Source organism: Moschus berezovskii, chromosome 6 (genome assembly GCF_049115385.1).
Source record: "Moschus berezovskii isolate FMDL1 chromosome 6, NW_MosBer_1.0, whole genome shotgun sequence".
Taxonomy (NCBI): Eukaryota; Metazoa; Chordata; class Mammalia; order Artiodactyla; family Moschidae; genus Moschus; species Moschus berezovskii.
In genome coordinates this window covers 106,604,929-106,737,365 of record NC_142465.1, presented here as the reverse complement: position 1 = coordinate 106,737,365, position 132,437 = coordinate 106,604,929, and the positions used below count along the sequence as shown (strand labels likewise).

At 42.3% G+C, this 132,437-nt stretch overlaps 2 protein-coding genes across 5 annotated transcripts; both read right to left on the bottom strand.

The window, feature by feature from the left end:
- Positions 1 to 11,493: 11,493 nt before the first annotated feature.
- Positions 11,494 to 70,475, bottom strand: LOC129536141 (antigen WC1.1-like). The gene is given in 21 exon segments (XM_088837372.1): positions 11,494 to 12,600; positions 17,051 to 17,188; positions 18,056 to 18,148; positions 18,528 to 18,665; positions 19,207 to 19,239; positions 19,491 to 19,805; positions 19,895 to 19,936; positions 27,599 to 27,913; positions 29,030 to 29,344; positions 29,421 to 29,513; positions 36,798 to 37,106; positions 37,200 to 37,508; positions 47,545 to 47,859; positions 56,131 to 56,445; positions 57,559 to 57,873; positions 57,950 to 58,042; positions 61,855 to 62,172; positions 62,266 to 62,436; positions 62,439 to 62,573; positions 65,560 to 65,880; positions 70,394 to 70,475. Coding segments are annotated over 21 exon segments (4,311 nt in total). The 3' UTR covers positions 11,494 to 12,454.
- Positions 70,476 to 80,470: 9,995 nt separating this feature from the next.
- LOC148777720 (antigen WC1.1-like) lies at positions 80,471 to 125,008 on the bottom strand. 4 transcript variants are annotated; one of them, XM_088837374.1, is made up of 15 exons: positions 124,873 to 125,008; positions 106,096 to 106,410; positions 102,007 to 102,315; positions 101,605 to 101,913; positions 93,333 to 93,425; positions 92,942 to 93,256; positions 91,510 to 91,824; positions 85,194 to 85,235; positions 84,790 to 85,104; positions 84,503 to 84,535; positions 83,819 to 83,956; positions 83,341 to 83,433; positions 82,988 to 83,071; positions 82,336 to 82,473; positions 80,471 to 80,753 (listed from the first exon to the last, which is right to left on the bottom strand). In XM_088837374.1, the coding sequence occupies exons 1-15, from the start codon at positions 124,937 to 124,939 to the stop codon at positions 80,611 to 80,613; spliced, it is 2,709 nt and encodes a 902-aa protein (XP_088693500.1). In that variant the 5' UTR covers positions 124,940 to 125,008; the 3' UTR covers positions 80,471 to 80,610. The 4 variants fall into 4 exon arrangements, with proteins under 4 accessions (XP_088693500.1, XP_088693502.1, XP_088693503.1 ...); XM_088837376.1 differs by lacking the exon at positions 82,988 to 83,071; XM_088837377.1 differs by lacking the exon at positions 83,341 to 83,433.
- Between the last annotated feature and the right edge of the window lie 7,429 nt (positions 125,009 to 132,437).

Genomic DNA, 132,437 nt, shown 5'->3' with positions numbered 1-132,437 from the left:
CTTGCCTGGAGAATTCTGTGGACAGAAGGGCCTGGTAGTCCTTTTGCATCCAACGCAGTCCATTGCGTTGAAAAGAGTTGGACTCAACTAAGGAACTAAACAACAACAAGAAAATTATAGTTTAGAAAGACTAAAGTTTTCTAAACTTCACATTTATCCCCCTCATAAGCTGAGAGTATGGTTTGATAAGATTCAGAATACATTTGTATTATAAACGGTAACTAAAGATGATGCAAAATGTAATTTAAGGCAACAGCTCCAGACAGAAGGGGAAATAGAAAATCTTCTTCTACATGATAGCTGCATGTGATGGGGAAAGAAGGGGCGAGTGAAGCAGGAAAGAGAAAGGGGTTCATGCTTCCTGGAACCATCAGTGACCCCACCTCCTCAGTTCTGCATTTAAGAAGAAAGGTGGCGGCAAGAATGGGATCCCAGGTGGGTTGATGGGACTGATACAAGCAGAAGGGACTGATGTCCAGTATAGCCACTGATGCCTTGTTCAGTTTCCACTGATGAGAGAAGCTCTCAGATGCTCCCCAGAAAGTAATCCTGAGATGAGTATAGAACTGAGAAGGACCATAAGGGATGCAAGAGAGAGCTCCCCCATCAAAATTCAAGGTCACTAATGTGCTGCCCCCTTTCCTCATGCCCCTCAGGCTCAAGATTCCCATGATGCAGACCTGTGGTCCAAACAAGGCCACCCTGAGGCCCCTCATTCTGACTCTGTCTTTTCAGCACAGACGTGGAAGGAAGCATCTGTGACACCAGGCCCCAGAGTCCCCACCAGAGCTCAGAGACAGTTTCATGAGCCACACACAGACCACCTTAATGTCTCAGCCTGGCCAACACCCAGGGCAGCTGCTGGCCATTTAACAGCCCTGCCACTTCCCCCACAGAAGGACCCCTCATCATGGTCCTCAGACAGCTTCTCTGTCTTACCGTACCCATCCTTCCTTCTTGAGACTCAGGAGAAAAGACAATTGAACACAAGCTTTCCTCCCTCTAAATATGTTAATATTTACCCATTATTTGTACAAGATTCACTTCCTTGTCACCTGGTCCTCTCACTCTCAAACTCCGTGACTGTACCTGAGCCCCATCTCCTTCTATATCTGGACCTTTAACACATTAATGATAAAAACTGATTATAAATATCAAAACCAAAATTTAAAGTCAGGGGCTGGAGAAGGACCAAGATCTGCTCAGTCACTTAGAATTGATGCTCTACTCCCTCTGGGCCCAGAGTCATCATTTCTTACCCAGTTATGGACTCCACACCATCACCAGAAACCACCAGTCAGACACCTAGAACACAGGACGTGCATTTTGGGGTCCAGTCATCCCTCCCACGGGATGACACAGGGATGCATTTAGTGAACCAGGTACACACAGTCTCACTCACCTTGGGATTGAGATCTCACAGGTAAGACACTGTTAAGGGTTCCAGACTCTATTATAGGGAAGGATGGGCTGGAAAGGAGGGGATAACTCAGGGCTGGCAGACTGTCCCCAGGCAGCACCCTCTACCCCAGAGCTGGGGGTGCAGGGTCAACATGGACCAACTCACCCTCAGAATAAGTTACTTCTTCTCTGACACATAAGAAAATCTCAGTGTCCAATCTCATCCAAGATTTGAAAGAGGAAAGTTTTAGAGAGGACACTTAACTTACCCAGCTGTGTCCACAGTGAACTTGAGAGAGTGGAAGGCAGGGGTCAGGAGAACAGATTCGGGAGCCAGACTGCCTGGTCTTGACTCACAGTTTAGCTGCATGCCATGTGTGGACCTTGAACAGGGTTCTTACACTCTCTGATTAGTAAAAGGAGGGTTGTGATCGTGCCTAGATTACTGAGTTTTGGTGAGGATTGAGTGAGTTGGCATTAGCATGTGATATTACAACACTAGTTAACAGAAGTACATGTGCTGATGCTGATGTGCTCAGTCGTGGCCAACTCTGCGACCCCGTGGACTGTAGCCCACAGGTTCCTCTGTCCATGGAATTTTCCAGACAATAACAGTAGTACATAGTAGTAGTATTATGTACTACTGTTAAATTGCCTTCCTGATGATTCAGATGGTAAAGAATCTGCCTGTAATGCAGAAGATCTGAGTTCAATCCCTGGGTCAGGAAGATCCTCTGAAGAAGGAAATGGCAACCTATTCAGTATTCTTGCCTGGGAAATCCCATGGATAGAGGAGCCTGAAAGGGCTACAGTCCATGGAGTCACAAAGAGTTAGTCATTACTGCGTGACTAACACACACACACACACACACACACACACACACAGTAGTAGTAGAGATGCAGTGTTAGAGCATCTCCCACATTCTCATCCCAGGAATCCCAGGACTCTAGAACAGGAATTCAATTCTGTTACCTGGAGCCTTGACCATGGCTCTTGGAACTCTCCCAGGAACTATAGGCTGTGATGGTGATTGGTGCCAATCAGAGTTGTGAGTCTTCTACACATCACCCCTTCTTTCTGTGCCCCATGCAACTGCTCAAGAACCTCAATCTTACCATCGGTGAGCTTTGGTGAATTAAGTTGTTTACTTAATCATTTTACTTCATAAACTTGAATGTACTTGGCAAAACTTTTTGCATCTAATTCACCTTCATATCCCCAATGCTTGGCTAACTAAAAGTCCTAAATGATGTCTCTTATGTACCTGAATGGATGAATGTCAGCCTGGTATTTTACACAAATCATTTCAATCAAAAAGAAATCTTTTGAGAAATAATTTAACTTGTTGTGAGGATGTAACAGCACAATGCAAGCTGCATCATTTGTTTTAATGATATTTCAATACTATTAAATGGTGTGAGCTATATAGGGTTCACTTCAACACCTTTCTGCAATGAATGCGGTAAATTGCAATATCTAGAAACAACATAGCCCCAGTACAAGAGCAGTGCTGAGAGAGCCAGTTCTAAACACATATGAATGCTGCAAATTTCTTTGTATATCTGAAGATTAAAGAAGACAAACCACAGTGCACTGACAGGTGAAGACCATGAAGCCTCCTGTTCTGGTCTTAATCAGATAAGGCCAAGTGGTCAGGATGTTTATGTATTTATCATTTGGCACATTTTCAATTCAAACCACACACAGCTGTAACAGGAAACAATTTTGTTATAAAAAATGTGAACAGCTTCCGTGTTGAATTAGAAGTGCAGAAGTAAAAAGCAGAAAAAATCTTGTTCTTTTACTTAGGCTAAATATTTGTCCTTAGACAGATGCTAAAGCTGAAACTGCAATACTTTGGCCACCTCATGCGATGAGTTGACTCACTGGAAAAGACTCTGATGCTGGGAAAGGTTGGGGGCGGGAGGAGAAGGGGACGACAGAGAATGAGATGGCTGGATGGCATCACCGACTCTGTGGACATGAGTTTGAGTGAACTCGGAAGTTGGTGGTGGACAGGGAGGCCTGGCATGCTGTGATTCATGGGGTCGCAGAGAGTCGGACACGACTGAGCGACTGAACTGAACTGATGGATTGTAAAGCAATACAACATGTAGCATTATTATTCCCAAATCACCATGAGAAAATGGTGGTCAGAGGTTCAGTAATCTCTTTTTCTAGGAAAGTTAATAATTAAACCTGCTTGCTTGAGGAAAATTTCCTCAGGACCAATCAGAGTGACTAAAATACAAAATATTTTTTAATTAAAAAAGAGGCATACAACTCTAATGGAAAATTATTAACTGAGTTGTTATATCAAAGCACAGGAGACCTGCCTCACCATCTGTGTTCCTTGCATGGATGGAACCAAGGTTCGTGAAGACTCCTTTACCAAAGACCACTTTATCATCAGGGCATGAAGGAAAGCAAGGTCATGAGCTGGTGAGGTCCAGCCCATCACCTCTGTTCAGCCTTTTACAGTCTATAACCAGAAACACTGAACAAAGAGTGTGGCACTGAATTGGCCTCATTCATTCCTCCATAGTGCAGCATCAGATACCCAGAGACAAGAGCAGATCAAAGCTACTAAATCAAAGACAAGCAGATTCTAAGTGGAGAGCGTGCAGACCAAGGACCCTTCCCCACTGCTGTTGGAAAGGAAGAAGCCCTCCCACCCCAGACACCATCTGTGGGAGGAGAGACAAGAAGGTGCCTCCTTAAACAGAGAAAAGTCAGTCTCATCAGGGAGCTTGAACTAGAAATGACAAGACAGTTATTACAATGAACCCGACCTAAGTTGAGGGACAAATTTTAAATAGGAGAGTCTGTGTTAACTTTATGGAACTTTCAGTCCACACAAACATCCCTTGCTAGTGCACAAGATTAAATCAGTGATAAAAATAGAGAATATTACATTTATCTACATTTGAATTCCAAAGGACACATTTTTAAGCCCACAACAGAAAGAAAACTCATAAATCTTCTCGTTTTTAAATGCACAGAGTTGTCACCTCTGTGAACTCTTCCTAATTTCTTCAGCTCAAAATTACCAGTGTGTCTATTTAATCTACAAAATCTTGCGCACTGTCTTTCTAGTGGGGGCTTCTTGAGAGCAAGCCTGTGCCTTATTCTTCAATATCTCTTTAAAGTCAAGTAAAGACGCATAGAAAGAGCTTAACAAATAGTGGATAAATAAAGAAATGAATGCATGAACCAATGCTGAAAATCACCCTGAGCTAATGATCCTGAGCAGGAAAGCGACAGGGGAGACACGAATCTGACTCATCCCACTCGGCACAGGCTGAAGTGGAGTAAGGCGTCAGAAACACACCAGACAAAGGCACTAGACAGAGAAGGCCGTCTGCAAACCTCCCTCTGGGGAGAGTCCAGTCACATTTAATTTCTGCCCAAAGCTGTTCCTCAGAAACTTCACCAAGGCCAGAGAAACACTGACAGCATTGCTATTGAGGATGTGGCATCGGCAGTGATACTCTTCAAACAGGTCTTTTCCAGCTTCCAGTGACTCATTCTGGCCAATGGAACCTGCGTGGTGTCACCTGCGTCTCTTCTGCGTGGAGACATGAAAACCTCATGGGACTCTCTAGCCTGTCTTTTCTTCCCCAGAAGTTGTGTGCTCCAAATGGTGCGCGTGCAGGTTGGTAATGAATGTGTATATGCATGTATGTGTTGCTTCTGAGATTCGGGGGTCAGTTGTTCCAGTAGCAGAACAGAGTCTATTCTGACAGATCCAAAGGGGAAGGAAGACTGGAAATCACGTACTTTCCTGGATCTCCTCTTCCTTCTGTGTCTTCATCCCAAGCTGCTCCCTCAGGTGGTCAGTTTGCATCCTCTGTTGGGCCTGGTTGGTTCTCAGTCACCATTTCTGATTGACCAACAACTAGATCTAAGTCCTGTTTAAGAGCACCCGCCCCTGCTGCATCTCCTGTTCCCTTTACATCTCTCTGTGCTGACAGTCAGGCTGTTTCCCAAATTTGTCTCTTAGCATCTCGACCTTCATCCTTAAACAGCTCTCCTTTGCTCTGAGTTAGTCAGTCCATCATATCTTCACTTTCCACCAATCCTGTACTAAGGAACAGGCAGCATGTACTTTCTAAACCTCTTCAGTTTCTTCTTGATTTCCTGAGTAAATCTGATTCCTGGATGTAGTGCTCCATGTAGTTAATTAATTTCTTCACCTTTGGGTAAGAAATAATTTTGCTGAATTTTTTTTCCCTCAACTGAAGAAAATGGCACATTCAATGCCTATCTCCTTGTGACCGTGTTACCGAAAGGTATGTGTGTGGGGTCTTGCTGCTCACTGCTTAAAAGCCAGTAAACAGATCAGGTTGGTGGAAAAGAAAGTTTGCTTTATTTAATATGCCAGCAGCTGGCAGGGATAGTGGCAGACATCTGTCCAAAGGCCAACTTTCACCCCCCATGACAGGCAGGGGGTGAGAGTTTTATAGACAAAGTGGTAGGGAGGTTGCATGCAGAAATAGTACAGTCATCTGCAAATTGGTCATCAGTGGAATGATTAGCATCATCTTGGTTGTTTTCAATTCAGTTCAGTTGCGCAGGTGTGTCTGACTCTTTGTTACTCCATGGACTACAGCACGCCAGGCCTCCCTGTCCATCACCAACTCCTGGAACTTGCTCAAACTCGTGTCCATTGAGTCGGTGACGCCATTCAAAACACCCATTGGTTGTTTTAGGTACAGTTAATCTTTAGTTCCGGGGTGTACTTATTCCCATTTCTTTGTGGTCAGTTCTCAGAATCGTGGATGCTCAAGTCCTGGGTACAGTGTGGTCATCATGAAGTTCACTACTCCAATGGTGTTCTGTATCTATAAGACAGCTCACAGGATATGCTCAGAATATTATCTATGACCCTTGAGAAAGAACTAAAGGTCCCTGACTATGTTTAATGACTACATTATTATTATTTAGTCTCCTCTGACTGTTTTCCTTTGTTTCCGTGTTTCTCGCTTCTCCAGTTAAACTTATTATTTGACTAAAGTTTACCACAGGCAAAAGGCAGGCAGAAGACACGATGAGGGGGCAAGGATCACAGAGTCCTGCTCTGTTTCAACCACAGCCCTAGGGCCCCCTCAGGACTTGGAAGGGGCTGGTGCAAGGAGAGGCTCTGAAGAACAAGCTTCATTAACTTCATGATTAATCCACCTCTGCTCAGAGCTGATGTAATTACCAACTGCAAAGCTATTGAGTTCTTGTGGGTGGTGATTCTTAAACCACTGCAACCTAAGTTTAGTGCCTCTGGGGTGGCACTCATTGTTCAAAACTGAGTGATTGCTCAGACTCAAAGTCTATGAACTGAGGCTCTATTGCACATGGAGCTTTGGTGCAGCTGAGTCCTGCCCGCAGACCAGCCTAAGAACACTGGAAATACAGCAAAATGTGTTCGTCCTTTAACATCAAAGACTCTGTGAACAGATTCTCTTTTCCTTGTCATTGAATACTTCCCAATCTGGGCATGCTAACCAAGGTTCCTTCAGTCTTCAGGCATTCTCTGAGGCCTTGCCAGGGCCCAGGATTGGAGTGAGGCCTGTGCCTGTGTATAAGCTCTATATTTCCCCTCTCTATAACTTAACAGATGCTCAGCTAATATTTATTGGATGGCTGAATGGCACTGTACTAAATGTTGAAGAGAAATTGTCTTAAATATAAAGAAATGTTTCTGAGAACATCATTTAGCTAATATTTTTGTTTTAAAGGCAAATGTTTCTGGCAATTAGCAAGGCAAAATTTTACTATCAAAAACAAGCAGCTTATCGCCAACAAATATGTCACAACGAGCACTGCAAATCTCTATCTCTAAGGATACACAAGACAAACCACAAAGTACCTACATGTGGCTTTTTAATAGGTCTTAATCAAACCCAAGGTCCGCCTAGTCAAGGCTATGGTTTTTCCCGTGGTCATGTATGGATGTGAGAGTTGGACTGTGAAGAAAGCTGATTGCCGAAGAATTGATGCTTTTGAACTGTGGTGCTGGAGAAGACTCTTGAGAGTCCCTTGGACTGCAAGGAGATCCAACCAGTCCATTCTAAAGGAGATCAATCCTGGGTGTTCATTGGAAGGACTGATGCTAAAGCTGAAACTCCAATACTTTGGCCACCTCATGCGACAAGTTGACTCACTGGAAAAGACTCTGGTGCTGGGAGGGATTGCGGGCAGGAGGAGAAGGGGATGACAGAGAATGAGACGGCTGGATGGCATCACCGACTCAATGGACATGAATCTGAGTGAACTCCGGGAGTTGGTGATGGACAGGGAGGCCTGGTGTGCTGTGATTCATAGGGTCGCAAAGAGTTGGACACGACTGAGCGACTGAACTGAACTGAACTGAACTGAATCAAACCCAACTGAGGAGTCAGGATATTCATATGATTTATCATTGGCAGTTTTTTCATTAAAATCACACAGCAATATCGCAGGAAGAAAATTTGAGATTAAAAAAGTACAGGTACACCATCGATATGACATAAGAAAGGGGATGAGGTGCCAAAAGAGTTCTTTGGTTTAAAATAACAGACAGCTTAATTAGTCTTTCACTTTTCGAAGGAGAGTCCTCTGGGGCTAATCTTGAAAGATGATGTGGAGACCAGGACAGCTCAACTGTTCTGCACAACAGTTAGAACTGTGAACTGATCATTTTGGATAATGTTGCTCTTTGAGTCCCTTCTTGTTACTTTTTGTGAATCTACTGTAGGTTTTTACATTTTTGTTGCCACATGGCTCTTGTGGCAACAAAATCTAAAACATCTTAGAGGGACAACAGTATATACCACACTGATAACAAATTAATTCCAATGACATGCAAAAGCTCTCCCTTTTTATCCCCTTCTACGCATTTTGTTTTTGATGTCACAATTTACCTCTCTCCATATTGTATATCCACTAACAAAATATTTTTCTCTATAGCTATCTTAATACTTTCTTTAGACTGCTGCTGCTGCTAAGTCACTTCAGTCATGTCCGACTCTGTGTGACCCCATAGATGGCAGCCCACCAGGGTCCCCCGTCCCTGGGATTCTCCAGGCAAGAACACTGGAGTGGGTTGCCATTTCCTTCACCAATGTGTGAAAGTGAAAAGTGAAAGTGAAGTCACTCAGTCGTGTCCGACCCTTAGCGACCCCACGGACTGCAGCCTACCAGGCTCCTCCATCCATGGGATTTTCTAGGCAATAGTACTGGAGTGGCTTGCCATTGCCTTCTCCGATTAAATGACACTGGTTTCTAGTAAAACTGAATCGCCTTTTCTTTGGAGAAGTATTATGTTTAATAACTGACTTCCTGTTGATTCCCTGGTGGCTCAGAGGTTAAAGAGTCTGCCCCCAATGTGGGAGACCCGGGTTCCATCCCTGGGTCAGGAAGATCCCTTGGAGAAGGAAATGGTAACCCACTCCCGTATTCTTGCCTGGAGAATCCCATGGACAGAGAAGCCTGGTAGGCTACAGTCCACGGGGTCGCAAAGAGTCGGACACGACTAAGCGACTTCACTTTCACTTTCCTGTTGATTCAAACAACAGTTTGCAAGCATATGTACACGTCCAATAAAATATTTCTGAAGCTTGTGCTTGGTCCTCAGTCTGCTCTTTCCATCTTCCAGCACGTGTGAAAACCTTACACGGCTCACACACTGACAGCTGCCCCCAGCATGATCCACCATGATGCAGCATTCTGTAAACAACACTATGCTGGTCTCCGTCCAAGGAGGTGTAGCCATCCGGAGACTTGCTGGACGCTCTGAAGCCTGCACTACAGGAAAGGTCCTCTCCTCCGCTTTCCTCTCCAATTTCCAATCGCTTTCCTATCGGTTAAGAGTCTCGTGGGTTTGCTAAGTCTTTCTTCGCCCTCACTCATCTCTGTTATTTACTACTCCTGTTTTCTACAGGAAGGTGATGCCAACTGTTATCCTTTAGACTAGAGCTAACTGGTTAGCACACTACCATACTACAGTGTTAGAGTTCACTGAATTGGATTCAGTATTTACATTTACAAGTCTGTTGCATATTTTTACTTCTTTCATACAAAAATTAGCATCCTTCATTTAGTTTGAAGAACTCCCCTCAGCAATCTTATAAGACAAACCTAATGTTGGTGAATTCCCTCAGCTGTTATTTCCCTCAACAGGATATACATATGATTTGTCTTTATATCTGGAAAGTCTTTATATCACCTTCATTTATGAAAAATAACCTTCCTGAGAAAATTATTCTTGGTTGGTAGTTTGTTTGTTTGTTTTTTCATAAGTTTGAATATACCATCCTTTCTCTCCTGGACTGTCAGGTTTCTACTAAGAAGTCCACTGATATTTTTAAGAGAATTTCTTTTTTTGTGAGCATTTACTTTTCTCTTGCTGCTTATAAAATTCTCTCTTTATCTTGATTACAAGCAACGTGTCTTGGGGATGATCATTTTGAATGAACTCTGAGGAGTGACCTATTAGCTACATGAACTTGGATGTCTAAATCTCATCAGATTTGGGACTTATCTGCTATTATTTCTTTAAGTACAATCTCTGTCCCTTTCTCTTTCTCTTCTCCTTCCAGGACTCCAATAACGTGCAGGTTGTTTCTGCGAATGTTGCCCCATAGTTCACACAGGTTCTTTCACACTTTTTCGTTCCTCTTCTTCTTTGTCCCCTGGCTGGGTAACCTCAATGGTCCTTCCTTCTAAGTGACAGAGTCTTCTGCTGTTGTTGATGCTCTCTGTAGCATTTTTCATTGTGCAGCATTTCATTCATTGTAATCTTAAGCAACTGACCCAACCAGTCGATCCTAAAGGAAATCAGTCCTGAATATTCATTGAAGGACTGATGCTGAAGCTGAAACTCTAGTACTTTGGCCACCTGATGAAAAGAACTGACTCATTGGAAAAGACCCTGATGCTGGGAAAGATTGAAGGCAGGAGGAGAAGGGGACGACAGGGGGTGAAATGGTTGGATGATGGCATGACCAACTCAATGGACATGAGTTTAAGCAAGCTCCAGGAGTTGGTGATGGACAGGGAGGACTGGTATGCTGCAGTCCATGGGGTTGCGAAGAGTAGGACACAACTGAGCCACTGAACTGAACTGAACTGAATCTTAAGCAACTGAATTTCTGTTTGGTTCATTTTTCTGTTTCATCCCTTCTGTTATTCTCTTTGCCTCACTGCAAAGCTTGAAGGATCTCAGTTCCCTGACAGGGATTGAATCCAGACCACAGTAGTAAATGCATCGAATCCTAACCACTAAACCATCAGCAAATTCCCTGTTAACTTCCTTTTTTATGTTTTCCATCTCTGTAAAAAATTGATTCTGTGGAGTAACTCACCCTAACTCGACAGGTACTGAGCCTGAGCTCTAGGACCCGCAAACCACAAATAGAAGGTGGCATGCTGCAACCCCTGAAGCCTGGGTGCCGAGAGCCTGTCCTCCACAGTAAGAGAAGCCTGCTCATAGAGAAACCTGCTGTCCACAAAGAAGAGTAGTGCCTGCTTGCTGCAACTAGAGAAAGCCCATGTGCAGCAACAAAGACCCAGTGCAACCAAAAGTTAAAAACAATAATAGTGATGATGAGAAACATTTTTAAATCTTATTTGTTCATATATTGTCTTCCTGAATTTAATAGTTTATCTGTGTTTTCTTGGAGTTCACTGAGCTTCCTGGTGTGTGTGCCTTATTTCATCATATGCCATCTATTTCATCACTTTCCAAGTGAATAGACATGTGAGCTTCCCTGGGAGAAGCCCTGGGCATCTTCCCATCCCCAAGCACAGCCTAGAACTATGAGGACTGCAAGTGTAAGTTTAGGTTGAAGCCCTAGAAACCATCCAGAGTCATCAACTAAGTAACTGGGTGGGTCCAGCTCACAACCAGGCCAGCACTCTCAGATCTTATATTAGGTCAGCAGCTTCTCCACATGTCTACAATGGAATTGGTGGTGGGGGTGCAGGGGGAGTGCTGTGTAAACGTAATCTTTATGTGCCCACTTCTGCATGATCACAATTACATTTTCAGTAGTAACCAGATTAAAGCAATCCTGAAACATCTAAAAATAGATGTTTTCAAAGAAGCCCATTGGTCTGAAATTCTTCCTCTAAGAGATCAGTCATATAAGATGCCTCCATCCACATCTCTGAAACATAAACAGCCAACTGTTCCCGATCTTTCTGTCTACCTCCATCCTTCTGGATCCCCTCTGCCTAGGTCTCCACATTCTTGCCCTCTTGTCCCACCTGAATACAGGGTGTGGGTGAGCATCAATTTGCCCTCCATCAACTTGAAGATATATATGAGCTGATATATTTCACTTAGAAGGAGAGATATTGGAGAGGTGAGAAATAGCAGCATCCTGAAGAAATAGTAGGAAGGGATGGAAAGAATGGATTTATAAGGATTGGATAATCAACTAGACATGGGAAACGAGCAAGGAGGTGTCTGTACCCACTAAAGGAATAAATGAGAGATGGAAAAGGAAGTAGTTATGTACAGTTAGATTTTTAATTGGCCCGTGAACATTTAGGCAGGATAAGGAAAGCTGCATCCATTCTCTCCCACCAGTTAACCTTCCACTTTGAAACTCACGTTCAGTCTGGTGTCAAGGAACAAGTTACAAACAGGTTATGTGACATCTCAGGGAGAGCATCCAGCAATGTTCAGAATTGTTTTTGGTTTTTTTCTGCGCATTCACCTTGTTAGGAAGGAGGGTATGAATGTGGACCATTATATCCTTTTCTTAATAAGAGTGACCTGGAGCATTTGGGAGCTGGGGCAAAATCATGCCCTCATTAGCCTCTAAGACAGGTGAGAGAGCAGGTCAGCTCATTCATCTTGTATTTCCTGTGAGGAAAATGGTATTTGAGGACCAATCCTCTAAAAGCATTTGACATGGAGTTTGTTAAATTAACATCACAGAAAAAAGTTAATTTATTTAGAATATCTCATTTTGAGAAATTTTCATATAACACAATTACAGGTCAGCACTAACTCTATTGAAATACAGGCAATTAGAATATCTGAGGCTTCATCTCATATTTAATACAGCATCATGGGAAAGTCACTGGGGATGTTCCCAGGGCACTGAGTTCAACATCATCATACCCAGGGTCCCCTTTCTTCCCCTGGAGCAGCCAGGGGCTCTCTTCTCCTTCCCCAGGATCAGCCACCTCTCTGGAGAAGTTCAGAGAAGAGCCTAAAATAGTAAAGAGAAGTTTGATTAGAACTGAGACACAGGGATGGGACAGAGCCCTACAGTGGAAGGGAGTCAAGCAAGTGGTGATGACAAAGCATCCCTGGGACCCAGGTGTGGGCAGGGAGGCTCAGGCTATTTCACATTAGTTACTGTGAGGATGTATCCCAGCTGTCCTCTCAGATCCAGTTCATGTGGTCTCTGGGGCCTCAGCTCATGAAGAAATCCTGCATTGCAGGAGATCTGTGCTCACACAGTAGCTCTGGGAAGACCTGCTTACAGGCCACACAACAGCAAGGAGATACCCAGCAATGGTAAGAATCATAAAAAAGAATTTAAATGTTCTCCTTTCACGGGTGATAGCTGTGAATTTACAATAAGAGGGAGACTGGAGACAGGAAAAATCTGAATTTCTCACTCACAACCCAAGTCTGCTCTTGGTTGACTTGACTCCTGTTCCAAATGTCCACAAATAGTATCACAGGTACAGCCACAGATGGCCCCTCCTCAGAGACTACACAGGCCCTCAGATGGAGAAATATTCTTTTCTAGAGAATGAGTGTCTTCTCGTAGCTACTGAAATATCTGGAGCAAATTAGATCTTAGCTGATCACAAATTCTGAGTCTATGCTCCGCCACCATGGCCTAATGTTAAGGTCACCATATATCATAGATTTTGTACTTATTAATGTTAACATATAAGCAGCTGCTGCTGCTGCTAAGTCACTTCAGTCGTGTCCGACTCTGTGTGACCCCATAGACAGAAGCCCACCAGGCTCCCCTGTCCCTAGGATTCTCCAGGCAAGAACACCAGAGTGGGTTATCATTTCCTTCTCCAATGTGTGAAAGTGAAGTCACTCAGTCATGTCTGACCCTTAGCAACCCCACAGACTGCAGCCTACCAGGCTCCTCCATCCATGGGATTTTCTAGGCAAGAGTACTGGAGTGGCTTGCCATTGCCTTCTCCGAACATATAAGCAGAGCTCATCTTGAATTATAAACATACTTCACCGAATTCAGTAAATTTTTAAAAATTTCTACCTTTCATGTATCAGTTCAGTTCAGTTCAGTCACTCAGTCATGTCCGACTCTTAGTGACGCCATGGACTGCATCACGCCAGGCTTCCCTGTCCATCACCAACTCCTGGAGCTTGCTCAAACTCATGTCCATCACATCGGTGATGCCATTCAAACATCTCATCCTCTGTCATTCCCATCTCCTCCTGCCTTCAATCTTTCCCAGCATCAGGGTCTTTTCCAATGAGTCAGTTATTTTCATCAGGTGGACAAAGTATTGGAATTTCAGCTTCAACATCAGTCCTTCCAATGAATATTCAGGACTGATTTTCTTTAGCGCTGACTGGTTGGCTCTCCTTGCTTTCCAAGGGACTCTCAAGAGTCTTCTCCAACACCACAGTTCAAAAGCATCAAAAATTCAGTGTTCAGCCTTCTTTACGATCCAACTCTTAGATCCATACATAACTACTGGAAAAAACGTAGCTTTGACTAGACAGAACTTTGTCAGCAAAGTAATGTCTCTGTTTTTTAATGTGCTTTCTAGGTTGGTCATAGCTTTTCTTCCAAGGAGCAAGTGTCTTTTAATTTCATGGCTGCACTCACCATCTGCAATGATTTTGGAGCCCCCCCAAAAATAAAATCTCTCACTGTTACTGCTTCCCCATCTATTTGTTGTGAAGTGATGGGACAAGATGCCATGAACTTTGTTTTCTGAATGTTGAGCTTTAAGCAAACTTTTTCACTCTCCTCTTTCACTTTCATGAGGCTCTTTAGTTCTTATTTGCCTTCTGCCATAAGGGTGGTGCCATCTGCATATCTGAGGTTATTGATATTTCTCCTGGCAATCTTGACTCCTGCTTGTGCTTCATCCAGCCCAGCATTTTGCATGATATACTCTGCATTTAAGTTAAATAAGCAGAGTGATTATATACAGCCTAAACATACTCCTTTCCCAATTTGGAACCAGTCTGTTGTTCCATGTTCTGTTCTAACTGTTGCTTTTTGACCTGCATACAGGTTACTCAGGAGGCAGGTAAGGTGGTCAGGTATTCCCATCTCTTTCAGAATTTTCCACAGTTTATTGTGATCCATGTAGTCAAAGGCTTTGACATTGTCAATAAAGCAGAAATAGATGTTTTTCTGGAACTCTTTTGCTTTTTTGATGATCTGGCAATTTGATCTTTTGTTCCTCTCTCTTTTCTAAATCCACTTTGAACATCTAGAAGTTCATGGCTCGTTACTGTTGAAGCCTGGCTTGGAGAATTTTGAGCATTAGTTTGCTAGTGTGTGAGATGATTGCAATTGTGTGGTAGTTTGAACATTCTTTGGCATTGCCTTTCTTTGGGATTGGAATGAAAATTGACATTTTCCAGTCCTGTAGCCACTGCTGGGTTTGCCAAATTTGCTGACGTATTGAGTGCAGCACTTTCAAACATCATCTTTTAGGATTTGAAATAGCTCAACTGAATTCCATCACCTCCACTAGCTTTATTCATAGTGATGCTTCCTAAGGCCCATTTGACTTTGCATTCCAGGATGTCTGGCTCTAGGTGTGTGATCACAGCATCGTGGTTATCTGGGTAAAGAGGATCTTTTTTGTATAGTTCTTCTGTGTTTTCTTGTCACCTCTTCTTAATATCTTCTGCTTCCATGAGGTCTGAAACATTTCTGTCCTTTATTGAGCCCATCTTTGCATGAAATGTTCCCTTGGTATCACTAATTTTCTTGAATAGATCTCTAGTCTTTCCTATTCCATTGTTTTGCTCTGTTTCTTTGCATTGATCACTGAGGAAGGCTTTCTTATCTCTCCTTGCTATTCTTTGGAACTCTGCATTCAGATGGGTATATCTTTCCTTTTCTCCTTTGTTTTTCGCTTCTCTTCATTTCTCAGCTATTTGTAAGGCCTCCTCAGACAACCTTTTTGCCTTTTTGCATTTGTTTTTCTTGGGGATGGTCTTGCTCCCTGTCTCCTATACAATGTCATGAACCTCCATCCATAGTTCATCAGGCTCTCTGTCTACCAGATCTAGTCCCTTAAATCTATTTCTCACTTCCACTGTATAATCATAAGGGATTTGATTTAGCTCATACCTGAATGATCTAGTGGTTTTCCCTACTTTCTTCTATTTAAGTCTGAATTTGGCAATAAGGAGTTCATGATCTGAGCCACAGGCATCTCCTGGTCTTGTTTTTGCTGACTGTATAGAGCATCTCCATCTTTGGCTGCAAAGAATATAATCAATCTGATCTCGGTGTTGACCATCTGGTGATGTCCATGTGTAGAGTCCTCTCTTGTGTTTTTGGAAGAGGGTGTTTGCTATGACCAGTGCGTTCTCTTGGCAAAACTCTGTTAGCCTTTGCCCTGCCTCATTGTGGACTCCACGGCCAAATTTGCCTGTTACTCCAGGTATCTCTTGACTTCCAACTTTTGCATTACAGTCCCTTATAGTGAAAAGGACATTTTTGGGGGGTGTTAGTTCTAAAAGTTCTTGTAGGTCTTCATAGAACCGCAGCTTCAGCTTTTTCAGCATTACTGATTCGGCATAGACCTGGATTACTGTGATACTGTATGGTTTGCCCTCATGTATGAGACAATGCGAAGATAGTAAAACACTTGTACCACCTTTGAATTTGGTTCACTTCAGTTCAGTCAGTCAGTCATGTCTGACTCTTTGCGACCCCAAGAACTACAGCATACCAGGCTTCCCTGTCCATCACCAACCCCCAGAACTTGGTCAAACTCATATCCATCAAGTCAGTGATGCCATCCAACCAACTCATCCTCTGTTGTCCCCTTCTCCTCTTGCCTTCAATCTTTCCCAGCACCAGAGTCTTTTCTAAGGAGCCAGTTCTTCGCATCAGGTGGCCAAAGTATTGGAGCTTCTACTTCAGCTCAGTCCTTCCAATGAATATTCAGGATTGATTTCCTTTAAATTGACTGGTTTGATCTCCTTGCCATCCAAGGGACTTTGAAGAGTCTTCTCCAACACTACAGTTCAAAAGCATCAATTCTTTGGTGCTTAGCTTTCTTTATAAATATGCTCAATTAATCGATAAGTTTCTCTTTTGGCCATGACACAATGCATGTGGGATCTTAGTTCCTTGACCAGGGTTGGAACTCAGACCTAGCAGTGAAAGTGCAGAATCCTAACCTCTGGATTGCCAGGAAATTCTATAATCTATAAATCTTAATGCAAGTATATCATATATAAAGTGATGTTTATGTCACATTATGGAGACATAAATGCCAAAAGCAGAGTATTCCTCACTCCCTGCAAGGAGTGTGATAACATTAAATATGGCATATGGTCAAGATGATATACAAAATGTATGAAATTACCTATATTTTGAATCTCTAGGGAAGCTGGGCATTAAGGAGCACAAATTCACTCTTTCCAGATAGAAAGATTGCAGGAGATCAACTGACCCCACTTACCTTTCTGGGAGGACCTCATCCCATCCTCCTTCTCTGGGGGCACTTCCTCCTCACTCCCCTGAGAGGCAGGAGGAGTTCCAGGCACTGGTACCTCTTCAGCATCGTCGTAATTGTCAGCAGGGACATCAGTCCTCTGATCTGGGGGTTCCAAGAGCAGACAAGGGAGTGTATGAAACCGCAGTAAGTGGGTTGGTCTGGGGAATACCTAAGATACTTTCTGACCAAGAGTTTCTGAGTTTCTGAATAGAGGTACCTGTCACTCTTTGTTTCGAAAGACTTTTTTCTCTAAGACCATGTTTCATTTTGATGTGTCCATTAGCCAAAACATGATTTTACATATCTTAATATTTTCTGGTGGAAACTACATACCTCAAAGCAACTCTTCCACCATTGAACATTGCTAAAGTCCTTTGACAAATTGTGCTTTACAGATGTTATTTTTTAAAACATTGTGTGCCTGTTGTGATTCCAGACATACAGAGGCCAGCCACAATGTGAAACATCTCAGAACAGCCAGAGAAGGAGAAAGACGAACCCCATCTGGACACAAGGGATGCCTCTGGTCCATCAAAGGAAGACCGTTCCCCTTAAATCTCTCTATGAGGGAAACTCTCCTTCCCAAAGCAAGCCAAGGCAGGTCCACCTCTATTTCCTAGAGAGGATCTGTAGTCACTGTTGTCCTCACCGTCCCTGGTGTAATATGGCAGTTTAGTCACTGAGTCGTCTGACAGGAAGCCTCATGTGGAGACAAACATCACACAACACACAGAATGACCCTCCCCACACCACGGGACCTGTGTTAAGGCTGAGAAGGGACAGGCCTGGCTTCTGCAGTATAGACGGAGGCTGGGAGCTCACAGGGCTCCGAGAGGCCAGCCTGCCTCTTTGGAGGAGCCGTCTCTGTGAGCGTGGGGCACACATGGGGTCTGCAGATGCTGAGAAGATGCACACAGCCAGTGGATGGTGACATCCAGAGGTCCCAGGAGGGCAGACAGAGACACGCACCTGGGCTGCCCAGAAGACCCTCCTTCTGAGTCACAAGGTAATCGAGCTCCTCATACACGGCTTCAGCAAGAGCATCTTCATAGCTGGATAAGGCTGAGAGACCCCCAGAAGGTCAGAGATGCCGCCCCAGACACCCCGATCCAGCAGGCCCAACTTCATCTCCTCTGTGCTCACACGGGGGCTGCCAGGGCCTTGGCTTAACCTCCCACCCATGTCAGCACCTTCTCCCCTGTCTGACCCTGAATACAGCTCAGCGCCAATTCTGTCTAGTCTCACAGGAGAGGCCATGACTTATGAGAGTTCACACCCCAGTCCTAAGAACCTCTGTCTATTCAACCCTTAGAGCTCAGCACAGAGCATGTGGAGCTCTACAGACTCAGAACAGTACCTGGCCCCGGTTCCCCTCCTCACGCCTGCCCCATCTCCTGCCTCCACACACTCTCCCTGGCCCCCAGGTCCCCCTGCAGCCCACCTCTGCGCTCTGCTCTCCTTCTGAGCAGCTGAGTCACCAGGATGACGAGGACCAGGAAGAGAAGGGCCCCCAGGATGAGGCAGAGGACCCCAGGCAGGGAGAAGATGCCAGGGAGAGGATTCGAGGCTGGTCTGGTCCCTAAGGAGAATAGGCAAGAGGGCTGGAAAAGGTCCTGGGCAGAGAAGTCCCCTGTGTCAGCATGTTCAAGAGCTCCGGACAAGGGCGTCCCAGGCTCAGACAGTGTCAGGGCTCCCCCGGGTCTCGTTCTGAGACAGGTCAACTCCACTCCAGCCAGTGTGGCCCCAAGGCAGAGCCTGGGATGGTCAGGGAGCTGCCCTGCCGAGACAGCCTCTGAGGACCCAGCTCATCTCTTCTTGGGCTTCAAGAGACAGAGCATCAAACATTCTTGGGACCCGCACCTCACTGATGAGGAGCAATACTCAAGGGCAGGTGGGTGATCCTTAGATTCTACAACATGGAACAGACTTCCTTGGACCCCTGGCATGAGAACTTTTGACCCTGGGCATCGAGGCAGGGGATTTCCTCAGTGTAATGCCCTGGCTCCTCCCCAGTAGCCACAGCTCCTCAGACACTTTCCTGTCCTGAGCTGTCAGAGAGCCCAAAGAACAGGTCCCCAGTATTTGAGTATTCTCTCCTGCCTGTGGATGGATCACAGTACCTGCTGTAATTGCGGGCAATGTTGTCTTTACACCTAAAGAGAAAAATAGTAGTGTGGGGAAGAGGAATTGGCCAGAAGCAAGGCAAACCATTTTTCTCTCCTGAGCCTGAAATCACCCCTCAGTCTCCACAACATCACTGTCCAGTCCTCCCAGCTGCCCCATCCTAGATCAGAGCCCCAGCACCCAGGATGTCTGAACACATACTCCCCACCACGCCCGGCCCAGCCCACTGCCCCCGCGCTGCCCCAGCTCACCCAGGGTGGACCCTGAGCCCCTCACTCACCAGAGCACCTCACACCGGCATCCTCCTCGTGCTTGCAGTCGCTCTGCCCCCAGGGCTCCGCAGCACAGTCCCACAGGGAGGACTCCCGGCCCCCGCACCGCACCTCGTCCAGCCAGATGCTCCCATTTCCAGGGCCAAACGCTGCGGCCCGCACGGCTTCCAGGGCCTGGCCACAGCCCAGCTGCTGACACACCACCTCGGCCTCTGCCAGGCTCCAGGAGTCATCGCACACGGTGCCCCAGGAGCCGCTGTGCCAGACCTCCACCCGCCCTGAGCATTCGCTGTCTCCTCCCCTAAGCCGGAGTTTCTCTCTGTCTGAAAAGGCAGCAGCCCCTCCTGAGACTGCTCCTGGTGGGAGGAAGGAGTCCCTGGGGGCCACGGGGGAGGGGGCGGGGCTGACGTACCTGTGCAGGGGGCAGCAGTTGGACAGCTCTTGGGTCTTCTTCCTGCAAACAAGAAGGAAACACTGGATCAGGAACAGCTAGGGGTGGTCTTGTCCCCAAATAAGATTATCTAAGGTCTGACTCAGTGCAAACGACACGTGAAAACACAGGCTTATTATCTCCTGGTCTGAGACATTCAATGCATGTGATCATCAGCTGAAGTTACTTTAAATATTTACTTGTTTATCAGCCTTCACACCCCACAGCAAATATAAACACAGACATCTATGAATGTACACACACCCCTCTGAATGAAAGTTCCATTAGAAGAAGGCTCTTGTATATCTTATACATGCCATGTTTCTGCTATTAGGACAGTGCCTGCACATTGTATGCACTCATTCAACAAATATCTATGGAAAACCATTTCTAAATACCTAGATGTGGTTTGACGAATATTTATTAAATGAATGGGCAAATAAAATTCAGGGAAATAAAATTTCTTTTTTTAAAATTTGTACTGATTAGTGAAGTAGTAAACCAAATATAAATTAATGGTAACAGTCTACGATAACAATTCATATTAAAAATAATCAGTCCAGAAGCACAGAGTTAATTTATATTCAAAATCTCATGTACATAATTTTAATGGAAAATTATTAGATAGATTATAAACTACTCTTACCTATTTTTCAGTGTGACAAGTGGGCAAGTGAAGACTACTGTTGTAAAAGGAAATTCTTTTTTAAATTTATTTTTAATTGGAAGATAATTGCTCCACAATGCAGTGTTGGTTATATGTGTGTGTGTTAGTCGCTCAGTCATGTACAACTCTTTGTGACCCCATGGACTGCAGCCCACCAGGCGCTTCTGTCCATAGGATTTTCCAGACAATAATACTGGAGTGGATTGCTATTCCCTTCTCCACTGGATCTTCCCTACCCAGGGATCAAACCCAGGTCTCCCGTGCTGCAGGCGGTTTCTTTGCTGTCTGAGCCACCAGAAAAGCCCGTAGTGTTAGTTAAGAATCTCTTAAAAAGGAAGTATATAGCAAAGACTTAGTAGAATACTGAGAAGATGTATATATACACATATGTACACACTGAGTAAGCCAGAAATTTTTGCAATAGTCAAAAAAAGCCTACTGAGAAAAATTTGTATTGAGAAGATGCATAAATAATAAACAAATGACTGAAAATATATATTAAAGAATTGAAGCTGAGAGAAATAAATATAAATTCAAAAAACCAGAAGGGTAAATAGTACCTGTCATAAAGTATCAATATTTATATATTCTTTCCAGATCATCCCATCAAAACTCCTACCGACTCTATGCAGAGAACCACTGAGAAAACGATAGCAGGACCTCTGTGAATGGGTTGCTCATTTTCATGATCAAAGACTTTACCACCTATCAATTCACAAGGTTTAATTGTAGGAAAAATATCATCAATAAAAAGTCTCATAGTTTAATGCCTTTAATGGCCTTCAAATGAAAAAGACAAAGAGATGAGCGAAGAAAGGCAAGGAAGGGAGTGAGCCTCTGCTTTTGAAATATCTGTTCCCACATTCTCTTAGCTATCGGTTTCAGGCAACATCCCGCATACCATTCAAGGTGTACCTGAATGGGGTGTGTGTGTTTGTGTATGTGGAGGGGGAAGGAAGGAGAGAGAGAAATGTTGAAGGAAGTAATGTGCTATGGTTTGACTATTTGTCGCCCTCGCCAACATTTATTTATTTCACTCAAAATTTATCGTCAAAATCTCAGTTCCCAAAGTAACAGTATTTAGTGGTGGAGCCTTTTCAAACTCTTCCAAAAACAGAAGTAAAGAACACTTCCAAATTCATTTTACAAAGCCAACATTATTCTGATACCAAAGCCAGATAAGGACACCATAAGAAAGGAAAATTATGGGCTAATACTCTGATAAATATAGGTGCAAAAATCCTCAACAAAATATTATAAAAATGAATTTGACAATACATTAAAAGAATCATACACCATGATCAAGTGATATTTGTTCCAAGGATGCAAGCATAGTTCAACATTCACAAATTAATCAATGTGATACACCAAATAAGCAAAATGAAGGTAAAAATCATATCCTCAAGCATGCAGAAAAAGTGTTTGACAAATTCAGCATCCACTTATGGTAAAAACTCTTTTACGAAGTAGGTATAGAAGGATTGCATCTCAACATAATTTAGGCCACATGAAATGTACACAGCTAACATCATACTTGACTATAAAAAACCAAAAGCTTTTCCTCTGAAATCAGACACAAGACAAAAATGTCTACTCTCACCACTTTTATTCAACTTAGTTTTGGTAGTCCTATCCAGATCCATCAGGCAATAAAAAGAACATCAAGACATCCAAATCTGAAAGGAAGAGGCAAAATTAACACTATTTGCAGACTGAAAAGTAAAAGTGGTAGTCACTCAGTCATGTCTGATTCTTTGTGACCCCAAGGACTGCAGCCCACCAGACTCCTCTGTCCATTGGGATTCTCCAGGCAAGAATACTGGAGTGGGTTGCCATTCCTTCCTCCAGGAGATATTCCTAACCCAGGGACTGAACCCGGGTCTCTTGCATTGCAGGTGGATTCTTTATCATCAGAGTCATAAGCAAAGAAACCCCCTTATATGATATTATATGTAGAAAACACTAAAGACTTCACCAAAAATATGAGAACTAATACACTCAGTAAAGTTGTAGAAAGAAAAATCTGTATACAAAAATCATACGCATTTCTTTACACTAACAACAAACTGCTATAAGGAGAAACTGAGAAAACAATTCTATTTACATTTGCATGAAAATGGATAAAACATCTAGGAATAAATTTAACCAAGGAGGTGAAAGACCTGTACACTGAAAACTATAAGACAATGATGAAAGATACTGAAGATGACTCAAATAAATGGAAAGATATTCTGTGCTCATGAATTGGAAGATTTAATATTATTAATATCCCCATACTATCCAAAGCAATCTACAGATTCACTGCAATCCATATCGAAATTCCAATGGAAATTTTCACAGATACAGAAGAAACAATCTTAAAATTTGCATGGAACCACAAAAGACACTGAAATACCAAAGCAACCTTGAGAAAGAATAACAAAGCTAGAGGTGTCATGCTTCCTGATTTCAAGCTATATTAATCAAAACAGTATGTTGTTGGTATAAAAATGGACAAAGAGATCAATGGAACAGAACAGAGAGCCCGTAAATAAACCCACATTTCTATGGTCAATTAATTTTTGACAAAGAGGCCAAGAATATACAGTCGGAAAAGGACAGTTTTTTCAGTAAATGGCATGGGGAAAACTGGACAGCCACATGCAAAAAATGAAACTAGACCACTATCTTATACCACTCACAAAAATTAACACAAAAGAGATTAAAGACTTGATCACAAGTCCTCAAGCCATAAAATTTCTACAGGAAAAAACAGAAAATAAAATCCTTGACACCAGTCTTTGTGATCTTTTTTTGGATTTGACACCAAAAGCAAAGGGAACAAGAGTAAAAACAAGAAGTTGCAAACAACTAGAGGCTAAAAAGCTTCTGCCCAATTAAGGAAACCATCAACCTATGGAATTGGAGAAAATATTTGCATATTATATTTCTGGTAAGGATTATTATCCAAAATACACAAGGAACTCATACAATTCAGTAGCAAAAAACAAGCAATCTGATTATTTTTAAATGGGCAGAGAACCTGAATAGACATCTTTTTAAAGAATACATACAACTTGGCAATAGATACATGAAAACGTGCTCAACACTATTTGTCATCAGAAAATACAAATCAAAACCACAATGAGATATCAACTCATATCCTCTAGAAAGGCTTTTATCAAAAAGAAGAAATAACAGGAGTTGAGAATCTGAAGAGATAGGAAAGCTTTTGCACAGTTAGAGGGAATGTAAGTTGATACAGCCCCTATGGAAACAGTATTGAGGTGCATCAAAAATTAAAAATAGAACTGCCATATGATTTAGGAATTTCACTTTGGAGTATTTACCTGAAGGAAACAAAAACATTAACTTGAAAACCCAATGTTCACTGCAGTAACATATGCTCAGTTCCTAGGTTGTGTCTGACTCTTTGCAACGCCATGGACTGAAGCATGCCAGGCTCCTCTGTCCTTCACTATCTCCCAAAGTTTGCTCAAATCATGTCCACTGAACTGGTGATGCTATCTAACTATCTCATCCTCTGTGTCCCCTTCTCCTTTTGCCTTCAGTATTTCCCAGCATCAGGGTCTTTTCCAATGAGTCAGCTCTTCTCATCATGTGGCCAAAGTATTGGAGCTTCAGCTTCAGCATCAGTCCTTCCAATGAATAATCAGTGTTGATGTCCTTTAGGGTTGATTGGTTTGATCTCCTTGCTGCCCGAAGGACTCTCAATTCAGTTGTGGCATCCAAGCACCACAATTCAAAAGAGTCAACTCTAACTCTTTGGCACTCACCTTCTTCTATAACCCAGCTCTCACGTCCAGAGATGACTACTGGAAAAAATATAGCCTTGACTATATGGGCCTTTGTCAGCAAAGTGATGTCTCTGCTTTTTAAGTTTGCCACAGAGGAGCAACCCTCTTTTAATCTCATGGCTGCAGTCACCGTCGACAGTGATTTGGGAGTGGAAGAAAAGAAAATCTGTCACTGTTTCCATTTTCCTCCCTTTTATTTGCCATGAAGTGCTGATGATCTTAGTTTTTAGAATGTAGAATGTTGAGCTGTAAGCCAGCTTTTTCACTCTGCTCTTTCATCCTCAATGAGAGGCTCTTTAGTTCCTCTTCACTTTCTGCCATTAGAGTGGTATCATCTGTATGTCTGAGGTTGTTCAGTTTCTCACAGCAATCTTGATTCCAGCTTGTGATTCATCCAACCTGCCATTTCCCATAATGTTCTCTGCATCAGTTCGGTTCAATTCATTCACTCAGTCGTGTCCGACTCCTTGCGACCCCATGAATCGCAGCACGCCAGGCCTCCCTGTCCATCACCAACTCGCGGAGTTCACTCAAACTCATGTCCATCGAGTCGGTGCTGCCATCCAGCCATCTCATCCTCTGTAGTACCCTTCTCCTCCTGCCCCCAATACCTCCCAGCATCAGGGTCTTTTCCAATGAGTCAAATCTTCACGTGAGGTGGCCAAAGTATTGGAGTTTCAGCTTCAGCATCAGTCCTTCCAATGAACACCCAGGACTGATTTCCCTTAGGATGGACTGGTTAGATCTCCTTGCAGTCCAAGGGACTCTCAAGAGTTTTCTCCAACACCACAGTTCAAAGGCATCAGTTCTTTGGCGCTCAGCCTTCTTCACACTCCAACTCTCACATCCATACATGACCACTGGAAAAACCATAGCTTTGACTAGACAGACCTTTGAGGGCAAAGTAATGTCTCTGCTTTTTAATATGCTATCTAAGTCGGTCATAACTTTCCTTCCAAGGAGTATGCATCTTTTAATTTCATGGCTGCAGTCACCATCTGCAGTGATTTTGGAGCCCAGAAAAATAAAGTCTGACACTGTTTCCACTGTTTCCCCATCTATTTGCCGTTAAGTGATAAGACCAGATGCCATGATCTTCGTTTTCTGAATGTTGAGCTTCAAGCCAACTTTTTCACTCTCCTCTTTCACTTTCATCAAGAGGCTTTTAGTTCCTCTTCACTTTCTGCCATAAGGGTGGTGTCATCTGCATATCTGAGGTTATTGATATTTCTCCCAGCAATCTTGATTCCAGCTTGTGCTTCTTCCAGCCCAGCGTTCCTCATGATGTACTCTGCATATAAGTTAAATAAGCAGGGTGACAATATACAGCCTTGACGAACTCCTTTTCCAGTTTGGAACCAGTTAGTTGTTCCATGTCCAGCTGCTGCTTCTTGACCTGCGTACACAGTTCTCAGGGGGCAGGTCAGGTGCTCTGGCATTCCCATCTCATTAGTAGTTTCCCACAGTTTGTTGTGCTCCACACGGTCAAATGAAGTCAATGAAGCAGATATTTTTCTGGAATTCTCTGGCTTACTCTATCATCCAACAAATGTTGGCAATTTATTCTCTGGTTCCTCTTCCTTTTCTAAACCCAGCTTGTACATCTTGGAAGTTCTCAATTCACTTACTGCTGAAGCCTAGCTTGAAGGACTTTGAGCATAACCTTGCTAGCATGTGAAATGAGCACAAATGTGTGGTAGTTTGACCATTCATTGGCATTGCCCTTCTTTGAGATTGGAATGAAAACTGACCTTCTCCAGTCCTGTGGCCACTGATGAATCTTCCAAATTTGCTGACATATTGACTGCAGCACTTTAACAGTATTGCTGCTACTGCTGCTGCTAAGTCACTTCAGTCATGTCCGACTCTGTGTGACCCCACTGACGGCAGCCCACCAGGCTCCCCCGTCCCTGGGATTCTCCAGGCAAGAACACTGGAGTGGGTTGCCATTTCCTTCTCCAACAGTATTACCTTTTAGTATTTTATAGCAATTTATATGAGTCAAATAATGTAAGTCTTCACTGATGAATGAATAAAGAAAATGTAATATAAATGTATCAGTTCAGTTCAGTTCAGTCGCTCAGTCGTGTCCGACTCTCCGCAACCCCATGAATCACAGCACGCCAGGCCTCCCTGTCCATCACCAACTCCCGGAATACACTCAAACTCATGTCCACAGTGTCGGTGATGCCATCCAGCCATCTCATTCTCCGTCGTCCCCTTCTCCTCCCGCCCCCAACCTTTCCCAGCATCAGAGTCTTTTCCAGTGAGTCAACTCGTCGCATGAGGTGGCCAAAGTATTGCAGCTTCAGCTTTAGCATCAGTCCTTCCAATGAACATCCAGGATTGATCTCCTCTAGAATGGACTGGTTGGATCTCCTTGCAGTATAAGGGACTCTGAAGAGTCTTCTCCAACACCACAGTTCAAAAGCATCGATTCTTCAGTGATCAGCTTTCTTCACAGTCCAACTCTCACATCCATACATGACCACGGGAAAAACCATAGCCTTGACTAGATAGACCTTGGTTGGCAAAGTAATGTCTCTATATATCCACCCATAAAAAAGAGGAAAATCTTTCCAGTTTCAACAACATGGATGGACCTTGAGGGCATTATGCTAAGTGAAACAAATCAGACAAAGAAAGGAAAATACCATATAATCTCATTTGTATGTGTAATCTTAAAACGAAAAGCAAGTTCAGAGATTCTGAGTAGTTGGTGGCTGCCAGAGGTGGGAGATTTGGTATACATTTGAATTATAAAATTAGTAGGTGACAAGATATAACATACAGCATGAGACTATTGTGAATACTGTATTGTCTATTTGAAAGATGGTGAGAAAATACATCTTAAACATTCTCATCATGTAAGAAAAATGTTTAATCATATATATGGAGATAGATAGACATATATATGGATCTATATACATATGGATATAACTAGACTTACTGTAGTGATAGTTTATCACTACATATCACACACTGTATATCACACAAATATGTAAGTATTATGTTGTACACAGCAAAAAATATAATGTTGTATCAATTATATCAATTAAAACATTTTAATAAAGCAAATTTGGAACATGTGTATTAAATTAACTCCATCCAAACTTCATTTTATAAACTCAACTTAAACCCATCACTTAGATCTTAAAATATCAAATCTCACTAATAACATCCTTTGGGGTTAAGACAGACACAGAAGCAGACATAAGTCACCTGCACACGAGATGTAGGCTTCCTCCTTGGGAGAGCAGGAACTGTATTTCCAAGCGTCAGAAGGACACTGCCAGAGAGAGATATCCGTTTTCCGACATTGTATTAAATCTACCCACCGGGGTCTAGAACCTTCCCTGAGACCAACAGAGATGTTGAGACTTCCACTGTCCCCACAGCCAAGCTGACTGCAGATGATGGACATGGTGACATCTTCCATGGGGCTGCGGCAGACACTGCCCCAGGTCCCGTTGTAGAAAACTTCCAACCACCCAGCACACTGCTGGTCCTCGCTGACCATCCTGAGGGCCAGGAACTCTAAGATTGAAATGGAAAAGACAGGACACAGTGAGCACCCTACTCAATGCTCTGGGTTTTCCTCTCTCCCCAAAATTGTGAACATTCATCTGTGATCCAGCTTAGGAAGTAAATCCATTAGATGACCAGAGTGAAACTTGTCTGCTTTTTACCTGACTTTGTCCATTTGTGTCTGTCTTTCTAAATATTTCTACCACCATGATGCTGTTGATATGAACTGAGAGGAAGACCAACCTGGACACCTGCAGGGAGAGGGAGCTGACTCCTGCTTCCTGACAAAACATCTAAAAGAGTGTATGAAAGGGATGTGATGTGGACAGTGTGGACGCAGATAGAATAATGGACCCACAAATGTCTACATGGAACCTGTGTCTGTGTTTCCTTATCTGGCAAAAGGGACTTTACAGATGTGATTAAGGTAAGGACCTTGGGATGGTGAGATTAACCTGAAATATGGTGGATTAACCACCTGAGCACAGTCTAATCACATTCTTAGACTCACTATCCTTTATACTGGAATCCTTTTCCTTGTTCTGGCTAGAGGGAGATGTGAGTATGGATAATGGTTAGAGAGGTGGAGCCTTGCTGGTCTGATGATGAACAGAATGGGGTTATGAGTGAAGGAAGGCAGGCGGTTTCTAGAAGCTTGAAAAGACAGGAAACAGATTCTTTCCCAGAGGCTCAGAAGTGATGTGGCCCTGTTGAAACTTTTATCACAGTCCAGTGAGATCTCTGCTGGACATCTAAGCTACAGAAGTGCAAGGAAATAAATATGTTGTTTTAAACCATTAACAATGTGGCAATTTGTTCTAGAACAAACAAAAACTAGCACAGTGGCTTTAAGACTTCTTTACTATGTGTACCAGAAGGATGAGCCCTGATTTCAAGGAAAACTGTGAGAAACGGCTCTGCCAGGAAACACTGCTGAGAAAAAAGGACCAGAATCTCAGCTGCTGCAGGAGGAAGTGAGAGCACCTCGTCTTCACGTCTGCTGGAAACAGGCTCCATGGGAGGAAGCCTCTTCTCTGGTCCTTTCAGCATCTCTCCATCAGCACTCAGACCCCCGTCCTCCAGGGCCCTCCCCTCCCCAGCCTGTGGACAGTGTGCAGCGCGGACCTGAGCAGATGACCCCCGCGTCCTCCTTGTGTCTGCAGTCGTGCCGCCCCCAGCCCCGGGAAGGGCACCTCCACACGTGGGACTCCTTTCCTGTGCAGTTCAGGTCGTCCAGCCAGATGGGCCCTGATCCCGCCCCGAAGTGAGCAGACCCGGTGGCATTGAGGGCGTCTCCACAGCCCAGCTGCCTGCACACCACGCGGGCATCGTCCAGGTCCCAGCCGTCATCACAGATGGTGCCCCAGGAGCCCTGGTCAAGGATCTCCACTCTCCCGGCGCAGGGCCCGCCCCCGTCCACCAGGCGGAGCTGCCTGCTGTCTGAGGAGAGAGAAATGGGACAATGGGGTGGTGACCTGGGGAATGAGAAGGGTCTTCTGTCCTGTGGGACCCTCACCTGAGCAGTAGGGGGCGCTCTCCTCTGAGGCCGCAGAGTCTGTTGGTTCAGACACAAAGTGGTCGCACTGGGGCAGCACCTGGGTCTGGTTTCCTGAAGAAACAGCGATGATTAAAGGGTTCAGTTCAGTTCAGTTCAGTCGCTCAGTCGTGTCCGACTCTGCGACCCCATGAACCGCAGCACACCAGGCCTCCCTGTCCATCACCAGCTCCCGGAGTTCACTCAAACTCATGTCCATCGAGTCGGCGATGCCATCCAGCCATCTCATTCCCTGTCGTCCACGTCTCCTCCCACCCTCAATCCCCCCGCCCCCGCAAGAAAGATTAGAGGGTAGGGAGGGTTGAAGAACAGGAAAGTCAGTTAAACTAAATAATTTTTAGGAGGGGAGGGGAGTTTGGGGGAAAATGGATACATGTATATGTATGGCCGAGTCCCTGGCTGTTCACCTGAAACTATAACAACATTGTTAATCCGCTGTTCCCCATACAAAGGAAAAGTTCAAAAGAAAAAAGAAGTAGTGACCTAGTGATGGAGCTGAGATGAAACCTGTAACATACCAGTGAAGTTATCATAATCTTAGTGTTCCCTTTCTCTGTGAAGAGATTTGGTCGTGACAATGCCACGACGCCTGTTTTAAGCCAAGCTTTGCCCTAAGAATGAGTTAAATAATTTGTTCTATCCTTAAGTCTATGCCTGAAATAGAAGAAACAAAACAAAATCCTTTCTGAAGGAGTTGTACAATTTTTTATCTACAATGTTTATGATTTTAAAAATACTTACATAAAAGAGATCTCATGGAAAACCAAGAGCAAAAAGAAACATTAAAAAATTTCCCAGGGTATTTGGCTCTTAAAGTTACCTGACAGAGAATTTATTTTATTTTATTAATTTTTATTTGAGTGTAATTGCTTTACAATGTTGTGGTAGCTTCTGTTGTACAGCAAATTGATAAATTATACATATACATATGGGCTTCCTAGGTGAATCAGTGGTAAGGAATATGCCTGCCAAACAGGAGACTGGGGTTGCATCACTGGGTTGGGAAGAGCCTTTGGAGAAAAAAACGGCAATCCACTCCAGTATTCTTGCCTGAGAAATCCTATGGACAAAGGAGCATGGCAGTCCATGAGGTCACAAAAGAGTCAGACACAATTCAGAGACTAAACAACAACAACTATATATATATGTGTGTGTGTGTGTGTGTGTGTGTGTATCCCCTATTTCTTGGATTTACTTCCTATTTAGGTCACCACAGAACACTGAGTAGAGTTCCCTGTGCTATAAAATAGGTTATTATTTATATATTTATGTGTGCTTGATGCTAAGACACTTCAGTAGTGTCTGACTCTGACACTACGGATTGTAGCCCATCAGGCTCCATGTCTATGGGATTCTCCAGGCAATATCTATTTTATACTTACTATCAATAGTGTAGGGATTCTGAGTCTGGTGGCTCAGACTGTAAAGAATCCACCTGCAATGCAGGAGACCTGGCTTTGATCCTTGGGTTGGAACATTCCCTAGAGGAGGGCATGGCAACCCGCAGAAATTATACCAGTTTACATACTCATATGTAGAAGGATTCCCTTTCCTGCACATCCTCTCCAGCATTTATTCTTTTTTAATGATAGACATTCTAACTGGTGTGAAGTATTACCTGACTGTAGTTTTGACTTGCATCTCTCTAACAATTAGTGATGTTGTATTTGTTAGCTATCTGTATGTCTAGAAAAATGTCTATTTGGGTCTTTTCCCCATTTTTTCATTGGATTGTTTGGTTTGTTGATATTGAGTTGCTTGTGTATTTTTGAAGATTAATCCCTTGTTAGCTGCTTCATTTGCAAATATTTTCTCCCATTCTCAGAGTTGTCTTTTTGTTCTGTTTATGGTTTCCTTTGATATGTAAAAGCTTTTAAGTTTAATTAGGTCCTTTTTTTTATTTTTGCTTTTATTTTCTTTAGGGGATTGATCAAAAAAGATCTTGTTGCAATTTATGTCAAAGAATGTTCTGCCTATGTTTTCCTCTAAGAGTAAGAGTTTCATAGTCTGACAGAGAATTTAAATAGCCATGATTAAAGTGCACAAAGAATTAATTAACACGATGTGTATCTTGGCAGAGAAATGATAACAAACAAATGAAAATTCTACAGCTGAAATTAAGAACTAGAGAATGAGTGTATCAGCACATTAGATCAACATAAAGTAGAAATAGTAAAATGGAAGATCAGAGGATAAATATTCCTCTATTTAGAAATGTTGGTCATATGATAAGTGCCTAGTTAATAATGCTATATAACAAAATTTCCCCCCAGACTTAGCAGTTGAAGGAATTTATTTTTTAATTTTGTTCATGATTTCCTGGGTCAGTAATTTTGGAAAGACTCAACTTGGCAGTTCTATCTTTGGGGTTTCTCATGTGGTTGCATTTAGACGTCATCTGGGGCTGACATCTCTAAAGCTTTGACTGAACTGTGATTATGTAAGGAAATTCCCAGAAGTATTTTTGTTGTTGTTCGGAGGAAGGGATAAAGGAGCATCATATCTGCAACCTAATCCTGAAAGATTTTACATACTCAGGGTAAAACAGGGCAAGAGAGGGACAAATAAGGAGAGAAAGGGAAAGCTAGAACAAGAGAGAGAGAGAAAAGAAAGAAAAAAGGATTAAAGCAAAATACTAATCTAACACTTGGGGAATCCAGGTAAAGTTCAGAGAGAATTCATTCCTAGAAAACCTTCACTAAAGGAAATACTGATAACATCAATCTCATAAAATGCCTAGGAGAAAACCTAGTTAAAGATGTGCAAAACAGCTGAGAGAAATTCAAGACCTAACTGAATGAAGGGATATATTTTGTCAATGAGTTGGGAAACTCAATGTTGTCAAAGTCAGTCATTCTCAAATTTATATACAGATTAAATCTGTTGCTGCTGCTGCTGCTAAATCACTTCAGTCGTGTCCGACTCTGTGCAACCCCATAGACGGCAGCCCACCAGGCTCCCCCGTCCCTGGGCTTCTCCAGGCAAGAACACTGGAGTGGGTTGCCATTTCCTACTCCAATGCATGAAAGTGAAAAGTGAAAGTGAAGTCACTCAGTCGTGTCAGACTCCTAGTGACCCCGTAGACTGCAGCCTACCAGGCTCCTCCATCCACGGGATTTTCCAGGCAAGAGTACTGGAGTAGGTTGCCATTGCCTTCTCCACAGATTAAATCTAACCTTAATCAAATTCCCTGTGCTTTTGTGTGTCTGAAACATGACAAGCTGATTCAAAATTTATGTTGCTACTGTTCAGTCACACAGTCATGTCCGACTCTTTGTGACCCCAAGGGCTGCAGCACACCAGGCTTCCCTGTCCATCACCATCTCTCGGGGCTTGCTCAAACTCATGTCCTTTGAATCAGTGGTGCCATCCAACCATCTCATCCTCCGTCATTCCCTTCTCCTCCTGCCTTCAGTCTTTCCTAGCAACAGGGTCTTTTCTAGTGAGTCAGCTCTTCGCATCAGGTGGCCAAAGTATTGGAGCTTCAGCTCAAAAATGTTTACAAAATACAAAATCCAAAAATGACCAAAGCAGTTGGCAAGAAAAGCAACATAACTTTTTTAAATGAAAGTTACACAGACTTACTATGTGTTCTTAGTCACTCAGTCATGTCCAACTCTTTGTGACCCAATGGACTATAGCCCGCCAGGCTCTTCTGTCCATGGGGATTCTCCAGGCAAGAAGGCTGGAGTGGGTCGCCATGCTCTTCTCCAGAGGATCTTCCCAACCCAGGGATCAAACCCAGGTCTCCCACCTTACAGGCAGATTCTTTACTGTCTGTGCCACCAGGGAAGGTTCAAGGCTTACTATAAAGTTACAATAATTAATAAAATATGGTACAGGTGCAAGGAGAGACAAAGGATACAGTGGAACAGAATAGAGAGTCTAAAAAATATATTCAGACATATATACCCTTTCGCTTATCACAAAGGTGGCACTGCAGTGGGGAACAGTCTTTTCAGAAAAAGACTTAGAGTCAACTGGATACCCATGTGAAAACTTGACACTTGACTGTTATCCTACACAGATGTCAATCCTAGAAGCAATGCACAATTATATAAAAAAAAAAATAATTACACTTCTGTGAGATACTCCCAGAGAACATTTTTGTGGTTTTGGAGTAGACAAACTTCTTTTTTTAAAAATTTATTTATTTTAATTGGAGGCTAATTACTTTACATTATTGTATTGGTTTTGCCATACATTGACATGAATCTGCCCCGGGTGTACATGTGTTCCCCATCTTGAACCCCCCTCCTACCTCCCTCCCCATCCCATCCCTCTGGTTCATCCCAGTACACCAGCCCCCAGCATCCTGTATCATGCATTGAACCTGGACTGGCGATTCATTTCATATATGATAATATACATTTTTCAATGCCATTCTTCCAAATCATCCCACCCTCACCCTCTCCCACAGAGTCCAACAGACTATTCTATACATCTGTGTCTCTTTTTCTAGAATGATATAAGGAGCTCTATGGACTGGAACAATGGACTGGTTCAAAACTGAGACAGAAGTACGTCAAGGCCATATATTGTCACTCTGCTTATTTAACTTATATGCAGTGTATATCATGTGAAATGCTGGGCTGGATGAAGCACAAACTGGAGTCAAGATTGCTGTGAGAAATATCAATAAGCTCAGATATGCAGATGACACCACCCTTATGGCAGAAAGTGAAGAGAAATTAAAGAGCCTCTTGATGAAAATGAAAGAGGAAAAAAAGAAAGAAAGTGAAAGAGGAGAGTGAAAATGTTGGCTTAAAACTCAACATTCAAAAAACTAACATCATGGCATCTAGTCTCATCACTTCATGGCAAAAAGATGGGGAAAGAGAGACATACTTTATTTTCTTGGGCTCCAAAATCAGTGCAGATTATGACTGCAGCCATGAAATTAAAAGATGCTTGCTGCTTTGAAGAAAAGATATGACCAACCTGCTGCTGCTGAGTCACTTCAGTCGTGTCCGACTCTGCGTGACCCCATAGACGGAAGCCCACCAGGCTCCCCCGTCCCTGGGATTCTCCAGGCAAGAACACTGGAGTGGGTTGCCATTTCCTTCTCCAATGTGTGAAAGTGAAAAGTGAAAGTGAAGTCGCTCAGTCGTGTCCGACCCTTAGCTACCCCATGGACTGCAGCCTACCAGGCTCCTCCATCCATGGGATTTTCTAGGCAAGAGAACTGGAGTGGCTTGCCATTGCCTTCTCCGATGACCAACCTAGACAAAATATTAAAAAACAGAGACATTACTGACAAAGGCCCATCTAGTCAAAGCTATGATTTTTCCAGTAATCATGTATGGATGTGAGAGTTGGACCATAAGGAAAGCTGAATGCTGAAGAATTGATGCTTTTGAACTGTGGTGTTGGAGAAGACTCTTGACAGTGCCTTGGATGGCAAGGAGGTCCAACCAGTCAATCCAAAAGGAAATCAGTCCTGAATATTCATTGGAAGGACTGATGCTGAAGCTGAAGCTCCAATACTTTGGCCACTGATGGGAAGAACTGACTCAATGGAAAAGACCCAGAAGCTGAGAAAGATTGAAGGTAGGAGAAGAAGGGGACAACAGAGAATCAGATGATTGGATGGTTTCACTGGCTCAATGGATATGAGCTTGAGCAAGCTCCAGGAGATGGTGAAGGACAGGAAAGCTTGGTGTGCTGCAGTCCATGGGTTTGCAAAGAGTCAGACATGATTGAGCGACTGAACTGAACTGACTGACTGAAGGCTCACTACATGAACAGGAAAAAAGTAGGTAAGTCAAACCTCAGATGAGTAACTTGGCTCACTGAAGTACAGCATACTATTAAGAAAATAAAAATATAAGACCAAGAACTAAACACACAAACATCATAAAAAATATTTCTTCCGAAAGGAATCATCATGGTAATTTGCACCATTGTATTTGTAATAGTCAAAACCTGGCAACAAATTCAAATCTCTGCCATTAGTTGAATGGTACAATGCATGGTCATGTGATCATTCAAAGGCATACTCTATCATAATAACAATGAACAGAATGTTACCATAAACAACATCATGAGTCAATCTCAAGCACAGTTTGGAGTCAAAGAAATTAGACACAAAAGAAAACATACTGCATGTTTTTACATAAGGTTCAAAAACTGACAAAACATTCCATGACAGTACAAGTCTTAGGTAAGCAGTCTTCCCTGGAGAGGAGGAGGACACAGCTATTGGGAGGGAATAGTGATTCTGTGGTGCTATGAATGTTCTCTTTGTAGATCTGGGTTGGAGAACATGACCTAGGTATACACTTATTGTTTGTACTTTGTTCTCTATTATTATCCTTAAATAATAATGTTTCATAAAGAATATCATTCATCTAGGCATTTCTTACCCTGACATAGCACTTCTTAGCATTTTTTAACATTTCCTTCCCCTGAAAAAATGGGTGAACAATGAGAATGTTATGGAGCAGGACCTTACGGAGCCTTCTCAGGACAGACCACCCTCATGTCCTCCACCTGCCTCTGTTTGTAGAAAAACCTAGCCAAAGAATAAATTTAATCACAGAAATGAAAAAAACTCAGAAACAAAGGAAAACAGTCTAACAGGACAAAATAATAATAGTTTAGCCCTAAACAAACTCAAGGACCTTTAGTTCCTCCTCATGGGCTATAGATAACATTCTAAGCAGTATCCTTTGAGCTATTTTGCAGATACTGAAATCCGAAACAGGTGGTAGCAATAAATTACATGATGACCAGACTAGTGGGTTGCCATTTCCTTCTCCAGGGGATCTTCCCAACCCAGGGATCAAACCCAAGACTCTTGCATTGCAGGCAAATTCTTTACCATCTGAGCCAACAGGGAAGCCCATAATCTTCATCTTACACAATTCCAAGATTGGCCTCAAGGAAATGGGAACAAACCAACACTAGAACTGATGATTAACTGTAATTCAAACAACAAAGGTGACACTGATCAGGCCTATTCCAAGATGATTGTCAGAGCTAGCTGTGCTATTCTGCAGGTAAACTGTCCCCTACCTCCACCTGTGCACTCCTGAAATTCCCATTTAAAAACTCTTGCCCCTGATCAGCAAGGGGGAGCTGGTTCTTTCGCACATTCATCCTCTGTCTCCCCAGAACTGCTGGTTTCCTCAATAAAACTGTCTTTAATTTTACCCTACACTAGTCTCTCAGTGTTGGATTCTTGAATAATGAGCAGCTGAAACCTGAGTTCAGTAACAAGATTAAACATTTCACTACAGAATATCTTTTTTTCTAAACCTGTTTTCCTTTCCTCTCTGCTCTGGGGAAATTTCACTCCAGGAGCATCTTAAGTACAGTAGCCCTTCCCTCTCTTACCTGAGCAGATCACAGAGGCTGTGTTGCCATGGGAACAGTCAGGAACACCCAGGGCAGTCACAGGGCAACTCCACAGGAAGGACTCAGTCCCTGAGCAGTGAAATCGGGCTTTCCAGAGTTGATCATTTCCTTCTGTTCCATTTTGGGTGGAGATGGCGACTCCACAGCCGAGCTGACGACAGACAACATTGGCATTGGCCAGACTCCAGTGGGAGGCACAGAGCGCTCTCCATTGTCCAGAAATGTTCATCTCCACCTGCCCCTCACACTGAGAGGAGCCATTTGTCATGAGCCGGACATCTGTGTACACTGATGGAAAAAGACAGGATTTTAGCAAAATCTGATTTCTTTTTTAGCTTGAATTGAGTGTACACGGAGGTTAAGTCCTGACGTGCATCTCACCTGAACAGATAACCAGAGCAGCTCCACTGTGGTGACAAGTGCCCCCTGGACAGGGCACTCTGGGGCATAACCAGAGCTTAGGCTCCTCCCCTTTACACCTGAACTCTTCAGCCCAGACCCGGCCATCAGACTCTCTGAAGGGCACGTGTCCAATGACAGACACAGCCTTGCCACATTCCAGCTCTGCACAGATGACGTGGGCAGTGGGGAGTGTGAAGTTTCCATCAGACACTGGGGTCCAGGCTTCTCCAGAACGTACTTCTACTCGCCCTGAGCAGGGTCCATCCCCTCCAGTCAGACGCACAAATCCTAAGAGAAATGAAGAACAACAAACCCAGTGAGTGTTCGTGAAACCTGCCTTGACAATTGGAAACAACATCTCACAGGCAATGGTATGAAAGCTTTTCTTTCCAACAGTGGAATAAGAGGGGTTAAGAAGAGAGAATTTGAACGTCATTGTCAAACTGCATTTTCATGAACAAGTTTCTGAAGAGATATCCAGAAGGATTGCAGGATCAGTTTGGAATGGCTGAATCCTGAGAATATATATATTGGTTAGAAATGTTAATTCCTATCTGGGGGCCTGGAAACTACAGTGCCCAAAGAAACTGCACAGTGGTAGACATTCAAACCTGTGTGCAGAGCTGAAGTAACTGAGAGTGAAAAAAGACCATGGGATTCAAGAGGTTAGAGGCCTAGGAGCCAGAGAAGTTTAGAAGGCCATCCTGAGATTTCTGGGGCTCGATTTCTGGCCAGTTTTCTCTCAGAGCCAATATTCAAGTCACTGAGGACAGGAACATCACACAGGCTGGATCTGAGTGCAGGCATTAGGTCACAATTAGGTAACCTAATTGTGAAAGAAGTTGTTCACAGAAAAGTTTGGAAATGACAAAAGTTCAGAGAGTCATAGGAGAGGAAGGGAATGGTCCTAGCCATCTTTCTTAATAACCTAGGATTTATGAACATACCTAGGAGAAATTGAAGTCTCAGTGGGATTATGCAAGACAACTGAGTTAGTTGATTATTTCATACTAGACATTAGATACTTAGCAAATGTGAAGGAGTGATGGTAATTGTATTCTAACACTATCTATATGCCAACTGCACATGTCTTTCCTATTTGGATTTCTGAGATAAGAAGCTAGCAAGATAAGAAAAAGGAGAGTGAGAGGAAGAGAGCAGAGAGAAAACAAGCCATATGTATGTTAGAGATTTCTAAATTGCAAAAGCCTCAATAGGGATTAAACATAGAAAGAGCTGGAAACCAAATACTTGTTCAACAAGATTTTAACATCTTTTATCCCCTGTGCTCCTCCCATTTGCCACCTAACAGTACCACCCTTTCCCATTTCCCCCAATACAGAAAAGAAGAAACGATCTTAAGAGCTACAAATAGATGGAAAAGAGACTCCAAAAGGGAAGAATTTCTGTAGGGAGTGAGGTGGGGTGACTGGTAGGTTAAACAGGGAGTGGACGGAGTATGAGAGAGAGACCAAAGAAAAGACTCATGATCATGATGTCATCCTTCAGGGACCATATTTTGGATAGAGAAAAAGTAGTGAAATGGAAAAAAATCCTGCACATCATAAAGAACAATTTTTAAAATAATTTGCCTAGTTTCTAAGTATGCTAATGATATTTATGTACATGATGGAATTTGTTCTGGTAAAGGACTCTGATTGAGTAAGTATGTGAACTTTGAAGTCTCAAAAAGAATGATGCAACAGAATAAAAATCTACTGTAGAAAGCAGGAGAGAACAGAAAAGACATCACAGAAATTAATAATTGAAGGATTAGCTGGACCACTCATACAAGAATGAATGATGAGAGAGAGGATGATCTGCTTGCCTTTTATTATTTACCCATTTCCAACTCCCCAGAGAAGCCCAGGTTAGGACCCCTGGTCTCCTCTGGCTGGGAGTTTGGTCATAGGCTACACATTCTAATTAAAGTATTTTTATTTAACTGGTTGATTTTGATGCTCAGTCACTCAGTCGTGTCCAGCTCTTTGTGACCCCATGGACTGCAGCATGCCAGGCTTCCCTGTCCTTCACTATCTTCTGAGTTTGTTCAAACTCATGTCCACTGAGTCAGTGAGGCCATCCAACCATCTCATCTTCTGTCGCCCCCTTCTCCTCCTGACCTCAATCTTTCCCAGCCTCAGGGTCCTTTCCAAAGAGTCAGATTTTCTTATCATGTGACCAAAGTATTGGAGCTTCAGCATTTGTCCTTCCAATGAATTATTCACGGTTGATTTCCTTTAGGATTGACTGATTTGATCTCCTTGCACTCCAAGGGACTCTCAAGAGTCTTCTCCAACACCACAGTTCAAAAGCATCAGTTCTTCAGTGCTCAGCCTTCATGATTCAACTCTCATATCCGTACATCTGTTCAGTTCAGTCGCTCAGTCGTGTGCGACTCTTTGCGACCCCATGAATCACAGCACGCCAGGCCTCCCTGTCCATCACCAACTCCCAGAGTTCACTCAAACTCATGTCCATCGAGTCGGTGATGCCATCCAGCCATCTCATTCTCTGTCGTCCCCTTCTCCTCCCACCCTCAATCCTTCCCAGCATAACTACTGGGAAAAAAACCATAGCTTTGACTATACGGAACTTTGTCACAAAGTAATGTCTCTGATTTTTAATACACCATCTAGGTTTGTCATAGCTATTCTTCCAAGGAGCAAGCATCTTTTAATTTCATGACTGTAGTCACTGTCCTCAGTTATTTTGAAATCCAAGAAAATAAAGTCTGTCACTGTTACCATTGCTTCCCCATATCTTTGCCATGAAGTGATGGGACTGGATGCAATGATATTAGTTTTTGAATGCGGAGTTTCAAGTCAGCTTTTTCACTCTTCTCTTTCACTTTCATCAAGAGGTTCTTTAGCTCCTCTTCACTTTCTGCCATTAGGGTGATGTCATCTGCATATCTGAGTTTATTGATATTATTAATTAATTCCATGAGATTAAAAATTTAGAAAGAATAAGAAGGAAGTATTTATTGTATTCTGTTTTATATACTCTGATACATGTGAAATATTCAAATATATGCTGAATAATCAATAAAGTCTTATATATATCAGGATAGAGACTTTTGAGACATATTATTTCCTTTTTATTTTCTACTTGATTTTAAAATTTACATGGAAGAAAAAGTGTGTGAAAATTCCAAGAAAATTATTAAATAGAAGGCTGATGTGAGTAAAGATTTTAAATATAATAAAGACATATCCTTATCTGGTCTCTTGCTGTGTAGACAGCCTGTGTCCTTAGGCACACGTAGCATCCTTCACACCACACCTGGCCCCTCAGTGCTGCTCAGAGAATCTCACAGTTGCCTTCATTAGCTCCCATTGCCATTCTCCTTCTTCCCTGCTGCTGCTGCTGCTGCTGCTGAGTCACTTCAGTCGTGTCCGACTCTGCGTGACCCCATAGACAGAAGCCCACCAGGTTCCCCCGTCCCTGGGATTCTCCAGGCAAGAACACTGGAGTGGGTTGCCATTTCTTTCTCCAATGTGTGAAAGTGAAAAGTGAAAGTGAAGTCGCTCAGTCGTGTCCGACCCTTAGCGACCCCATGGACTGCAGCCTACCAGACTCCTCCATCCATGGGATTTTCTAGGCAATAGTACTGGAGTGGCTTGCCATTGCCTTCTCCCTCCTTCTTCCCAGCTACTATAAAATCTTTTCCACCTTCTTCAAAAATTACATTTGTCCACTTACTCCAAATAAGCCCCAAATGCAATTCGCTTATATCATTGAAGTCATCAAATATAAACTGTATAATCTCTTATCATAAAAATTAAAACATAAAATATAAATATAAAATATAAAATCTCTTATCTTGTTTCATTACCTCCCCTTTGACTTGTCAGTGCATGACTAAGTGTTCCTTCAAAGTTTGCATTTATGCAGATATTTTAAAGGAAAATTTGGAGAGAGAGACTTTTTCTAGTAACAATGGAAGAATATATGACTCAGAACATTTCATCACAGTTCTCTGCTTCTACCATCAAAAATCTATGAATGTTTATGTCTAAATTTGCAAAGGAAACTGGAAATCTGGAATAGAAGTCTGATCTGTTAAATGATAACCCCAGGAGGAGTAGCCTCTATATATGTAAATTATATCCTCCTATAGTAGGAGTAGCCTCCACTCATACTAACCTAGTGCAAAATAATGTCTCACACTGTTTGTATAGAAACAACTCCACTCAGGAAAGTACATCCTCATTTTTGTTCCTCCCTCTCATAGTCTCCTTGTACAAAGGAAGTATGTATGTGGCAAATGTTTCACTCTTACAAAAAGTGAATTTTAAAACAATTATGGAGAGACGCCCGGCTCCCGGCGGCGCAGACGCGAGAGACGCCCGGCTCCCGGCGGCGCAGACGCGAGAGACGCCCGGCTCCCGGCGGCGCAGACGTGAGAGACGCCCGGCTCCCGGCGCAACCAACCACGTGCAGAATCGTGGCTGAGAGGAGCTGCCCCGCACCCAGGGTTAGGGCGGTGGCCGAGAGGAGCTGTACCACGTCCAGGAGGCGGTGGCTGCTTGGGCACCGGAGGGCCGGGAGGAGCTGATCCACATTCAAAGCAGGAGGGGCGGCCTTGAGGAGATACCCCTCGTCCAAGGTAAGCTGCAGCGGCTGCGCCTTGCTGGAGCAGCTGGGAAGAGATACTCCACGACTAAGTGGAATATAAGAATCCAGTGTTCTGGGGAGGAAGGAACAAGACGGCGAGACCACTTTCTTCCCCACAAATTCATCAGAAGAACATTTGAACGTGGAGTAAAGTCCACAAAACAACTTCTGAATACTGGCAGAGGACATCAGGCTCCCAGAAAAGTAGCCCATTGTCTTCTAAAGGAAAGAGAAGAAATCCAGCTCCACCCACCAGAACACTGACACATGCTTCCCTAACCAGGGAACCCGGACAAGTCACCTGTCCAACCCCACACACAGCGAAGAAACTACATAATAAAGAGAACTCCACAAACTGCAAGAAGAGGGAAAGGACACCCCAAGCAAAGCAATATAAGCAAGATGAAGAGGCAGAGAAATACCCAGCAAGTAAAGGAACAAGATAATTGCCCACCAACACTAACAAAAGAAGAAGATATAGGGAATCTACCTGATGAAGAATTTCGAATTTTGATGGTGAAAATGATTCAAAATCTTGAAAGTAAAATGGAGTTACAGATAAATAACCTGGAGAAAAGGATTGAGAAGATGGAAGAAAGATTTAATAAGGACTTAGAGGAAATAAAAAAGAGTCAATATACAATGAATAATGCAATAGATGAGATCAGAAACACTCTGGAGGGAACAACCAGTAGAATAACAGAGGCAGAAGACAGGATAAGCGAACTAGAAGATAGAATTGTAGAAATAAATGAAACAGAGAGGAAAAAAGAAAAACAAATTAAAAGAAATGAGGACAATATTAGAGACCTCTGGGACAATGTTAAACGCTCCAACATTCGAATCATAGGAGTCCCAGAAGAAGAAGACAAAAAGAAAGACCATGAGAGAATACTTGAGGAGATAATAGTTGAAAACTTCCCTAAAATAGGGAAAGAAATAATCACCCAAGTCCAAGAAATCCAGAGAGTCCCCAACAGGATAAACCCAAGGCGAAATACTCCAAGACACATATTAATCAAATTAACAAAGATCAAACACAAAGAACAAATATTAAAAGCAGCAAGGGAAAAGCAGCAAATAACACTCAAGGGGATTCCCATAAGGATAACAGCTGATCTTTCAACAGAGACTCTTCAGGCCAGAAGGGAGTGGCAAGACATACTTAAAGTGATGAAAGAAAATAACCTACAGCCCAGATTACTATACCCAGCAAGGATCTCATTCAAATATGAAGGAGAAATCAAAAGCTTTACAGACAAGCAAAAGCTGAGGGAATTCAGCATCACCAAACCAGCTCTCCAACAAATGCTAAAGGATCTTCTATAGACAGGAATCACAGAAAGAGTGTATAAACTTGAACCCAAAGCAATAAAGAAAATGGCTACGGGATCCTACTTTTCAATAATTACCTTAAATGTAAATGGGTTGAATGCCCCAACCAAAAGACAAAGGCTGGCTGAATGGATACAAAAACAAAACCCCCATATATGTTGTCTACAAGAGACCCACCTCAAAATGAGGGACGCATATAGACTGAAAGTGAAGGGCTGGAAAAAGATAGTCCATGCAAATAGAGACCAAAAGAAAGCAGGAGTAGCAATACTCATATCAGATAAAATAGACTTTAAAACAAAGGCTGTGAAACGAGACAAAGAAGGAAACTACATAATGATCAAAGGATCAATCCAAGAAGAAGATATAACAATTATAAATATTTATGCACCTAACATAGGAGCACCGCAATATGTAAGACAATTACTAACAAGTATGAAAGGGGAAATTAACAATAACACAATAATAGTGGGAGATTTTAACACCCCACTTACATCTATGGATAGATCAACTAAACAGAAAATTAACAAGGAAACACAATCTTTAAATGATATAATAGAAAAGTTAGACCTAATAGATATCTATAGGACATTTCACCCCAAAACAATGAATTTCACTTTTTTCTCAAGCGCACACGGAACCTTTTCCAGGATAGATCACATCCTGGGACATAAATCTAGCCTTGGTAAATTCAAAAAAATTGAAATCATTCCAAGCATCTTTTCTGACCACAATGCAGTAAGATTAGATCTCAATTACAGGAGAATAACTGTTAAAAGTGCCAACATATGGAGACTGAACAACACGCTGCTGAATAATGAACTAATCATAGAAGAAATCAAAAGAGACATCAAAATATGCATAGAAATGAATGAAAATGAAAACACAACAACCCAAAACCTCTGGGACACTGTAAAAGCAGTGCTAAGGGGGAAGTTCATAACAATACAGGCATACCTCAAGAAACAAGAAAAAAGTCAACTAAATAACTTAACTCTACATCTAAAGCAACTAGAAAAGGAAGAAATGAAGAACCCCAGGGTCGGTAGAAGGAAAGAAATCATAAAAATTAGGGCAGAGATAAATGCAAAAGAAACAAAAGAGACCATAGCAAAAATCAACAAAGCCAAAAGCTGGTTCTTTGAGAAGGTGAATAAAATTGACAAACCACTAGCCAGACTCATCAAGAAACAAAGGGAGAAGAACCAAATCAATAAAATTAGAAATGAAAATGGAGAGATCACAACTGACAACACAGAAATACAAAGGATTATTAGAGAATACTATCAGCAATTATATGGCAATAAAATGAATAACCTGGAAGAAATGGACAAATTCCTAGAAAAGTACAACTTTCCAAAACTGAACCAGGAAGAAATAGAAAATCTGAACAAACCCATCACAAGCACGGAAATTGAAACTGTAATCAAAAATCTCCCAGCAAACAAAAGCCCAGGTCCAGACGGCTTCACAGCTGAATTCTACCAAAAATTTAGAGAAGAGCTAACACCTATTCTACTCAAACTCTTCCAGAAAATAGCTGAGGAAGGGAAACTTCCAAACTCATTCTATGAGGCCACCATCACCCTAATCCCAAAACCTGGTAAAGACCCCACAAAAAAAGAAAACTATAGGCCAATATCACTGATGAACATAGATGCAAAAATCCTTAACAAAATTCTAGCAATCAGAATCCAACAACACATTAAGAAGATCATACATCATGACCAAGTGGGCTTTATCCCAGGAATGCAAGGATTCTTCAATATACGCAAATCAATCAACGTAATACACCACATTAACAAACTGAAAAATAAAAATCATATGATTATCTCAATAGATGCAGAGAAAGCCTTCGACAAAATTCAACATCCATTTTTGATAAAAACTCTCCAGAAAGTGGGAATTGAAGGGACATACCTCAACATAATAAAAGCCATATATGACAAACCCACAGCAAACATTATCCTCAATGGTGAAAAACTGAAAGCATTTCCCCTAAAGTCAGGAACAAGACAAGGGTGCCCACTCTCACCACTACTATTCAACATAGTTCTGGAAGTTTTGGCCACAGCAATCAGAGCAGAAAAAGACATAAAAGGAATACAAATTGGAAAAGAAGAAGTAAAACTTTCACTGTTCGCTGATGACATGATCCTCTACACAGAAAACCCTAAAGACTCTACCAGAAAACTACTAGAGCTAATCAATGATTACAGCAAAGTTGCAGGATATAAAATCAACACACAGAAATCCCTTGCATTCCTATACACTAATAATGAGAAAATAGAAAGAGAAATTAAGGAAACTATTCCATTCACTGTTGCAATGAAAACAATTAAATACTTAGGAATATATCTACCTAAGGAAACAAAAGACTTGTACATAGAAACCTATAAAACACTAGTGAAAGTAATCAAAGAGGACACGAATAGATGGAGAAATATACCGTGTTCGTGGATTGGAAGAATAAATATTGTAAAAATGAGTATACTACCTAAAGTAATTTATACATTCAATGCAATCCCTATCAAGCTACCAACAATATTTTTCACAGAACTAGAACAAATAATCTCACAATTTATATGGAAATACAAAAAACCTCGAATAGCCAAAGCAATCTTGAGGAAGAAGAATGGAACTGGGGGAATTAACCTGCCGGACTTCAGGCTCTATTACAAAGCCACAGTCATCAAGACAGTATGGTACTGGCATAAAGACAGAAATATAGATCAATGGAACAAAATAGAAAGCCCAGAGATAAACCCACGCTCCTATGGACACCTTATCTTCGACAAAGGAGGCAAGAATATAAAATGGAGAAAAGACAGTCTCTTTAACAAGTGGTGCTGGGAAAACTGGTCAGCCACTTGTAAAAGAATGAAACTAGAACACTTCCTAACACCATACACCAAAATAAACTCAAAATGGATTAAAGATCTAAATGTAAGACCAGAAACTATAAAACTCCTAGAGGAGAACGTAGGCAAAACACTCTCCGACATAAATCACAGCAGGATCCTCCAAGACCCACCTCACAGAATATTGGAAATAAAAGCAAAAATAAACAAATGGGACCTCATGAAAATCAAAAGCTTCTGCACAGCAAAGGAAACTCTAAGCAAGGTGAGAAGACAGCCTTCAGAATGGGACAAAATAATAGCAAATGAAGCAACTGATAAAGGATTAATCTCCAAATTATACAAGCAGCTCCTGCAGCTTAATTCCAGAAAACTAAGTGACCCAATCAAAAAATGGGCCAAAGAACTAAACAGACATTTCTCCAAAGAGGACATAAAGATGGCTAATAAACACATGAAAAAATGCTCAACATCCCTCATCATCAGAGAAATGCAAATCAAAACCACAATGAGATACCATTTCACACCAGTCAGAATGGCTGCTATCCAAAAGTCTACATGCAATAAGTGCTGGAGAGGGTGTGGAGAGAAGGGAACCCTCTTACACTGTTGGTGGGAATGCAAACTAGTACAGCCACTATGGAGAACAGTGTGGAGATTCCTCAGAAAACTGGAAATAGAACTGCCATATGATCCAGCGATCGCACTCCTGGGCATACACACCGAGGAAACCAGAATTGAAAGAGACACATGTACTCCAATGTTCATTGCAGCACTGTTTATAATAGCCAGGACATGGAAGCAACCTAGATGTCCATCTGCAGATGAATGGATAAGAAAGCTTTGGTACATATACACAATGGAGTATTTCTCAGCCATCAAAAAGAATGCATTTGAATCAGTTTTAATGAGGTGGATGAAATTGGAGCCAATTATACAGAGTGAAGTAAGCCAGAAAGAAGAACATCAATACCGTATATTAACGCATATATATGGAATTTAGAAAAATGGTAACCTGAACCCTGTATAAGAGACTGCAAAAGAGACATAGGCATTTAGAACAGTCTTTGGGACTCTGTGGGAGAGGGTGAAGGTGGAATGATTGGAGAGAATGGAATTGTAGCATGTATATTATCATAAGTGACCAGTCCAGGTTCGACGCATAAATTTTCCTCTGTTCATATCTTTGCATTTGTGCTTTTTTAATAAAATTCTTTTTTAGAAAAAAAAAAAAATAAAACAATTATGAGGATTTATTTTAACTGGAAGAATAAATAAAGCTATTTTAGTGTCAGGTAAGACCACTGGAGAAGAAAAGAATAGCAGAGACTTGTAAGAGGAAAGTAAATGAAGCTCATTGCTCACAGCTATAGTGCACTCACCGAGGATGGGTAGGTGTCTCAGTCCCCTCTAGCCCGCCCACCCGTCTCTTATTGCCCTGCTGATCAGACACCAGCTCTCTTGGAACTTTCCATTCTCTCAGCCGGTGGACAATGAACTGACCATACCTGAGCAGATGACTCCTACATCCTCGCGATGATTGCAGTTGTGTTGCCCCCAGCCCTGGGAAGGGCACTTCCACACGTGGGACTCTTTTCCTGCGCAGTTCATACTTTCCAGCCAGATGGGCCCTGTTCCAGCCCCGAAGTGAGCTGACCTCAAGGCATCGGTGGCTTCTCCACAGCCCAGCTGCCTGCACACCACATGAGCATCAGCCAGGTCCCAGTAGTCATCACAGATGGTGCCCCAGGAGCCCTGGTCAAGGATCTCCACTCTCCCGGCACAGGGACTGCCCCCGTCCACCAGGCGGAGCTGCCTGCTGTCTGAGGAGAGAGAAATGGGACAACAGGGCGTTGACCTGGGGAATGAGAAGGGTCTTCTGTCCTGTGGGACCCTCACCTAAGCAGTACGGGGCGCTCCCTTCTGAGAACCAGGCCCTGCTGGTTCTGACATGGAGTCATTGCACAGGAGCAGCAGCTGGGTCTGGTTTCTTATATCAGCGGCAAGAGAATAATAAGGTTGAAAAATAGGAGGAAAATAAAACAGTAAATATTAAGTTGAAAGCACTCTAGAGAGTAGTCTGAGACAGAAGGTGTTACAAGGTCCTATCAGAGTTAACATTCTGATCTGTAGAATTCTGCACAGCATCTGAGAAAGATTTGCAGGAAATGTTGGTCTCTACTCGGAGCAGTTAAATGAATTCAGAGTCATGGGAATGAGCTGGCAGTTGGAAGGATTCCTTAGAAACCACACACACTTTGATGCTGTTGACCTGAGAGTTAAAGGGGTTGATTAAAGGGAGTGGAGTCAGGGACTGGCCTCATCAGAAGCTTCAGGTAGCAGCCATGAATCCTCTACCATTAGAATTCTTCTCCCTGGTACAACAGTCATTCAGAACTGAAAAACAAATGGATTCTGTGATGTCTTGGTTTACCCCAGAATATTTCATTTACAATTCTAAGCTTCAGAATTCAGATCTGGATACTTACTTTCAAAAAATGTGATCGCTTTGAGTAGATTGAACATTTTTGCATGAGAGATGATATCAGGTAACATTGATCGACATTGGCTAGATTCCACTGGGAATCAGAGAATGTTGCTTCTTCTCTCCCAAAAATAAAATCCCTCCTTGGACTTTGTGTCAAGAATCTCTGTTATTCAAATTTTGGAGTTATGTGATCTTGAGGGCGAAATAGTGTGTATATATGCTTAGTCGCTTCAGTCATGTCTGACTCTTTAGTTCAGTTCAGTTCAGTCGCTCAGTCGTGTCTGACTCTTTGCAACCCCATGAATTACAGCACGCCAGGCCTCCCTGTCCATCACCAACTCCCGGAGTTCACTCAAACTCATGCCCATTGAGTTGGTGATGCCATCCAGCCATCTCATTCTCTGTCGTCCCCTTCTCCTCTTCCCCCAATTCCTCCCAGCATCCGAGTCTTTTCCAGTGAGTCAACTCATCGCATGAGGTGGCCAAAGTATTGGAGTTTCAGCTTTATCATCAATCCTTCCAATGAACACCCAGGATTGATCTCCTTTAGAATGGGCTGCCTGGATCTCCTTGCAGTCCAAGGAACTCTCAAGAGTCTTCTCCAGCACCACAGTTCAAAAGCATCAATTCTCTTTAAGACCCTATGAACTGCAGCCTGCCAGGCTCCTCTGCCCATGGGATTCTCCAGGCAAGAATACTGGAGTGGGTTACCATGCCCTCCTCCAGGGGGTCATCCTGACCCAGTGATCTAACCAGTGTCTTCTGTATCTCCTGCATTGGATGTGGATTCTCTACGCCTGAACCACCAGCGAAGCCCTGCTAGTTCTATCACAGAGCAGAAATAGGTTATCTTCCTGCTCTGAAAGCCCTTCAAATAACATTAACAGACTCACTGTATTCTTTCCTTTTATACATAAAAGTGAAGTAAAGAAAGGCTAAATGATATCTATCAGTGCTGCACCTTAAGTAAAAATGAAGTAGAGAATTAAACTTAAAATTTTCCACTTCCATGGAGAATGGAGGAGTTCACAGCAGACCAATGTGTCTTGCTGGGTCTTGCTGGATACAACTTAAAAAGCTGGAAACTGTTTTTTAAGAAACAGTAAATATATTCCACATTTGTTAACACAACATGGACTAAATATGCTAAAATTCTAAAGAGTGGAGATTATTTCAATGTTAGTCAAGGATTTATAGCTTCTTTTTCTTTGTAGGAATTTGTCGATTCATTGCATAATTTAATGATTCAGAATCTGGGCTTGGGAAAACAGAGGACTACTGTTGTGACAGGAAGCCAGCATAATGTGGGAGTTACCTGGTGCTGGAGTGACAAAATTAGAGTCTTGAGAGCCTCTCTCACACAGCAGGTTTTCTCCTCAAATATCTGCCCAGTATATAAGCTGTGAAGGGCTGGAAGCTAAAGAACGACATAAAAAGACTTGGAAAGCAGAGTGTTTCTCATTCTCTTGGGTAGTGAGCTACCAAAGAATCTGGGCTCCAAACTGAAATCTCTGAAAGCCCATGTCATAGGGAGAGAGAAATCAGAGGTGGACTGAGTGCTACCAAAACTGCAACCCACACTTGTTACAGCTCAGTTTTAGGTTGTATTTAGATGTTTGAGTGATACACAACCCTCCCCCCTACCTGCCTAGGAAAACAAAGGGTAAATCCTTTCACGTGTTAGAATATGTATCAGGCGGTATCTTACTTTTTCATATGTAATTTATAGCATTCAATAAAAAATGACATGACATTTGACAAGCTAGGATAACACGACAAATGGCCAAAATGAAAAAAGGAGATAAGAGAATGCAGAGACACCTATGATAGAAATGCTGGATTTAGCAGATAAGGACTTTAACTACAATAAGTGTATTTAGGGGAAAAGAGAAGGAGAGAATAAACAGATAAAAAGATAAAAAAATAACAAATAATCATAAATAAATAAAAATATCAAAGGAACCATTTCCAACCTAAAATAAAATATCTAGGATTAGAAAGTGAATGAATAAGTTTAAAGAATTTTAGATAGAACTCAGAATATGGTAATTTAGAGGAGTCCTTCTTAAAGAACACCCTAAGTTTGTTTCTGAAGTTTATCTCAGTGATCTGTCTTTGGATGAAGATCAGATGCCTCGTGACCTGCAACCAGGACTAAAAAAAAAAAAGGACATAATTTAAAGGACTGTCTCCAACCTGGATGGAAGGACTTTTTTCAGAAGAAGCTACACTACACCAGGATGAGAAGACGACGACATCAGAGGTAGACAGCTTGCCCAAGATGCTGGACCTGATTCGTATGATCATTTATAATGTTTTCTTGACTTCTTAGCTGTCTGCATATAAATCAAATGCTTTTCTACCATAGGCCTGATCCTATGCTAGTTTTAGAAATTAATCCAATTGTCAGGTTTGTAGACATGTAAAAGCTCATTCTGCTTATACAAAAACTCTGTTAGACTTGTGCCATCCTAATGTCCTTAAACCATGGCACAGTCTGCTTCTAAATTGGAAAATTAAAAATAATAGCTGGAAATCAGAGTCAGGGCTATGGGAAATCCAAGATGGCTGCTTGGCTTTTCCCAGCTCCCTGACAAACCTCATTTTTTATTTGATGGGTTAAAGCCTCCCTGGATACAGGGCCTCCATAATGAAAAATCATGGAATATTAAGTTTTGTAAATTGTTAAATTAAGTTTCTAGTTTTGTCTGAGACAGTTCCTTGTTACGTGATACTGCTAAAAGATTTAATTACGTTATTAAAAAGGACACTCTAGGTTAGTTTCTAAGGCTTATCTCAGTAACCAATCTTCAGATAAAGGTCGGATGCTCCATAATGTACAACCAGGAGATTAACACCAGACTATAATCATTTAATGAATGAAGTCAGGTGACTTGGGGTGTACCAGGCTTTATCTAATGAAAGTTCTTGACTTATAATTCTTATTTGACTAATAACTGCTGGCTATGGCTATATTATTTTCTATGTCACTTGTTTCACTGAGCCTATAATATAATGCTGAACTGACAGTTCCATATGAGATCAATAATTGTAATAATGTGACTCTGGGTATGGGAAAAAGCAACAAGAGGAAATATTTTCCTGGACCAGGAGGCTAGTAAGACAGTGGTCCAGAGACTTTTGCTACTTGCAAGGCCTGGTCCAATTTTAGCACACTGAGTGGCCCGTCACTTCTCTAGACCTGGGAATGAGCCTTCCCAGCACCGCGGGACACAATGGCCATGAAATGGTGTCACATGGTCAGATATGTGGCTATGAAGGGACCCTGCTGACTGGAAGTTGGTACTTCCCAGCTGCCTCTACAAAGATTACGTCATGACCATTGCAAGCTGCTGACCTTCAACACCCCCTGAAAGAAGTTCAGGGTGAAAATCAGGAATGAGGCACTCTGTGCTCTGAAAAATAAAAAAACAAAAAAAACTGGCAGAACAGGCCTCCAGATAGTTAGATCTTTTCAGAAAAAGGTTTTATGAGTTCCAATTCTTGCATCTTCTCATACCTAGAAAAACACTGATGTCATTAATGGTGAAATCTGCTTTGGCTATTAAAAAAATTTTTTTTTTTTTTTTTACAATTAAAAGTCAAAATAGAGTAGCTATGGTTCAGACATCCTGGGAAATAACTATTTCCCAGATATCCTGAAAAATGATATTACAGGTGTGATTTCAGATTAGACGCTGTGACCTAATGTAGAACTTAATGCTCCTGTAATGCATTTTTGCTTCTGTACTTTGCTTGCTGCTCATAAAACCAAAGTTACTCCATTTTAAGATAAGTTTGTTTTTAAGTAAAGATTCCTAAAATTGTTTTTGAAAAAAGAAAAAAAGAAGATGAGAGATGAGAAAGAGAAGAAAGAGGAGGAGGAGAGGGAGAAGAGAGACAGAGACAGAACTGCAGAAGTCATATCTGAAGATAGACTAATAGAGAATTTTTTTTAAAAATAAATGATTTATTAAATAAAATTTTTTTAAAAATGGAACAGTATGAAAACCCCCACTCCTAGTAAAGCTGCTGAAAATCAAAAGGGGAAAGGAAAATCTGGAATAATAACAGATTTATTTACTACTAAAGGAAGAAAAAAAAGGAACATAAAGCAGAATGGCAGATACCAACACATCAATATCAGTAATTGCATTTACAGTAAATGGATCAAGATAAAACAAAACTGACACAAATGTTACTTGCAAAATGCCCATCTTATATTATGGAATAAAGAATGATTGAAAGTAAAATGATGGAAAAAAAGTACTAACTGTAACAAAACTGGAGTAGCTTTATCAATGTCCCAGAAAGCAGACTTTAAGCCAAGATACCCTGCTACTGCTGCTAAGTCGCTTCAGTTGTGTCTGACTCTTTGCGACCCCATAGATGGCAGCCCACCAGGCTCCCGCGTCCCTGGGATTCTCCAGGCAAGAACATTGGAGTGGGTTGCCATTTCCTTCTCCAAGGCATGAAAGTGAAAAGTGAAAGTGAAGTTGCTCAGTTGTGTCCGAATCTTCGCGACCCCATGGACTGCAGCCTACCAGGCTCCTCCATCATGGGATTTTCTAGGCAAGAGTACTGGAGTGGCTTGCCATTGCCTTCTCAGCAAGATACACTAATTGAATTAAAAAGGGAATTTTCATGATTATAATTAGATTCACCCTTAATAAAGATATTTTAGACAACAAAATTCAAGAAAGGTAATAGGAGGTAACTTTGAAATATACTTGACAGAGTGAAAAGAAGAAATAGACAAAATCACAATCAAAATGGGGGATTATTACCATATCTTTTTCAATAGCATGCAGACCAAACATACAAAAAACAAAGAAGAATACAGTAGATGTACAACAACATAATCAGCACATTTAGCTAAGTAACACATAGAGTAATGCACCCAACAATGCAAGAGTTCACATTACTGTAAATGCACTAGGAACAGTTATCAAAATGACCACATAACAGGACAAAATCTTTCACTCTGAATCATAGAGTATTTTCTCTGACCACAGTGGAATAGAATTAAGAATTAATAAGAAAATATTGTTAGCCATCCCTATTTGGGGAAATTCAGCAACATCCTTCCAAAAAACACCTGAATCTGGGAATAAGTTTAAAACTTACAAAATATTGTGAAATAATGATAATAAAGATATTATAATAATGATAATAAACACAAAATAATGATATGATAATAAATTCTTCCAGTGAAACTCAAGTAGTGCCTAAGGGAAATTTATACCCTAGATTTGGAGAAGAGGAAAGACTGAAAGTGAAAAAAAGTAAGCTTCCAATTAAGAAACTAGGAGATGAGAAAGTCTAAAGGATGTAGAATGTTGGGGTTAATTTAAAAAGGAACAAAAATTAATGGAAAAGAAGGTAAGCATAAGATAGAAAATATAGAAGAAAACCCTTTAAACGTGGCTCATTGAAAATTGATGAACACTGAGCAATACTCAGAGCAGAGAGAAAATGAAGTTAACAATACCAAGAATGAAAAGGGACATCACTATAAATCATACAGATTTTTTGGTCATAGTTTTTGTGCTGTTGTTTGTTAGTTTTTTGACTGTGCTGTGGCTTGTGGGATCTTAGTTCCCAGGTCAGGGATTGAACCTGGACCCGTGACAGTGAAAGCCCAGAGATTTAATGCCTGGATTATATAGTTTTATTAGTACAATTTATACATTTAATGTGGATAAGTACACAGAAAGTGTCAATTTCTCCACAGCCTTGCCAACACTTAAGTGTCTTTTTAAAAAAACAGTCATTCTGACATGTGTGAGACAATATCTCTTTGTGGTTTTAATTTACATTTCCCTGATGATTGACAATGTCAAGCATTTTTTCATATACTTATTGCCATTTGTATGTCTTTTTTAGAGAAATGTCTATTCAAGCCCTTGGCCAATTTTTTAATTGAATTATTAGGTTTTAAGTTTGTTGAGTTTTTTTTTTCTCTTAAGTTGTAGGAGTTCCTTATTATTTTTGGAAATTAATACCTTATATAATTTGCTCTAGCTTGCTTTTTCACTCTGTTGATCTTTCCTTTGGTTTGTGGAAGCTTTTTAGTTAGATATATTCCCACTTGTCTATTTTTGCTTTGTTGCCTGTACTTATGATGTCATATCCATGAACTCATGAAACAATATGCTTTTATTTTGTGATGGAGCTAAGATATCACATATATAAAGTGTAATTCCTATATGGTCATGATGTTACACCATCACACATGGTAAAATAAATTCAGATAAATAAATAAATTTGAAATTAGGTTTTGAATATTCTTTAATGGAGCTATAAAATTGTTTGCAGAAAATAAAACTTGATCCATTGTTATTTTGAGATGAAGAATGCCATTTGAAACATTGCATTAAAGGCAGAAGTCAAAGAAGTAAAACACATATTTGACCACGTAACCGCCCCACCCATACACATATACAGCCTTAAAAATATAGATAAAATATGGGAAAATCTTACAAAAATATTTAAGAAAAATAGTAAGTGATGTTTGTTTATGAAGAGTTCCTATGAATAAATAAGGAATTTTAAAACATTCTAGAGAAAAAATATTGTCATGAAAGATATCTTAAGACAGTAATATAGGAAAGAAGATAATATTTTTGTATATAGTGTTTGTGAAAGTTGCTCATTCATGTCCAACTCTTTGCGATCCCATGGAGTATACAGTCCATGGAATTCTCCAAGCGAGAATACTGGAGTGAGTAGCCATTCTCTTCTCCAGGGAATCTTCCCAACCCAGGGATGAAACCCAGGTCTCCCACATTGCAGGCAGATTCTTTACCAGCTGAATCACAAGGGAAGCCCAAGAATACTATAGTGAGTAGCCTATCCTTCTCCAGTGGATTTTTCAGACTCGGGAATCAAACCGGGGCCTCCTGTATGGCAGGTGGATTCTTTACCAGTTGACCTACCAGGGAAGCCCTAATGTGGATTAAAAAACATGATGCATGCTCTTATGTCAAGACTATGAAGAAAATAATGCTCTCTTTTAAAATTAATTATTTATTTGGTAGGGCTGGGTCTTAGTTGCAGCATGCAAATTCTTACTTGTGGGAACATAAGAAAAAAAAATGTAACTGCATGAGGTGATGGATATTACTGTATGTGTGGTGATGATTTGCCAATATGTACAAATACATAAACAGTACGTTGTACACTTAGAACTAATATACTGTTACAAGAATTACATCTTAATTAAAAATTTTAACAAACAAGGTTGGAATATGTGGATTACATTAGTTTCATTCTTACCTCATATAGGCTTCTCTGGTGGCTCAGACAGTAAACAATTGACAGCATGTGGGAGACCTGATTTTGATACCTGGATCAGGATGATCCCCTGGAGAAGGGAATGGTAACCCATTCCGGTATTCTTGCCTGGAGAATTCCACGGACAGAGGAGCCTGGCAGGCTACAGTCCATGGGGTCGTAAAGAGTCAGACATGACTGAGCAACTAACATTTTCACTTAATGTCATTTTGTGGACCCAAATTAAACTCATCACTTAGATTTTAAAATATCAAATTTCACTGCATCCTACAGGGTTGGGACAGACACACAGAAACAGACAGTAAGTCACCTTCACACGAGATGTAAGCTTCCTCCTTTGGAGAGCAGGAAGTGTAATTCCAAGGGTCAGAAGAACACTGCCAGAGAGAGGTGTCAGTTTTCTGACAGCGGATTCCATCCACCCACCGGGGTCTAGAACCTTCTCTAAGAGCAACAGAAGAGTTGAGGGTTCCGCTGTCCCCACAGCCAAGCTGTCTGCAGATCATAGACACAGTGATGTCTTCCATGGGGCTGCGGCAGACACTGCCCCAGGTCCCATTGTAGAAAACTTCCAGCCACCCAGCACACTGCTGGTCCTCGCTGACCATCCTGAGGGCCAGGAACTCTAAGGTTGAAAGGGAGGAGACAGGACACAGTGAAAACTTTGCTGGATGTTCTAGGTTTTCCTTTCTTCTAGAAATGGTGAACATTCATCTCTGACCTTGTTCAAGAGATACCATTAGATGACTAGGCTGACATCACCTCCCTTTTAACTGACTTTGTCCATTTGTGTCTGTCCTTCTATTTCTACCACAATGGTGTAGTGGATTTGAAATGAGAGGAAGACCAAACTGCGTGGGTGCTAGTCAGGGAGGGGCAGCTGAATCCTGCTTTCTGACAATATCTTTGAAGACTATGTTAAAGGGATGTGATGTAGACATTAGTGAGACAGGGATAATAATTAATCCAAAATTGTCCACATCCCAATCTCTGCAAACTGTGACCATGTTACCGTACCTGACAAGAGGGATTTGCAGATGTGATTAAGGTAAAGACGTTGGGATGGTAGGTTTATGCTAGAATATTGTATGAACAATGTGAGCCCAGTCTAACCACATCCTTAGACCCCTATCCTTAAACATGGAATACTTTTCTTAGCTCTGGCTAGAGAGAGAGATGTGACTCTGGGTAATGGTTGGAGGCCTGCAGCATTGCTGGTCTGATAATGGATGTAGGGGGCTATGAACAAGTAATGTAGGAGGTTTCTAGAAGTTTGAAAAGACAAGAAACAGGTTCTCCCCCAGAGCCGCAAAAGTGATGCGGCGCTGCTGAAGCTTTGATTCCAGCCCGGTGAGATCCCTGCTGGACATCTAAGCTACAGAAGAGTAAGGAAATAAATATATGTTGTTTTAACCCACTAATTGGTAAATTGTTAGGGAAGCAAATGGAAACTAGTACCGGTTTAAAATTTTTGTAGGTAACTGGAGAGAGAGCCCTGCTTTCAAGAAAAACTGTAAGAAACGGCTCTGCCAGGAAACACTGCTGAAAAGAAAGGCCCAGATCGTCAGCTGTTGCAGGAGGAAGTGAAAGCACCTCGTCTTCACGGCTGCTGGAAAGACAGGCTCCATGGGAGGAAGCCTCCATCTCTGGTCCTTTCAGCATCTCTCCATCAGCGCTCAGATCCCCGTCCTTCAGGGCCCTCCCCTCCCCCAGCCTGTGGACAGCGTGGAGTGCTGACCTGAGCAGATGACCCCCGCGTCCTGCTTGTGTCTGCAGTCGTGCCGCCCCCAGCCCCGGGAAGGGCACCTCCACACGTGGGACTCCTTTCCTGTGCAGTTCAGGTCGTCCAGCCAGATGGGCCCTGATCCCGCCCCGAAGTGAGCAGACCTCGTGGCATTGAGGGCTTCTCCACAGCCCAGTTGCCTGCACACCACGCGGGCATCGTCCGGGTCCCAGCCGTCATCACAGATGGTGCCCCAGGAGCCCTGGTCAAGGATCTCCACTCTCCCGGCGCAGGGCCCGCCCCCGTCCACCAGGCGGAGCTGCCTGCTGTCTGAGGAGAGAGAAATGGGACAATGGGGCGGTGACCTAGGGAATGGGAAGGGTCTTCTGTCCTGTGGGACCCTCACCTGAGCAGTAGGGGGTGCTCTCCTCTGAGGCCGCAGAGCCTGCTGGTTGAGACAGGGAGTCGTTGCATTGGGGCAGCACCTGGGTCTGGTTTCCTGCAGAAACAACAATGATCAGAAGTCTGGAAGGGTTGAAGAACAAGAAACTGAATTAAGGGAAATAGTAACCTAGTTATGGAGCCTAAGATGAAAGCTGTAACCCAGCAGTAAAGTTATCATAATCTTAGTGGTCATCTTCTCCATGGAGAACTCTGCTTCTGACAGTACCACAATTTCTGTTTTAACATCAGTTTTCCTGTAAGAATGAGTTAAGTAAGTTGTTGTATCCCTAAATTTATCCCTGTGCTGTTTAGTTGCTCAGTCATGTCTGACTCTTTGTGACCCAATTGACTGCAGCTTGCCAGGCTTCCCTGTTCATCACCAACTCCTGGAGCTTGCTCAAGCTCATGTCCATTAAGTCAGTAATGCCATCCAACCATCTCATCCTCTGTCATCCCCTTTTTCTCTCACCCTCAATCTTTCCCAGCATCAGGGTCTTTTTAAATGAGTCAGTTCTTTGCATCAGGTGGCCAAAGTATTGGAGCTTCAGCTTCAGTACCAGTTCTTCCAATGAATATTCAGGACTGATTTCCATTAGAATCCACTGGTTTGATCTCCTTACATTCCAGGGGACTCTCAAATATCCTCTCCAACACCACAGTTCAAAAGCATCAATTCTTTGGAGCTCAACTTTCTGTATGGTCCAAATCTTACATCCATACATAACTACTGGAAAAATAACAGCTTTGACTAGATGGACCTTTGCCAGCAATAAAGTAATGTCTCTGTTTTTTAATATGCTGTCTAGATTGGTCGTAACTTTTCTTCCAAGGAGCAAGCATCATTTAATTTCATGGCTGCAATCACCATCTGCAGTGATTTTGGAGCCCAGGAAAAGAAAGTCTCTCACTGTTTCCATTGTTTCCCCATCTATTTGCCTGAAGTGATGGGACTGGATGCCATGATCTTAGTTTTCTGAATGTTAAGTTTGAAGCCAGCGTTTTCACTCTCCTCTTTCACTTTCATCAAGAAGCCCTTTATTTCTTCTTCACTTTCTGCAGAAGGGTGGTGTCGTCTGCATATCTGAGGTTATTGATATTTCTCTCAGCAATCTTGATTCCAGCTCGCACTTCATCCAGCCCAGCATTTTGCATGATGTACTCTGCATGCAAGTTAAACAAGCAGGGCGACAATATACAGCCTTAATGTACTCCTTTCCCAATTTGGAAACAGTCTGTTGTTCCATGTCCAATTCTAACTATTGCTTCTTGACCTGCATACATATTTATCAGGAGGCAGGTAGTTGGTCTACTATTCCCATTTCTTTAAGAATTTTCCACAGATTGTTGTGCTCCACACAGTCAAAGGCTTTGGCATAGTCAATAAAGCACAAGTAGAGGTTTTTCTGGAACTCTCTTGCTTTTTCTGTGATCCAACAGATGTTGGCAATTTGATCAGTATGAAAAGGCAAAATTTAGTGTCTGAAGAAAAAACTAAGTACTTCATTTTGCTTATGACTTTGGGTCATTAATCAGGAAAAAACTCAGTTTAGCAGTCTTTCAGTGGGGTCTTTCAGTGCTGCAATTAGATGTCACCTGGAGCTGAAGTCATTTAAAGACTTGACTAAACTCTGGTTCTGTAAGGAAATTCCCAGAACTGTTCTAAGGGTAAAGAAACATCATGTCTTCAACAAAATTCAGACAGAATTTACATATTCAAGAATAAATGGGGCAGAAGGGGAACAGAGAAGGAAGGATACACACACAGAGATTAAAGCAAAATATTGATACTAACATTTAGAAACCCACGTAAAGGTCATAAGGGAATTTTTATATTGTTTTCCACACATTTTTATGTCTCAGTATACATCAAAATTTAAAGAATTAAAAGATGAAAATAAAGAGAATTCATTGCCAGGACACTTTCACAAAAATATTCATTACATCAAAAATAAGATACCTAGGATAAATCCTAGTAGAAAATGGACCAAATCTCTGAGAAAAATTCAGGATCTAACTGAATGGAGGGATGTATTACATCAATGATTTGGAAAACTCAACATTGTCAATGTCAATCATCCTCAAATTTCTATGTCTACTCTCAAACTTTTAAATCTAATCTCAGTGAAAATACCCTTAAGCTTTTCTTTTGGTGAAAATGACAATCTGATTTCTAAATTCATACAAAATACAAGCAACCAAGAATGACCAGCACAGTTGGTAAGAAACGCAATGATGTTAGAGGAGTTAATGTAAAGTAACTCTTGTAAATTAAAATTATTCAGACTTACTATAAAATTTGAAACTCGGGGAGATAGTGAAGGATAGAGAAGCATGGTGTGCTGTAGTCCATGCAATCACAAAGTGTCAGACTTGACTTAGCCATTGAACAACAACAACTACAAAGTTATGATAATTAAGAAAATGCAGTATTGATGCAAGGATAAACAAATGAGCACAGAACAGAATAGAGAATCTCAAAAAAGACAGACATACTTGCCCTTCTGCTTATGACGAAGGCAGCACTGCAGTGGGAAAAAGAGCCTTCAGAAAAAGATTCTGAGTCAATTGGATGTCCATATGAAACCTGACCCTTATCTTACACAGATATCAATCCCAGAAAGAATGTACAATAATATGCAAGAGAAAAATAATAATGTTCCTGTAAGATACTCCTGTGGTGCTGGAGAAGACTCTTGAGAGTCCCTTGGACTACAAGGAGATCCAACCAGTCCATTCTAGAGGAGATCAATCCTGGGTGTTCATTGGAAGGACTAATGCTAAAGCTGAAACTCCAGTATTTTGGCCACCTCATGCGACGAGTTGACTCACTGGAAAAGAGTCTGATGCTGGGAGGGATTCGGGGTGGGAGGAGATGGGGACGACAGAGAATGAGATGGCTGGATGGCATCACCAACTCTATGGCCATGAGTTTGAGTGAACTCCGGGAGTTGTTGATGGACAGGGAGGCCTGGCGTGCTGTGATTCATGGGGTCGCAAAGAGTCGGACACGACTGAGCGACTGAACTGAACTAAACTGAACTGAAGATACTCCTAGTGAGTGTTTTTATGATCTTGGAGTAGGCAAAATTCTTTTTTTAAAGGATGTAAGAAGCATTAAATGTAAAGAAAAAAGTTGGTAAGTTATATTTATATACGATTAAGAAATGAGTTCATCAAAGGACACCATTTGATTAAGAAAATGAAAATAAAAGACCTAGCGTTGAACATGGAAAGTAAGTAACACATATTTGCATCGAAAGACATTGTCACGGTAAGTTGTAGTATCATATAAATAGCTCAGATTTATACTGTCAGTAGAATGGATCAGTACATGGCCATGGGACCATTCAAAGCATATTCTACAGTAATAAAAAAAAAGTGCTACAATAAACAACATCATGTGTGAATACTAAACATAATTTTGAGTCTATGAAATTAAATACAAAAGATCAAACACACTGCATCATTTTATATGAAGTTCAAACATTGATAAATCTCTCTACCTTAGTAGAAGTTAGATAAGCGCTTTTCTCTGTCAAGGAGGGAAGATACAATTACTGGGGCAAAAGTGACTGTGGTGCTGGGGACAATCTCTCTATTGCTCTGGACTGGGGTTCATACTGAGGTCTATACTTACTGCTCCTAAGTTGTTTTCTATGATTTTATGTAAGCAGGATGTTGCTTAAAAATATATTATTCAACTTCACACTTCTTGCCCTGACGTGAAAAATGAATGAACAATGAGATGATGCATATTTCACCATGAAATAATCTGACTTTGAAGCCCGTTTAACCTCACTCTCTGCTCTTGGAGACATTTCACTCCAGGAGCATCCTGAGTACCAGTAACCCCTCCCTCTCTCTTACCTGAGCACATCACAGAGGCCGTGTTGCCATGGGAACAGTCAGGACCACCCAAGGCAGTCACAGGACAACTCCAAAGGAAAGACTCAGCCCCTGAGCAGTGAAATCGGACTGTTAGGATCTGATCACCTCCTTCCACAAAGTGTGGTCCTCTGGGAGTGGAGATGGCGACTCCACAGCCGAGCTGACAACAGACAGCATTAGCATTGGCCAGACTCCAATGGGAGGCACAAAGAGCTCTCCATCGTCCAGAAATGTTCATCTCCACCTGCCCCTCACACTGAGAGGAGCCATTTGTCATGAGCCGGACTTCCGAGTACACTGGTAGAAGAAGACATAGTTTCAGCAAAATCACTTGACTTTCTCACCTGAACAGGGTGTTCACAGAGGTGAAAGGACTGACTTGCATCTCACCTGAACAGACAAGCTGAACAGCTCCACTGTGTTGACACGTATCCCCTGGACAGGGCACTCGGGGGCAGGACCAGAGCTCAGGTTCCTCCCCCTCACACTTGAACACTTCAGCCCAGACCTGGCCATCAGACTCTCTGAAGAGCTCATGTTCCTGGACAGACACAGCCTTGCACATCCCAGCTCTGCACAGATGACCTGGGCAGTGGGGAGTGTGAAGTTCCCATCAGACACTGGGGTCCAGGCTTCTCCAGAATACACTTCTACTCGCCCTGAGCAGGTTCCATCCCCTCCAGCCAAACGCACAAATCCTAAGAGGAAACAAAACAAAACCAGTGAGTGTTCATGGTATTGACTTGGCAATGGAAACCTCACCTCACAGGCAGTGGTGTGAAAGTTGTTCTTTTTAGGAGTGGAGCATGTAGAGAGTCTTTGACAGTTAGTGTCCTAATTGAATTTTCATGAGCAGGTTTCTGAAGAGAAATCCAGCAGATCAGTTTGGAATGGTTGAATCCCAAGAAAATACACTTTGAGAAGGGTTAGAAATGTGAATTCCTTGGTCTAGGAGCCTGGAAACAACAGAGCCCAATTCAGATCATTGGAATGGCTGAATACTGTCAAATGTACCTTGAAAATAATTATTTTTAATAAGAATGATAAAGAGAATGGAAGGAAACGTTTTGAAGAGATGGATAGATTTATGACATAAGTGCTGTAATGGTTTCACAAATGCATACTTATGAAGCAGTCTTGTATGTCAGTCATACCTCAATAAAGTACTTTTTAAAAAGGAAAAGAATTGTCTTCTAAGGGCCTCAACTAGAATCATCAAAGATCTGCTGAAGGTGAGATTAGAAAAGGTCACTTTTCCAATGATCTTCCTCAACATAAACACCTGAGAGCTGATTGGCTCTGGCTGCTAAGGACCTACTGCAGATGTCCTCAGGGCTCCCCTGTCCCACCATCTCATCAGATGGGGCGATACTATCCTAAGACCAGCCTTCTATCTTTAGGAATTCACTGTGATAACTGACAACATCTTCCTCCAGTCCAGCTGTTCTGATGAGATTAATAACCTGGACATCCAATCTACCATTGTGATAACAACTAGAAGCATCTCTGTCAAATACTGTGAGCATCCACTCACACCCTAGTTTCACTGCTGTCTTTACTGCATCCACCTTGGCACAGGTCAAACACACTTGGACAACCCTGAGCACATCTTAGGAGTCACTTCAATTCCTCTTAGCTTCAATTCAGTTCAGTTTAGTTCAGTTGCTCAGTCATGTCTGACTCCATGGACTGCATCATGCCAGGACTCCCTGTCCATCACCAACTCCCAGAGTTTACTTTAACTCATGTCCATTCAGTTGGTGATGCCATCTAACCATCTCATCTTCTGTCATCCCCTTTTCCTCCTGCCTTCAATCTTTCCAGCATCAGGGTCTTTTGCAATGATCTTTCAGGTCTTCACATCAGATGACCAAAGTATTGGGAGTTTCAGCTTCAGCATCGGTCCATCTAATGAATGTTTAGGATGGATTTCCTTTAGGATGGACCAGTTGGATTTCCTTGCAGTCCAAGTGACTCTGAAGTGTCTTCTCCAACACCACAGTTCAAAACCATCACTTCTTCGGTGCTCAGCTTTCTTTATAGTCCAACTCTCACATCCATACAGGACTACTGGAAAAATCATAGCTTTTACTAGACGGATCTTTGTTGGCAAAGAAATGTCTCTGCTTTTTAATATGCTGTCTAGGTTGGTCATAGATTTTCTTCCGAGGAGCAAGTGTCTTTTAATTTCATGGCTGCAGTCACCATCTACAGTGATTTTGCAGCCAAAATAAAAGTCTGTCACGATTTCCACTGTTTCCCCATCTATTTGCCATGAAGTGATGGAACCAGATGCTATGCTCTTAGTTTCTGAATGTTGAGTTTTAGGCTAACTTTTTCACTCTCCTCTTTCACTTTCATCAAGAGGCTCTTTAGTTCTTCACTTTCTGCCATAAGTGTGATGTCATCTGAATATCTGAGGTTATTGATATTTCTCCCAGCAATCTTGATTCCAACTTGTGCTCCATCCAGTCCAACATTTCTCATGATGTACTCTGCATATAAGTTAAATAAGCAGGTGATAATATACAGCCTTGACGTACTCCTCCCCTGATTTGGAACCAGTGTTTTGTTCCATGTCCAGTTCTAACTGTTGCTTCTTGACCTGCATACAGATTTATCAGGAGGCAGGTCAGATGGTCTGGTATTCCCATCTCTTGAAGAATTTTCCAGTTTGTTGAGATCCACACAGTTAAAGGCTTTGGCATAGTCAATAAAGTGGAAGTAGATGTTTTTCTCGAACTCTCTTACTTTTTCAATGATCCAACAGATGTTGGAAATTTGATCTCTGGTTCCTTTGCCTTTTCTAAATCCAGCTTGAACATCTGGAAGTTCACAGTTCAAAGACCACAGCCTTGTCTAACTCAATGAAACTATAAGCCATGCCATGCAGGGCCACCCAAGACAGACGGGTCTTAGTGGAGAGTTCTGACAAGACATGGTCCACTGGAGAAGGAAAGGCAAACCACTTCAGTATTCTTCCCTTGAGAACCCCATGAACTCTTAGCTTCATTGCCTCATATACGTGATGTGCTTCAACTACTGTGCTGTAAACTTCAAGACTTTATTTTACTGCTCCCTCAACATCCCTGCAGATGTGATGTGAGCTCCCCACTTGGTTGATCAGGTGCACCAGTGTGATGAGACTTTTCCCTGCCACAAGTTCCACTTCTGGCCTCCTCTGACTGTGACCCAGGGACATTTAAATGCACCACTGAATTTCTCTCACACCTTTTCCTTGAGACCATGACTTCTGATATTCTCCATGGGTCTTCACAGGCCCTTCTGGGGTCACCATTGCTTGGTTGAGCCTGTTCCATTGGCATATCCCCCACGTACCAACCTGATGGAGTGTGGCGACTCTGACTTTTAGAACCTATGAGTATGATAAACCTTGTTGCCCACAACTCTCCTATGAACTGCCCCCAACAATGTAGCCACACCCTACTGACCAGTCAAAGAATACAGAACAATTACCATGATGAGACTATGTCACAGAGTTCGAACCCAGAAGCTGTATCTGTGTGAAACTTTTGACCTCACCTCTCAGCCTCCTGTGACACATCACAAAGACCCTTCACCCATATATGTTCTAATGGCTGTATCCATAATCTCGAGACATTCTGGTAATAAGATGGAGGCTTTTCCTGCTAGGGATTCCCACACAGAGCAGACAGGACTTACCTGAGCAGACTACTCCAGCATCCCAGTCATGGGAATAGCTATTATTACGATAGTCTTTAAGTTCAGAATGCCTACAGTCACTGACAGTTGACTCTACCCCTTCACATGAAATATACAAAAGCCAAATGGGGCCAAGTCCTGGTCCAAAATAAGCCCCACCAGGAAAACCAACGGCAGCTCCACACCCCAGCTGTCTGCACACTACTGATGCATCCTTCAAGCTCCAGCTGTCATCATCCAGTGTGCCCCATTCTCCTTGGTGCTTTACTTCCACTCTCCCCTCACAGCGGTGGGCTCCATCCTTCAACCTCAGCTCCAGAGCTGCAAGAGAGAACAGACACAGGACACAGGAGAGATTTTAGGAGACTTGAAGTGGTATAAGTATTTAAAATATTAGCTCTCTGAGGGGCAAAAAAGTGCATGGGATATAGTATTTCCTGACCTCTGTGATATAAACATTCCCACCGAGGCCAACTTTAAGCTCCCAATGTGCCATCACTGAACATGGAACAGGAAGGGAGGCACCAGGTATTTCTCACGAGCCTGTAGAACCAGCTCCAGGGACACCACCGAGGACAGGCCTCCAGAGACTGTAGATGTGCCCAAGGCTACTACGGCCCAGCTTCCCTGTCTCAGTTACAGCTCATGGCCCAGGATCCAGGGAGGAATCCTCCCTCTACTTCCCTGTCCATAGGGAGCATCTCATCCAGTTCAGGAACAGAGGGCTGGGGTAACAGGCTTTAAAATGTCCTGGTTATTCCTGCCATCTGGTGTTCATGTCTTTGTGTAATTCCACCCTCCAATGTACCTAGTAACACACATCTAACAAATGGAATTTGACGAAGGTGATCAGATGTCACTTTAGCGATTAAGTCATCAGATGACTCTGGTTTCTGTGTATAAAAAGGAGTCCATTAGTAGGAACATCATATATGGAGACATTACTAGTGTTCAGTTCAGTTCGGTTGCTCAGTCATGTCCGATTCTTTGAGACCCCATGGACTGCAGTACTCCAGGCCTCCCTGTCCATCACCAACTCCTGGAGTTTACTCAAACTCATATCCATTCAGTCAGTGATGTCATCCAAGCATCTCATCCTCTGTCATCCCCTTCTCCTCCTGCCTTCAATCTTTACCAGCATCACGGTCTTTTCAAATGAGACAGTTCTTCGAGTCAGGTGGTGAAAGTATTGGAGTTTCAACTCCAGCATCAGTCCTTCCAGTGAACATTCAGGACTGATTTCCTTTAGGGTGGACTGCTTCAACAACATTTAAAATTCTCTTTTTATGAGCATGTGAAAATAGTAATACTTCCTTGCCTGTTTGAAGTTAAGCATAACCATGTTATCTGGCTCATTCAATGAAGTGGGGTAACAAACGATGTCACTTCCACATAGAAACAATATATTTAAGAGCAAATACATTCTTTTCTACCACAGCAAATACTACAGTCTTGTGTTGCAGTGGTAGCATAATAAAACGTTGGAGCATTCCACAACCTGAGTGCTTGAAGAATTATAATAGCAGAAGTCCTGCCAAAGGAAACAGAACATGTCATATAAGGATAAATTTTGGGTTTTGGTTACTAAAACATACCTAGGTTACTTTTACTAAAATGGAAAATAACAGCAGAAAATTGACAAAAAGAAAAACACTGAGATAAAGATTAGGTATATAAAATTGAGAAACACCTATGCTAACATCTAAATCCCCAAGAACAAAAAGAGATGCCAGGGTAGAGTAGACTGAAACCTTTAATTTACTGAGAGAGAGAAAAAAATGACAATATAAAATTCTACACTCAAAAATATTCTCCCAAAGAATAAAGACTTCAAATGAGCCATTACCAAAATGCTGATGTAGGAGACAGCAGACTCCATCCTCTTAAAAAAAGGACCAAAGGTTAGACAGTGATCAGTAATAAAAACAGCTCCAGAAAGATTTGGAGTACTCTAAGAAGTTTGACCATGCCAAGACACTGTCATTTTGGTGGCATTATTCCATCCTCCAAGCCAACATCACTCAGTGTCAAGGGTGCCAGGAGAGTTCCTCTCACCAGGAGGGTAAGAGCAGTCTGAGTAACCAGTGTTCCTGGCCTTTGGGGGCACCATATGAAAGTCCTGCTTCGGGTTCACTTCCCACAGACCTGCAAAGCTGAGCCAGTCTTATAGAGATGGCTAGGCATAAGAGAGAAGAGCAAAGGACCAATAGCAACCACGTGGAAGGGGAAATCACAGTTCACAGTGACCTGCTCTGCAGACAGATGCAGCAGATTTTACCCCTGAAAGAATTAATAACCAACACAGATGATGGTTTCCAGTAGTCATGTATGGATGTGAGAGTTGGACCACAAAGAAGGCTGAGCACCAAAGAAAGGATGCTTTTGAACTGTGGTGCTAGGGAAGACCCTTGAGAGTTCTTTGGACGGCAAGGAGATCAAACCAGTCAATCCTAAAGGGAATCAACCCTGAATATTGATTGAAAGGACTGATGATGAGGCTGAAGCTCCAATACTTTGGCCACCTGGTGCAAAGAGCTGACTCCTTGGAAAAGACCTTGATGCTGGGAAAGACTGAAAGGAGAAGAGCAGCACAGGACGAGATGGTTAGATGGCATCACCAACTCAACGGACATGAGTTTGAGCAAAGAATCATTGCTGGTCTCGGTCTTTGCTGCCTTCCTAGGCCCTCCCACAACCTGAACACCTGCAACCATCATCTCCCCACAGAGGCACCTGCAACAGGCACTTAGAGCCTGGGCTCTGCACCAAGAGAAGCCAGCACAGTGAGAAGCTTGTGCACTGCAGCGAGGAGTAGCCCCTGCTTACCACAGCTAGAGAAAGCCCGCAGCAGGAGACCCAGCACAACCAAAAACAAACCATTAAAACAGAAAAGAGAAAACACAGGCTGAGAATTTCCCAAACCTGGGGAAAGATCTGGACCTCTAAGTTCAAGAAGCTAATAAAGTGAAAAAGAAAAGTGAAAGTGAAGTCACTCAGTCGTGTCTGACTCTTTGCGACCCCGTGGACTGTGGTCCACCAGGCTCCTCCATCCATGGGATTCTCCAGGCAAGAGTACTGGAATGGGTTACCATTTCCTTCTCCAAGAGATCTTCCCAACCCAGGGATCAAACCCAGGTCTCCTGCCCTACAGGCAGATGCTTTACCATCTGAGCCACCGGTGACTCCTAAGTCGCCCCAAAATTTCAATCCAAAACAACCTTTTCTAAGACTCATGGAGTAAACTGTCCAAATGCAAAGACAGAGAGAATTCTAAAGGTCTAAAGAGAAGGAAAAAATGCTGTCACCCAAGAGGACTCCCATAAGGAGATCAGCGGATTTGTCCAAAGAAACCTTGCAGACCACGACAGAAGGACTGATAAGATACTCCACTCCCACTCAGCGGAAAGCAGCTCCCAGGGAGAGACAGGAGAGGGCATGAGAGAAACAGTGCTCCCTACAGAGTCACAGCAGATCCTGGGAGGGGAAAGGACCATCCCAGGCCTCCAGCACGACAGGAAACAAGTCATGGGGACCAGGGCAGGGACTCAGGAACTTAGACACGTGAGGCTGCACATCAACTGATCTTTACAAACAGGGACAAGTCGTTCATTGGAAGGACTAATGTTGAAGCTGAAACTCCAATACTTTGGCCACCTGATGCGAAGAGTTGACACATTTGAAAAGACCCTGATGCTGGGAAAGATTGAGGGTGGGAGAAGAAGGGGATGCCAGAGGATGAGATGGTTGGATGGCATCACCAACTCAATGGACATGAGTTTGGGTGGGCTCCAGGAGCTGGTGATAGACAGGGAGGCCTGGCGTGCTGTGGTCCATGGGATCACAAAGAGTCAGACATGACTGAGCAACTGAACTGAACTGAACTGAACAGACAAGAGGTCCCCTCTCCTGGCTGTGGGCTTCTTTGCTCCCGAATGGACACCTGGTAGGAACAGGTGGGGCCAGCAGGCAGAGCCTCTCACAGAGCCAGTGCTGGGCAGACAGGGTAACAAGCAGAGGGGAGCCCGAGAGATAGGGGAGAGGAGCCAGAGAGAGTCAGGCATGTGTATGATTATCTCTAATCTGCTTACATGCAGTGGCCATGACACCCAGCCCTGTGGGACCCTGTGTGCTTCACAGACCAACGGACTCAGTCCCTGCTCAGCAGCTCCGTTCCTCTCACAGAGACAGGCTCCACCTGCCCTCACACACTCACACACCACACACACACACAGGCTCACACACTCCCCCCCACACACATATTCTCTCTCACATACACAGTCTCACACACCCTCACACACTACTCACACACTCCTCAAACACATATACTCTTCACAGCCTCACACACACAATCTCTTCAAACACACATACACCCCCCCACACACACACCCTCACACACTCCTCACCATCACATACACACACACACAAGCACAGAGCCTACAGGAGCACAGACACAGGAAACACGGGGACCCGGGGCAGTGTTCACACACCAGGCACGTGGAGCATGTGGGAACAGCCCAGAGTCCCAGCTGAGGTCAGTCACTGGGCCTTCCACACACTGGGAGCCACTGGGACCCTAGAAGCTCCCTGAGAACAAGGCAGACAGTGGAGGGACTCAGGCTGACCCAGCTCGGTCCAGACCAAACCTCACTGCTCTGTAAATTCTGCCGCTACGACCAGTGGACCCCCCACAGGAGAGGGACCAGTGATCACAGTCGGCGTGGCTCCTTTTTGGTCAAAAACACAGAGACCATGGCGCCACAGCTCCAGACACCTTTCCCTTCACCAAGGCATCCACTTCCCTGCTGTGGACCCAGGACAGAGGGGCAGCTCTTACCTTGACCACCCACCATGGTGCCGAGGAGGAGGACACAGAGGACACAGAGTCCCCACAGGGAGAGGTGTCTGCTCAGAGCCATCCCGACTCCACGTTCTCAAGGTCACAGTCCCAGCTGCAGGATCAGCCTGTGAGGGGGCGTCAGGGTGCCGACTGGGGTCTATATAGACCACCCCTACACCCTCCCTCCTGAGAGCCAATAGCGACACCTGTCACCATTTCAGGCACTATCGGAGGCTGCATCTGCCACTTTCTGAACACCAATGAGCTTCTGAATCTTCAAAATCTCCTTATATGAGCAACACGGTCCTTTGACCTCCTGCTTCCATAGTCCTGAGAGCTGGGTCCCACCACTGGGACTGGGGTAGAAAAGGTTCATCAAAAACCATGAGTGCCTTTCTCTCCCCTGATCACCCTGGTCAATATCTGCAGACTGTGAGATCTCACAAGGGTCTGGGTGTGGAATCTGTTGATCCGTGGAGAATAACTTTTGTAGAATCAAGTATTGATCTTCCCCGGCACTGAGCTCAGAGTGGAAGCAGAGAACTACAAGAAGTCTTGAAATACAAGAGTATTTATCAGGTCAGCAGAAAATGAGGACCAGGAGTACAGGAATTCACAGGTGACTGTGGAGGCATGAAGTGAGACCCATTAAGTTGGAGGGATCAGATTGCATGTCTTTTCCCCCTTCTCAGAATGATCTGGAGACTGGGTCCTGGAGCAAGTGCCTGCGTGCTCAGTCATATCTGACTCTTTGCAACCCATGGACTGTAGCTTGCCAGCCTCCTCTGTCCAGTGGATTTCCCAGGCAAGAATACTGGAGGGGGTTGCCATTTCCTTCTAAAGGGATCTTTCTGACTCAAGGATCAAACTTGCTTCTCCTGCATTGGCAGGCGGGTTCCCTACAGGGACATTCAGACATGTTAAATCCCTTTTCCTTTATTGCATTTCATTTTATGTGAAGTATCTCTTTCAGCTAGTCACTAAATGATGCTGACAGAGAGAAATAGATTGCTATTAAAAGAAACAAAGAGAAAGTAGGAGTCGTCATTCAACTCCAGCCCACCAAAATAGGAGCAGGGATCTCTAGAAGAAAACATGGGGCTTCACTGATGGCTCAGCAGTAAAGAATCTGCCTACAAAGCAAGAGACGTGGATTCAATCCCTGGGTCAGGAAGATCCCCTGGAGAAGGAAATGGCAACCCACTCCAGTATTCTTGCCTGGAGAATTCCACGGACAGAATGGCCTGGCCGGCTACAGTCCATCATGTCGAAATGAGCTGGACATGACTAAGTGACTAAACAATGAAAACAAGAAGAAAATTATAGTTTAAAAAGACTAAAGTTTTCAAAACTTCTCATGTACCCCCTTTATATGCTGAAAGTATGGTGTGATAAGATTCAGAATACATTTGCATTATAAACCATAACTAAAGAAGACGCAAAATATAATTTAAGGGAACAGCTCCAGAGAGATGGGGAAATAGAAAGTCTTCTGCTACATGATAGCTGCAGGCAGGGGGCAAAGAAGGGGTGAGTGAAGCAGGGAAGAGAAGGGGGTTCATGCTGCCTGAAACCATCAATGAACCCACCTCCTGCATTTAAGAGGAAAGGTGGCTGCAAGAATGGAATCCCAGGTGGGTTGATGGGACAGATACAAGCAGAAGGGATGATGTCCAGTGTAGCCATTGCTGCCTTGTTCTGTTTCCACTGATCAGAGAAGCTCCCAGATGCTTCCCCAGAAGGTAGCCCTGGGATGAGTAGAGAGACTGAGAAGGGCCATAAGGTATGCAAGAGAGAGCTCCCCCATCAAAATTCAAGGTCACTAATGTGCTGCCCCCTTTCCTCATGCCCCCTCAGGCTCAAGATTCCCATGATGCAGCCCTGTGGTCCAAACAAGCCCACCCTAAGGCCCCCTTACTCTGACTCCGTCTTTTCAGCACAGACGTGGAAGGAAGCATCTGTGATACACAGGCCCCAGAGTCCCAACCAGAGCTCATAGACGGCTTCATGAGCCACCCACGGCCCACCTTAAGGTCTCAGCCTGGCCAACACCCAGGGCAGCTGCAGGTTAGTCTACAGCCCTGTCACATCCCCCACCAAAGGGACCCCTCATCCCAGTCAGCAGACACAACTTCTCTGTCCCGCCATGCCCGTCCTTCCTACTTGAGACTTGGGAGAAAAGACAGTTGAACACACTTTTCTTCCTCTAAATATGCTAATATTTACCCATTGTTTTTACAAGAATCACTTCCTTGTCATCTGACCACTCACTCTCAAGCCCCACGACTGTACCTGACCCCGTCTCCTTCTATATCTGGACCTTTAATACATTAATGATAAAAACATTATAAATATCAAAACCAAAATTTAAACTCAGTTGCTGAAGTAAGACCAGGATCGGCTCAGTCACTTAGAATTGATGCTCTACTCCCTCTGGGCCCAGAGTCATCATTCCTTACCCAGTTACGGACTCCACACCAACACCAGAAACCACCAGACTGACACCTGGAACACAGGACGTGCTTCCTGGAGTCCAGTCATCCCTCCCACAGGATGACACGGGATGCACTTAGTGAACCAGGTACACATGGTCTCAGCTTGGGATGGAGACCTCACAGGTAAGACGCTGTTAGCGGCTCCAGACCCTTTATAGAAAGGGATGGGCTATAAGGAGCGGCAGACTCAGAGCTGGCAGACTGTCCCCACAGCACCCTCTACCCCAGAGCTGGGGGTGCAGGGTCAACATGGACCAACTCACCCTCGGATGAAGCTACATCTTCTCTGACACATAAATCTCAGTGTCCAATCTCATCAAAGATTTGAAGGAGGAAAGTTTTAGAGAGGACACTAACCCAGCTGTGTCCACAATGAACATGAGAGAGTGCAGTATAGGGGTCAGGAGAACAGACTCGGGAGCCAGACTGCCTGATCTTGACTCACAGTTTAGCCACATGCCAAGTGTGGGCCTTGAGCAGGGTTCTTACACTCTCTGATTAGTAAAATGAGGGTTATGATCATACCAAGATGACTGATTTTGCTGAGGATTAAGTGGGTTGGCCAGAGAAGGCGATGGCACCCCACTCCAGTACTCTTCCCTGGAAAATCCCATGGACGGAGGAGCCTGGTGGGCTGCAGTCCATGGGGTTGCGAAGAGTCGTACACGACTGAGTGACTTCATTTTCACTTTCATGCATTGGAGAAGGAAATGGAAACCTACTCCAGTGTTCTTGCCTGGAGAATCCCAGGGACGGGAGAGCCTGGTGGGCTGCCGTCTATGGGGTCACACAGAGTCGGACACAACTGAAGCGACTTAGCAACAGCAGCAGCAAGTGAGTTGGCATTAGCACGTGATATTACAACACTAGTTAACAGTAGTACATGTGCTGATGCTGATGTGCTCAGTCGTGGCCAACACTTGAGAACCCATGCCAAGTTCCTCTGTCCATGGAATTTTCCAGACAATAACAGTACTACATAGTAGTAGTATTACGTACTACTGTTAACTTGCTTTCCTGATGGCTCAGATGGTAAAAAATCTGCCTGCAATGCAGGAGATCTGAGTTCGATCCCTGGGTCAAGAAGATCCTCTGGAGAAGGAAATGACAACCCACTTCAGTATTCTTGCCTGGGAAGTCCCATGGACAGAAGAGCCTGGAGGGGCAACAATTCATGGAGTCGCAATGAGTTGGTCACAGCTGAGTGACTAACACACACACACACACACACAATAGTAGAGAGAAGCAGTGTTAAGGCATCTCCCACCGTCTCATCGCAGGAATCCCAGAACTCTAGAACAGGAATTCAATTCTGTTACCTGGAGCCTTGACTGCAGCTGTCAGAGCTCTCCCAGGAACCACATGCTATGATGGTCATTGGTACCAATCAGAGTTGTGAGTCTTCCAGACATCACTCCTTCTCTCTGTGCCCTACGTGACTGCTCTAGAATCTCGACCTTACCATTGGGGAGCTTTTGTGAGTTAAGTTGTTTACTTTCTCACTTTACTTTATAAACTCAAATGTACTTGGTAAAACGTTTTGTGTCTAATTCACCTTCATATCCCCAATGCTTGGCTAACTAAAATTCCTAAATGATGTCTCTTGTGTACCTGAATGAATGAATGTCAGCCTGATATTCTACACAAATCATTTCAATCAAAAAGAAATCTTTTGAGAAATAATTTAACTTGTTGTGAGGATGTAACAGCACAATGCAACCTGAATCATTTGTTTTAATGATATTCCAATACTGTTAGATGGTATGAGCTATATATGGTTCACTTCAACACCTTTCTGCAATGAATGCAGTAAATTGCAATATCTAGAAACAACATAGCCCCAGTACAAGAGCAGTGCTGAGAGAGCCAGTTCTAAACATGTATAAACGCTGCAAGTTTCTTTGTATATCTGAAGATAAAGAAGATAAACCACAGAACACTGACAGGTGAAGACCATGAAGCCTCCTGTTCTGGTCTTAATCAGATATGGCCAAGTGGTCAGGATGTGTATGTATTTATCATTTGGCACGTTTTCAATTCAAACCACACACAACTGTAACAGGAAGAAATTTTGTTATAAAAAATTTAAACCTCTTCCATGTTGAACCCGGGGCGAATTCCTGTCAATGTATGGCAAAACCAACCAATATAATATTGTAAAATAAAAAATAAAAGTACAGAAGTAAAGAGCAGAAAGAATCTTGTTCTTTTACTTAGGCTAACTATTTGTCCTTGTGGATTCTAAAGCAATAAAACATGTAGCATTATTCTTACCAAATCACCATGCAAAAATGGTGGTCAGAGGTTCAGTTAGGAAAGTTAATAACTGAACCTGCTTGCTTAAGGAAAATTCCCTCAGGACCAATCAGAGTGACTAAAATGCAGAATATTTTTTAATTAAAAAAGAGATATACAACTCTAATGGAAAATTATTAACTGAGTTGTTACACCAAAGTGTTGGAGTCCCCCTTCACCATCCGTGTTCCTTGCATGGATGGGACCAGGGTTCATAAAGACTCCTTTACCAAAGACCACTTCATCACAAGGGCATGAAGGAAAGAGCAAGGTCATGAGCCGACTGAGGTCCAACCCATCATCTCTGTTCAACCCTTTACGGTCTATAACCAGAAACACTGAACAAAGAGTGTGGCACTGAATTGGCCTCATTCATTCCTCCACAGTGCAGCATCAGATACCCAGAGACAAGAGCAGATCAAAGCTACTAAATCAAAGACAAGCAGATTCTAAGTGGAGAGCGTGCAGACCAAGGACCCTTCCCCACTGCTGTTGGAAAGGAAGAAGCCCTCCCACCCCAGACACCATCTCTGGGAGGAGAGACAAGAAGATGCCTCTTGAAATTAGGGATAACCAGTCTCATCAGGGAGCTTGAACTAGAAATGACAAGACTTATTACAATGAACCCGAGCTAAGTTGAGGGATAAATTTTAAATGGGAGAGACTGTGTTAACTTTATGGAACTTTCAGTCCACACAAACATCCCTTGCTAGTGCACAAGATGAAATCAGTGATAAAAATAGAGAATATTACATTTATCTATATTTGAATTCTAGAGGACACATTTTAAAGCCCATTACAGAAAGAAAATTCATAATCTTCTCCTGTTTTTAAAAGCACAGAGTTGTCACCTCTGTGAACGCTTTCTAATTCCTCCAGCTCAAAATTACTGCTGTGTTTATTAAATCTGTAAAACCTTGTTCACTGTCTCTAAAATGGGGGCTTCTTGAGAGAAAGTATTGTGTCTTACTCTTCAATATCTCTTTAAAGTCAAGTAAAGACACAGAGAATGAGCTTAACAAATAGTGGATAAATAAAGACATGAATGCATGAACAAAAGTTGAAAATCACCCCGCAGTCAGTGATACTTAGCGGGGAAGGGAGGTGGGGGCAGGGGAGACACGAATCTGACTCATCCCACTCAGCACAGACAGAAGCGGAGGAAGGGGTCAGAGACACACCACACGAAGCAACCAGATACAAAAGGCCTTCTTCAAATCTCATTCTGGGGAGGGTCTGATCACATTTAATTTCTGCACAAAGTTGCACCTCAGAAACTTCACCAAGGCAAGAAAAAAATTGACAGCATTGCTATCGAGGATGTGGCATCAACAGTAATATTCATCAAATAGCTGTTTTCTAGCTCCCAGTGACTCATTCTGGCCAATGAAACGTGGGTGTTGCCACCTGTGTCACTTCCGAGTAGAGGCATGAAAACCCCATGGGACTCTCTAGTTTCTCTCTTTCCTGCCCCAGAAGCTGCGTGTTCCACATGGTACACGTGTAAGCTCACTTACACGTGGAGCCTCACTGACCACAGTACGTTTGCAGGTTGGTAATGAATGTGTGTACGCATGTGTGTGTTCCTTCTGAGATGTGGGAGTCAGTTGCTCCAGCATCAGAACACAGCCTATTCTGAAGGCTTGAAAGAAAGACAGAATCTGTCACATGAAGCAGGTACTTTCCTGGATCTCCTCTTCCTTCTGTGTCTTCATCCCAAGCTGCTCCCTCAGGCCTCACCTTGCTTCCTCTTTTGGGTTTGGTTGGTTCCCAGTCACCATTACTGATTGACCAGCAACTAGACCTAAACTTCTGTTTAAGAGCATCCACATCCGGTGCGTCTCCTCTTCCGTTTACATCAGTCTGTGCTGGCAGCTGTGCTTCCATTTCCCCAGTTTTGTCCCTGAGCATCTTGACCTCATCCTTAAACAGTTCTCCTTTGCTCTGAGTTAGTCAGTTCATCATCTTTGATCTTATTTTTACATTTCACCAATCCTGTACTAATGAAAAGGCAGCATGTACTTTCTAAACCTCTTCAGTTTCTTCTTAATTTCCTGAACAAATATGATTCCTAGATTTAGTTCTCCATGTAGTTAATTAAATTCTTCACCTTTGGGTAAGAAATAATTTTGCTGAATTTATTTTCCCTCAACTGAAGAAAGTGGCACGTTCAAAACCTATCTCCTTGTGATCATGTTACTGAAAGGTATGTGTGAGGGGTCCAGCTGCTAACCACTCAAAAGCCAGTAAACAGGCCAGGTTGGTGGAAAGGAAAGTTTGCTTTATTTCGGATGCCAGCAACTGGTGGGGAGGGTGGTGGACATCTGTCCAAGGGCCGACTCCGCCCACTCCATGACAAGCAGGCGGGTGAGAGCTTTTATAGACAGAGCTGGGGTGGGGAGAGGTTATATGCGGAAACAGCACAGTCATCTCTAACAGTCATCTTCAAATTGGTCATCAGTGGTCTGACTAGCGTCAGCTTGGTTGTTTTCAGTTCAGTTCAGTCGCTCAGTCGAGTTGACTCTATGCGACCCCAAGGACTGCAGCACACCAGGCTTCCCTGTCCATCACCAACACCCAGAGCTTGCTCATACTCATGTCCGTCAAGTTAGTGATGCCATCAAAAATATCCACTGGTTGTTTTAGGTACAGTTAATCTTTAGTTCTGGGGTGTACTTGTTTCCATTTCTTTGTGGTCAGTTCTCAGAATCGTGGATGCTCAAGTCCTGGGTACAGTGTGGTCATCATGAAGTTCACTACTCCACCTGGTGTTCTGTATCTATAAGACAGCTCACAGGACATGGCTCAGAATATTATCTATGACTCTTGAGAAAGCACTAAAGCTGTGCTTAATGACTACATTATTATTATTTAGTCTCCTCTGACTCTTTTCCTGTTTCCATGTTTCTTGCTTCTCCAATTAAACTTATTATTTGACTAGAGTTTACCACAGGCAAAAGGCAGGCAGAAGACACGATGAGGGGGCAAGGATCACAGAGTCCTGCTCTGTTTCAACCACAACCCTAGGGCCCCCTCAGGACTTGGAAGGGGCTGGTGCAAGGAGAGGCTCTGAAGAACAAGCTTCATTAACTTCATGATTAATCCACCTCTGCTCAGAGCTGATGTAATTACCAACTGCAGAGCTATTGAGTTCTTGTGGGTGGTGATTCTTAAACCACTGCAACCTAAGGTTAGTGCCTCTGGGGTGGCACTCATTGTTCAAAACTGAGTGATTGCTCAGACTCAAAGTCTATGAACTGAGGCTCTATTGCATGTAGAGCTTTGGTGCAGCTGAGTCCTGCCCACAGACCAGCCTAAGAACACTGGAAATACAGCAAAATGTGTTCGTCCTTTAACATCAAAGACTCTGTGAACAGATTCTCTTTTCCTTGTCATTGAATACTTCCCAATCTGGGCATGCTAACCAAGGTTCCTGCAGTCTGCAGGCATTATCTGAGGCCTGCCAGGGCCCAGGATTGGAGTGAGGCCTGTGCCTGTGTATAAGCTCTATATTTCCCCTCTCTATAACTTAATAGATGCTCAGCTAATATTTATTGAATAGCTGAATGGCATTGTACTAAATGTTGAAGAGAAATTGTCTTAAATACAAAGAAATGTTTCTGAAAATATCATTTAGCTAATATTTTTGTTTTAAAGGCAAATGTTTTCAGCAATTAGCAAGGCAAAATTTGTTTTTCAAAAGCAAGCAACTTATCACCAACAAATATGTCACAATTAACACCACAAACCACAAACAGGAGGCGGCCTGCTGCGAACCCTGAAGCCTGGGTGCCTAGAGCCTGTCCTCCGCAGTAATAGAAGCCCGCGCATAGGGAAGCCTGCTGTCCACAAAGAAGAGCAGTGCCTGCTTGCTGCAACTAAAGAAAGCCCACATGCAGCAACAAAGACCCAGTGCAACCAAAAGTTAAAAACAATAACGATGATGAGAAACATTTTTTAATCTTATTTTGTTCATATGTTTTCTTCCTGAGCTTCTTGGTGTGTATGTTTTATTTCATCATATGCCATTTATTTCACCACTTCCCAATGGTGAATAGCCATATGAACTGCCCTGGGAGAAGCCCTGGGCATCTTCCCATCCCCAAGCACAGCCTAGAATTATGAACCTGCAAACATGAGTGTAGTTTGGAGCCCTGGAAACCTTCCAGAGTCATCAACCAAGTAATGGGTCCAGCTCACAACCATCCCAGCACTCTTAGGTTTTATATTAGTTCAGCAGCTTCTCCATGATGTACACAATAGAATTGGTGTTGGTAGGGGTGGTGGTGGGAGGATTGGGGTGTTGTGTAAACATAATCTTTACTTGGCCACTCCTACATGACAGCTCTCTCTACCCTGAGGAATCATGGCAGGATCATGATTACATTTTCAGTAGTAACCAGATTAAAACAATCTTGAAACATCTGAAGATAGATGTTTTCAAAGAAGCCCATTGGTCTGAAATTCTTCCTCTAAGAGATCAGTTATATCAGACCCCTCCATCCACATCTCTGAAACATAAACAGCCAACTGTTCCTGATCTTTCTGTCTACATCCATCCTTCTGGATCCCCTCTGCCTAGGTCTCCACTTTTGCCCTCTTGTCCCACCTGAATACAGGGTGTGGGTGAGCATCAATTTGCCCTCCATCAACTTGAAGATATATATGAGCTGATATAATTCACTTAGAAGGAGAGATATTGGAGAGGCAAGAAATAGCAGCATCCTGAAGAAATAGTAGGAAGGGATGGAGAGGAAAGGAAGGATTTATAAGGATTGGATAATCAACTAGACATGGGAGACGAGCAAAGAGGTGTCTGTATCCACCAAAGGAATAAATGAGAGATGGAAAAGGAAGATGTAGCTGTGTACAGTTAGATTTTGAACTGGCCTGTGGACATTTAGGTAGGATAGGGAAAGTTGGATCCGTTCTCTCCTTCCAGCCAACCTTCCACTTTGAAACTCACACCCAGACTGGTGCCCAAGAACAGGTTACAAACAGGTGATATGGTATCTCAGGGAGAGCATCCAGGAAAGTTCAGGATTGGGTTTTTCTCCATGAGTTCATCTAGTTAGGAAGGAGTGTGTGAATGTGGGCCAAGTTTACATCCTTTTCTTAATAAGAGTGACCTGGAGCATTTGTGATCCAGGGTAAAATCATGCCCTCATTAGCCTCTAAGACAGGTGAGAGAGCAGGTCAGCTCATTCATCTTGTATTTCCTGTGAGGAAAATGGTGTTTGAGGACCAATCCTCTAAAAGTATTTGACATGGAACTAGCTAAATTACCAACACAGCAAAAAGTTACTTTATTCAGAATATTTCATTTTGAGCAATTTCCATACAAAACAGTTACAGGTCAGCACTACTCTATTGAAATACAAGTAATTAAAATATCTGAGGCTTCATCTCATATATAATATAAGATCATGGGAAAGTCACTGGGGGTGTTCCCAGGGCACTTAGTTCAACATCATCATACCCAGGGTCGTCTTTCTTCCCCTGGAGCAGCCAGGGGCACTCTTCTTCCCCAGGATCAGCCACCTCTCTGGAGAAGTTCAGAGAAGAGCCTGAAATAGTAAAGAGAAGCTTGATTATAACTGAGACAAGAAGACGGGACAGAGTCCTATGGTGGAAGCAAGTCAAGCAAGTGGTGATGACAAAGCATCCCTGGGACCCAGGTGTGGGCAGGGAGGCTCAGGCTATTTCACATCAGTTACAGAGAGGATGGATCCCAGCTGTCCTCTCAGATCCAGTTCATGTGGTCTCTGGGGCCTCAACTCATGTGGAAATCCTGCATTGCAGGAGATCTGTGCTCACACAGGAGCCCTGGGAAGACCTGCCTCCAGGCTATACAATAGCAAGGAGATGCCCAACAACAGTAAGAATCATAAAAAGGAATTTAAACGTTCTCCTTTCACAGGTGATAGATGCAAGTTCACAATAAGAGGGAGACTGGAGACAGGAAAAGTCCGAATTCCTCACTCACAACCCAAGTCCGCTGTTAGTTGACTTGACCTCTGATCCCAAATGTCCACAAATAGTATCACAGGTACAGCCACAGATGGCCCCTCCCCAGAGACTACACAGGCCCTCAGATGGAGAAATATTCTAGTGAGTGTCTTCTCCCGGCCACTAAAATAACTGGAGCAAATTAGACCTTAACTGATCACAAATGCTGAGTCTATGATCCACCACCATGGCTTAAAGTTAAGGTCACTGTATATCATAGACTTTGTACTTGTTAATGTTAACATATAAACAGAGCTCGTCTTAAATTATAAAAATGTTTCACCCAATTCAATACTGCAATATATTTTTTTTAAATCTCTACCTTTCATGTATCAGTTCAGTTCAGCCACTCAGTTGTGGCTGACTTTTTGCCACTGAATGGACCACAGCACTCCAGGCTTCCCTGTCTATCACCAACTCCCACAGCTTACTCAAACTCAGGTCCATCGAGTTGGTGATGTCATCCAACCACCTCAATCTCTTTCATCCCCTGCTCCTCCCGTTCTCAATCTTTCCCAGCATCAGGGTCTTCTCTAATGAGTCAGTTCTTCACATCAGATGGCCAAAGTATTGAAGCTTCAGCTTCAACATCAGTCCTTCCAAATAATATTCAGGACTGATTTCCTTACTGGATTTACTGGTTTGATCTCCTTACAGTCCAAGGGACTCTCAAGAGTCTTCTCCAATACCACAATTCCAAAGCATCATTTTCTTTGGCACTTAGCTTTCTTTATAAATATGCTCAATTAATTGATAAATTTCTCTTTTGGCCATGACACAATGCTTGTGGGATCTTAATTCCTTGACCAGGATTGGACCTGGGTCCTAGCAGTGAAAGCACAGAGTCCTAACCACTGGACCACCAGGAAATTCCATAATCTATAAATCTTAATGCAAGTATATCACATATAAAATGATAAGTTTATGTCACATTATGGAGACATAAATGCCAAAAGTAGAGTGATTCTTCACTCCTTGCAAAGAGTCTGACAGCATTAAAGATGGCGTGTGGTCAAGATGATGCTATCAAATGTATGAGATTACCTATATTTTGAATCTCTAGGGAGGTTGGGCATTGAGGAGCACACATTCACCCTTTCCAGATAGAAACACAGTAGGAGATCATCTGATCCCACTCACCTTTCTGAGAGGACCTCATCCCATCCTCCTTCTCTTGGGGCACTTTCTCCTCACTCCCTTGAGAGGCGGGAGGAGCCCCAGGCACTGGTACCTCTTCAGCATCATCGTAATTTTCAGCAAGGACATCAGTTCTCTGATCTGGGGGTTCCAAGGGAGACAAGGGGGTCTGATGAAACTGCAATAAGTGAGTTGGTCTGGGAAATATCTAAGACCCTTATGATCAAGAGTTTCTGAATTGCCAAATAGAGGCACAAGTCACTTCTTGTTTTAAAAGATTTTTTCTCTAAGACCGTGTTTCACTTTGACATACCCATAAACCAAAACATGATTTTATATATCTTAACATTTCCTGATGGAAACTACATATCTCAAAGCAACTCTTATGCCACTGAACATTACTAAAGTACTTCAACAAATTGTGCTTTACAGATATTACTTTTTAAAACATTGTGAACCTGTTGTGATTCTGGACACAGAGAGACCAGCCCCAATGTGAGACATCACGGAACAGCCAGAGAATGAGAAGGACGAACCCCATCTGGACACAAGAGATGCCTCTGGTCCATCAAGGGAAGACTGTTCCCCTTAAATCCCCTCTCGGTGGGAAACCCTCCTCCCCAAAGCCCAGCGGAGGGGGGTCCACCTCCATCACCTGGGGCAGATCTGTAGTCACTGTACTCCTCACCGTCCCTGGTGTAATATGGCAGTTTAGTCACTGAGTCGTCTGACAGGAAGCCTAATGTGGAGACAAACATCACACAACACACACAATGACCCTCCCCACACCACGGGACCTGTGTTAAGGCTGAGAAGGGGCAGACCTGGCTCCTGCCATGTAGACAGAGGCTGGGGGCTCACAGGGTTCTGAGAGGCCATCCGGCCACTTTGGAGGAGCCGTTTCTGTGACCCTGGGGCACACATGGGGTCTGCAGACGCTGAGAAGATGCACACAGCCAGTGGGTGGTGACAACCAGAGGTCCCAGGAGGACAGATAGAGACACGCACCTGGGCTACCAAGAAGACCCTCCTTCCGAGTCACAAGATCATCGAGCTCCTCATATACGGCTTCAGTAAGAGCATCTTCATAGCTGGATAAGGCTGAGAGATCCCCCAGCAGGTCAGAGATGCCGCCCCAGACACCCCGGTCCAGCAGGCCCACCTTCATCTCCCCAGCGCTCACACGGGGGCTGCCAGGACCTCGGCTTAACCTCCCACCCCGTGGACCATGTCCGCACCTTCTCCCCTGTCTGACCTGAATCCACAGCTTAGCCCCAACCTGTCTGGTCTCAAAGGAGAGGCCATGACTTATGAGAGTTCACACCCCAGTCCTAAGAACCTCTGTACGCTCATCCTTTGAGCTCAGCATGGAGCATATGGAGTCTGCAACTCAGAACAGTACCTGGCCCAGGTTCCCCTCCTCACACCTGCCCCATCTCCTGCCTCCACACACTCTCCCTGGCCCCCAGGTCTCCCTGCAGCCCACCTCTGCGCTCTGCTCTCCCTCTGAGCAGCTGAGTCACCAGGATGATGAGGACCAGGAAGAGAAGGGCCCCCAGGATGAGGCAGAGGACCCCAGGCAGGGAGAAGATGCCAGGGAGAGGATTCGAGGCTGGTCTGGTCCCTAGGAGAGCAAGAGAAGCAGGCTGGAGAAGGTCTTGGGCACAGAGAAACCCCTGTGCCAGCATTTCCCAGAGCTCCGGATGATGGCGTCCCAGCCTCAGACATTGATGGGCTCCCCCGGGTCTTGTTCTGAGATGAGTTAAATCCACTATGACCAGTGTGGCCCTAAGGCAGAGCTGGGGATTGTCAGGGAGCTGCCCTGCTGAGACAGCCTCTGAGGGGCCAGCTCATCCTTTCTCTTGGGCTTCAGGAGGAAGAGCATCAAACAGTCCTGGGACCTGCACCTCACTGATGAGGAGCAACACTCAGGGTCAGGTGGGTGATCCTTAGATTCTGCCCCATGGAAACCAGACCCACTTGGACCCCCAGACATGAGAACATTTGACCCTGGGAACCAAGGCAGGGGATTTCCCCAAAGTAATGCCCTGGCTCCTCCCCACCACACATGGCTCCTCAGGCTCTTTCCTCTCCTGAGCTGTTGGAGAGCCCACAGAACAGGTTAGCAGAATCAGAGTATTCTCCCCTGCTGTAGACGGAAGCATAGTACCTGCTGTAGTCGAAGGCAATGTTGTCCTTGCACCTAGAGAGAAAAACAGCAGTGTGGGGAAGGGGAACTGGCCAGAATGCAGGACAACACATTTTTCCCTCTTGAGCCTGAAATCACCCCTCAGTCTCCACAACATCACTGTCCAGTCCTCCCAGCTTCCCGATCCTAGATCAGAGCCCCAGCACCTGGACACTGTCTGAACACATACTCCCCACCACTCCCAGCCGAGCCCACTGCCCCCGCACTGCCCCAGCTGACCCAGGGCGGACCCCGAGCCCCTCACTCACCAGAGCACCTCACACCGGCATCCTCCTCGTGCTTGCAATCATTCTGCCCCCAGGGCTCCGCAGCACAGTCCCACAGGGAGGACTCCCGGCCCCCGCACCGCACCTCGTCCAGCCAGATGCTCCCGTTTCCAGGGCCAAACGCTGCAGCCCTCACGGCTTCCAGGGCCTGGCCACAGCCCAGCTGCTGACACACCACCTCGGCCTCTGCCAGGCTCCAGGAGTCATCGCACACGGTGCCCCAGGAGCCGCTGTGCCAGACCTCCACCCGCCCTGAGCACTCGCTGTCTCCTCCCCTGAGTCGGAGTTTCTCTCTGTCTGAAAAGGCAGCAGCCCCTCCTGAGACTGCCCCTGGTGGGAGGAAGGCGCCCCTGGGAGCCACGGGGGAGGGGGCGGGGCTGACGTACCTGTGCAGGGGGCAGCAGTTGGACAGCTCTTGGGTCTTCTTCCTGCAAACAATGAACAAAAAGCTGAAAAAATATATATAAAAGAATTGAAGCTGAGAGAAATAAATACAAATTCAAAACAACACGTGCGCGCACACACACATAGAAACAAACATAAGGGTAAATATTACTTATCATAAAGTATCAAAATGTGTATATCCTTTCCAGATCATCCTATCAAACCTCCTACCCACTCTATGCAGAGAACCGCTGAGAAAATGATGGCAGGACCTCTGTAAGCGGGTTGCTCATTTTCATGGTCAAAGATTTTACCACCTTTCAGTTCACAGGTTTAATTGTAGGAAAAACATCATCAATAAAAGGTCTAGGAGTTTATGGCAGAAAGTGAAGAACTAAAGTGCCTCTTGATGAAAGTGAAAGAGGAGAGTGAAAAAGCTGGCTTAAAACTCAACATTCAGAAAACTAAGATCATGGCATCCGGTCCCATCACTTCATGGCAAATAGATGGGGAAACGGTAGAAACAGTGGCTGACTTTATTTTTCTGGGCTCCAAAATCACTGCAGATGGTGATTGCAGCCATGAAATTAGAAGACCCTTACTCCTTGGAAGGAAAGTTATGACCAACCTAGACAGCATATTAAAAAGCAGAGACATTACTTTGTCAACAAAAGTACATCTAGTCAAGGCTATGGTTTTTCCAGTGGTCATGCATGGATGTGAGAGTTGGACTATAAAGAAAGCTGAGTACTGAAGAATTGATGCTTTTGAACTGTGGTGTTGGAGAAGACTCCTGAGAGTCCCTTGGACTGCAAGGAGATCCAACCAGTCCATCCTAAAAGAGATCAGTCCTGGGTGTTCATTGGAAGGATTGATGTTGAAGCTGAAACTCCAATACTTTGGCCACCTGATGCGAAGAGCTGACTCATTTGAAAAGACCCTTTTGCTGGGACAGATTGAAGTCAGGAGGAGAAGGGGACGACAGAGGATGAGACGGTTGGATGGCATCACCCACTCAATGGACATGGGTTTGGGTGAACTCCGGGAGTTGGTGATGGACAGGGAGGCCTGGTGTGCTGTGATTCATGGGGTCACAAAGAGTCGGACACAACTGAGCGACTGAACTGAACTGAACAGTTTAATGCCTCTTTGGCCTTCAAAAGGAAAGGACAAAGAGATAAGCAAAGAGAGGCAAGGAAGGGAGTGAGCCTCTGTTTTTGAAATATCTCTCACCACATTCTTAGTTGTGGGTTTGTGTTTGTACAGGGGGAGCGAAGGAGAGAAACAGAGAAATGTGGAAGGAAGTAAGGTGCTATGGTTTGACTATTTGTTGCCCTCCCCAACATTTATTTATTTCATTCAACAATTATTGTTGAAATCTCATTTCCCAATGTAACAGTATTTAGTGGTGGGGCCTTCTCAAACTCCTCCAAAAACAGAAGAAAGGAATACTTCCAAATTCATTTTATGAAGCCAACATTATTCTAATACCAAAGCCAGACAAAGACATATGAGAAAAGAAAATTATGGGTTAATACTCTGATAAAATATAGGTGCAAAAATCCTCAACAAAATATTAGAAAACTGAATTTGACAATACATTAAAAGAATCATACACCATGATCAAGTGATATTTGTTACAAAGATGCAAGGATAGTTCAACATTCACAAATTAATCAATGTGATACACCAAATAAACAAAATGAAGGTGAAGATCATATCCTCAAAGGATGCAGAAAAAGTGACAAATTCAACATCCACTTATGGTAAAAATTCTTTTACAAAGTAGGTATAGAAGGATTGCATCTCAGCATAATTAAAGCCATATGAGAAGTTCACAGCTAACATCATACTTGACTATAAGAAACCAAAAGCTTTTCTTCTGAAATCAGACACAAGACAAAAATGTCTTCTCTCACCACTTTTATTCAACTTAGTTTTGGTAGTCCTATCCAGATCCATCAGGCAATAAAAAGAACATCAAGACATCCAAATCTGAAAGGAAGAGGCAAAATTAACACTATTCGCAGATTGAAAAGTGAAAGTGTTAGTCACTCAGTCGTGTCTGACTCTTTGCGACCCCAAGAACTGCAGCCCACCAGGATCCTCTGTCCATAGGATTCTCCAGACAAGAATACTGGAGTGGGTTGACATTTCCTCCTCCAGGGGATATTGCCAACCCAGGGACTGAACCCGGGTCTCTTGCATTGCAGACAGATTCTTTACCATCAGAGTCATGAGGAAAGAAATCCCCGTATATGATATTATATGTAGAAAACACTAAAGACTTCACCAAAAATATGAGGACTAATACACTCAATAAAGTTGTAGAAAGAAAAACCCGTATACAAAAATCAGCTGCATTTCTTTACACTAACAACAAACTGCCATAAGGAGAAACTGAGAAAACAATTCTATTTACATTTGCATGAAAATGAATAAATCATCTAGGAATAAATTTAACCAAGGAGGTAAAAGACCTGTACTCTGAAAACTATAAGGCTTTGATGAAAGATAACTGAAGATGACACAAATAAATGGAAAGATATTCTGTGCTCATCAATTGGAAGATCTAATATTATTAATATGCCCATACTATCCAAAGCAATCTACAGATTCACTGCAATCCATATCAAAATTCCAATGGAAATTTTCACAGATACAGAAGAAACAATCTTAAAATTTGCATGGAACCACAAAAGACGCTGAATACCAAAGCAATCTTGAGAAAGAATAACAAAGCTAGAGGTGTCATGCTTCCTGATTTCAAGCTATATTACAAAGCTATATTAATCAAAACAGTATGTTGTTGGTATAAAAATGGACACAGAGATCAATGGAACAGAATAGAGAGCCCATAAATAAAGCCACATTTTTAAGGTAAATTAATTTTTGACAAGGAAGCCAAGAAGATACAGTAGGGAAAGGACAGTTTTTTCAGTAAATGGCATGGGGAAAACTGGACAGTCACATGCAAAAAAATGAAACTGGACCACTATCTTACACCATTCTAAAAAATTAACACAAAATAGATTAAAGACTTGATCACAAGTCCTGAAGCCATAAAATTTCTACAGGAAAAAACAGAAAATAAAATCCCTGATGCCAGTCTTTGTGATAATTTTTTGGATTTGACACCAAAAGCAAAGGGAACAAGAGTAAAAACAAGCAGTTGTGACCACATAAGGCTAAAAAGCTTCTGCCCAATTAAGGAAACCATCAACAAAATGAAAAAGAAACCTATGGAATTGGAGAAAATATTTGCATATTATATTTCTGGTAAGGATTATTATCCAAAATACATAAAAACTCATACAACTCATTAGCAAAAAACAATCTGATTATTTTTAAATGGGCAGAGAACCTGAATAGACATTTTTTAAAGAATACATACAACTTGGCAATAGGTATGGAAACGTGCTCAACACTATTAATCATCAGAAAATACAAATCAAAACCACAATAAGATATCACCTCATATCCTCTGCTGCTACTGCTGCTAAGTCACTTCAGTCATGTCCGACTCTGTGTGACCCCATAGACGGAAGCCCACCAGGCTCCCCTGTCCCTGGGATTCTCCTCTAGAAAGGCTTTTATCAAAAAGAAGAAATAACAGGAGTTGAGGAGAATGTGAAGAGACAGGAAAGCTTTTGCACAGTTAGAAGGAATGTAAGTTGATGAAGGCCCTATGGAAACTGTACTGAGGTCCATCAAAAATTAAAAATAGAATTGCCATATGATTTAGCAATTTCACTTTGGGGTATTTATCCAAAGGAAACAAAAACACTGACTTGAAAACCCAATGCTCACTGCAGCAATATTTGTTCAGTTGCTAGGTTGTGTCTGACTCCTTGCAACCCCATGGACTGCAGATGCCAGGCTCCTCTGTCCTTTACTATCTCCCAAAGTTCGCTCAAATCATGTCCACTGAGTTGGCGATGCTATCTAACTATCTCATCCTCTGTTACCCCCTTCTCCTTTTGCCTTCAGTCTTTCTGGGCATCATGGTCTTTTCCAATGAGTCAGCTCTTCTCATCAGGTGGCAAAAGTACTGGAGCTTCAGCTTCAGCTTAAGTCCTTCCAATAAATAATCAGTGTTGATTTCCTTTAGGATTGATTGGTTTGATCTCCTTCCTGCCAAAAGGACTCTCAATTCAACTGTGGTGTCCAAGCACCACAATTCTAAAGCATCAAGTCTTTGGCACCCAACCTCTTTATAATCCAACTCTCACATCCATACATGACTACTGGAAAAAAACATAGCTTTGACTAAATGGACCTTTGTCAGCAAAGTGATGTCTCTGCTTTTTAATACTCTGTCTAGGCAATGGCAAGCCACTCCAGTACTCTTGCCTAGAAAATCCCATGGATGGAGGAGCCTGGTGGGCTGCAGTCCGTGGGGTCGCTAAGGGTCGGACATGACTGAGCGACTTCACTTTCACACATTGGAGAAGGAAATGGCAACCCACTCCAGTGTTCTTGCCTGGAGAATCCCAGGGATGGGGGAGCCTGGTGGGCTTCCGTCTGTGGGGTCGCACAGAGTCGGACACGACTGAAGTGACTTAGCAGCAGCAGCAGCTAGGTTTGTCATAACTTTCTTTCCAAGGAACAAGCCTCTTTCAATCTCATGGCTGCAGTCAACATCAGCAGTGATTTTGGAGCCCAAGAAAAGAAAATCTGTCACTGTTTCCACTTTTTCCCCTATCATTTGTCATAAAGTAATGAGGCCAGATGCCATAATCTTAGTTTTTAGAATGTTGAGCTTTAGCCAGCTTTTTCACTCTCCTCTTTCACCCTCCACAAGAAGCTCTTCAATTCCTCTTCACTTTCTGCCATTAGAGTGGTATCTTCTGTGTATCTGAGGTTGTTGATATTTCTCACAGCAATCTTGATTCCAGCTTGTGATTCATCCAGCTGGCATTTTACATGATGTTCTTTGCATATAAGTTAAATAAACAGGGTGACAATATACAGCCTTGATGAACTCCTTTCCCAATTTGGAACCAGTCAGTTGTTTCATATCCAGTTTTAACTGCTGCTTCTTGACATGCATAAGGTTTCTCAGGAGGCAGGCAGGATGCTCTGGGATTCTCATCCCTTTAAGAATTTTCCACAGTTCATTGTGATCCACATGATCAAAGACTTTAGTGTAGTCAATGAAGCAGATGTTTTTCTGGAATTCTCTGGCTTACTCTATGAGCCAACAAATGTTGGCAATTTGATCTCTGGTTTCTCTGCCTTTTCTAAACCCAGCTTGTACATCTTGGAAGTTCTCAGTTCACTTACTGATGAAGCCTAGCTTGAAAGACTTTGAGCATAACCTTGCTAGCATGTGAAATGAGCACAATTTTGCAGTAGTTTGAACATTCTTTGGCATTGTCCTTCTTTGGGATTGAAATGGCCACTGCTGAATTCCCCAAATTCGCTGATATATTGACTGCAGCACTTTAACAGCATTACCTTTTAGTATTTTATAGCAGTATATACAAGAGTCAAGCAATGTAAGTCTTCACTGATGAATGAATTAGTAAAGAAAATGTAATATAGACATATATCCACCCATAAAAAAAGAAGAAAATCTTGCCAGTTTCAGCAATATGGATGGACCTTGAGGGCGTTATACTAAGGGAACAAATCAGACAGAGAAATAAAAACACCATATGATCTTATTTATATGTGTAATCTTAAAGCAAAAAGCAAGTTCAGAGATTCTGAGTAGTTGGTGGCTGCCAGAGGTGGGGGATTTGGGGCAGGCAAAGGTAGTCAAAAGGTATAAACTTGAGTTATAAAATTAATAAGTGAAGAGAGCATGATGACCATAGTGACTACCATATTGTCTATTTGAAATATGGTGAAAAAATATATCTTAAACATTCTCATCATATAAGAAAAATATTTAACTACATATATGGTGAAAGATATAATTAGACTTACTGCTATGACCATTTATCAATATATACAAATATATAAGCACAGCATTATATTGTTGTACACAGCAAACAATATAATACTATGTTATTATATCAATTAAAATTTTTTAAGAAAGCAAGTGTGGAACATGTGGATTAAACTAGCTCCATCCATACATGCATTGATAATTATAATTATATATCTGTACTTTATTTAAAAATGCTTACAAAATTATATATTAAAATGTGTTACTAAACCCTTTAAAAAAAATAAAATGAAATAAACTAGCTCCATCCAAACTTCACTTTATAAACTCAACTTAAAGCCATCACTTAGATTTTAAAATATCAAATCTCACTAATAACATCCTTCAGGGTTGGGAAAGACACAGAAGCAGACATAAGTCACCTGCACACGAGATGTAGGCTTCCTCCTTGGGAGAGCAGGAACTGTATTTCCAAGGGTCAGAAGGACACTGCCAGAGAGAGGTATCCGTTTTCCGACATTGGATTAAATCTACCCACCGGGGTCTAGAACCTTCCCTAAGACCAAGAGAGAAGTTGAGGGTCCCACTGTCCCCACAGCCAAGCTGACTGCAGATGATGGACATGGTGACATCTTCCATGGGGCTGCGGCAGACACTGCCCCAGGTCCCATTGTAGAAAACTTCCAGCCACCCAGCACACTGCTGGTCCTCGCTGACCATCCTGAGGGCCAGGAACTCTAAGATTGAAAGGGAAGAGACAGGACATAGTGAGCACCCCACTCAGTGTTCCGGGTTTTCCTCTCTCCCCAAAATTGTGAACACTCATCTGTGATCCAGCTTAGGAAGTAAATCCATTAGATGACCAGAGTGAAACTTGTCTGCTTTTTACCTGACTTTGACCATTTGTGTCTGTCTTTCTAAACATTTCTACCACCATGATGTTGTTGATATGAACTGAGAGGAAGACCAACCTGGACACCTACAGGGAGAGGGAGCTGACTCCTGCTTCCTGACAAAACATCTAAAAGAGTGTATGAAAGGGATGTGATGTGGACAGTGTGGAGGCAGATAGAATAATGGACCCACAAATGTCTACATGGAACCTGTGTCTGTGTTTCCTTATCTGGCAAAAGGGACATTACAGATGTGATTAAGGTAAGGACCTTGGGATGGTGAGATTAACCTGAAATATGGTGGATTAACCACCTGAGCACAGTCTAACCACCTTCTTAGACTCACTATTCCTTAAAGTGGAATCCTTTTCCTCATTGTGGCTAGAGGGGGATGTGAATATGGAGAATGGTTAGAGAGGTGGAGCGTTGCTGGTCTGATGATGAACAGAATGGGGTTATGAGTGAAGGAAGGCAGGCGGTTTCTAGAAGCTTGAAAAGACAGGAAACAGATTCTTTCCCAGAGGCTCAGAAGTGATGTGGCCCTGTTGAAACTTTTATCACAGTCCAGTGAGATCCCTGCTGGACATCTAAGATACAGAAGTGTACGGGAATAAATGTGTTGTTTTAAACCATTAACTGTGTGGTAATTTGTTACAGAACAAACAAAAACTAGCACCAAGGTTTTAAGACTTCTCTACCATATGTACCAGAAGAGTGAGCCATGATTTCAAGGAAAACCGTGAGAAAAGGCTCTGCCAGGAAACATTGCTAAGAAGAAAGGCCCAGATCGTCAGCTGTTGCAGGAGAAAGTGAGAGCACCTCGCCTTCACCTCTGCTGGAAAGACAGGCTCCATGGGAGGAAGCCTCTTCTCTGGTCCTTTCAGCATCTCTCCATCAGCGCTCAGACCCCGTCCTCCTGGGCCCTCCCTCCCCCAGCCTGTGGACAGTGTGGAGCGCGGACCTGAGCAGATGACCCCCGCGTCCTCCTTGTGTCTGCAGTCGTGCCGCCCCCAGCCCCGGGAAGGGCACCTCCACACGTGGGACTCCTTTCCTGTGCAGTTCAGGTCGTCCAGCCAGATGGGCCCTGATCCCGCCCCGAAGTGAGCAGACCCCGTAGCATTGAGGGCGTCTCCACAGCCCAGCTGCCTGCACACCACGCGGGCATCGTCCAGGTCCCAGCCGTCATCACAGATGGTGCCCCAGGAGCCCTGGTCAAGGATCTCCACTCTCCCGGCGCAGGGCCCGCCCCCGTCCACCAGGCGGAGCTGCCTGCTGTCTGAGGAGAGAGAAATGGGACAATGGGGCGGTGACCTGGAGAATGAAAAGGGTCTTCTGTCCTATGGGACCCTCACCTGAGCAGTAGGGGGCGATCTCCTCCGAGGTTTCAGATCCTGTTGGTTCAGACACAAAGTGGTTGCACTGGGGCAGCACCTGGGTCTGGTTTCCTGAAGAAACAGCGATGATTAGAGGGTTGGGAGGGTTGAAGAACAGGAAAGTCAGTTAAACTAAATAATTTTTAGAAGGGGAGGGGAGTTTAGGGGAAAATGGATACATGTATATGTATGGTCGAGTCCCTGGTTGTTCACTTGAAACTATAACAATATTGTTAATCTGCTATACCCCATACAAAGTAAAAAGTTTAAAAGAAAATGATAATAATAATAATTACCTAGTTATGTGCTGTGATTCATGGGGTCGCGGAGAGTCGGACACGACTGAGCGACTGAACTGAACTGAACTGAACTGATGGAACTGAGATGAAAGCTATAACATGGCGGTAAAGTTATCATAATCTTAGTGTTCCCTTTCTCTATGAAGAGCCATGGTCCTGACAATGCCACAATTCCTGTTTTAAGCCAAGCTTTGCCCTAAGAATGAGTTAAATAAGTTGTTCTATCCTTATATCTGTCCCTTAAATAGAAGAAACAAAACAAAATCCTTTCTGAAGGTTTTGTACAATTTTTTATCTACAATGTTTGTGATTTAAAAAATACTTATATAAAAGAGATCTCATGGAAAACCAAGAAGAAAAAGAAACATTAAAAAAGTTCCCAAGGTAGTTGGCTCTTAGAGTTAGTTACCTGACAGAGAATTTATTTTATTTAATTTTATTAATTTTTATTTGAGTATAATTGCTTTACAATGCTGTGGTAGCTTCTGCTGAACAGCAAATTAATAAGTTATGCATATACATATGGGCTTCCTAGGTGACTCAGTGGTAAAGAATCTGTCTGCCAAACAGGAGACTGGGATTCTATCCCTGGGTTGGGAAGATTCTTTGGAGAAAGAAATGGCAACCCACTCCAGTATTCTTGCTGGGAAATACTATGGACAAAGGAGCATGGCAGGCTACAGTCCAAGGGATCACACTCTTGTGTCACACAAGAGTCAGACACAACTCAGCAACTAAACAACAACAACAAATATATCCCCTCTTTCTTGGATTTACTTCCTATTTAGGTCACCACAGAACACTGAGTAGAGTTCCCTGTGCTATAAAATAGGTTATTATTTATCTATTTTATATGTGAGTGCATGCTGTCACTTCAGTCGTGCCTGACTCTGTGACACTATGGATTGTAGCCCATCAGGCTCCATGTCTACGGGATTCTCCAGTCAATATCTATTTTATACTTAGTATCAATAGTTCCGGAGAAGGCAATGGCAAGCCACTCCAGTACTCTTGCCTAGAAAATCGCATGGACAGAAGAGCCTGGTGGGCTGCAGTCCATGGGGTCGCTATGAGTCAGACATGACTGAGCGATTTCACTTTCACTTTTCACTTTCACACATTGGAGAAGGAAATGGCAACCCACTCCAGTGTTCTTGCCTGGAGAACCCCAGGGACTGCGGAGCCTGGTGGACTTCCGTCTATGGGGTCGCACAAAGTCGGACACGACTGAAGTGACTTAGCAGCATCAATAGTTCAGGGCTTCTGAGTCTGGTGGTTCAGACTGTAAAGAATCTGCTTGCCAATGTAGGAGACCTGAGTTTGATCCTTGGGTTGGGAAGATCCTCTGGAGAAGGGCATGGCAACCCATTCCACTATTCTTTCCTGGAGAATCCCCACGGACAGAGGAGCCTCCAGAGCTGCAGTCCATGGGGTCGCAGAGTTGGACACAACCAAGCAACTAAGCACAAAGCACAGCACATCAATAGTATGCATACGTCAGTCTCAATGTCCCAATTCATCCTACTCTTCATTTCCCCTCTTAGTATACATATGATGTTCTCTATGTTGGTGTCTCTATTTCTGCTTTGCAATAAGTTCATCTCTACCATTTTTCTAGATTCCACATATGAGTGATGTTATATAATATTTGTTTTTCTCTTTCTGATTTATTTCACTCTACATGACAATCTCCAGGTCTATCCAGGTCTTTGCAAATGACACAACTTTGTTTCTTTTCACGGATGAGTAGTATTCCACTTTATATATGTACTTTTCTATCCATTCTTCCTGTGACAGAAATTTAGGTTGCTTTTGTGTCCTGACTGCTGCACATAGTGCTGCATCATAGTCAAGGCAATGGTTTTTCCCGTGGTCATGTATGGATGTGAGAGTTGGACTGTGAAGAAAGCTGATCGCCGAAGAATCGATGCTTTTGAACTGTGGTGCTGGAGAAGACTCTTGAGAGTCCCTTGGACTGCAAGGAGATCCAACCAGTCCATTCTAGAGGAGATCAATCCTGGGTGTTCATTGGAAGGACTGATGCTAAAGCTGAAGCTGCAATACTTTGGCCACCTCATGCGACGAGTTGACTCACTGGAAAAGACTCTGATGCTGGGAAAGGTTGGGGGCGGGAGGAGAAGGGGACGACAGAGAATGAGATGGCTGGATGGCATCACCGACTCTGTGGACATGAGTTTGAGTGAACTCCGGGAGTTGGTGATGGACAGGGAGGCCTGGCATGCTGTGATTCATGCGGTCGCAGAGAGTCAGACATGACTGAGCGACTGAACTGAACTGAACTGAACTGAAACTTCAGGACGAAAGTATCTTTTTGAATGATGATTTTCTCCAGGTATATGCCCAGGAGTGGGATTCCTGAGTCATAGGATAGTTCTATGTTTAATTTTTTGAGGAAACTCCATACTGTTCTCCATAGAAGTTGTGCCAATTTACTTACCCATATGTAGGAGGAGTCCATTTGCTGTACATTCTTTCCAGTATTTATTATTTGTAGATTTTGTAATGACAGACATTCTACTGATGTGAAGTAATACTTGACTGTAGCTTTGATATGCATCTCTCTAATAATTGGTGATGTTGAACATCTTTTCATGTATTTGTTAGCCATCTGTATGTCTGGAAAAAATGTCTATTTAGGTCTTTTTCCCATTTTTTCATTGGGTTATTTGGTTTGTTGATATTGAGTTGTTTGTGTATTTTGAAGACTAATCCCTTGTCAGTTGCTTCATTTGCAAATATTTTCTCCCATTCTGAGAGTTGTCTTTTTGTTCTGTTTATGGTTTACTTTTATATGTAAAAGCTTTTAAGTTTAATTAGGTCCTATTCATTTATTTTTGTTTTTATTTTCTTTAGGGGTTGCTCAAAAGAGATCTTTATGCAATTTTTGTCACAAAATGTTCGGCCTATGTTTTCCTCAAAGAGTTTTATAATCTGACAGCATTTAAATAGCCATGATTAAAGTGCTCAAAGAATTAATTAACAAGCTGTACAACTTGGCAGAGAAATGATAACAAAAAGAAATGAAAATTCTACAGCTGAAATTAAGAACTAGAGAATGAGTGTATCATCACATTAGATCAACATTAAGTAAAATAGTAAAATGGAAGATCAGATGATAAATATTTCTCTATTTAGAAATGCTGATCATATGGTAAGTGCCTGATTAATAATACTGTATAACAAAATTTTCCCCAAACTTAGCAGATGAAGGAAAATTTTTAAGAATTTTGCTCATGATTTCCTGGGTCAGTAATTTGGGGAAGATTCAACTTGGCAGTTCGATCTTTGGGGTTTCTCATGTGGTTGCACTTAGACGTCATGTGGGGCTGATATCTCTAAAGGTTTGACTGAACTTGGTTATGTAAGGAAATTCCCTGAAATATTTTGTTGTTGTTGTTGTTGTTGGGGGGAAGGGATAAAGGAGCATCATGCCTGCAACTTAATCCAGAAAGATTTTACATACTCAGGGGAAAATGGGGCACGAGAGGGACAGAGAAGGAGAGAGAGGGAAAGCTAGAGCAAGAGAGAGAGAGAAAAGAAAGAAAGAAGGATTAAAGGAAAACACTAACCAAACATTTGGGGAATCCAGGTAAAGTTCAGGGAGAATTCATTCCTAGAAAACCTTCACTAAAGGAAACACTAATAACATCAAACCCATAAAGTGCCTAGGAGGAAACCTAGTTAAAGATGTGCAGAACAGCTGAGAGAAAACCTAACCGAATGAAGGGAAATATTTTGTCAGTGAACTGGGAAACGCAATGCTGTCAAAGTCAATCATTCTCAAATTTATATAGAGATTAAATCTAACCTCAAATTCCCTTATGCTTTTGAATGTCTGAAACATGATGAGTTGATTCAAAATTTATGTTGTTGTTCAGTCATTCAGTTGTGTCTGACTCTTTGCAACCCACGGACTGAAGCACACCAGGCCTCCCTGTCCATCACCAACTCCTGGAGCTTGCTCAAACTCATGTCTATTGTGTCAGTGATGCTATCCAACCAGTTCATCCTCTGTCGTCCCCTTCTCCTCCTACCCTCAATCTTTCCCAGCAAGAGGGTCTTTTCTAATGAGTCAGCTCTTCACATTAGGTGGCCAAAGTAGTGGAGCTTCAGCTCAAAAATGTATGCAAAATACAAAAACCAAGAATGACCAAAGCAGTTGGCAAGAAAAGCAACAACATAATTTCTTTAAATTAAAGTTACTCAGAAATAAAGATTGCAGGGAGAAATATCAATAACCTCAGATATGTAAATGACACCACCCTTATGGGAGAAAGCAAAGAAGAACTAAAGAGCATCTTGATGAAAGTGAAAGAGAAGAGTTAAAAAGTTGGCTTAAAAGTCAACATTCTGAAAACTAATATCATGGCATCCAGTCCCATCACCTCATGGCAAATTGATGGGGAAACAATGGACACAGTGAGAGACTTCTGGTTTTTTGGCTCCAAAATCACTTCAGATGGTGACTTCAGCCATGAAATTGAAAGACGTTTGCTCCTTGGAGGAAAAGTTACGACCAACCTAGACAGCTTTTTAAAAAGCAGAGACATCACTTTGCCAACAAAGGTCTGTCTGATCAAAGCTATGGTTTCTCCAGTAGTCATGTATGGATGTGAGAGTTGGACTATAAAGAAAGCTGAGCACCAAAGAATTGATGTTTTTGAACTGTTGTTTTGGAGAAGACTCTTGAGAGTCCCTTGAATTTCAAGGAGATCCAACCAGTCCATCCTAAAAGGAAATCAATCCTGAATATTCACTGGAAGGACTGATGCTGAAGCTGAAACTCCATCATTTTGGCCACCTGATTTGAAGATCTGACTCATTTGAAAAGACCCTGATGCTGGGAAAGATTGAGGGCAGGAGGAGAAGAGGACAACAGAGGATGAGATGGTTGGATAACATCACTGACTGAATGGACATGAGTTTGAGTAAACTCTGGGAGCTGGTAATAGACAGGGAAGCTTAGCGTGCTGTAGTCCATGGGGTCACAAAAAGTCAGACATGACTGAAAGACTTAACTGAACTGAGACTTACTATGTGTGCTTGGTCACTCAGTTGTGTCAAATTCTTCCTGGCCCAACGGACTGCAGCCCACCAGGCTCCACTGTCCATGGGGGTTTTCCACGCAAGAATACTGGAATGTGTTGCCATGCCCTTCTCCAGGGGATCTTCCAACCCAGGGATCGAACCCAGGTCTTCAGCATTGTAGGCAGATTCATTACCATCTGAGCCACCAGGGAAGGTTCAAGACTTACTATAAAGTTACAGTAATTAAGAAAATGTGGTACAGGTGCAAGGATAAACAAATGATTCACTGGAGAAGAATAGAGAGTCTAAAAGAAGTACTCAGATATATGTGCCCTTTCATTTATCACAAAGGTGGCACTGCAGTGGGGAATATTCTTTTCAGAAGAAAGATTCTGAGTCAACTGGATGCCTATATGAAAACATGACATTTGAACCTTATCCTACACATATATCAATCCTAGAAGCAGTGTGCAATTATATACAAAAGAAAAATCATTACACTTCTGTGAGATACTCTCAGAGAACATTTTTTTGTGATTTTGGAGTAGACAAAGTATTTTAGAAGGATATAAAGAGTTCTATGGATGGGAACAATGGACTGGTTCAAAACTGAGAAAGGAGTACATCAAGGCTGTATATTGTCATTCTGCTTATTTAACTTCTATGCAGAATACATAATGCAAAATGCTGGGTTGGATGAAGCACAAGCTGGAGTTAAGACTGCCAGGAGAAATATCAATAACCTCAAATATGCAGATGACACCACCCTTATGGCAGAAAGTGAAGAGGAATTAAAGAGCCTCTTGATGAAACTGGAAGAGGTGAGTGAAAATGTTGGCTTAAGACTCAACATTTCAAAAGCGAAGATCATGGTATCTGGTCCCATCACTTCATTACAAATAGATGGGGAAACAATGGAAATGGTGACAGATTTTATTTTCTTGGACTCCAAAATCACTGCAGATGGTGGCTGCAGCCACGAAATTAAGAGACTCTTGCTCCTTGGAAGAAAAACTATGACCAACCTAGGCAGCATATTAAAATTCAGAGACGTTATTTTGCCAACAAAGGTCTAACAAAGCTATGGTTTTTCCAGTAGTCATGTATGGATGTGAGAGTTGTACTATAAAGAAAACTGAGCACCGAAGAATTGACGCTTTTCAACTGTGGTGTTGGAGAATACTCTTGAGAGTCCCTTGGACAACAACAGATCCAACCAGTCAATCCTAAAGGAAATCAGCCCTGAATATTCATTGAAAGGACTGATGCTGAAGTTGAAGCTCCAATACTTTGGCCACATGATGAGAAGAACTGACTTGCTTGAAAAGACCCTGATGCTGGGAAAGATTGAGGGAAGGAGGAGAAGGGGATGACAGAGGATGAGATGATTACATGATATCACCAACTCAAAGGATATGAGCTTGAGCAAGCCTTCCTATCCACCACCAACTCCCAGAGTTTACTCAAACTCATGTCTATAGAGTCGGTGATGCTATCCAACCATCTCATCCTCTGTTGTTCCCTTCTCCTCCCACCTTCAATCTTTCCCAGCATCAGGGTCTTTTCAAATGAGTCAGTTCTTCGAATCAGGTGGCCAACGTATTGGAGTTTCAGCTTCAGCATCAGTCCTCCCAATGAATATTCAGGACTGATTTCCTTTAGGATGGACTGGTTGGATCTCCTCACAGTACAAGGGACTCTCAAGAGTCTTCTCCAACACCACAGTTGAAAAGCGTCAATTCTTCGGTGCTCAGTTTTCTTTATAGTCCAACTCTCACATCCATACATGACTACTGGAAAAATCATAGCTTTGACTAAACAGACCTTTGTTGACAAAGTAATGTCTCTGCTTTTTAAAAAGCTGTCCAAGTTGGTCATAACTTTTCCTCCAAGGAGCAAGCGTCTTTTAATTTCATGGCTGCAGTCACCACCTGCAGTGATTTTTCGAGCCCCCAAAATGAAGTCTTTCACTGCTTCCACTGTTTCCCCATATATCTGCCATGGAGTGATGGGACCAGATGCCATGGTCTTAGTTTCCTGAATGCTGACTTTTAAGTCAAATTTTTCACTCTCCTCTTTCACTTTCATCAAGATGCTCGTTAGTTCTTCTTCACTTTCTGTCATAAGAGTAGCACCATCTCTCTGCATATCTGAGGTTATTGATCATTTTTGCAGCAATCTTGATTCCGGCTTGTGCTTCATCCAGCCTAGCATTTCACATGATGTACCCTGCATATAAGTTAAATAAGCTGGGTGACAATATGCAGCTTTCACATACTTCTTTCCCTATTTGGAACAAGTCTACTGTTCTATGTCCAGTTCTAAATATTGCTTCTTGACCTGCATACAGATTTCTCAGAAGGCAGTTGTTTTTCTTTAGCTTGGTCTCTTCATTCTTTCTGGAGTTGGTTCACCACTGATCTCCAGTAGCTTATTGGGCACCTAGAGACCTGTGGAGTTCATCTTTCAGTGTCCTATCTTTTTTCCTTTTCATACTGTTCATGGGGTTCTCAAGGCAAGAATACTGAAGTGGTTTGCCATTCCTTTCTCCAGTGGACCACCTTTTTTCAGACCTGACAAAACTTCCACCCATACACTCCTAAAATTGCCATTTAGAAACTCTTGCCCCTGATCAGCAATGAGGAGCTGGTTCTTCGATACATTAGTCCTCTGTCTCCCCAGAACTGCTGGTTTCCTCAATAAAGCTGTCTTTAATTTTACCCCACATTTGTCTTCAATATTGGATTCTTGAGTAATGAGCAGCTGAAACCTGAGTTCAGTAACAAGATTAAACAGTTCACTACAGAATATCTTCCTTTTTAAGCTTCTTTTCCCTTACTCTCTGCTCTGGGGAAATTTCACTCCAGGAGCATCCTAAGTACAGATGCCCTTCCCTCTCTTACCTGAGCAGATCACAGAGGCTGTGTTGCCATGGGAACAGTCAGGAACACCCAGTGTAGTCACAGGGCATTTCCATAGGAAGGACTCAGTCCCTGAGCAGTGAAATCGGGCTTTCCAGAGTTGATCACCTCCTTCTGCTCCATTTGGGGTGGAGATGGCGACTCCACAGCCAAGCTGACGACAGACAACATTGGCATTTGCCAGACTCCAGTGGGAGGCACAGAGTACTCTCCATCGTCCAGAAATATTCATCTCCACCTGCCCCTCACACTGAGAGGTGCCATTTGTCATGAGCCGGACATCTGTGTACACTGATGGAAAAAGACAGGATTTTAGAAAAAAATTTTTTTTTTTTTAGCTTGAACTGACTATACACAGAGGTTAAGTCCTGACGTGCATCTCACCTGAACAGATAACCAGAGCAGCTCCACTGTGGTGACAAGTGCCCCCTGGACAGGGCACTCTGGGGCAGACCCGGAGCTCAGGCTCCTCCCCCTCACACCTGAACTCTTCAGCCCAGACCCGGCCATCAGACTCTCTGAAGGGCACGTGTCCCAGCACAGACACAGCCTTGCCACATCCCAGCTCTGCACAGATGACCTGGGCAGTGGAGAGTGTGAAGTTCCCATCAGACACTGGGGTCCAGGCTTCTCCAGAATGTACTTCTACTCGCCCTGAGCAGGGTCCATCCCCTCCAGTCAGACGCAAAAATCCTAAGGGAAACAAAGAACAACAAATTCAGTGAGTGTTCATGAACTTGGCTTGACAATTGGAAACAACATCTTGCAGGCATGAGATGGTGTGAAAGCTTTTCTTTCCAACAGTGGAATAAGAGGGGTTAAGAAGAGAGAATTTGACTGTCATTGTCAAACTGCATTTTCATGAACAAGTTTCTGAAGAGATATCCAGAAGGATCGCAGGGTAAGTTTGGAATGGCTGAATTCAGGGATATATATTGGTTAGGAATGTTAACTTCATATCTGGGGGCCTGGAAACTACAGTGCCCAAAGAAACTGCACAGTGGTAGACATTCAAACTTGGGTGCAGAGCTGAACTAACTGAGTGTGAAAAAAGACCATGGGATTCAAGAGGTTAGAGGCATAAGAGCCAGAGAAGTTTAGAAGGCCATCCTGAGACTTCTGGGGCTAGAATTCTGGCCAGTTTTCTCTCAGAGCCAATATTCAAGTCACTGAAGACAAGGAACATCATGCAGGCTGGATCTGGGTGCAGGCATTAGGTCACAATTATGTAACTTAATTGTGGAAGAAGTTGTTCACAGTTAAGTTTGGAAATGACGAAAGCTCAGAAAGTCATAGGAGAGGGAGGGAATGGCCCTAGCCATCTTTCTTAAAAACCTAGGATTTATGAACACACCTGAGAGAAAGTAAAGTCTCAGTGGGATTATGCAAGACAACTGAGTTAGTTGATTACTTCATACTAGACATGTGATACTGAGCAAATATGAAGGAGTGATGATAATTTAATGTATTCTAAACCTATCTATATGCCAACTGTATATTACTTTCCTATTTGGATTTCTGACATAAGAAGCCAGCAAGCTATTAAAAAGGAGAGTGAGAGGAAGAGAGCAGAGAGCAAACAAGCCATATATATTTTAGAAATTGTTAAATTGCAAAAGCCTCAATAGGGATGAAACATAGATTTGGAAACCAAATACTTGTTCAACAAAATTTTAATACCTTTTATCCCCTGTGCTCCTCCCATTTGCCACCTAACACTGCTACCCTTTCCCACTCCTCCCAATGCAGAAAAGAAGGAACAATCTTAAGAGCTACAAATAGATGGAAAGGAGACTCCAAAAGGTGTAGGAGACTCACCTACACCTCATTGTAGGGAGTGAGGTGGGGTGAGTGGTAGGTTAAACAGGGAGTGAATGGAGTATGAGAGAGAGACCAAAGAAAAGACTCGTGATCATGATTTCATCCTTCAGTGATCATATTTGAACAGAGAGAAGGTAATCCAATGGGAAAAAAATCCCTGCACATCATAAAGAACAATTTTTAGAATAATTTCCCTGGTTTCTGAATGTTCTCATGGTTATTTATGTACATGGTGGAATTTCTCCTGGTGAAGGACTCTGATTGCATAAATATGTGAACTTTGAAGTCTCAGAAAGAATGATGTAACAGAATAAAAATTTACTATAGAGAGCTGGAGAGAACAGAAAAGACACCACAGAAATTAAAGAATTGAAGGATTAGCTGGACCACTCACGTAAGAATGAATGATGAGAGAGAGGATGATCTGCTTGCTTTTTATTATTTATCCATTTCCATCTCCCCAGAGAGGCCCCTAGCCTCCTCTGGCTGTGAGTTTGGTCATAGGCTACACATTCTAATTAAAGCATTTTTATTTAACTGGTTGTTTTTGTTGCTCAGTCACTCAGTTGTGTCTGACTCTTTGTGACCCCATGGACTGCAGCACTCCAGGCTTCCCTGTCTTCAGTATCTCCTGAGTTTGTTCAAACTCATGTCCATTGAGTCAGTGATGCCATCCAACCATCTCATCCTCTGTCGTCCCTTTCTCCTCCCACCTTCAATCTTTCCCAGCCTCAGGGTCTTTTCCAATGAGTCAGTTCTTCTTATCATTGGCCAAAGTATTGGAGTTTCAGCTTCAGCATCCATCCTTCCGATAAATTATTCAGTGTTTATTTCCTTTAGGATTGACTGATTTTATCTTCTTGCTGTCCAAGGGATTCTTTCAAGAGTCTTCTCCAGCACCACAGTTCAAAAGAATCAATTCTTCAGTGCTCAGCCGTCTTTATGATCCAACTCTCACGTCCATACATAACTACTGGAAAAAAACATAGCTTTGACTATATGGACCTTTGTCACAAAGTAATGTCTCTGCTTTTTAATATGCTGTCTAGGTTTGTCATAGCTTTTCTTCCAAGGAGCAAGCGTCTTTTAATTTCACTACTTCAGTCACTGTCCGCAGTGATTTTGAAGCCCAAGAAAATAAAGTCTGTCATTGTTTCCATTTTTTATTCATCTCTTTGCCATGAAGTGATGGGACTGGATACCATGATATTAGATTTTTGAATGCGGAGTTTCAAGCCAGCTTTTTCACTCTTCTCTTTCACTTTCATCAAGAAGCTCTCCTCTGTTCCTATTCACTTTCTGCCATTAGGGTGGTGTCATCTGCATATCTGAGTTTATTGATATTGTTACATTAATTCCATGAGATTAAAAATTTAGTAAGAACAAAAAAGAAGTATTTCTTGTATTCTGTTTTACATACCCTGATACATGTGAAATATTTAAATATATGCTGAATAATCAATAAAGTCTTATACATATCAGGGTAGAGACTTCTAAGATATAGTATATCTTTTTTATTTTCTACTTGATTTTAAAATTTACATGGAAGAATAAAATTGGGATGATTCCAAGAAAATTATTAAATAAAAGGCTGATGTGAGTAAAGATATTAAATATAACAAAGATATATGCTTGTCTGGTCTCTTGCTGTGTAGACAGCCTGTGTCCTTAGGCACACGTAGCATCCTTCACACCACACCTGGCTCCTCAGCACTGCTCAGAGAACCTCACAGTGGCCTTCCTCAGCTCCATTGCCATTCTCCTCCCTCCCAGCTACTATAAAACCTTTTCCACCTTCTTCAAAACTCATATTTGTCTACTTACTCCAAATAAGCCCCCAAATGTAATTATCTTATATCATTGACGTCATCAAGTATAAACTATATAATCTCTTATCATAAAACACAGAAATTCAAGTTTTATTATGACTTGTCACTACATGGCTAAGTGTTCCTCCAAAGTTTGCATTTATACAGATATTTTAAAGGAAAAATTGGAGAGACAGACTTTTCTAGTAACAATGGAAGAATGTATGACTCAGAGCATTTCATCAACAGTTCTCTACCATCAAAGAACTATGAACATTTATGTCTAAATTTGCAAAGGAGACTTGAAATCTGGCACAAATCCATAAGAATCTCCAATCTGTTAAATGATATCCTCTGTAGGGATACCCTGTATATAAGTCAATGATCTCCTCCTATAGTAGGCGTAGCCTCCACTCATACTTACCTAGTGCAAAATAATGTCTCACACTGTTTGTATAGAAACAACTCCACCTAGGAAAGTACATCCTCATTTTTATCCCTGCCTCTCACAGCCTTCCTATGCAAAGAGTGTGTATGTGTCTGTTAGCAAATGTTTCACTCTCACAAAATGTGAACTATGAAAAAATTATGAGGATTTATTTTAACTGGGAGAATAAATAGCTATTTTAGTGTCAGGTAAGACCACTGGAGAAGAAGAGAATAGCAAAGACTTGCAAGAGGAAAGTAAATGAAGCTCATTGCTCACAGCTATAGTGCACTCACGGAGGATGGGTAGGTTTCTCAGTCCTCTCTAGCCCACCCGTCCCCTATTGTCCCTCTGATCCGAATCAACTTTCTTGGAACTTTCCATTCTCCCAGCTGGTGGGCAATGAACTGACCATACCTGAGCAGATGACTCCTGCATCCTCTCTATGATCGCAGTAGTGCTTCCCCCAGCCCCGGGAACGGCACCTCCACACGTGGGACTCCTTTCCTGTGCACCTCACATTGTCCAGCCAAATGGGCCCTGATCCCGCCCCAAAGTAAGAAGAGACAGTGGCATCGAAGGCTTCTCCACAGCCCAGCTGCCTGCACACCACGCGGGCATCGTCCAGGTCCCAGCCGTCATCACAGATGGTGCCCCACTTGCTCTGGTGAAGGATCTCCACTCTCCCGGCGCAGGGACCGCCCCCGTCCACCAGGCGGAGCTGCCTGCTGTCTGAGGAGAGAGAAATGGGACAACGGGGTGTTGACCTGAGGAATGAGAAGGGTCTTCTGTCCTGTGAGACCCTTACCTGAGCAAAAAGGGGCACTCTCTCTGAGGCTGCAGACCCTTCTGATTCTGACATGGAGTCATTGCACTGGGGCAGCAGCTGGGTCTGGTTTCTTGTAGCAGTGGCAAGAGAATTAATAAGGTTGAAAAATAGGAGGAAAATAGAACAGGAAACATTAAGTTGAAAGCACTCTAGAGAGTAGTCTGAGACAGAAGGTGTTACAAGGTCCTATCAGAGTTAACATTCTGATCTGTAGAATTCTGCACAGCATCTGAGAAAGATTTACAGGAAATGTTGGTCTCTCTTTCCAGAGCAGTTAAATGAGTTCAGAGTCACAGGAATGAGCTGGCTGCTGGATGGATTCCTTACAAACCACACACACTTTGATGCCGTTGACCTGAGAGTTAAAGGGGTTGATTAAAGGGAGTGGAGTCAGGAACTTTCCTCATTAGAGGCCTCAGATAGTAGTCATGATTCATCTACCATTAGAATCCTTCTCCTTGGTACAGTCATTCAGAATTGAAAAACAAATGAATTCTGAGATGTCTTGGTTTACCCCAGAATATTTCACTTTTGGTTCTAAGCTTCAGACTTCAGATCTGGATACTTAGCTTCAAAAAATGTGATCTTTTTGAGTGGATTGAACAATTTGCATGAGAGATGATGTTAGGTAACAATGATTGACATTGGCCACATTCCACTGGGAATCAGAGAATGTTCTTCTTCTCTCCCAAGCATACAATCCCTCCTTGGACTTTGTGTCAATAATCTCTGTTACTCAAATTTTGGAGTTATGTGATCTTGAGGGGGAAATAGTATGTATGTGTGCTTAGTCGCTTCAGTCATGTCTGACTCTTTAAGACCCTATGAACTGTAGCCCGCCAGTCTCCTCTGTCCATAGGATTCTCCAGGCAAGAATACTGGAATGGGTTGCCATGCCCTCCTCCAGGGGATCATCCAGTGATCTAACCAGTGTCTCCTGCACTGCAGGTGGATTCTTTACCGCTGAGCCATTGGTGAAGCCCTTCTGGTTCTATCACTGAGCAGAAATAAGTTATAGTCCTGCTCTGAAATTCCTTGAACAAATAACATTAACGGACTCAATGTATTCTTCTCTTTTTTTATACATAAAAGTGATGTAAAGAAAGGTTAAATAATGTCTATCAGTGTTGCTGCACTTTAAGTAAATAATGAAGTAGAGAATTAAACCTAAAATTTTCCACTTCCAGGAGAATGGAGGAGTTCACAGCAGGCCAATGTGTTTTGCTGGGTCTTTCTGGATAAAACTTTAAAAGCTGGAAAATATTTTTTAAGAAATAGTAAATGCATTTGACATTTGTTAACACAACATGGACTAAATATGCTAAAATTCTAAGGAGTGGAGATTATTTCAATGTTAGTCCAGGATCTATAGCTTCTTTTTCTCTGTGGCATTTTGCCAATTCATTGCATAATTTAATAATTCAGAATCTGGGCTTGGGCAAGCAGAGGACTACTGTTGTGACAGAAAGCCAGCATAATTTGGGAGTTACCTGGTTCTGGAGTGACAAAATTAGAATCTTGAGAGACTCTCTCACACAGTATGTTTTCTCCTCAAATATCTGCCCAGTATATAAGCTGTGAAGGGCAAGAGGCTAAAGAACTATGTAAAAAGACTTGGAAAGCGAGTCTTTCTCATTCTCTTGGGTACTGAGCTACCAAAGAGTCCAGGCTCTGAACTGAAATCTCTGAAAGTTCATGTCACAGGGACAGAGAAATCAGAAGTGGACCGAGTGCTACCAAAACTGCAACCCACACTTGTTACAGCTCAGTTTTAGGTTATATTTAGATGTTTGACTGACATATAGCCCTTCCCCCTACCTGTCTAGCAAAACAAAGGGTAAATCTTTTCAGGTGTTAGAAAATGTATCGGGAGTAGCTTACTTTTTAATATATAATTTATAGCACTCAATAATGGAGAAGGAAATGGCAACCCACTCCAGTGTTCTTGCCTGGAGAATCCCAGGGACAGCGGAGCCTGGTCAGCTGCCGTCTGTGGGGTCGCACAGAGTCGGACACGACTGAAGTGACTTAGCAGCAGCACTCAATAAAAAAATAACATGACATTTGACAAGCTAGGATAACATGACAAATGATCAAAGTGAAAAAACAAGATAAGAGAACGCAAAGACACATATGATAGAAATGTTGGACTTGGCAGATAAAGATTTTAACTATGATCAATGTATTTAGGGGGAAAGAGAGGAGAGAATAAACAGGTAAAAAGATGAAAAAATTACCAAATAATCATTAATAAGTGAAAATATCAAAGGAACCATTACCAACCTTAAAAAGTGAATGAATAAGTTAAATGAATTTTAGATAAAACTCAGAATATAGTGACTTAGAGGAGTCCTAATGTGTTCCCTGGTGGCTCAGACAGTAAAAGCGTCTGCCTACAATGCAGGGGACCTGAGATCGATCCTTGGATCAGGAAGATCCCCCGGAGAAGGAAATGGCAACCCACTCCAGTACTCTTGCCTGGAAAATCCCATGGACAGAGAAGCCTGGTAGGCTACAATCCATGGGGTCGCAAAGAGTCAGACACAACTGAGAGACTTCACTTTCACCTCTTTCAGAGGAGTCCTAAAGATGAGAGATGAGAAGAAGAAGAAAGAGGAGGAGGAGAAGGAAAAGAGATCTAAAGACAGAGAGACAGAACTACAGAAGTAATATTTGAAGATATAATGATATAGAATTTTAAAAAAATAAATAAATGGAAGAGTATGAAAACCGCCACTACTAGCAAAGCTGCTGAAAATCAGAAGGAAAAAGGAAAATCTGAAATAATAACAGATTTGTTTAATACTAAAGGAAGAAAAAAAAGAAGATAAAAAGGAATATAAAGCAGGTGGATCAATTAAGAAAACAGAAAGAGAAAATAAGGAAAAAATTCTATTCACCATTGCAATTAAAAGAATAAAATAATTAAGAATAAATCTACCTAAAGAAACAAAAGACCCATATATAGAAAACTATACAACACTGATGAAAGAAATCAGAGATGACACAAATAGATGGAGAAATATACCATGTTAATTAATCAGAAGAATCAATATAGTGATACTACCCAAGCAATCTATATATTCAATGCAATCCCTATCAAGTTACCAATAGTATCGGTAGAACAAATATCACAATTCATATGGAAATACAAAAAACCTTGAATAGCCAAAGCAATATTGAGAAAGAAGAATGGAACTGGAGGAATCAACCTGCCTGACTTTAGACTATACCACAAAGCTACGGAGGGGGTTCGTGACATTGTACAGGAGACAGGGAGCAAGACCCTCCTCAAGAAAAAGAAATGCAAAAAAGAAAAATGGCTGTCTGAGGAGGCCTTACAAATAGCTGTGAAAAGAAGAGAAGTGAAAAACAAAGGAGAAAAGGAAAGATAAATCCATTTGAATGCAGAGTTCCAAAGAAAACTAAGGAGAGATAAGAAAGCCTTCCTCAGTGATCAATACAGAGGAAAACAACAGAAGGGGACAGACTAGAGATCTCCTCAAGAAAATTAGAGATACCAAGGGAACATTTCATGCAAAGATGGGCTCGATAAAGGACAGAAATGGTATGGACCTAACAGAAGCAGAAGATATTAAGAAGAGGTGGCAAGATACACAGAAGAACAGTACAAAAAAGATCTTCATGACCCAGATAATCACGATGGTGTGATCACTCACCTAGAGCCACATATCCTGGAATATGAAGTCAAGTGGGCCTTAGAAAGCATCACTACGAACAAAGTTAGTTGAGGTGATGGAATCCAGTTGAGCTATTTCAAATCCTAAAAGATGATGGTGTGAAAGTGCTACACCAAATATGTCAGCAAATTTGGAAAACTCAGCAGTGGCCACAAGACTAAAAAAGGTCAGTTTTCATTCCAATCCCAAAGAAAGGCATTGCCAAAGATTGCTCAAACTACCACACAATTGCATTCATCTCACACGCTAGTAAAGTAATGCCCCATATTCTCCAAGTCAGGCTTCAACAGTACACGGATCGTGAAATTTCAGAGGTTCAAGCTGGTTTTAGAAAAGGCAAAGGAACCAGAGATCAAATTGCCAACATCTGCTAGATAATCGAAAAAGCAAGAGTTCCAGAAAAACTTCTATTTCTGCTTTATTGACTATGCCAAAGCCTTTGTGTGAATCACAATAAACTGGAAAATTCTGAAAGAGATGGGAATATCAGACCACCTGACCTGCCTCCTGAGAAACCTGTATGCAGATGAGGAAGCAACAGGTAGAACTGGACATGGAACAACAGACTGGTTCCAAATAGGAAAAGGAGTGCGTCAAGGTTGTATACTGTCACCCTGTTTATTTAACTTATATGCAGAGTGCATCATGAGGAATGCTGGGCTGGATGAAGCACAAGCTGGAATCAAGATTGCCAGGAGAAATAACAATAACCTCACATATGCCGATGACACAAACCTTATGGCAAAAAGTGAAGAAGAACAAAAGAGTCTCTTGATGAAAGTGAAAGAGGAGAGTGAAAAAGTTGGCTTAAAGCTCAACATTCAGAAAACTAAGATCATGGCATCTGGTCCCATCACTTCACGGAAATAGATGGGGAAACAATGGAAACAGTGGCTGACTTTATTTTGGGGGGCTTCAAAATCATTGCAGAGATAATTGCAGCCATGAAATTAAAAGACACTTACTCCTTGGAAGGAAAGTTATGACCAAACTAGACAGCATATTAAAAAGCAGAGACAGAGGAAGGAACAAGGCGGAGGGATAAGATGGCAAGAGGGATGGCGGAGGGATAAGATGGCAAGACCACTTTCTCCCCCACAAATTCATCAAAAGAACATTTGAACGCGGAGTAAAGTCCACAAAACAACTTCTGAATACTGGCAGAGGACATCAGGCTCCCAGAAAAGCAGCCCATTGTCTTCTAAAGGAGAGAGAAGAAATCCAGCTCCACCCACCAGAACACCGACACATGCTTCCCTAACCAGGGAACCCGGACAAGTCACCCGTCCAACCCCACACACAGCGAAGAAACTACGTAATAAAGAGAACTCCACAAACTGCAAGAAGAGGGAAAGGCCACCCCAAGCAAAGCAATATAAGCAAGATGAAGAGGCAGAGAAATACCCAGCAAGTAAAGGAACAAGATAATTGCCCACCAACACAAACAAAAGAAGAAGATATAGGGAATTTACCTGATAAAGAATTTCAAATTTTGATGGTGAAAATGATTCAAAATCTTGAAAGCAAAATGGAGTTACAGATAAATAACCTGGAGAAAAGGATTGAGAAGATGGAAGATTTAATAAGGACTTAGAAGAAATAAAAAAGAGTCAATATACAATGAATAATGCAATAGATGAGATCAGAAACACTCTGGAGGGAACAAACAGTAGAATAACAGAGGCAGAAGACAGGATAAGCGAACTAGAAGATAGAATTGTAGAAATAAATGAAACAGAGAGGAAAAAAGAAAAACGAATTAAAAGAAATGAGGACAATATTAGAGACCTCTGGGACAATGTTAAACGCTCCAACATTCGAATCATAGGAGTCCCAGAAGAAGAAGACAAAAAGAAAGACCATGAGAGGATACTTGAGGAGATAATAGTTGAAAACTTCCCTAAAATGGGGAAAGAAATAATCACCCAAGTCCAAGAAACCCAGAGAGTCCCCAACAGGATAAACCCAAGGCGAAATACTCCAAGACACATATTAATCAAATTAACAAAGATCAAACACAAAGAACAAATATTAAAAGCAGCAAGGGAAAAGCAGCAAATAACACATAAGGGGATTCCCATAAGGATAACAGCTGATCTCTCAACAGAAACTCTTCAGGCCAGAAGGGAGTGGCAAGACATACTTAAAGTGATGAAAGAAAATACCCTACAGCCCAGATTACTATACCCAGCAAGGATCTCATTCAAATATGAAGGAGAAATCAAAAGCTTTACAGACAAGCAAAAGCTGAGGGAATTCAGCATCACCAAACCAGCTCTCCAACAAATGCTAAAGGATCTTCTATAGACAGGAAACACAGAAAGAGTGTATAAACTTGAACCCAAAGCAATAAAGAAAATGGCTACGGGATCGTACTTATCAATAATTACCTTAAACGTAAATGGGTTGAAATTTTCAAAAAGGCTAGGAAACAATTCTCATAGCCATCAATAGTTCAGTGTTGAGTTCATGAATAGTTTTTAAAGTTTGGGACAAACTGTAGTATTTGCTATTTGAAGTACTATTTGTAATTGGCATATTACGATGTAACATTGGTCTTCATTTCCAACTTGAAACGCCTAAAAATGCCTAACAGTTTTTTAGATTTGTGAATTTTAGTTGAAATGTATTTTATGATGTTACTAAACCTGCAGAAATATTGAAATATTTCAGAGAACTTATTCACTGTACATTTAATTTATTTTATTTATAAAAGTTATGAACTGTAAAAAAAATAAAATAAAATAAAATAAAATAAAATTAGATAACTGAAAAAAATAAAAAAATAAAAATAAAAAGCAGAGACAATCCTTTGTCAACACAGGTCCGTCTAGTCAAGGCTATGTTTTTTCCAGTAGTCATGTATGGATGTGAGAGTTAGAATATAAAGAAAGCTGAGTGCTGAAGAATTGATGCTTTTGAACTGTGGTGTTGGAGAAGACTCTTGAGAGTCCCTTGGACTGCAAGGAGATCCACCCAGTCCATCTGAAAGGAGATCAGTCCTGGGTGTTCGTTGGAAGGACTGATGTTGAAGCTGAAACTCCAATACTTTGGCCACCTGATTTGAAGAACTGACTCATTTGATAAGATCCTGATGCTGGGAAAGATTAAGGGCTGGAGGAGAAGGGAATGACAGTGGATGAGATGGTTGGATGGCATCACTGACTCAATGGACATGAGTCTGAGTAAACTCTGGGAGTTGGTGATGGACAGAGAGGCCTGGTGTGCTGCGGTTCATGGGGTCACAAAGAGTCGGACAAGACTGAGTGACTGAACTGAATAAAGATATGGTCATCAAGACAGTATGGTACTGGCACAAAGACAGAAATTTAGATCAATGGAACAAAATAGAAAGCCCAGAGATAAATCCATCCACCTATGGACACCTTGTCTTTGACAAAGGAGGCAAGAGTATACAATGGAGAAAAGACAATCTCTTTAACAAGTGGTGCTGGGAAAACTGGTCAAGCATCTGTAAAAGAATGAAACTAGAACACTTGCTAACACCATACCCAAAAATAAATTCATGATGGATAAAAGATCTAAATGTAAGACCAGAAACTATAAAACTCCTAGATGAAAACATAGGCAAAACACTCTCTGACATAAATCACAGCAGGATCCTCTATGACCCACCTCCCTGAGTAATGGAAATAAAAGAAAAGGTGAACAAATGGGACCTAATTAAAATTAAAAGCTTTTGCACAACAAAGGAAATGATAAGCAAGATGAAAAGACAGTCTTCAAAATGAAAGAAAATAATAGCAAACGAAGCAACTGACAAAGAATTAATCTCAAAAATATACAAGCAGGTCATGCAGCTCAATACCAGAAAAATAAATGACCCAACCAAAAATGGGCCAAAGAACTAAACAGACAATTATCCCAAGAAGACATACAGATGGTTAACAAACACATGAAAAGATGCTCAACATCACTCATTATCAGTTCAGTTCAGTTCAGTCGCTCAGTCGTGTCCGACTTTTTGTGACCTCATGAATTGAAGCACGCCAGTCCTCCCTGTCCATCACCAACTCCCAAGGTTTACCCAAACTCATGTTCATCAAGTCAGTGATGTCATCCAGCCATTTCATCCTCTATCGTCCCCTTCTCCTACTGCCCTCAATCTTTCCCAGCATCAGGGGCTTTTCCAGTGAGTCAACTCTTCTCATGAGATGGCCAAAGTATTGGAGTTTCAGCTTCAGCATCAGTCCTTCCAATGAACCCAGGACTGATCTCCTTTCAAATGGACTGGGTCGATCTCCTTGCAGTCTAAGGGACTCTCAAGAGTCTTCTCCAACACTAGAGTTCAAAAGCATCAATTCTTCAGAGCTCAGCTTTCTAAACAGTCCAACTCTCACATCCATACATGACCACTGGAAAAACCATAGCCTTGACTAGACGGACCTTTGTTGGCAAAGTAATGTCTCTGCTTTTTAATATGCTATCTAGGTTGGTCATAACTTTCCTTCCAAGGAGTAAGCGTCTTTTAATTACCTGGCTGCAATCACCATCTGCAGTGATTTTGGAGCCCAAAAAAATAAAGTCGGACACGGTTTCCACTGTTTCCCCATCTATTTGTCATGAAGTGATGGGACCAGATGCCATGATCTTAGTTTCCTGACTGTTGAGCTTTAAGCCAACTTTTTCACTCTCCTCTTTCACTTTCATCAAGAGACTCTTTAGTTCTTCACTTTCTGCCATAAGGGTGGTGTCATCTGCATATGTGAGGTTATTGATATTTCTCCCAGCAATTTTGATTCCAGCTTGTGCTTCTTCCAGCCCAGCGTTCCTCATGATGTACTCTGCATATAAGTTAAATAATCAGAGTGACAATATGCAGCCTTGACGTACACCTTTTGCTATTTGGAACCAGTCTGTTTTCCTTGTCCAGTTCTAACTGCTGTTTCCTGACCTGCATATTGGTTCTCAAGAGGTAGGTCAGGTGGTCTGATATGCCCATCTCTTTCAGAATTTTCCACAGTTTATTGTGATCCACACAGTCAAAGGCTTTGACATGGTCAATAAAGAAGAAATAGATGTTTTTCTGAAACTCTTGCTTTTTCCATGATCCATCAGATGTTGGCAATTTGATCTCTGGTTCCTTTGCCTTTTCTAAAACCAGCTTAAACATCTGGAAGTTCATGGTTCACATATTGCTGAAGCCTGGCTTGGAGAATTTGGGGCATTACTTTATTAGCATGTGAGATGAGCAATTGTGTGGTAGTTTGAGCAATCTTTGACATTGCCTTTCTTTGGGATTGGAATGAAAACTGACCTTTTCTAGTCCTGTGGCCACTGCTGAGTTTTCCAAATTTGCTGACATATTTGGTGTAGCACTTTCACACCATCATCTTCCAGGATTTGAAATAGCTCAACTGGAATTCCATCACCTCCACTAGCTTTGTTCATAGTGATGCTTTCTAAGGCCCACTTGACTTCACATTCCAGGATGTGTGGCTCTAGGTGAGTAATCACACCACCGTGATTATCTGGTTCATGAAGACCTTTTTTGTACAGTTCTTCTGTGTAGTCTTGCCACCTCTTCTTAATATCTTCTGCTTCTGTTAGGTCCATACCATTTCTGTCCTTTATCGAGCCCATCTTTGCATGAAATGTTCCCTTGGTAACTTAATTTTTTTAAGAGATCTCTAGTCTTTCCCATTCTGTTGTTTTCCTCTATTTCTTTGCATTGATTGCTGAGGAAGGCTTTCTTATCTCTCCTTGCTTTTCTTTGTAACTCTGCATTCAGATGCATTTATCTTTCCTTTTCTCCTTTGTTTTTCGCTTCTCTTCTTTTCACAGCTATTTGTAAGGCCTCCTCAGACAGTCATTTTGCTTTTTTACATTTCCTTTTCTTGGGGATGGTCTTGATCCCTGTCTCCTGTACAATGTCATGAACCTCCGTCCAGAGTTCATCAGGCACTCTATCTACCAGATCTAGTCCCTTAAATCTATTTCTCACTCCCACCGTATAATCATAAGGGATTTGATTTAGGTCATACCTGAATGGTCTAGTGGTTTTCCCTACTTTCTTCAATTTCAGTCTGAATTCGGCAATAAGGAGTTCATGAGATGAGCCACAGTCAGCTCCTGGTCTTGTTTTTGCTAACTGTATAGAGCTTCTCCATCTTTGGCTGCAAAGAATATAATCAATCTGATTTCGGTGTTGACTATCTGGTGATGTCCATGTGTAGAGTCTTCTCTTGTGTTACTGGAAGAGGGTGTTTGCTATGACCAGTGCATTCTCTTGGCAAAACTCTGTTAGCCTTTGCCCTGCTTCATTCTGTAACCAAGGCCAAATTTGCCTGTTACTCCAGGAGTTTCTTGACTTCCTACTTTTGCACTCCAGTCCCCTATAATGAAAAGAACATCTTTTTTGGTTGTTAGTTCTAAAAGGTCTTGTAGGTCTTCATAGAACCATTCAAATTCAGCTTCTTTAGTGTTACTGGTTGGAGCATAGACTTGGATTACTGTAATATTGAATGGTTTGCCTTGGAAAAGAACAGAGGTCATTCTGTTATTTTTGAGATTGCATCCAAGTACTGTATTTTGGACTCTTTGTTGACCATGATGGCTCCTCCATTTCTTCTATGGGATTCCTGCCCACAGTAGTAGAATAATGGGCATCTGAGTTAAATTCACCCATTCCAGTCCATGTTAGTTCACTGATTCCTAGAATGTCTATGTTCATTCTTGCCATCTCCTGTTTGACCATTTTCAATTTGCCTTGATTCATGGACCTAACATTCCAGGTTCCTATGCAATATTGCTCTTTATAGCATTGGACCTTGCTTCTATCACCAGTCACATCCACAGCTTGGTATTGCTTTTGCTTTGGCTCCATCCCTTCATTCTTTCTGGAGTTATTTCTCCACTGATCTCCAGTAGCATATTGGGCACCTACCGATCTGGGGAGTTCCTCATTCAGTATCCTATCATTTTGCATTTTCATACTGTTCATGGGGTTCTCAAAGCAAGAATACTGAAGTGGTTTGCCATTCCCTTCTCCAATGGACCACATTCTGTCAGACCTCTCCACCATGACCCATCCGTCTTGGGTGGCCCCACATGGCATGGCTTAATTTCATTGAGTTAGACAAGGCTATGGTCTGTGTGATCAGATTGACTAGTTTTCTGTGATTATGATTTCAGTGTGTCTGCCCTCTGATGCCCTCTCACAACACCTACTGTCTTACTTGGGTTTCACTCATTATTAGAGAAATGCAAATCAAAACCACAATGAGGTACCATCTCATGCCAGTCAGAATGGCTGCTATCCAAAAGTCTACAAACAATAAATGCTGGAGAAGGTGCAGAGGAAAGGGAACCCTCCTACCCTGTTGGTGGGAATGCAAACTAGCACAGCCACTATGGAGAACACTGTGGAGATTCCTTTAAAAACTGGAAATAGAACTGCCATACGACCCAGCAATCCCACTGCTGGGCATGCACACTGAGGAAACTAGAATTGAAAGAGCCACATATACCCCAATGTTCATCGCAGCATGGTTTACAACAGCCAGGACATGGAAGCAACCAAGATATCCATCGGCAGACAAATGGATAAGAAAGTTGTGGTACATAGTCACAATGAAATATTACTCTGCCGTTAAAAAGAATGCACTTGAGTCAGTTCTAATGAGGTGGATGAAACTGAAGCCTATTATACAGAGTAAGTCAGACAGAAAAACACCAATACAGTATATTAACTCATATATATGGAAATTAGAAATATGGTAACGATGACTCTATATGCAAGACAGCAAAAGAGACACAGATATAAAGAACAGACTTTTGGATTCTGTGGGAGAAGGCGAGGGTCGGATGATTTAAGAGAATAGCAATGAAACATGTATGTTACCATATGTGAAATAGATCACCAGTCCAAGTTCGATGCATGAAACTGGGCACTCAAAGCTGGTGAACTGGGACAACCCTGAGGGAGGCGTTGGGGAGGGAGGTGGGAGGGGGTTTCAGGATGGGGACACATGTACACCCATGGCTGATTCATGTCAATGTATGGAAAAAAAAAACACTACAATATTATAAAGTAATTAGCTTCCAATTAAAATAAATAAATTAATTTTTTTAAAAGCAAATGGTAGATACCAACACATCAATATCAGTAATTGCATTTACAGTAAATAGATTAAGATAAAACAAAACTGACACAGATGTTACTTGCATAATGCTCACCTTATATTATGAAAGCCAAGAAAGGTTGAAAGTAAAATGATGGAAAAAATGTACTAACTTTAAGAAAACTGGACTAGCTATATCAATGTCCAAGAAAGTGGACTTTAAGCCAAGATATACTAATTGAATTAAAGAGGGAAGTTTCATGATTATAATGAAATGCACCCTTAGTAAAGATATTATAGACAACAAAATTCAAGAAAGGTAACAGAACATAGCTTTGAAATATACTTGACAGAGTGAAAAGAAGAAATAGACAAAATCACAATCAAAATGGGGGATTATTACTGTATGTTTTTCAGTAGCATACGACCAAACATACAAACAACAAAGAATACAGTAGATGTAGAACAATATAATCAGCACATTTAACTAAGTAACATATAGAGCAATGCACCCAACAATGCAAGAGTTCACATTACTGTCTATGCACTAGGAACATTTATTAAAATAACCACATAACAGGACAAAATCTTTCATTCTTTGAATTCATAGAGAGTATTTTCTCTGACCACAGTGGGATAGAATTAAGAATTAGTAAGAAAATATTGTTAGCCATCCCTATTTGAGGAAATTCAGCAACATCCTTCCAAAAAACACCTGAATCTGGGAATAAATTTAAAACTTACAAAATATTGTGAAATAATGATAATAAATATTGATAATAATGATAATAAACACAAAATAATGATATGATAATAAATTCTTCCAATGAAATTCAAGTAGTGCCTAAGGGAAATTTATACCCTAGATTTAGAGAAGAAGAAAGACTGAAAGTGAAAAAGAAATGTAAGCTTCCAATTAAGAAACTAGGAGATGAGAAAGCCTAAACGATGTAGAATGTTGGGGTTAATTTAAAAAGGAATAAAAATTAATGGAAAAGAAGGTAAGCATAAGATAGAAAACATAGAAGAAAACCCTTTAAACATGGCTCATTGAAAATTGATGAACACTGAATAATACTAATGAAGCGCAGAGAGAAAATGAAGTTAACAATTCCAAGAATGAAAAGGGACATCATTATGAATCATGCAGATTTTTTGGTCATAGTTTTCGTGCTGTTGTTTGATTTTTGGCTGTGCTGTGGTTCATAGTTCCCAGGTCAGGGATTGAACCTGGACCCATGACAGTGAAAGCCCAGAGATTTAACCCCTGGATTGCATAGTTTTATTAATACAATTTATATTTATATTTAACATGGAAAAGTACACAGAAAGTGTCAATTTCTCCACAGCCTTGCCAACACTTAAGTGTCTTTAAAGAAAACAAAAAACAATCATCCTGACATGCTGCTGCTACTGCTACTGCTGCTAAGTCACTTCGGTCAAGTCCGACTCTGTGTGATACCATAGGTGGCAGCCCACCTGGCTCCTCCGACCCTGGAATTCTACAGGCAAGAATACTGGAGTGGGTTGCCATTTCCTTCCCCACATACTGACATGTGTGAAATGATATCTCTTTGTGGTTTTGATTTACATTTCCTTGATGACTGACAATGTCAAGCATTTTTCATATACCCGTTGGCCATTTGTATGTCTTTAGAGAAATGTCTATTCAAGGCCTTGGTCAATTTTTTAATTGAGTTATTAGGGCTTGTTTTTTTTTTTCCTTGAGTTGCAGGAGTTCCTTAATTTTTTGGAAATTAAAACATTATATAATTTTCCCTAGCTTGCTTTTTCACTCTGTTGATGTTTCCTTCGGTTTGTGGAAGCGTCTCAGTTTGATATATTCCCACTTATCTATTTTTGCTTTGTTCCCTGTACTTTTGATATCATATCCATGAAATCATGAAACAATGTGCTTTTATTTTGTGATGGGGCTAAGATATTACATATCTAAAATGTAATTCCTATCTGGTGATGATGTTACACCATCACACATAGTAAAATAAATTCAGATAAATAAATAAATTCAAAATAAGGTTTTGAATATTCTTTAGTGAAACTTCAAAATTATTTGCAGGAAATAAAAATTAATTCAATGTTACTTTGAGATGAAGAATGGCATTTGAAACACTTCATTAAAGGCAGAAGTCAAACAAGTAAAACGTCGATTTGATCACATAACCCCCTATATACAAATACAACCTTAAAAATATATGCAAAACCTGGGGGAAATATTTACAAAAATAAGTAAGAAAAACAAGAAGTGTTGTTTGTTTATAGAGAGTTCCTATAAATAAATAAGAAATTTTAAAACATTCTAGAGAAAAAATATTGATATGTAAGATATCTTAAAACAATAATATAGGAAAGAAGATATAATATAATTATAGGAAAGGAAATAACTTTAATAATATAATAATATAGGAAAGAAGATATAGGAATAATATATAGGGAAGACGATAACTTTTTGTATATAGTGTTTATGTGAATAAAAAAATGAATGTGCTTATGTCAAGACTATGAAGAAAATAATACTCTTTTTAAATTAATTATTATAATTTGCCTCCAATAAAAATTAAAATAAATTAATTAATTAACTCAAAAAATTAATTATTTATTTGGTTGTGCTGGGTCTCAGTTGCCAAATTCTTACTTGTGGAGTCTAGTTTTCTGACCAGGGTTATAACCCAGGTCCCCTGCATTGGGAGCACAAAGTCTTAGCCACTGGACCACCAAGGAAGTCCCCCAAATAATACTCTTTTAATTACATTAATGTTGCTGAGAATATTGAAAACTACTGTGCTGGACAATTAGGCAATGCATATAGAGGGAAGCCTTTCAATTGGCTATCTTGAGGAAAAAATAATGGCCTTTCTATTAAGTCAATGTAGATGTTCATAAGAAATTTATCACAGCATTGTATTTGAAAATATTAATGTACAACAAATAAGATTAGATAAATCAGCTATGTTTCAATGACATGGGATGACTGAAATACTGTCAACCATACAAATGGCATAGAAGATATTTTAATGAACAAAAAGAAATTTAAAATATATTATTTTGAAACTGGATATAAAATGGTATTGGAAGAAAAGCTATGACCAACCTAAAGAGCATATTAAAAAGCAGATATGTTAACTTTGCCAACAAAGGTCCATCTAGTCAAGGCTATGGTTTTTCCAGGAGTCATGTATGGATGTGAGAGTTGGAGTAGAAAGAAAACTGAGCACCGAAGAATTGATGCTTTTGAACTGTGGTGTTGGAGAAGACTCTTGAGAGTCCCTTGGACTGCAAGGAGATCCAACCAGTCCTTTCTAAAGGAAATCAGTCTTGAATATTCATTGAAAGGACTGATGCTGAAGTTGAAGTTCCAATCTTTGGCCACCTGATGCGAAGAGCTGACTCATTTGAAAAGACCCTAATGCTGGGAAAGATTGAGGGCAGGAGGACAAAGGGACAACAGAAGATGAGATGGTTGGATGGCATCACTGACTCTATGGATATGAGTTTGAGTAAGCTCCAGGAGCTGGTGTTGGACAGGGAAGCTTGGCGTGCTGCAGTCCAAGGGGTCGCAAAGATTCAGACACCACTGAGCGACTGAACTGAACTGATGATCCAGTCAAGTGTGTGTATGTGTGTGTGTGTGTGTGTGTGTGTGTGTGTGTGTAGGGACTGAGACTTAATGCAGAGACTGTGTTCAGAAAGAATGTAAAGGGAGCTGGTATATCCTGCCTTGTACTTTAGAGACAAGTGCAAGCTCAGAAAATATTTAATGCTCTTTGGAACAATCATACCAAAGTTGAAATTGACAAGTATATGGGGGCAACCTCATGTGAATTGAGTTTCCTAGTATGTGAATATGTGCTTTAATAATATGATCCTACACAGCATTCTCTCTGAGGAAACAAGCTTGTTTGATTGAACTGTAATTTCTTCTTAGCCTAATGAGAAATTCCTTCATTGTTCTTGTAGCTGGAGAGGCCAAAGTGGAATCAGAGAGACAATTTTATATTTCATTCAGAGAGTCTACCTCTATTCTTAACAGCCTGCAAAGCCTGAAAAAAATGACAACCACCATTATAGTATGTCCCAAACCCAAGGAACTGGAAGTTTTGTTTGGGGGGTTTTTTAAAAAAATTTTTTTGATGTGAATCTATTACAATATTCCTGTTGTTATGTTCTGGGTTGTTTTTTTTTTTTTTTTTGGCTGTGAGGTATGTGAGATCTTAACTCCCCAACTGGGGACCGAACTTGCATCCCTTGCATTGGAAGATGAAATTTTAATCCCTGGGAAAATGAAATCTTAATGCCAGGGAAGTCCCCAACTAGAAGTTGAAAGAAATATAACAAGGGAGTGAAGAGCAGAACTTCTTGCTCCTTTGGGGAGGAGTGGAGTTTCCTAAAGAAGAGAGACAGAGACTTCTGACGGGGTGGGGGGCTGGGGGGGCTTGAAATAAGGAGGGAATGTGGGATCAGGAAGGGATGGAGAGATGAGCTTTACAGGACCAAGGGCTAAAAGGGCTAACCTGGAAAAGCTGACTTTCCAGGCATGTGACTAGCTCATTCTAATTTCGGGAACTCAAAGCAAGTATCTTGGACTCTCCTGATTTAAGGGCACAGTGAAGACCGACTTTCAACAGTGTCTGTGGGAACGACAAGTGAGAATATTCACCACAGGGACATTCACAAACACAGAGTTCTTGCTAAATATCTGATCCATTAAGATGTCGCAGAACAAGCTTGTGCTCTCCACTGAGACAGGGAAAAACTGACCTGCTCCAGTGGGGAACATCGTCAAGTCTCTAAGACTAAATCCCTCTTCTGCCTTCAATGCATCAGTCCATTGATGGCACCTGCATTTGGTGTTAGTTTTTTTTTCCTTTGCACAGCGGGGTTGAAGGACCACTGATCCAAGAGTTGGGAAGGGAAAATATTACAGGCAGGAAGACAGAGTTCATCTGAATCCTATGCTGGGGAAAAACTACAGAAGAGCAGAAAAACATCTGAGCTGTGGGTTGTTTGTGGGGAAGAAAAAAGAAACTCAGAGTTCGAATGCAAATGCAGGGTTATCCGGAGGTGTGATTACAGTTTCTACTGAGAGGGCTTTCCTCATAGCAAGGAAGATTTCCATATTTGCCCTCACCATATGTACATACACACATATCATCACCACCATTACCATTGCTACCACCAAATCCAGCAGTCTGGCTTAAAGAGTGTGAGTTCTATAGAAAGTGAAGTGAAAGTGTTAGTCATTCAGTCATGTCCAACTCTTTGTGACCCCATGGACTGTAGCCCACCAGGTTCCTCTGTCCATGGAATTCTCCAGGCAAGAATACTGGAGTGGGTTGCCATTTCCTACTCCAGGGGATCTTCCCATCACAGGGATCAAACCCAGGTCTCCTGCACTGCAGCTAGATTCTTTACCATCTGTGCCACCAGGGAAGTTCTATGGACTCCTATTTAAAAAATCAACTTCCACTGGGCAGATTCATTTCTATTCACACATTTAGCCTATACATACTCTTCCAATTCACCTTTACCCATTCCCTTATCTCACATATACAGACACACACACATGCACACACATATGTATGTTGTTGTTTAGTCATTAAGTCGTGTCTGAATCTTTGTGACCCCATCAACTATAACCCACCAGGCTCCTCAATCCATGGTATTTCCCAGGCAAGAACACTGGAGTGAGTAGCCGTTCCCTTCTTTAGGGGATCTTACCGATCCAGGGATCGAACGTGCATCTCCTGCATTGGCAGGCAGATTCTTTATCACTTAGCCACTGGGAAGTCCACGCATATGTATGCATACACTCAAAGCATACATACATAAACACACATGTGAGCACACACACACACACAGACATGTCCACAGTCTAAAAGATCCGAAATACTGAACTGGTGGGGAGAGATGTAATATCAAGTATGGGAAGGTCAGATCGTAGACCCAGACAGAGGCAGTCCCTCAGCCATAATCCATTAGAGGAAAACTGAGAAGTGGTCAGACATTTTCTGAGCTGTTAGGTGTACTTGCTGCTGCTGCTGTTGCTAAGTCGCTTCAGTCGTGTCCGACTCTGTGCGACCCCATAGACAGCAACAAACCAGGCGCCCCTGTCCCTGGGATTCTTCAGGCAAGAACACTGGAGTGAGTTGCCATTTCCTTCTCCAGTGCATGAAAGTGAAAAGTGAAAGTTAAGTCGTTCAGTCGTGTCCGACTCTTCACTACCCCATGGACCGCAGCCCACCAGGCTCCTCCATCCATGGGATTTTCCAGGCAAGAGTACTGGAGTGGGGTGCCATCGCCTTCTCTGAGGTGTACTTGGGGAGGGCTAAAAACACAGAGTTAGGTCTGTGAATAGAATTTATATCTCTGCAGCATATTACTGCTTAACTTGAAAAACTGAGCCCTGAGGGAGAAAAATCATCACTCACCGTCACTAAGGATCACATTTGGTCAAAACCAAATGGTCAACAAATAGAAAGGTATTGTCTTTACAGTCCCACAGATCATTCCCCTAGAATCTTATAGCTAATCCAGTGTGTCTGCTGAATTTAAGAACACTTACCCTGAGCACGCGATAGGACGCTAAAGAGCAGACAGACAAGTCCCTGGAGAAAGCAGTGTCCGTTCATGGTTCTCTGATCCTCTTGTCTTTGGGTAACAGCTTCAGTTTCCCCAAACTACATGAGAAGTCCTCTGGGCCCTTAATGGAGGCACTTACAGCAGGGAGGGGTTCATGTAATCCCATCCCCTGACACTGCCATCTTCCGAGCCAATAGAAACGCTTTTTAACATCTTCTCTGCCATCAGACGCTATATAAAAGGAAACTTTCTGAAGTTCAAACACCAATTAGATGCTGAATCTTGAATATCTCCTTATATGAGATGCAAGGTTATCTGACGTCAGGTGTCATTCTGTTCGTTAAACTGATGCAGAAAAGCTATGTTTAAAAAAAAAAAAAAAATATATATATATATATATATATATGTGGCTTTCTTTTTCTCCATACCAGGTGTCTGGCTCAATGGCTGGTTCAGCTCAGCTGGTGGGATCAGCCAGAAACACTGTTTCTGGGTCAGTTCTACCTCCTCTACCTCCTCACTAACCCTGGGAAAGATGAGTTTCGTTTCATTGGGCGGAGGTCTACAGTGTCAAGCTACTGACATATTGTGGCTACAAAGAAACTAAGTAACAAAGAAAGTGAAGTCGCTCAGCCCTGTCCGACTCTTTGCAACTCTGTGGAGTGTAGCCCTCCAGACTCCTCTGTCCTTGGGATTCTCCAGGCAAGAATACTGGAGTGGGTTGCCATTTCCTTCTCGAGGGGATCTTCCCAAACCAAGGATCAAACCCGGATCTCCCACATTTCAGGCAGTCGCTTTATCCTCTGAGCCACCAGTGGAGAGAACAAAAGGTCATGTGAGCACAAACTCGGGATAAGAAAGGTGAAAAATTCTTAAGGAAATGAAAAAAAAAAAAAAGGTGAGATGAACATCAAGGGGACCAGATTACTGGCTTCATAGGGTGAGTCTTCCCTCACTTCCATTTCTCCTTGGTGAGTGGAAGCCTCTTAAAGATCCAGGGCTCCAGAGACTCCTGAACAGGCCTGCCCTTTTGCTGAAAACCAGTATGCTATTCCTATTTTCCATCTAAAGGATAGTCTTCTCTTCTCTGCATTGAATCAGTTGTGACCTCATTTCATCCTAAAGAATCAACTTCAGCCCCGAGTCTCCCCAAAAGGCCTGCTTACAACTATCTTCTTGGAACCTGACAAAGCTTGCTCTGTTCCTAAGACAAAATTTCTCCAATAAATGTAGGGTTATTTTTCCTCTTGATACTGTTTCGATATTGTGTTTTTTAAAGAAATGTATCCACTTTATCTAAACTGTCAAGTTTATTAGCATATAATTGTTCATAGTATATTATCATTATAAGGTCTATTGTATCTGAATGATTACTTTCATTTTTTATATTGATCTTTTGTTTCCTTTTTAAAAATTACTTTTCCTACGATTTGGTCAATTTTACTAATTTTTGAAAACCCAACTTTTATTTTATTAATGTTTTCTTTTAATTTTTCTAGACATTTACCTTACTTTTTTTATTTCTTTCTACTTGTTTTGGTTTCAGTTTGCTTAACCATGGTGCTGGAGAAGACTCTTAAGAGTTCCTTGGACTGCAAGATCAAACCAGTCAATCCTAAAAGAAATCAACCCTGAATATCCATTGTAAGGACTGATGCTGAAGCTGAAACTCCAGGACTTTAACCACCTGATACAAAGAGCTGATTGTTGGAAAAGACCCTGATGCTGGGAAAGATTGAAGGCAGAAGGAGAAGGGTGTGACAGAGGATGAGATGGTTGGATGGCATCACCAACTCTATGGACGTGAGCTTGAGCAACTCCAGGAGATGGTGATGGACAAGGAGGCCTGGTGTGCTACAGTTCATAGGGTCACAAAGAGTTGGACACGACTGAGTGACTGAAGAACAACAGCTTCCTAAGGTTAATCATTAATATTTTAATCTTTTCTTATTTCCTTTTTTTGGCTGTACCATGCAGCATACGGGGTTTTAGTTCCCCTACCAGGGCTCAAATTCATGTCCTCTGCAGTGAAAGCGTGGGGTCTTAACCACTGGACAACCATGGAGGTCCCTCTTTTCTTATTTTTAATATAGGTATTTAAAAATAGGCAACTTCCTCTAAGCAAAGCTTTAGCAGGCTCTCACAATTTTTAATATATTTTCCTTTCACTATCATTTAATTCAAGATATTTCCTTAAAACGTTTGTGATATATTCTCTACTTTTGGATAATTTTTCTAAGTATTTTAAAATTTCCTACTATTTGTGAATTTATAAGTATATACTTTTTTAAACTTGTTTTTTATTGATCAAAAATGCAAGAAGTAGCAAGCATTGGTGAGGATGTAGAGAAAAGACAACCCTCATACATTGTTGGTGGGAGTGTAAATTAGTGCAGCAACTTTGGAAAACAGAATGGAGATTCTTCAGAATTTGCTACACTGTCAGAGTGGTGGAGATGCCTGTTGACCTGGTAGCTGAAACCAGCTTGGGTATGATACTCTTCAAAAATGACACTTCCTTTCCATGGCAAAATACATATACCCTAAATCAATCACACAAATAAATTATCATTAAATGGTTACCCATGATATACCCAACAGTAAGGATACACAGATCCAAGAATCAGTGGAAATTGAAATGATTATGCTTTTATTCTCAAGGTCCACTTGAGGAATTTGGGCTTCCCATATTCCAAGTCTAGGCTTTACGGATTTAGCTCTGGTTCACAGAAGGAAAAGTGATTTCACCAGGGAACACAGTAAGTATCACCTTAAACTTTAAGCCATAACTGCTTCCCAGTCACCCTAAGATCTTCATGGCAAATTACCAACAGCAAATAAACAATAAGCTCTTTTCAATGCTAGAATACCCTAAGCATCAGAAAGAGAATTACTGCATGACAGATGTAGGCAAAAACCTATCTGAAACCCAGGTAATCTATTTGGGATCTCTTGGCACTCCCTTGCCCTGTTCTGATAATAAATATAAGAGTGCACCAGCCACAGCCTGACAAGTGTATACTGGCCAGGATTTCAGACCTCTCAGGGTGAGGGTGTGGCCCACTCTACCAAGTAAGCTGCCTAGACTAGCAGAGGTGCTAATAGATGGTGAAAGAAATCTAGAATGTGGTAAATAAGGGAAATGATGATTTAGAGTTGTGGACGCAACACCCAACTGCAGTAGTGGGGTCTGTAGCTTGTCTTAACTAAACTTCCTCTTGCAAGTTACCCCGGAAAAAGAAATATATAAAAATCCAACAAGAATAAACTCTCAGAATTTAATGTAAAATATATACTTAACTTGGGTTTCCCAGGTAGCGCAGTGGTAAAGAATCCACCTGCCAATGCAGGAGATGCAGGCTGGATCCCTAGGTTGGGAAGATCCCCTGGAGGAAATGACAACCCACGCCAGTATTCTTGCTTGGGAAATCCCATAGACAGAGGAGCCTGGCAAGCTCCAGGGGGTTGCAAAGAGTCGGATGCTACTGAGTACACTCACACCACGTATTTAAGTTAAATAATGAAGTAAATGAATTAAAGGTAAAAAATGAATGCGCAGTAGGAAAGGATGGATGCTGTGGTATGACCCCTTGTCTGGCTGAAGTGCTTGTTTCCCAGGAGCTATGGTTGATGGTGGCTGTTCCTTTCTTGGGGAGCATCCTCATTCCATCACTCTTTAGTACACAAATATATAAATTCAATCCCTTTCCCTCCACTTAGGACAAATATAAAGGACCATCCAGCTCACCATGGGGTTAACTGAGCCTTTGTGTGACTGCAGGATAGTTCAGCTTCTCCCTGTGTTCAATCTGCCCCCTTTGGTTTCTGTGCCAGGGCAGAGAATCCTCCCTAGAGGCCAGCACTTGTTACTGTAAGAAGACAATAAAGGAGAAAAGGATGCTGCAGTGAAGTGGAGTGGAGAGGCCTGAGCTCTGGCTTGAAACTCTGTGCAGGAGAATTCGTTTTGAAAGCTTGGAGAATGAGGTATGTACTGGGTTGAATAGTGCCCCCCCACCCCCATTCATGTCCAGCCCGAACTTTCGAATGTGACCTTATTTAGAAATAGTGTCTTTATAGATGTAATCACAAAGGAGACCAAGCCAGTCAATCCTAAAGGAAATCAACCCTGAATATTCATTGGAAGGTCTGATGCTGAATTTCAGCTCCAGTACTTTGACCCCCTGATGTGAAAAGCCAACTCATTGGAAAAGACCCTGATGCTGGGAAAGATTAAGGGCAGGAAGAGAAGGGGGCAACAGAGGATGAGATGGTTGGATGGCATCACCAACTCAATGGACATGCATTTGAGCAAACTCCGGGAGATGGTGAAGGACAGGGAAGCCTGGTGTGCAGTGGTCCACGGGGTGGCAAAGAGTCGGACACAACTTAGAGACTGAACAACAAGATGAAACCAAGTCCAGATGAGGTTTTACTGGATTAGCGCGGGTCTTAACCCAGTGGCTCACGTCCTTACAGTAAGAGGGACGTTTAGACGCCGACACAGAGAGAAGACACCAAGTGCAAACGAGACACAGGAGAGCACTCCATGTGGTGATGGAGGCAGAGATTGAAGCAGGGCATCTGTAAACCGAGGAATGTCAAGGATTGTCGATAAATGCGAGACTGGAAGAGGCAAAGAAGGACCCTTCCAGAAAAGATCCAGAAGTAGCACAACCCTGTTTATACCCTGACTTTGGTTTTCTAGCCTCCAGATCTGTGAGAAAATAAATTTCTGTTTAAAGTTATTGATTTCTTATAGTAGCTTTAGGAAACAGGATAGCAATGCAAAAAGTGGTGTGTTTTTTTTTCAAGAACTGTTTCAGGAGCTTCTCTGGTGGCTCAGTGGTAAAGAATCTACCTTCCAATGCAGGAGACATGGGTTCAGTTCCTGGTCTGGGAAGATCCCACATGCAGTGGAGCAACTAAGCCCATGTGTCACGACTGTTGAGCCTGTGCTCCAAAGTCTGACAGCTGCAACTACTGAAGCCTAAGCACCTTAGAGCCTGTGCTCTGCAACAAGAGAAGCCATCCCAAAGAGAAGCCCGCACACCACAAAGAAAAGTAGACACCGTACTCCACAACTAGAGAAATGCCCGAGCAGCAATGTAGGCCCAGGACAGCCAAAATAAAAAAAATAAAAATTTTAACTAAGAAGTATTTCTGTGGACTGTAAATGTTCTTATACTAGGTGGGACTATGGAATGAATTTCTGGGTTTCTCCGGGCACTTTTGGAGGGGTACCTAGAGTCTCCAAGGAATATGGGGTGAGGGAGTCAGAGTGCATATCCTGGTGATGTTTGGACATTCTGAGGTTCTTTGATGTCCGGACCATAGGAAAAATTTGCCTGGTGGTATTTTAACAGATACAGTGTCCCATTCCTTCTGTCTTATGTGACAGGAGAGTTAATCAAGATTCTTTCTGGTGCATACATTTCAGTGGGGACTGAATGTGGCCTGAGGGGACATTCAGAAAGGGATTGGGAGTCTATGCTCAGGGAAATTTTCCCTCCCTTGGTTTCACTTGGGGCAGAAAAGTTGGGGAAACAGATCCCTGGCCATATATATGGGTGCCTTTCCCTTTGAGGATGTTCTTATCCTAAACAGGAGTGCCCTGAACTTTCTCTCGCTCTGTTCTGATGTGGGCAAGCTCTCTCCCTGGAAAGGGACTGGGTGTGATGCTTCCGAACTATGAGTCTGTGGCTGTTGCAAAGTGTCCTGATATTCCTTAGCATTCTCTCATTTAAAAAAATTTTTATTGGATATAGTTGCTTTACTCTGTTGTACAGCAAAGTGAACCAGAGTGAACGTATACATATATCCCCTCCATTTTGGATTTCCTTCCCCTTTAGTTCATCACAGAGCACTGAGTAGTACCCACTGTGCTACACAGTAGCTTCTCACTAGTTATGTTTGCCACACTGTTTACAATAGCCATGATATGGAAGAAACCTAAATGCCCATCAACAGAGAAATGGACAAAGAAGATGTGGCACATATATACAGTGGAATATTACTCAGCCAGGAAAAGGAATGGAACTGTGCCATTTGCAGAGACACGGATGGACGTCTGAGAGTGTCACACAGAGTGAAGTAAATCAGAAAGAGAAAAACGGATATCATATATTAATACATACACATTGAATCTAGAAAAATGGTGCAGATAAACCTATTTGCAAAGCAGAAATAGAGACCAATATAGAGAACAAACATATGAACACCAAGGAGGGAAAGGGGGATGGGATGAATTGAGGGGATTGGAACTGACGTCCTTAGTATTCTCTTGTGTAACTCTTCAGAATAGCAAAGGATGGAGCTGAGAGCCCCAGAGGACAGAACCTGGGTCAGTCTCTACCAGGCTCTCACAATCTCCCATTGTGTCTGAAGCTGTGACTTCATCACCCTGAGCACTCACCAGGTGCCAGTGAGGGGCAGGATTCTCCCATGTCCCTTCCCATCCTGAGAACATGTTTTTTTTAGGGAACCACTCAAGCTCCCACCCTGGCCCTGGGATCTTCTTCGTGACAGGCATCCTCGGTTGCGTCTTGGGACCCTGCATGTTCCTTTTTCTCATTTTCCTGGCAATTCAAAAGTGCAGACAGAAAATAAAGTGCGAAGGTAGGCTCTAAAGTGGAGACGATGAGGAGGAGAGCGTGTGGGCGGTGGGTGAGAAGGGACACACTGTGATGTGGGATACTGAATCTGCATCTTGTCCTTGTTATATTTTCTGGGAAATGATATTTGTGTTTCTCTGGACTCAGCCTCAGTGAACTTCAACTAGGCATGCCAAGCAAGCATGATGTTGGACATCACAGCAGTAAGCTTAGTATCAAGTACAGGAACACAGGTTAGGACTGGGCCAGGAATTCTGGGTGTGCCCATAAGATATGAGGTTAATGGCTCTGATGAGCTGAGTGCAGTCCCAGAGACGTCAAAGATAGCACTCTATAAAGGTGTTTCAAGATGTGAGTTTCTGACTCAGAATCTTTGTATCAATCTTGTCCTCATGTAAATATTATCTATGGGAGGCTGCCTGTGAGCACACCAGTGAACCTAAGCCTGGGGAGGAAAGACAGATGGAGTCAGGTTCTTCTAGGCATAAACTACCATTTGGAGTGATTCATAGCATTACCTGTGGTCACGGCATCTACATATGAGATTCCTGTGTCCCAGTTTGGACCTATAGCTCTCTCCATGCTCTGAAGGTACCACCAATTATCTCCCATCCCCAGTGAATACTGTCTTCTCTCTGGGATGAAAATAAGTCAAGCCTGGGGGTCTATTCTGACCCCTTAGCTAGTTTTTACACTCGTGGATTTTTCTTTTCATGTCTGTTCTTGGATTGTTTCTTACCAATTAGATGATCCTGTGGCAGAGCTGCCGAGGAATGAAAACAAAGTTGATTCTGGACATGTCCTACACAAGGCAGGGCTTTCTGCTCTTAGAAATGGGGACAAGGGTAGGAAAGTCTGTGTGGAAGAGATGAAAAGAGCTTTGGGAGATGGCAACCTCAGTCCTCTAGAGGGAGGGTCTGGTTTCCTGAGGACCATG

What these genes read in the sequence shown, in the direction of transcription:
- LOC148777720 (XM_088837374.1), bottom strand. Translation starts at nt 124,939, where the DNA reads ATGAACGGACACTGCTTTCTCCAGGGACTTGTCTGTCTGCTCTTTAGC. An exon ending in AGCCTCTGTGATCTGCTCAG is followed by an intron (nt 93,426 to 101,604) that starts GTAAGAGAGGGA and finishes CTGTTTCTTCAG; the next exon opens with GAAACCAGACCCAGGTGCTG. An exon ending in AGCCTACATCTCGTGTGCAG is followed by an intron (nt 85,236 to 91,509) that starts GTGACTTATGTC and finishes CATTGTTTGCAG; the next exon opens with GAAGAAGACCCAAGAGCTGT.